General features: G+C 40.2%; 3 protein-coding genes and 1 long non-coding RNA gene across 9 annotated transcripts; 3 read left to right on the forward strand and 1 right to left on the reverse strand.

The window, feature by feature from the left end:
* Nucleotides 1–6,342: 6,342 nt before the first annotated feature.
* STARD3NL (STARD3 N-terminal like) lies at nt 6,343–30,893 on the forward strand. Of its 3 annotated transcripts, none has more exons than XM_036398671.1 (9): nt 6,343–6,421; nt 19,057–19,353; nt 22,068–22,145; nt 23,942–24,019; nt 25,714–25,767; nt 25,859–25,976; nt 27,479–27,577; nt 29,621–29,690; nt 30,405–30,893. In XM_036398671.1, the coding sequence occupies exons 2-8, from the start codon at nt 19,129–19,131 to the stop codon at nt 29,671–29,673; spliced, it is 705 nt and encodes a 234-aa protein (XP_036254564.1). In that variant the 5' UTR covers nt 6,343–6,421; nt 19,057–19,128; the 3' UTR covers nt 29,674–29,690; nt 30,405–30,893. The 3 variants fall into 3 exon arrangements, with proteins under 3 accessions (XP_036254564.1, XP_054369966.1, XP_054369963.1); XM_054513991.1 differs by lacking the exon at nt 6,343–6,421 and adding an exon at nt 6,785–6,929 and having other exon boundaries at nt 30,349–30,893; XM_054513988.1 differs by lacking the exon at nt 6,343–6,421 and adding an exon at nt 6,785–6,929.
* A 2,245-nt stretch (nt 30,894–33,138) lies between these two features.
* On the reverse strand, nt 33,139–50,842 carry MLH1 (mutL homolog 1). 2 transcript variants are annotated; one of them, XM_036398652.2, is made up of 19 exons: nt 50,706–50,842; nt 49,352–49,442; nt 49,125–49,223; nt 47,994–48,067; nt 46,832–46,904; nt 46,469–46,560; nt 45,033–45,075; nt 44,284–44,372; nt 41,905–42,017; nt 41,261–41,354; nt 40,586–40,739; nt 39,528–39,880; nt 38,614–38,762; nt 37,099–37,207; nt 36,184–36,247; nt 35,474–35,638; nt 34,483–34,575; nt 34,075–34,188; nt 33,139–33,534 (listed from the first exon to the last, which is right to left on the reverse strand). In XM_036398652.2, the coding sequence occupies exons 1-19, from the start codon at nt 50,810–50,812 to the stop codon at nt 33,367–33,369; spliced, it is 2,244 nt and encodes a 747-aa protein (XP_036254545.1). In that variant the 5' UTR covers nt 50,813–50,842; the 3' UTR covers nt 33,139–33,366. The 2 variants fall into 2 exon arrangements, with proteins under 2 accessions (XP_036254545.1, XP_054369962.1); XM_054513987.1 differs by lacking the exons at nt 41,261–41,354; nt 45,033–45,075; nt 46,469–46,560; ... (3 more) ...; nt 49,352–49,442; nt 50,706–50,842.
* Nucleotides 50,843–50,942: 100 nt separating this feature from the next.
* LOC118701851 (uncharacterized) lies at nt 50,943–51,908 on the forward strand. The gene is made up of 2 exons (XR_008508220.1): nt 50,943–51,513; nt 51,798–51,908. It is a non-coding gene; the product is annotated as an uncharacterized LOC118701851 (long non-coding RNA).
* A 19,581-nt stretch (nt 51,909–71,489) lies between these two features.
* TRANK1 (tetratricopeptide repeat and ankyrin repeat containing 1) lies at nt 71,490–124,576 on the forward strand. Of its 3 annotated transcripts, XM_036406362.1 has the most exons (24): nt 71,490–71,506; nt 81,181–81,315; nt 82,749–82,872; nt 84,026–84,176; nt 86,457–86,575; nt 89,999–90,082; nt 93,497–93,635; nt 94,085–94,216; nt 95,944–96,111; nt 97,909–98,064; nt 98,438–98,689; nt 99,568–99,744; nt 101,125–104,001; nt 104,590–104,789; nt 105,250–105,387; nt 108,212–108,352; nt 109,047–109,203; nt 110,065–110,153; nt 114,129–114,232; nt 115,879–116,011; nt 116,862–117,007; nt 117,998–121,074; nt 122,640–122,741; nt 123,693–124,576. In XM_036406362.1, the coding sequence occupies exons 2-24, from the start codon at nt 81,182–81,184 to the stop codon at nt 123,803–123,805; spliced, it is 8,913 nt and encodes a 2,970-aa protein (XP_036262255.1). In that variant the 5' UTR covers nt 71,490–71,506; nt 81,181; the 3' UTR covers nt 123,806–124,576. The 3 variants fall into 3 exon arrangements, with proteins under 3 accessions (XP_036262255.1, XP_054371359.1, XP_054371361.1); XM_054515384.1 differs by lacking the exons at nt 71,490–71,506; nt 81,181–81,315; nt 82,749–82,872; ... (1 more) ...; nt 86,457–86,575; nt 89,999–90,082 and adding an exon at nt 95,463–95,493 and having other exon boundaries at nt 93,572–93,635; XM_054515386.1 differs by lacking the exons at nt 71,490–71,506; nt 81,181–81,315; nt 82,749–82,872; ... (1 more) ...; nt 86,457–86,575; nt 89,999–90,082 and adding an exon at nt 95,463–95,493 and having other exon boundaries at nt 93,572–93,635; nt 96,001–96,111.
* The last annotated feature ends 19,059 nt before the right edge of the window (nt 124,577–143,635 follow it).

The raw sequence follows: 143,635 nt of genomic DNA on the forward strand, positions 1-143,635 counted from the left end.
AAAAAGCACAATCTGAAAAGGTCAACTTTTTTCTAATGTCAGACAGGTCATCTGTAGAGGGAACAGAGAGGACTTGATCAGGGAAAATTAATCAAAAATAATAATATTCATTAGAAAGATAAAGCAGTAGATGTGGAAAAGCGAGAGAGTTTGCAGAGAGATAAATGTGAGTGTGAATGGCCAAAAAGTAAGAAATTGGCTCATAAATGGCCCAGAAGCATTCTGTGTGCTCAAAGCACTTTCCAAAAGCCAACAGAAATTCAAAATGGTCTTTTGTTTAAAAGTAAAGTACAAGCATTTCTTTCTTCTTCCCAAGTGAATAAGCTCTTATCTTTAAGATAGAATTTGTCTTGTGTTGATGACAGCCAAGAACTCAGAGAAGAACATTTCTGTCACTGAGCTGACTAGTGAACTGCTGTGGGTTACAGTCTAATAAAGTTCCCATTAACATCAGAGACAGAAGGATTTTTGGACTGTTTCTTTTCCAGGGAAGGAGAAGTTTTCTTTATAGCATAGGATCATAAAATAATGATTCATGTGCCTGTGAGAAATTTGGAGAATTTTATCATTTGATAAAACACGTGTAGGAGGGAGTTAGCTAATTTCATGGAACAAAAATAATGCCTTCAAAAGCAGCACGTCAGCCTGTTAATATGGTTACTATGGTTGTTATGAAATATGCTGAACAGAGCTGTTCAGCTGCTGCAGTGAATATTAAACAGCAATTACTGCTTGCACTAACTTTACATTATCTGGGAAAAAAAAAAACCTCTAAAAAGAATGTGTTTTATTTCTATAACTGACAAATGTTTGGAGCTTGGCTGCTGGTTTTACTTTGTCATTTTCTTGCTGCAGGGTGAGCTTAAATTTCCTGCACAGGGGGTTCATTTGCTTAAACTGAACCATGTCATGGAGAAGGAATTACCAACAGCTTTAACACTGGAGTGGGGTGGCCAAGTTATGTGACAATCCTAATTGTATACTTGCCTTGTAATTTCTTAGTCAAGTGATTGCTTTTCTTCCTGTCCTATTGCTGAAATACTTAATCACATCCTATCAATATTATCTATTTGGGAAGCAATCTGATCACCTGCAGTGCAACCTACTTCACTCTTCTTGTAGGAGAGGTAGACATTAAGAGCTGATGAACTAGAGAAGCTGAGGTATTAGCTCAGCTAGCCAGGGATGTCTGTGGGCATTGGTTTTGCAGTCTGAGGTTTGAGAACCACTCATGCACAGGAACACGAACCTCCATCACATCCTGACAAGTATTTAAGCAGTTCCTTTGATTTCAGGGGGGACCTGGAGGTGTAATGACTTTGCACATCTTAGTGTCTATCTTTAGGCACTGCATGTAACTACTGGAATGTGTGTGTATATTTTGTTGCAGGAAGCAACATACTCATTTCCACTGTTTACCACAGCATGAAAGGACAGGAAGAAACACTTGAGACACTTGCATCAGAAAGTGGCTCACCTTACATCCAGCTACTTGATGCAATGGCTCATGCTAGAGATAACTGTTGTAGTGCCCACACTTCACCTTAGAGCAGCAGCTGCTGTGAGAACAATTAGCTGATGTCCTAAGGCCAGCATGAACATCAGAGACCTGTGACCAGCCTCGAGTGAGACACTCTGCCCTTAGACCTCCTCACTGCCTGGGTAAGGGATCACACTGAAACAACCACCTGCATTTCAGCACTAGCACAGTTTAAGAAGCTCTGTATCACAACTCATCTGCTGGAAAAGCCAAGTGACAGGAAAGCCTTCTTGCTCATTCCAAAACTCTCCTCCACATGTATTGCACACTGACACATCCTCTTCCCAAAGAACAGCATTAATAAGCTCTCTGGCACATTTGACTCCATTTGACATCCCTGTTCCCCAACTCCTGCCACAGGAGGAGGCTGAGGAGTCTTTAGAAAGTAATTTACATCATGTGGCTTTAGAAGATTTTACTTATTATCTATCAATAGCATTTTTGAATAAGAAATTACATTTCCTTCAGCCTCATCTTCAAAATGAACCCTGATGGTCTTTCTCCAGAAAGAAAGAATATAAACCTGAGAATAACAACATTCAGAACAACACCAAAATATTAACCTGTGCTGGTTGCTAGCTACTTATTCTGCCAAAGAACCTATTATTGACACCCATTTTTACAGAGGCAACAGAGCTAAAGACTGAAAAATACTAACGTAAATATAAGCAGAGGAAAACCAAATGACAAAGGCTTTAGGATGCAAATTATGTGTACTGTTACTGTACTTCTCTTTCCATTTTTCTTGCTCCAGAAGATTACAGGCAGTCTTTCCTAAATGCCCTGTAATAGGCACACGTGAACAGAGTCCAAGGTAACAATTTAAGGGGAATGTTGTCCGAAACCTAGGCACAACCTGCTCCACTCCTTTAGAAGGTGGAGCAGGCACTCCATTACCTGCACATGAAACTCAGTTGCTCACATTCAAACATCAGGACAGAGAGATATGCCTCTGTTAGGAAAACAGTTGTGTTGGTTTTGGCTGGGATAGAGTTAATTATTTCTTAGTAGCTATGGTTTGGATTCAGTATGAGAATAATGTTGACAACAGGCTGATGTTTTGGTTGTTGCCAAGCAGTGCTCACCCAGAGTCAAGGACTTCTCATTATCTTAGGTGCACAAGAAGCTAAGGGGGGAAGCATGGCCAGGACAGATGACTTGAACTAGCCAAAGGGATATTCCATATTTAAACTCAGGGGAATTGGCTGGGAGCTGCCAATTTCTGCTTGATGATGGGCTGGGCATTGGTCAGCAGGTGATGAGCAATTGAATTGAGCATCAGTTTTTTCTCTAGTTTTTTATTTATCCTTTTCCTTTTTCCTATTATTAAGCTGTCCTTGTCTCAGCCTATGGGTTTTACATTTTTCAAGTTCTCTCCATCCCACTGGTTTGGAGGGTCTAGTGAAGAAGCAGCTGTGTGGTACATAGTTGCCAACTGGACCTAAACCACAACAGCAATATTGAAGAAACTTCAGAGTCCTTCCTTCCACGACCTAACCTTGTCGGTCCTTCCCTGTATTCAGATCCACTGACAGTTAGGAAAATACCTCTACACAATCTGGAAAATGTAGTCCATTAGTCCATGCTCAGCTCATTTTTTTCAAGTCTGCACCACTAAATGTCCTCTCTTTGGACAGCATTACAAACACAAGATTACCTGTGCAAATTTCTTCAGAAGGACTTCCAAAGCCAACTTCTACATAATTTAATCTGTCTGAAGTCATGTCCTGAGTGGTTACTGAATGTAAATCCCTAAATCTCTCCATTCCCTATCCAAAAGCAGAAGATTATCAGCTCCCAAAATTAAGTTGTTGTTTAGCTCACTAGTATGATCTGAAATTAGGGCACCTAGCAATAATACTCTGTGTGATATACAATGATATATTTTGACTCCCAGCGTTCTCAGTAGATTAGAAAACATAGCCTTAGCATACTGTGCTAAGCACTTTAATTACTGACTGGGTTTAGTACAGCTTAATAAAGCCTTCTCAGCAAACCCTACTTGAATTTCCTTGATTAAAGCAAGATGTGATGCCGTTGCAGTAGGAACTGAAACAATTCTTAACCCATCAGGATCCCCTCCATACACCCTGTAGAACAGCAAAAGCAGAACACTTTTTTTTCTCCCCAGTGAGATTCTTTAAGACAGTATTTTGACAAAGCTAGCAGAGGAGAGGAGATAGGCCACCCAGAAGGAGGCAGAGGAGGCATTAATCTGACAGGTCTTAAAATATTAGTTCTTTATCTGAAGGCAGATATTTCTCATCTCTACTAGATTTTACCCAGGATCTCTTTTCCCCCTCCCTTCCATAGTTTTGTCATGCCTTTCCCTTAAAGCTGATGGTTCCTTTTCCAGAGTGGACAGCCTCTAAATTGTGGCACATGAACTGTAACAACACTATTACAACATAGACTACAAAACTGGCTGAAACCCCCACTGAAACCAACCTAAGGGGATGTAAAAATGATCACAGAGCAATCACTCAGTTAAAAAAAAAAAAGGGTAACAATACCAAAGCCCCAGTACAGCTGCTGCTCCAGACTGTCACATGATGGATGGGGAGATTACATTGTAAGGGTGTATTTGCCCAGGGATTTCTTTTTCCACAGTCCGTCCTATCAGGGACTTGGCTGGAGCTATCAGGTATCATAATTGATTGGTGCCAATAAGCCTATCTAATGGAGATGAGAACTCAGTGGGAAAAATTTCTTTAATATCTAAGGTTTAAGGAAATTAGGTTTGGGGATTTTTTTGCTCCTCTAATCCTGTGTCTATTGTAGCATAACTCCAAAATGGAAGAGCTACAATCTAATTGCCTTTTCTTGCAGTCAGATCTCTCTTTCCCTACTAACCAGCAAGCTGGCTGGTTCTGTGAGCATGTATGGCTATCAGATCTGATAGCTGCATTTTATTGAGATCTGAGCCTCAGCTAGTTATAGCTATCAAATATATAATATTTTTTAAATTGGATTGTAACAAGTCATTCAGTCAGGAATATGAAGGAGTACTGAGGGTTTTGCTTTCCTCATGATGTTAGTGGTTACACACAACCTGCACAGGCTTTAGTTTTCAGAAATCTACCCTCTATTTACTGGCTATATTTTTAAGACATAACACTTATCTTTTCATATAATTTCAACTACAGATGAGGCCTCAATAACAGTGGCTGTTCATGTGTTATCACAAATTATACTCCTAATCTGTTCAGCTAAATTTCAACCACATTTTATTCCAAGCTATGTTTATTTCAAAACATGCTGTGGCAGAGGATTGCTGCCTTTGGTTTGCAATGTGTTAAGCATATTGTATAAACCTATTTGGTGACAGGTAATTCAAACACAGACTGCCGACTGAGATCCAAGTCTTTCTCTTTGTACTTGCATGACAAACAACAGTAATAAGTAAAAACAGTTACCTCCCTGAAAGCCTGAGGTGATCTTTAGTACAAAAACTGCAAAAAGCACAACAAAAGAAACCAAACATAGATAATCAAAATAAACCAACATGAGTAAAAAGTATAAAATTGCATAGAGTATTTATTTAGATAGATTGTATTTACAAAGTATTTACAAATATTGTATTTACAAAGTTAGATTAAGAAAAAATGATTAGACAAAAGAAAAGGATCTTGCATCTTGCAAGGTGTTCCTCACACCTCCAGAAATTCTTCTTCCCATTAATCAGAGGTAATACTGAAGAGGACATTTTCTTGTGAGTTCTGGGTTTGTGGGACAAAGATTAAGCAATTCACCTCAGCTATCATTTACCATCATGTCTTTTTAAATAATAAATTCTTAGAGTACTTTGTTTCCAGCAGTGTTCTAATTCCAGGTTGAACAGCCCAGCATCACCTTGCTGCAGCTACTCTGCATGGATATCCCTGAAGACGCTGGGCTGAAGTGGAGTGGGCAAGGCAGGGCAGAGCAAGTGACCTTTATCTTGAGATTTCCTGGACCTCTATTTTCACCTTTCTTCCTCTGTTTCCCTGCTACACCCATTTCTTGTTAAAAGAGGTGGATCTAGCCTGCAGCACTGAACTGCAGACAAACCTTATGACATATGTAAGCATTTGACAAGCCCTGGGCTTCAATAAGGTTGGAGACTGTGCTTCCCAAAGGAATGGATCGTTTCCTAGAGCGGCTGGGTGATTGATTTTCTGTTGTATTTTCACAGTGACAGCAATCATGCCTAGATCCCTTCTCTGTGGTGACCAGTGGCAAGACCCAAGGGAATGACCTGAAGCTGTCAGACAGTTTCGGTTGGATATAAGAAAAAGGTTCTTTATCCAGAGTGTGGGATTTGGGCACTGGAACAGGCTTTCCAGGGAAGCAGTCACAGCACCAAGCCTGACACAGGGCTCAAGAAACATTTGGACAATGCTCTTGAGCACATTGTGTGACTCTTGTTACAGGGGTGTCCTGCGCAGGGAATTGGGATTGGGAATTGGGACTCGACGGTCCTTGAGGGTCCCTTCCAACTCTGCAATTGTGTCATTTTCTGGTGCTAATCCCCGCAAAGATAAGGACTGTGCTATGACAAGACACAAGTGGAAGCAGGGCAAACGACGACTAACCGGTCCCTCTGCTCGTCCCGACGGCTGCACTACAACTTGGAGGTGTTGACGCTCAAAGATAAGAGCCTTATCTATGGGCCTCTCCCGCTGCCTCCGCCGGAGCTCTGCCCCACTTGCCGCCTCTCCCCGAGCCCTCGCACCGGGGGCGAGCCAGTGCCGCCGGTCCCGCCGCATCCGCGCTCCGTGAGGGAGCGGGAGGCCGGGCCGAGCCCGCCCCTGCCGCCGGGCCCCGCCCCGCCCGTCCCCGCGGCCTGCGGCGCTGCCCGGTGCGGCGGGGCCGTCTCTGCGGGCCGGAGCGGCGCGCTGGGTGAGCTCGCTGCCCCCTCGCCCGGAGCGGGGGCAGAGGGGAACGCGGCGGGGAACGGGCCGGGAGGGATGCGGGGCGTGCTGCTGGCACAGGGGCGGCGGGGCCGCCGGTGCGGCCCGGCTCGGCCCTCCCTCCCTCCCTTCCTTTCCCTTCCCTCCCTTTTCCCCAGTTCCTCCGGTGCCGGAGCCGCCGCTTTCTCCGGGGAGGGCGCGGGTTTGTCCCCCTCGGTTTGAAGCCCGCTGCCCTGCTGGGGCGAGGGGGGGCAGGGAGAGGAAGAGGAAGAGGAGGAAGGAGATCACGTGCCGGGAGGCGGGCTGAGCGGGGCGGGGGTCCCTTTCTGGGAAGGGGATCCCTCTCCGGGAAGGGGGTGCGTGCGGTGCTCGGGGATGCTCTGCGGGCAGGGCCGCCTCTCCCGCATACCTAGCGCCTCTCCTGCCGGCGGACCCGGAGCAGGTTTGCTTTCCCTCTCTCCTTGCGATTCCAGCCCAGCAATTCCATCCTCAGGGAGGTACGGCGACCTGTTTGTCCTGCTGGTAACGCTGTGAGCGAACCGGGCCCTGCGACCCCCCGGCTTGCATCGCGGGAAAATGCTGTGCTGAGGGTTAATTCTGGCGTTGGGCTGAATTTAGGCAGGTTCGGAGGGGCACTGCCTGCGTTCAGCATCCGAATTTAAAGTGGGTCATACAGTGGTGAAGAGCAGCGTTTGTAATCCGTGTCGAAGGTGACGCTGGTGCGTCTGCAGAGAGAGCGGGTTAAAGCCGCAGCCTTCGGGCCCCAGCAGCAGCAGCTCAAGTTACTCATTGATGGAGCGCTAACATTCAGCAGCTCCCAGTTCACTGTGGTCAGGTGGCAGCAGACACAGTGGTTGACTTTAACCTGGGAAATAGTCACCACAAATACTAAACTTGTTTGGAGAGGTTGTTTGGTTTTTAATTGTATTAGTCCGCTTAAAAGCATAAGACCATCACTGTGTTTTTGCACCACGTTGTCAATACTTTTGACTGTGCAAATTTGTCGTCTTGGATTATATAATATGTATGTATTATATATATTGTGTTGAATATTAATTGCTATGAAAATTGTCATTTTGTGCCGTGTTTTGGGGTATTGTTAGTGAATTCAACATTATGAGAAGATTCATTTCTATTTATAAGTCCGTAGTGGCGCTACTATTTTTAGTAGATGTTTTTCGTCAGCTTTGCAGTTTTAAGTAGGCCAGATGCTGAGTGATTTGGGTTTTGTTTGTTTGTTTGTTGATGGTGTTCAGCGCCAGTTACTTTACATAAAATGCACACATGATCCTCTTGTTGTGGCACAAATCCATAATTTTAAGTATTTTTTGTTATTCATGTGTAAGACCTTTTCAGGATGAATGTTGCTTTCTATAGACTTGGCATGTTGAGAAAGATATATATGACCTTTTAACAATGTTGGAATTGATGAAATACTAAACTCAGATGGATTAGGCATTTGTTTTGGTGCATTTGGGCTTAAATGTGGTTGTCTTGATGTAATGTGGTCTAATTTTCATAAATTCTCAAGCCATGATTTTTTCAAAATGAGTTTAGCACAATTGTTCTAGGCCTTCATTCACGAGAAGGAATGTATTTACACTTTACCATTTTAAACTTTGTCAGAGCATCCTAGCTAAACATACAGTTATTAAAATATATTTGTTGAAATGTTTTACAGTTATCTAGTTTCTAATAAGCACAACTAAAGGATTTCACTCAGTGAATTAAGTCAGCATGAACAATATTACCAGTGATTTTGCAGAAGGTATTGATAACATGATAATGGTAAATCACACTTGTGATCAAAATCACAGCAGGAGCTGTGATTTCTCATCCAGCAACTCAGATGAGTCATTTTGAAGGATCACAGATTTGTTGCTTGTTAAACATTCTCTAATTTAACTGTATGTGCTAAACATCTGTTCTTAATTTGGAATCATTAGCAACTGTGTTAAAAGACAACTTGTACATTACCTCTCTGCCTTGCTGTCTTAAATTCAGCTGGGAGTAGAATTAAAAATGAAAAGTTGAAAAAAGTAGTCTTAGAACAAAAAACCACAACTGAATATCTTCTAATGATGTTATGCTCTCCATATTAAGTTCAGCTACTCAGTTATCAGCCTAAAATAGCATCACTTCAAACATCAGGAGTTAATTTCTATCTTTGTGCTGACAGAAAAATTAGATAACTTATACAGAGGTGTGTTAAAATAAGTATTTTCTCCTTGTGGTTCAGATGTAGGTCTTTGCTAGAACTTGTTGCTGCTTGGACTAGATAATTGTTTCCTTACAATGTCCTTTAAAAAGAAAAAAAGAAAAGTAGAGCTAAAATGTAAAACCTGAAACCTCCTTTTGTTTTGAAGCACCTTCAAGAGCTGTAAAAGAGGAATTAAGAGTGAAAAAAATCTTACAAAAGTTTATCCCATTCTGAAATGTATGTCAGTTTCTTGAAATGCTGTTTTATTTAAGACTCAGGAATTTTCAGGGGTTGTTTGCCTGGAATAAACTTTTGCACCATTTTGTGGAATAGTTCTTGAGGGAGTGACAGAATCCTGGGTGTTTCTCACTAATACATAAAATGCCTGAGCTAGTTCAGGAAGAGCCCCACAGTTCTGTGCTAGCAAAAGAATAGCTTTTCTTGTCCAAGTAGTATCTGGCTAGCAGCCTTGGGGCATATTTTTGTTGTTGATTTGGGAAAAAAACAACCAAACAAGTAGGAGTAGTCAGTGTTATAAACCAGTATCATGCTTGATGTTTGAGGCAATCAATCAGTGAGGTGTTTGGCATCTTTGAAAAATTGTGTTTTGTACTTAGAGGAATGCAGACATGATAAAATAGATGGGGTTTTGCTATCTAAATGGTTTCTTTGGCCCATAGTTAACTCTGAGAAACTGAATGGATATTAGGTCCAATTGCTTATTTAGTGTTTAATGGAGAAAGTTTGCCATGAAATCTTCATTTCATGAGCTGGTGTTGGGTAGGCTACAATATCAGCTTCAGAGAGCACATAACAGATGTGAAGGAGCATTAGTACCAGATTTGTTGGAGGTTTTTCAACTGTCTTTCCCTTATTTTTGTACCAGTTCCCCTTTATGCCCACCTCTCCCTCCCTGCTCTTGCAAGAAATAATTAGCTTTTCTTTTCTTTTCTTTTCTTTTCTTTTCTTTTCTTTTCTTTTCTTTTCTTTTCTTTTCTTTTCTTTTCTTTTCTTTTCTTTTCTTCTTCATGTAGCTATTTCTTGTGACTGGAATGTGTACGCATACATACAACAGACAAAAATACTGTATACATGGATTGATACAACTGTGGGGAGCTGACTGTATAAAACTTTAAAATCCTGATAGTTTCAGGTCTTTGGCAAGATTAGTGAACAAGATTTAAACCAAAAGAAAGGATTATGTTATTTTTTTAAAAACTGTTTTGGTTTGATAATTAAGTTTTGGTTTGTTAATTAATTAAGTAGGAGTTGGAGCTGGATGATTTTCAAGGTCCATTCTAATCCATAGCATTCTCTGATTTGATGAAGTGAGTACTGTCATTTGGAATGTATAGGTTGTAAATGGGATGATATGTTGCCAGTTCTATACCTGGGATACTTTCTCTCTCTGTGTTCTAAGGACCTAACAGTGATAGCATACACAGGATTCAGTTTTGTAGTTTGCAATGTTGAAGAATCTTCAGTGCAGCTGAGATCTGAGGCAGACCTTTGGAACATGTTATGGTGCATCCTTTTTGTTCATTTTTAGTATTTTCTTAACATAGGATATAGTTGCATATTAGCACAGCTCTAATAATGGCATGGTGCAGGTTTGAGCCCTGTATGGGCCATTCATTCTGGTTTGAGCTCATTTTAAAAGTAAAAGTCTGGGATATGCTCTTAAGAAGGAGTCCAGAGGGGAGGAGACTATGGAGATGAAAGGGAGGAAGGACAACGCTGATGCCAAATTTACAAGCTGTTTACTCTGCCATTTTTCTCAGTTCTTGTGGAATAAAAAATGAAGTGTTTGGAAAAGGACAATAGTGTTTTGCAGGACATGGCTCAGTCACAGGGATATTTTTGCTGCAGGGAAAACTAGTCCAAGGTTGGAGCACTTTGATTTGACTTTCTGAATCTAGGAGTTTCACTCTTGGGATAGAGAAAGGTGACACTGCTATTTCCTCAGATGCTCTACTAACCTGAAAATGTATTTCCTTTTTTTTTTTTTTCTTTCTCTTTTTCACCTTCTTTCAATGGTCTGAGAAAAACATTGCTCAGTACAAATGTGTGCAATTGCCCTGTTACTGTTGCTAGGTCACCATCGGAGCATAGGAAATTGGGGAAACATTTTTCTCAAGGAAACTGGTGGTTTTTTGTTTTGGTTTTGTTTTTACCGGGACAAGTCACTTATGGTAAGAGCTGCTATTTCAGGATAAATCAGAGCTACTCTAGTTCTGAACACTCAGATAAAACCAAACTCTTTGTAAGGAGCTCTCTCCTGTATGCTGGTAAATCTTGCCCTGCTCCTCCAGTGGGAAACCTTCCCAGTCTTTAAATGTGTTACATATTTGTAACTTGTAATTCCTGCTGTGTTGCCTAATTGAAAAGCTAGAGTATTGCCAAAGCGCTCTACAGTATCTTCTGCTTATGTTTGGGGAATTTTGTGGGTGTGCATCAGTTTAAATTTTTCATTCTGACTTTGATTAAAGTGTCTGGCCCCAGGTTTGGGGTTTTTTTGTTGGTGGTGTTTTGGGTTTTTTTTTTAAATATCCCTTCATGTTCACTAAGGAATATTTGTTTTGGACAGATCAATGCTTCAAACAGTGTTTTTAAATGCATTGAAGCATTAAAATATTTCTGAGGCAATGATGTGTTACAGTTAGGGACAGAATGAGTGCTGCTTGGAAGGGATTTAAGTGCTCTTCAGGAACAGGAGCAGTGGCTATCAGGAGGTTGCTAGTAATGTATCTGCTGCAAGCGGATTTCAGGAAAATTAGTTCTTGCAGTTATATAAACAAAAGGGACAGTGTATGTCAGCAGAGTGGGTTTCATTCTTCATTTATAGTGGAAAGCCATAAAAAATGTGTCCAGGTATGTTGGAACTCAGTACATCTCTCTGGGTGTCCAGAGTTGCTGGGACCCCTGCCGGGGGACTCGGAGACCCTGGCACACAGCCCAGAACACCTGTGGGTTTGATTATGACCTGTGGAGCAAATTGCCAGCTTTGTATGAAGACCTGAAAGCCACAGAAGTTTAAGTAGTGTAATAATAAAATTATCATTAGGTGAAAAAATAGATTTTGGGATTTTTAGAATAGGGGTCTTGGGGACAAGATGGAGGGACTTGGGTGTGTCCAGCCTTTCTTCTTCTTCTTCTCTACCTCCATCTTCTGCTGTGATGCTGGCACTTTGGGATTGGTTTAGAATAGAAGTTCACTGTCTAACATAGGTGATAGGTATTGGGAAGTAATTGTAAACATGTTATACGTAGCTTGTGGTATAAAGACACAACACCGCCCCCGGGGGCAGTCAGAGTGCCGCTGGCTGTCCTGCTGAGCGGACCTCGGCTGGACAGGAGAAAAATTTTTATAGATAAGATATAATAAACAACTCTGAGACCGAAAACTGAAGAACTCCGACTCAGTCTTCGAACGCACGGGCCAAAACAGAGACTTTTCACGTGTCTCGGGGCTGCAATAAATGGCAAACTCCCGAGACAGGTAAGCTTTGGAGACAGTCTCCAGCTCTTTGGTTTTTTTCCTCCCCCTGATTTATAGTCAGCATTACTTCATAGGTATTGGTTTTATCTGTGTTGGCTCTTAATCAGGGTGTGTGCTGATACTGTCAGAAAACACACTGAGAGCCTTCTGCTAATACTCCTGCAGGTTAATACAGCTTCATACCAGAAACTCTTGGTTTATTTGACTTCCAATATAGAGTCTTTACAGAGAATTGTATATTCTGTCCATGGTGTTGGCTAGAGCAATTTGTGTCTATGCCTAGGTAGAGAATGAAGTCGAGCTTCATGATGGTGCCAGAGTAAACAATGGTTTGAGACCATTTTCCTTTAGCTATGTTAAAATTGCCTAAAACTGTCTTAAAGTATAACTTCAATATTTGAATGTTAGTGTTACAATACCAATTACTGTATTAAGCTCTGTTCTTGTGAGAAATTTTGGGGTTTATCCATATTGTGTAGCAGGTAGTGTAAGCAGCAATGTCAGCCCTTTGATCAGAAAGTATATCAGTCCTTTGATAAAGAACTGGCATTTTTTATTTGTCTCCTTATGAGGAAAGTTTTTAGCAAGGAAATGCTTTTTTTTGTTTGTTTTTGGTGGGATTTTTTGTTGGGTTTTGGGGTTTTTGTTTGTTTGGTTTTTGTTTTTTTTTTTTCTTATGAGTGAAAATTGCTGCTCTTTTGGTGTCAGCTTTTCAGTAAAAAACTACCCTGTAGTTTTCACAGTACTTGAGCATCTTGCCCACTATATTGGCCATGTCATCCTATTTTACTCATTGGAAAGAAGAAATACTTTCAGATTATTTTTTTAACATTCGCAGAAAAGCTGTTTATGGTAGGAATGTTTGGTCCATATTTAGTGTTGTCTGGACACATATACTAAGTATTCTAGGCATTCAGTATGTTTCAACAGCAGTTGTGACACAGTGTTACATTTTGTGCCTAGTTACTTTATGCAAAGGTGACTTCTCTGATATTTTAAAGTACGTTAGCATTGCCTTTTCCAAATTGCCTGCATGTGGCACTTTCAGTTTTCATTTTGCTGAGCTGCTGATAGCCTTTGAGTCATCATTTTTATTTTTTTCATTTTTAATCACTTCTTTTATCTCTTCTCAGTTAAATTCTGCTGTGTGGTTTTCTTCTTGGAAAGAAAAACAAATCATATATAGTGCTGTTGCTCATGTATGCTACAATAATGCAGTAAACAAAAATAATTTAAACCAAGGACAATAAACTGGAAGAATAGGGGTAGAATAATGATAGAAAAGAGAAGCAGCATTCTGATGTTCCATCTCTAAGATATGTGTAAAATTGACACATGCAGTGTGGGCCATCTGCTTCTGTCAGTATGAATGAAAATAATGATGTTAATTGTAAATGTAGCTTGAAATCATGGGCAAGCTCTCACCATGTATTGCTGAAGTCTTAAGTAGACTTTGGGGGCAGGGAAGGACTGCAGTCCTAAGCTTGATCACTTTGATTCTTGATTTACTTTTTTTAGCTTGATTTACTTTTCACTTATTATACTTCTACTTATACTGGTTAAAACTATTGATAAGTGTAAAATCTGTATTTCACTAGAAAGTTTGAGAATTTAATTCTCTGTTTGGAAGCTTAAGTTACGGGCATAATGATTAAGTGCTAAAAAAAAAAAAGACAAAACACACCTTTAATTTAAATAGATACAAACTTTGGAGGCTTTATTTCCAGGAAAAATATGCTGCTGTTGTCTATTACTTTGAATAGGTCAGCATAGAAGACTTACTTAGCTAAATATTTTACTAGCAGTTGAGTGAATATATGCAGTTATGAAGAAAACAAAAAAGCGTCATTAAAATCTTACATTTTTTGAAGAAGGCATATCACAAATATACTAATGTGGATTCTTATTTCAGAAGTTTTATTTCCCTCTTAAATGTTTTTAAACTTCAGTAAGCTTGTGGATTCTGTCATTTCACCTGCCTAGTAGATGAAGGAAAGGTGGTGAATATAGTTTTCCTGGGTTTTATTAAGGTGTTTGATACTGTACCTCCCAGCATCCTTCTGGACAAGTCTGACTTGTGAGCAGGTAGATGGTTGCTGGAAGAGCTGGCTGAAGGGCAGGGCTCTAAGGGTTGTAGGGAGTGAGGCTACACCTAGCTGGAGACCAGTGGTGTTCCTCAGGGCTCAATCCCAGTTCTGTTCACAGTTTTTATCAGTGATCTGGAGGCAGGAGTCAATGTACTGTCAGCAAGTTTGCTGATGATGCTGAAGTAGGAGGTGCTGTTGACACTCTCAAGGGACAAGAGGCCTTGCAGAGGGATGTGGATGGATTGGAGTGCTGAACAATCATCAGTAGCATGAAACTGAACAAGAACAAATGCCAGACTCTGCACCTGGGATAGTGCAAACCTTCCACAAGTACAAATTTCAAGAGTGGCTGGGGAGCAGCACCACAGAAATGGGTCTGGGGATGCTGGCTGACAATAGGCTCAAAGACTGCAGTGGCAAACCATCAAATGCACCACAACCAGCTGGTCAAAAGGAGTGATCATCCCACTCTATTTAGCACTCCTGCAACTTCATTTTGAGTACTTTGTGCATTTCTGGGCCCCAAAGTTTAAAAGGGATGTGAAAGTCCTTAAATGTGTGCAAAAAGACACTGAAGCTGGTTGAAGAGCTAGAAGCAATGCCCTGTGAGAAGCAGCTGAAGACACAGGGTTAATCTAGTTTGGAGAGAAGGAGGCTGAGGGGTGACCACACTGTTCTTTGCAGCTTTCTGAGGTGGTGAAGTGGAGAGGGAAGTTGCTGATCTCTTCTTAGTGGTGCTCAGTAGGGCATGTGGGAATGGCTGAAAGCTGCATCCATCAGGGTAGGTTCAGACGTGACAGGAGGAAACATTTCTTTACCAAGAGTGTTGTTGAACCATGGAAGAGCTTTCTTTGAGAAGGGGTTGATGCCCCAAGCCTGACAGTGTTTAAGAGGCATTTGGGCATTGTCCCTAATGCCATATTTAAACTTTTGGTCAGCCCTGAAGTGGTCTGGCAGTTGGATAAGGTTTTCTGTCCCTTTCAACTGAATACTCTATTCTATTCTGCACTCATGATCAGTCAAATAACAACCAGACTGTTATTTGCCTGAAATGCCAGGGATTTTTTTAGCTTTGAAAACACTTTTAAAACATGTAACAGAGATATACTGGAAACAGGATTTTATTTTTCTGACTCTTTCAGAACAGATGTTCACAAGCATTATCACAATGTGCAGGTGTAGCCCAGGAGCAGGTTCGTGCAATCTTCAGTTTAGCTTGAAAACCATCACTTGAAGTCTGGCAAAGGAAAGCTACAGAACATTGCAAATCCCCTGCATCTTGTGGAAAGCCATTTGCTGGAGGGACTGTGTGGGGAGAACAGATTTCTGTCTCACTCACTTGTCTCTTGTGGCAAGAAGTTAATGGCACAGATGTATCCAACACAGTTGCTATGATCTCCACCTCTCCAGGCAAGTTTGCCCATAGAGTTTCTTGGAATATTCTGAATTATGGGCTGTTTATCTTTCTGGTGAGTGTCTTTCACCTAGGCTCTGCAGAAGATTAATGTGCTGGTCTCTAAACATCACTTCTTCATAGAATGTGTTTGTTTTGACCACACATCCTTCCTGAACCCTGCCATATAGAATAACCCAAACAATGGAACTGCCTGGAGCCAAAAGAAGTGGTGCCAGGTGAACCCAGTTTCCTTCAAATCAGAGACCCAGACACCCAGGTGTCAAACTGTCTTGAAAATATGTTACTGATATTGTAAAAACACCCTAAAAATTATCTAAAATATTAACCTTTACCAGACACAGAAAAGTAAATAACTGACTGATGCACAAAGAAGGCTCTTTCTAGGAAAAATCAACTCAGAAGTTTTAAGAATGTGATTTTCACTCTTTATTTGATAATGAATTTTTTTTCTGGCTGAATTTGCATTTTGGCTTTTAAAAACCCAAACCCCAGACATCCTCACACCCAATTTATAATTTTTTTTCTCTGTTTTAAAATTATGTTGGTTTTTAAAAAGCACAATAACCATGACGATAGAACAACAACAATGTCATGTATCACTTTGGATGCAAAAACTCAAGTAACGTGGCAGCATGAATTCAGGCCAAGCACTGCCTGGTTCCTGAATAACAAGAATAAGGATCAGTAATAGTCACATGCAAAAGAATTGTGTGGTTTTTTCAAACGTGTGACACATCTCAATGACAAACACACCTTTTTTGCCTTCCTAAACTTGTTCCACCACTGAGTTTCTTGGCCAGGAATGCATGAAAAGCACTCCTGTGCCTGCCTGGTGCTTGTGTTATCCACATGGAGTGCTGAAAAGTGGCAGCTTCTCATGGGGCTGCAAGCCTGGAACCCTTCCAAGCACAGGCTGTTTTGCACAAGCAAGAACCCCTGGAGAAATGGAGCCAAGGGAAGAGCAGAGCTCACTCCCACTGCAAACTATTGATGGGTGAGAGAGATGGGGCGTGACTGGTGCTTTGGAAGTGCAAGGGAGGAGAAATGTTGTTTCTGGTAGTGCTGAGATGGGAAAGAAAGCAGCTGGCCAAGTCACCATCCAGCACTAAAAGGGAAGTGCTGCTTTTTAATAGTCTTCACGTGCCTGTAAGACAGCCAAGAAGAATTTAAGATTTTTTTGTGCACCCACCCACTGAAACCGTCTGAGAATGTTGGTGTGATGAAATGACTGATTATGTCATTCAGGTACAAAGGAACTTTTTATTTTAGTTAATGAGAGAAACTATGGGAAACAATCTTTAGCACATACTTGGTGATTAATCAATTTGCAGAGCTGTTGCAATGAGTGCAAAAAGCTGCCAAGCTATGTCTGTTCAGTTAAGGAATCACAACATTTTGATGCCAGCTTAGTGTGACAAGAGAGGCCCTGCCATGTGTCCATACATGGATCTGATGGATCAGCAGGCAGAGCAAGACCAGGGACAAATTCTCTTGCTGTGAGTATCCCCCTGTCTATAGGGCTTTGAGGGAAAAAGTCTGTCAGTAGTAAGGATTTCAGAGTACATAGGATTTATAAGCTGAATCTGATGTTTTGAGTCATGCTTGAAAACAAACTGGTAGCCAACACATTTTAAAACCATGCTTTTCTCTTTGCAAAGGGCCCCACAAGGCAAATGGATGCTGAACTAGCACATTCTGAAACAATTCACTCTTGCTGCACTATTTGCATTGCCATCCTGTGTGTATCTAGCAATAATCCAGACTGGAAGTTACAACTTCCTATATATTTGGCACTGAGTTCCACATCAAAATAAAATAAATATTTTAGCCAATACAGATGGAATTTTTTTGGAGGTTCAGGTGTTACATATCTTTTTATTTTCTTTTTATTTTGAAATATAACCATGATGACCTGATGTGAGGTTTGTGTCTCATCCCAAACATTTTCCTATGGGCTGCTGTTACATAGCAGGGCACTTTAGTGTGAGGGTTTCCGGTACAAAGCAAGTGCTGTTTACAGCTGGAGTGCAGTGATCCTGCTCACACCCTTGGGTTCAGGTGCCCAAAGTTCACTGCAGTGCTCAAGGCACCTGACTAAACACACACCACTTATGTCTCCCTCCTCTACAGCCCTTTGCCAGCCATGTTTCAGGCAGCTGTTGTGGAGACAAAGGAAGAAGATACAAAGGTGCATTGTGCTTGTACACCCTTGCCTGGTGCTTTGAATTCCCTAAAGGCTGTTCTGTGTGACTTGACCTAGACATTGACCCTCCCTGGCTGGCTTTGTCTTCCTCAGCTGTGATGTGTGTGCTCTGGCAGCTCTCCACACCACCTTTACTGTTCCCTGTGTCCTTGTATCCTCCCTTGTGTTTGCCTAGTGGTGTGTTACAGACACCCTGTTGAGCTTTGGCTGACTGTGTTCTTGCAGCTTTGGAGTTGAAACACTGTTGAAAGACAGGAGTGGGAAGAATTTCTCTATCTCTTGCCATTAACTTAGAGATAATCCACCCAGGAGGAGGCAAAGTTTTGTTCTTGAATTTCAAAAAGCTATTCCCCCAGTGTTACAAAAACTTGTCTGATGTGGTTTGTACTGCAGGATGTATAGCTTAATCATCTAAGCATTTTACATAAAATTAAATTTTCTGTGTGTTTCCATGAAACTTTTGTGACCTTCTGAGTCCACCCTTTCTAGAAGCCTTAATTGGGCAAATGTTCTCATGGAGGATTTAAGTGAATCATGCATTAAACTGCCCCAGTTTTATAGGAAATTCAGCCTGAAAATTCTTTCAAAAGCCTTGTAGTCAAGAGATTTAGGGTAATTGCATTACCTTTAACCACTAGTTGCACACACTTTTTTAATGGAGAAACTGTCTGGCAATGTAAGTTGCTATAGCAGCTGAATTTACAGAGCAAATAGCAGTGTATATGCTTTATAGAATGATTACTACACTATTCAGGGATTTTAATGGACTTTTCATCTTTTGTTTGTGTCAGCTCTGGATGTGCTATTAACCAGCACTGCTATTTTTAAGGAATTGTATGTGGAAATTCCTTGGTCTTCCTATTTATTGAGAGCATTTAAGTCAGTATTGAAAACCTTAAAGGATGCACAGCATCATGCTTTTTATTCATTCTGTTCAATGATCTCACTCTAGCAGCATGAAGAATTGACCCTTTAAATCTAGACAGTGTTCCCTTACTTCAAACAGCCCAATTGATCGTTAATTCTCTTGCTTCACAAATCCTCTGAGAGATGAAGATGAGCTTGATACTGTGTTAGAAGCAATTTCAAGGGCCTACTTGCCTAATTCTCTTAGTCATCAGTTTAGCAAGAAGAGAACTGACATTGTAAGATGAAAATAGCTCTTGGAATTATGGGGGTTTGTTGACTAATGTGGTTTGGTTTTGTTTGTTTGTTTAGAAATCCTTCCTGTATGGATCAGCCTTCTAGTGATGGTGAAACTGGGAGAAGACCACTCTAAGCAAACCCAGGATGATTCGGGTCCCAGCTGATGCAGAAAATGCTCACAGTAGCAGTGTGGAATCTTGTCCTTCCTTGCGGGATGTCCACTCCATCAACCCCACACAGCTGATGGCAAGGATTGAGTCATATGAAGGCAGGGAGAAGAAAGGCATCTCAGATGTCAGAAGGACTTTCTGTTTGTTTGTTACATTTGATCTCTTATTCATAACCTTACTGTGGATAATAGAATTGAATGTGAGTTGTCTTTTCAGTACCTACCCTTAGACAGTATCTTAAGGTTTTATTCACTTCAGAGATGGTTGATAAGTTGCTCCTTTCTAGCCAAAATTATGTTATTTGTATCTGTTTTAGTTTAAGCAGCTTATTTAAGCTTCCATGAACACAGTACCTACTCAACTGCATCTACTTTTATTCGTTATATGTTTATCTTCTTATTATGAAACTTTTTGATGTTCCTGTAGTCTGTGAACCATGCTGAAAAAAACATTTGAAATCCAGTGTAGTCTTCAGGCATCAAACAGAAATGTTACTGTACATCTTTGAATTTAGCAAGAAGTGTGAATTTTAACCAGATTCAAGACTGCCTTCTGAGCAACTTTAAGTCAGTGATATTTCACTGATGTGTTAGTCCCTGAAAGGACTTCTAATGGCCAAAACTTTTCTTTTGTTTTATTTTCTTTGATGTAAACTTGGTATGTTGTGCAGTATGGATGGCAGGGTGCATTTAAACAACATAAACTCCCACAGTTGCCACCTTTTAACTCCAGCATTTGTAATCTGGTCTAAAATTTCCAGAAAGCAACATGATAGCTCATTTGTTGTTACTTCATAAGTAGCATCCTAGTTCTTGAGTTTTAACGTGTAATCTGTTTTGCATTTAAGAAAGGACACACCAAGGAGGAATCCCTTTTCTAGAAAGAAAGGTCTTGAGTAAATATTTTTATCAGCATTTCTTTGCTAGATAAATAACCTTGGTTATTGATTTACATTATGAAGCTTCCGGAGCTGACTGTTCAATAGCTCATTGATACAGTGAAAATTATTCGTTCTTATTTAATTTGAGAAAGAAAATTTGGCTTGCCCAAATGATGTAATTTTGGGACTAGACTTTCTGTTTCTCTCGAGGTGGAAAAGTGGTTGTAGCATAGTGTTCTGATGCAGTTCTTTTTTTAGGCCAGTTTCTCAACAGCTTGTACGACTAAGAGGAACAGAGTGAGTTTGTATCTCTTGTTGAGGTTTCAGAGTGCAGATTTGCACATGAGTGCTCTTAGAATATTGAAGATTCTGAATAGAAAATGCTGCCAACTCATGATACCATGATGTTTCATTTTAATGCTACAGTATCAAGGGACCTCAAGATCACAGCAATTTTCTTTGTAAAAAGCTGTATTTTCCGGACAACGTATTATGAACCAGTGTCCTATACTGCCATATGCCAGCAAGAATAAAAAACGGGTTTTTGTCATTAGAAGTCAATGAGATTAGAAGCTAAAATTTGATATCTGGGATCTGGCATGTGCTTAGGTTTTTCGTTCTGTTTTTCTTTGAATTGCTTTGTTTGTGAGAAGTCAAATAGCATTGTGTTAGGACCCTGTGTTATTGGTGCATAAGTAATGGGTCAGAATTGCTATGAGACTTCCTGTAAACATTGTTTTCACTTTGTTGCTGTTATCCAATTTCCTTGGGTGTAGCGTAGCTTATTGTTAAATGCTTCGGGGAGTAGCTCCATGGCATTTTGAGCAAAAATCAAGGCTTCCATGGTTCTCTGTCCTTATTTTCACATGGTGCTCACACAACCACATAGTGATGAACAGCTGGGAGTGAGGGAAGTTGATCTTCCTTGTTTCTGCTGGAATCAGATAATCACACTTGATACAGTAGAGCAACCAAGGGAAAACTATATTTGAAAAGTGGCTATTTGTTAGGTTGCCATAGAGGGGAGGAAGAGGAGAAGAAATAGAAGAAATTCAGAGGTGGAGTGACTAGTCTCAGGAAAACACTGTCCAGCAGTGTAGTTGGAAAGGTGTGGAAGTGTGTAGACTGCGTTGCTTTGAGATAGTGAGCATATGTTGTTGGTGTGCTTTGGTAGCTCCTTTCCTTAAAAATATGACAGTAGTCGAACTCAGTTTTAAAGCCTTCTGTTGGTGTTTTACATAACTATTTCATGCAGTGCTTAATTATGGAATTTCATATTAAAAACAGTTGGAGATGGACACTGAGGTTTTTAATTTTCAACTAAGATAGATACTCCTTCTCATTCTCTGAGCCAATACACCTTAAATTATTTTTTTACAAGGCCAGTTTGAACAGTAGAATCCTTCCACTGGCAAGAAACATGGTGACTAAGGAAGATGTAATTTTGAATCTCATCAGCAAATGGAAGAATTAAACTTGAATGTTAGTTATTTGTGTGAGATTATTCTAATAGTTGCAGCTTCTGCTTTTTTTACTGTGGATCTTTTGGCTCAACTCTCTTAACAAATTGTGTGAGGGCTGATAAGGAAGAGATCTGAAGTATGGATTCAGTTTCTGTTCTGTTTCCTATGTAAAACATGTGACTAACTAGAAACTGGGTTATGGTTAGCTTTTTGATCAGCTGTTTTGATGCTCCTTATAAGAGGAAAACACTTTGTGAGATTGTGTAACAGTCCTTAACATTTAATCATTTATTCCTCCCTCAATAGCTTGTTTGCTTTTATTTTGGGACAGCCTGAAATGTTGCTTGCCTAGGCCAGATCATAATCCTAAATGTCTTCACTTCAAAAAGTCTATGTAATCTTGAAAAACAAAAAGCAGCAGTAGTCTTGACCTTATCATTCTTGGCAGACAGCTCTTCTGTATTTAGTTTAATGATCTTTTTGTAAATCAGCAGGGAATTATTAGTTTTACACTTCATATTTCTGTGTATTTTGTTTTCTGAAGCTGTGTGTGTTGTTGTTCCTTTGTAGGTAAAAGGAGGCATTGAGACTACCTTAGAGAAAGAAGTCCTACATTATGACTACTCTTCTTCATATTTTGATATATTTGTAAGTGTTCTTAAAAAAAGAAAAAGGAGCAGTAAAAGTATAGTTTTCCCATTCCTCCTTCCACAGATATTTCCTAGTCCTTCCTTGAGTCTTGTGAAAGGGTTGATCTTTTCTTGATAATTTAAACCAGAAGGGCCAAGTTTCACCCATCTAGGGGTTGCTCAGTCCTGCTCTGGCAGCAGGCTCATGGAGCCTGTAGATAGAAATGCTTAGGGCCAATCTGTTTGCATCTTTAGCTTTGGGGTGTGTGGAAAAGCAGATGGAAAACCCAGTCAAGAATGTGACTTTTATGTGACATAAGGTAGTTCATTAAGAGGACAAGACCCACAGCCCTGCACTCTAAAATAATTTTGCTTAAACTGACATTTTTGTCCTTCATTGAGCATAAGGTGGCTGCAATGAAGAGAGACTTGTGCCCAGGGTGGCCTGCACAGGGCAGGTTTTTCAGAGTTCTGTGTTTCAACTCAAACAGCAAAAAGAAATGACACGATGATGCTCTCTTACTATGCATAAGTACCTTAGGCACATAAGAGGAAATCTATTGCATTAGGAAATTTCTTTCTTTAAGCAAGTCTGTAGCTGCACAACCCAAGAAAAAGCTTTTTCTTTACAGTTCTTCTAAAGGGCAAGATTGTTAATTCTACCAGATCTTCTTTGCCTTGCAGAGGTAACTTGGTTTGGTATCAGTCATTTTTACTGATGACCATATCCGGAATCTCTCTTTGAAACTGGTGTAAAACCCCATCCTTACTTCTACATTGGGCATTTGCTGTATCAAATGAACTTACATACTAGATTGAAAAATTTTATAAGCTGGCAAACTATGCTCCTTCTCCCTTTTCCATTGTTTTGCTGGCAGGGTCTCCAGATATACCATGCTGTAGAAGGCAAAAAATGTTATCTGTAACCATTGAAATTCCTTTATCCTGTAGGTGAACCAAGGGGTAAGAACATGTAATGCAAAATAATAAACTTTATTCCCTGGAACAGGACTAGGACTTTAAATTTTGCAAAATTGTTTGTGGGTTTTCACAGGATTTCCTCTGTTTCTACTACACATCTGCGTAAGATTAAATGGGTTTATCATACCTCTGGCCATGGCTGTCGTTGATTTCTCTTCATTTTTAAGCATTTGTTTCACACTTTGTCTTCAACTTGTTTTAAAAGATGTGTTCAGAATTGAAAATCTACTGTCAAAAAATAAATAGGGAAATTGAAGCTCAGAGTCCCTGATTCAGAGATCTTGTCTGTCTGCTATTGATTTAATTTTCTGGCCTACAAATACCATAACTTTCCTTTCTCTACTGCCAAATAGAATGACTTGCTATCGTGAGCAGCTACATAAAGAATAACCGATTGTTGCAATGTTAGTATTTCATGAAATGCTAGAAGTATAGTAGCACACTGCTAAGATCAGTGAGATGCACAGTGATGCTCAAGGTATCTGCTGGATTAACTGCATCCAGCTGTTAATCGGGATTAACATAACTGCTTAGATTCCAGTCAGGTAAAGTCATCATAAAGACACTTTGTATAGCTTTCTTATGTTTCTGACTTATTAGTGGAATGGCACATTTGAGCCTGTCTAGGCAGGTGGATGTTGCCATTTGCTTTACAAATGGGAAATCGCCTTCTATTTCTGTTTTATAAGGACACATTCAAATTTGTTTCTTGGTAACAGAACTTAGACTGTCATAAGTTTCTTTGTAAGTAGTTAATATTTTTGGTGAGCTGAGAATGTTGTGGTTCTTCTGTTTTCTGAATTAACCAACCAATATTTTTTCCTCTCTCTATAGCTACTGGCAGTCTTTCGGTTTAAGGTGTTAATACTTGCATATGCAATGTGCAGACTGCGCCATTGGTGGGCAATAGCTGTGAGTAGTGGCCAAGCATCATGGAGTTTTTCCTAGAATGGATCAAGCAGACAAAAATTTAGATGCCTCTTAACCCTTGTGTGTTAAGAATCGTCTTGATGGTATCTATATAAAAAATTGTTGCCCAGTAACCAATTAAAAACTTGTTTTCTGGAAGATTCTCTGCCTAAAGGCAAGAATTTAATAGAATAGTGGGTATGGTTGTTATTAGGTATCACGTTAATACAAATTGAAGGTTTATTTTTAATCCAGTATGGATAACTGCTTGTTACCTCTGAGACTTGCTAATCAATGTTGGAAATATATTTGAATTTGTAATAGTGAACCTCCTTAGAAAACAAGTATTGGCATTATTGTACCAGAGATCCAGGTGTCCATTAAGTCCCACATTCCTTAAAAAGTTGTAGGTGCCACCCATTGAACGCTAGCACCTGTACTGCTTCATGCTCCAATACAAAATGTTGAATATGTATCCCTTCTTAAAAAAGAAGTTCTCAAGAGCTGTAGGCAACCACAGTGGATTGGAGCCAATATCTTTAATGCAGCTGTATGGTGTGGATGACAAAAAATGCAAAATTTGGTGAAAAATTCATGCTTCCATCAGTCAATACTATAGGTTGTAATAAAATAGGTCTATTGCTGGCTTAGTGCTTTGTAAAATTTTTTTTTTCCCCTTACACTGTGATAGGTGCATGTAGAGCATGTTCATGTGTAACTTTCTTCAAGTGAGTAGCATGCAGTTTGCTTAGTACTCTGAGACTACATGCCATGATTTTTATAGACTGTGTTACTAGCATGGCACAGTCACATACATAGTGGCAGCTGCTGCTCTGATTGTGCTTATATTTAAATGCATGCGTCTTAAAAGTCCTTGCTCTTAGTTGAGTAGCTTTAGAGTGTTTCTTAATCCTCCAACTTGATGCCTTTGTTTGTGAGGTGGTGAGAGTGAATCCACTCTCATAATTTTAGATACATAAAGCTTCACTGAAGGTTTTGCCAAAGCTTTGAATTTTAACATCCTGCCTGTGATTAACAGGAGTTGGTTCTGCTGTTATTTAAAGAATTGCTGGACCCAAATGCACTAGAAAACATAGAGGACTTACTTATGTGAACAGGACTTGTTCACTGCTTTTTCAGATTTTGGGGGTTTTTAAGATATTTTATCCAGCATGCTGATTTTTTAAAATACATCAGAGAGTATCAAGTCTTCCAAAAAGAAAATTTCAAAATACCACTCACTTCATGAATTAAAATATTTATTCAAATTTATTCCCACAAATATGTTTTGTTGTTTTAAATGGATATTTTGATTTGGATGGTAGTGAAAAGCATTTGGAACAATTGCTGTTTGCTTTTTTCCCAAATACATAAATAGTTGGTTATTTTTTAAGGGACTTGATGAATTAAGTAGACTATCTTCATTATACAGTAAGATCCCAATTTACATACTCAGGCAGTTTAGATTCTACACAAATGCTATGTGGAAATCAATGTTTGGAGGTGTTTGTATTAAAGGTTACCTTTTATAAGGTTATTTAAATAACACTTTAAGTTAATTGTATCATGCTTGTTACATTTTATTAATCTATGTGATCTTGCTGTTGTCAGTAAATATTTAGAGTTGTAACAAATAGGTAATGGCATAAATAAGAAGCTAAATCCATTAATTAGTTTATCTCTTCTGTCTCTTTCAGTTTACAACAGCAGTGACCAGTGCCTTTTTATTAGCAAAAGTAATTATTTCACAGGTATATATTCTAATCAAATGTTTGTTTTACTTCGTTTTTTTAAAAGCAAGATTCTTTAGAGTAACTTTTATAATGTTTTCTTTCTTTCTAGCTGTTCTCACAGGGTGCTTTTGGCTATGTGCTGCCCATCATATCATTCATACTTGCCTGGATTGAAACCTGGTTCCTGGACTTCAAAGTGTTACCACAAGAAGCTGAAGAAGAAAATAGTAAGCTTGTGTTATTTCCCTTCAGTCACTGCAGTTGGCAACACTTGATCCCATGTTAACTGGCCAGAAGAATGCTTCTTTCAGTTTCTCAAAATTTGAAGAGCTGTGAAAAAAATTAACTCAAATGGCATGATTTTTTCCTCTTGGAAAGGGGAACATATGCCGTCAAAGAAGTGAGGTGTTAATTAATTTAGGGAGGCAAAGTTAAAAGTCAGAAGGGCCAGATGAGCAGTTTTGTCAAGCACTTGGGAGTGTGTTTTATTTTGTATGCTTGAGGTATGAAAATTTAACTAAGTTGGGCTTGTAAAACTTTATTTTCTGAATAATGCATAAAGTGTCTGGCTCCTCTTTTAGGAAAAGTAGACACAATAACTGATTCAATGTCACTACCTCTTCTTTTGAGGTGGAAAGGGGAAAGCAAAGAAGTGTTGTGGAGAGTCTGTTTCATGCACAGGCAGAATGAGACCAGGACAAGTGTGAATTTCAACCTTTGAGATGAGGCACCAGGTCATCTGACACTCAATATATTCAACTAAATGGAGGAAATCCACTGTTTCAGTTGAAAGAGAATACTGCTTGAGTGGTGAGGGAGAGAAAGCTTGCAGATGCTTGTGAGTTTCAATAGCAGAAGAGTAATTATACACCCAACCTGTTATTTATGCATCATTACCTGAAATACAGTCTGAAATTCTGTTGGAAAGGCATGTTTATCTGTTAGGTAAATCAAGAAACTTTACATGGGCATGGATGCCTCCATTTTTATGGACTCTGAGTGCTGTCTTTCTGCTTTGATCCCTTCCCTCTTCTTTTTCACTGGTCTGAGAAAGAAGTTGGTTGAATGAGAATAGTAGGGTTTACCTGGAGAAAAAGAAACTTACAGTAACTTTTTTCTATCTTGTAAGGGGATGAGGAAATACAGCTTCATCACGGTGTTATCTAAATAAGATAAGAAATCTAACCAGTTTGGAGACTTGCATTTTTTCATATTGAATATTCACAGACAAAATATTCCATACATACACATGCAAATAGTTCGTCAAGGTTGCAGAAACCGAATATGTTGAGACAGATGGGTGAAAGCAAGCCATTAGTGAAGGGTCATAGTGGCAAAGAGAGAAAATAATTTATTTGGTTTTGCATGGCACCTTACTGACCATTAAAAATATATTTCAGAAGTTTTAGTTAGCCAGTAAATGTTGATGAATTTACATATGGCAACCTAATCATGTAATCACACATAGTAGAAGGAAAAATTCCTTAATTCATGTGTGCAATATCTCTGTGTTGCTAGTGTGTGTCATCTTGGCTGCCAGCATTTAAATAGAACACATAAGTGTTAAATTAATTGTTGATGCTTTGTAAAAAGATATTTATTTAAAGAAGTAACTAGTTAGGAGTGCTAATATAATACATCAGTCTTCAAGATTCTTCATCAGTATTTGATCTTTAGATTTTATGTGTTAGCATTGAGGAATTATTTTCTGCTATTTTTTTTCTTTTAGGATTTTTGATAGCACAGGATGCTTCAGAACGAGCAGCTCTTCTTCACCCAGGAGTCCTCTCTGACGGGCAGTTCTATTCTCCCCCTGAGTCTGTAGCAGGTAGTTACATTGGCTTAGTGACCCATGTTTCATATTCACTTTACACTCTTGCATATTTCATGCCCTTCAAGAGGGGAAGGGGGAAAATATATTTTTGTTTTTAAATGAAAATTGTATTTATCATCCTAAAATGCAAGATTCTTTTTTGTTCAGTAATTCAGTTTAGTTACTGTCTACCAGATGAGTTACAAGACATGTGAGTATAAGTCATGAGTCATATTCTAACTAAAAGCAAGGTAAGTCTGAAATAAAATGGCTCCAGAACTGAAAGGAGGCAGTTATGGTTTGCTTCTGCCATCAGTGATCCTTGTGGGTCCCTTCCAACCTGAGATGTTCTGTGACTCTGTGGTCTCTTATCTGCCAGCAATAGCATTTATGCAGCAATGCACAATTTAATCCAGCCTAAATTTGGAGCTTTATACTGTCTTAGGATAGACAATGAACCTGAAACTGCTATAAGGCAAACTGAAATTTCAATCAGAGCTTCTTTTCTTTTCTCATAACAAAAAGAAAAAAGCCTTCTCTCCATGGAAAGGTTCACCTGTCTGAGTAAATCAGTGGGTAATGTTAACTACATCTTAACTCTGCATATCATTTGCTTTGTCTAGTTGAGATATGAGTTGATTAAATCAAAAATAAATGTAAATCCTGCAAGATTCAAGAATGTGTTTCAAGCATTTCAAGGAAGTAAGTAATTTCTTAATGGATCAAATTAATTTGATCAAATTAATTAATTAGAGTTACCTGAGAATGCAGTGGGGAACCCCTACTCCTGTATCAGTCTTTTTCCCCTAAAATGTAAATGTAAACCTCCTCTGCAAAGCTGTGCTGTTTAATGCAATATAATTAAAATGATATCTGGCAGTTGCTACAGGTAAGTTTGCCTCTCTTGCAGTATAGAGTTATACATGTTGGTGATATTTTTCATTTTTAATGTATGTCTGGTTTCTCTCTGCTGAGCATCTTGGCTGGCTTAGTGAATGACTCCGAGCTCCATCTAGGGGTCACTGAGCATTAGTGTCGAGTATAACCAGTGATTCAAAGTGAAAATGGATTTTAGTTAAAACTGTGGGTCTGCTTTGAGGAATAATGGAAGTATTGTACTGGACTCAGCTGTTCAGCCTGGGTTTTATGGATTTTTTTTTTAGCAACAGAATACACAGTGTGAGAGGAAGTGCAAGTGAAGCCAACATGTTTTTCTAGACATTGTGGCTGGGTCAGTGTTGCTTGTGCAGTGAGATGTGTTTCAGCATGCATGTATTGACTGTAGGTGTGCCATTACTTTCAGCTTGTCCAATGGGATTCAGTAACAGCTCAGGTCCTTCCTCCAGGTCTGCCCTGACTGCCAAGTATATTTTAAGCACCATTTATGGGTATGAGACACAAAAGAAGCAGTCAGATTAATATATTTGAACTAACACACACTGGTAGTAACAGAGTGGAATTGCTGGATAATGTAGAGTAAAAACAGCTCATTATTAAAATCCTTCTTCAAAAATCTGCATTTCTTCCTGAGAAGACAAACTATGGATTATTCTAAGAGAGCAATTTTTGGTCACATTGCCATACATATTGATTTGACAAATATTTAGAGATAAACTATCCCCTGTGATCGTGCAGTGGGGAATAAACCCTTCTGCTGATATGGCAACATATTTTAAAACAAATCTTTGCTTTTAGGAGGTGGCATATAAAATAAGCTCTGTTGGAATTTTCAGCATATTTGTCTCTTTTTGTCTTTCTTGGAGCGATACATGTCCAGGGACATGCCCTGGAGCCACTTCTTTATATAGTGTGACCCTTCATCTTTGACATTGGTTACTTGGTAACCAAGTCTATTCTGGAGGCTGCAAGTAGAAAATCAGCCTGGAAGGAGTAAATTTATTCAGTTTCTGTACCATTTGAACTTCAAAACACAGCTGATATGCTATTGCAAGAAATGAAAGTCATTCAGACTAATTTGTCAAAAAAAAAAAAGCTTAACACTTTTGTGTCTTTTAACTTCTCTCAACTGATCTACAGCATTCTTGTTTTCCTTTTCAGGTTCTGATGAAGACTCTGAAGAAAAACAAGACAGTGAAAAACCAATTGTATAGCAAATAAGAAAAAGCAGGTAAGTTCCTTCGCGTAGAACCTGAATATTCCTGAAGATGTGCCTTTTCTTCCTAGTTCCTTTCCAAACAAATTAAATGGTGTGCTAACTCTTAAGAGTTCATAATTTTTGAACTCAGTCTGTCTCTCATAGCAGCCTTCAAGAAGGAAATCCTGCGAAGCTCTTGAGAGCCTAGAGTTGGGCTCTTTGCATTTATTTTTTGGCTCTCCTGGAAAGGACAGTGGTGGACCAGATGTGTAAAAGCTCATTTTTTTGGCAGCATAGAGATATACTTCTTTGGAGATGAAAGCACAAGAATGCTAGGAAGAGATTTTCTTTGGTTTAAATCTAGGACAAATATGCCTGAAGATTCATGGGCAAACCTGATTTGCTATTTCCTCTCCTGTTTAGTACTACAAAGGGGTTACACTGGAGCAGCCTCATCTTAACATTTTTGTAGTGTACTTTGTTTAAATATGAGATTACTTCCTTATTTTGGAAATGACTTAATTTACTTCTGGAATTATTGTGCCCCATGCTTTCACTTCACCACTCACAGCAAAGCTTAGGCTGGGGGAGGTATTAAATGTTCTTGAGAAGTTGAAAGTTCTGATTTGAAGCCTTCTAGTGCTCACCTGAAGAGTGGATGACCTTTTCTTTTCAACCTACCTGTTTACAGTATCTGCTTTCTTCACTCCCATCTTCATTCATCCTGACTTGTGTGATCTGTTGCAGAAAGAAAATCTCTGCAGGAAATTGTTGGGGTTTGGAAACTGGCAACAGAGTCTGTGGCTGACTTGCTGGCAGAGCTGCTGACAGCAGAGTTTACTCGTTAGAAAGTAAAGGGAACGGTTCCCATGTACTGTAATACCTCATGAAGATGTACCTTGTTGACATATGTATATTAGGTTGCCTCCCAGGTGGTATGAAAGTATTTGTCCACAATGTATTTTATTATTCAGTGATTCCTGAAGTTGATCTTCTAATGACTAGGTAATTACTGGAAAGTGTTGTCTTGTGTACCTAATCAAGAGACTGGTAATATAATGAAGTAAAACTTCTGTGGTGGAAGTATATTTAATAATTGTTGGGTCTCACTAGATAAAACTATTTTATGTTATTGCTGTTTGTCATTAGTTTATGTTTATTTTTTTTAATTCCATGCATTTTCTTTTTTTTTTAATGGATATGTTCACTTTCTAAAATAAAAATGTTAAAACATGAGTAATGAATTATGATATTTCATTGCTTTGTCATTGAAAAAATCTACATTTACCATTCCTGCATTTGTGGGGCAATAAGGACTCCAGTTTGCATAGATTTTATGCAAAATGTGTTATAGTACTGTTTGGACTCCCTACGTGGCCTGTAGGGAGGCCATATTAGTGTAGTGGCGCATAACTTCTTTGGTGCATTGGCTTCAGTATGCTCTTCATAAAGTTCTCTTCTGTAACTGATGAATGAAAATAGAAGCCAGGACCAAGTTTATCCCTTACATTGCTTCAGAATAGCCAAGATCTGTTTCAGAGGATGCAGGTAAGAATAAACTATGAGAAGAAAGAGAAATTCAAACCGTGTCATTTAACAATGTTGGAATATTCCCAACCAAGGATCTGGAGTATCTCTTATGAGGAGAGACTGCAGGAGTTGGGCCTGTGTTGAGTCTAGGGAAGACCAAGAGGGAATCTCATTAATGCAGATAAATATCTCTAAGGCAGGTGCCAAGAGGATGGTGCCAGACTCTTTTTGGTGGTGCCCAGCAACAGGACATGGAGCAATGACTGTAACCTAAAACACCAAAAGTGTCACCTCAACAGGACGAAGAACCTCTTTACACTGAGAGTGGCAGAGCACTGAACAGCTGCCTAGGGAGTTCATGGAGTCTCCCTCTCTGGAGACATTCCAACCCCACCTGCATGTGTTCCTGTGTCACCTGCTCCACGTGACCCTGCCTTGGCAGGAGGGTTGGACCAGATGATATCTAGATGTCCAGTCCAACCCTAAGGATTCTGTGATTAAATTCAGCGAGAAAAACACATCTGAGGTTGGAGGGCAAAGGTTCCATTAAATCTATGAACTTCATCTCTGTGCACAACCCATGACTTTACCTGAACATCTTCTTCATTCTGCAATATGAAATTGCTGTGCATATCTAAGAAATTCAACCTATTCTCAGAGCCTGCTTCCTCCTGCAGTTCAGTACTTGGAAAAAGGAATTAATCCAGAAACTGCAAAGCAGAACAAACCATATGCACTGGTGACAGAAAATCCTTGGGGTGAGGGGGTATTTTGTTTCACCAGACATGAATAGTGATGTTTGGCAGATGTCAGGTAAAGATTTTGCAAGCCTCTCCTAAATAAGCACCTTTCTTCCTGAGTGTATGGCTTGGATGCTCTGCATAGTGAGTTAACTGAGATGCCATGTTTTCATACATGGGTCATTTGCCAAGGAAGTTACTCCCTTTGGTGCATCCCCAAACAATTCCAGTTGCTGCCATGAGAAGCTGCATCTCCTGTAAATCTAAAATGCATGTTATAGCATAGAAAGGAGTTAAAACACTCATTCTGGAATAATTTTGCCCACTCCTCTCAAACCTACCTGTAAAACCTCAAAGTTGACACAAAAACTATTATTCAGTCCTGCACTCCCTGGGCAGGATTTCTCCTCTCCCAGCTACATCTCCAGAACTTTCCACCAGTCTTTCCTTACAAAAGCCGTTTGATTTTGATTCTAATACAGGTGAGGTTCATGTCAAGGCCCATGGTAATGGACTGAATTGCTTGGAATGACTGTGACAGCTTTGTGCTCTTTGTAATGTGTTGGGTTTTCTTTTTGTTGGGCTTCAAAATGAGATTTAAGAAGTTTTGTTTCAAGAAGCAGGTTTGAATCAAGGATTTAAAAGGAAAAATAGCCCAAGCAAGCTGTTAACCAAAGTAATACCATTACCTGCATGTCATGTATCTATGACAAGAATGTTTTGATTGATGGTTATTGCAATCTTAACTTCAAAATATACCATGCAAGAAAGATTTCCTGCATTTTTTATGCAAAGGAAGTACATCTCCCAAGCCCTATTCATTAAATTGGAGACAATGAATATTATGTGTGCATGCTCATTTACTATCTGCCAGGATATTCCCATTTCTATTCTCTGACTCTTTGATTAAAAGGGAAGGGATTTCCCTTATTTCTGCAAGGGCCCTGAACTATTGCAAGACTAACACATGCAGTAACATGATTTTAACTGCTTTGCATGTACACTCCAATTGCAGGTACTGTCAAACAACCCTCATGCTTAAAACAAAAGAATGCAGGTACCCTAGTTTGATTTCCAGAGGCAAGTGAAGTTAAAGCATTCACATTTTAACTAAATTAAGCTCCATCTTCTTCCACAATCACTTAGCCCAGTATATTTTCTTCAACAGAAGTGTATGGTGTTAGTAGACTGGTTAATAGGGAAACTCAGAGTTTAAGTGGAGATTTTATTTTAGGGATTTTCATTGGGGTTAGACACAGCAAAAATTATTTTTTTATACTTTGATCAACAGAAGGAAAATAGATGATTTACTGACATGTTAGCAGTTTAGTAGGGTACTAAATCCCCTTTCTTTCCTCTATCAAGATTCCATCTTTAGCTTCTACTAAGTAAAACTGAATGGTGTCTATCTATAAAAACAGTCTTTAATAACTGCTTGCTCAACATCTTTCAAAAACTTTATACAGGTCAGGCAGGTTAGCAAGCTGCAAAATGTTGCCATCTTCTGCAAAGTGTTTAGGAGGTAAAAGATGAGTCCTAAAAGCTTTGTAAAGCACATGTTCCACTGTCCATTTCCATGTTGTTGAACCAGATTCAGATTCTTCGCTCTGAAATACAGGAAAACAAGGACAAACAAAATGAGGTTCTGTTTAACTAGAGGAGAGCATGCCTTAAAAACTTTACTATGTAACACTACAGCAATTGTAAAATTCTGCTGGTATTAGAAAAGTTCATTCTATACAGTCAATTCTAAGCTCTGTAAAGTCACTTGAGAATGGGTGAGCTTAACTAATCCATTAGGCAGATACTTAGACACAATCAGGTTGTACTTGTAATTTACATGCATCCTTATTCTTCTATAGAAATACAGCATAGAATAGAATAGAATATAGCATGAAAAATACATTCCCAACTCAGAGGCCAAAGAGGCTTGTAATAATATTAAGTACACTGCAATGCCCAAAGCTAAAAGGTTCCCTCAACACCTAAAATACTTCAGAAAATTTAAGCCACATTCTTTCAGAATCTTGCCGTACTGCTACTTGATTCAGTTCCCTGAAAGAGCTGGGATTAGAAGTCTACATCTAAAAGAGCAGAAGTATGTTGTTAGTTATCTGCTCACAGAAGTAGTTATGGTATGCTAGTACCTGAGAGTTTGTTGGATTGGATTCCTCTATTATATACTGCTTTCTGATGGAGTAGAACATGGCTAGTTCTTTACTCAGGCTTTCAAAACACTCCTTTTCTTCATCCCAGTTTACCTGTTACAATAAAAAAAAAGTAATTTTATAGAATCTGGGTAGCAGAGACTTAATAAAAGTATAGAATGAAAAAAGAGGGTAGGAATGCAGGCTTTTAAATCAAAATAGAGGCTTGGTCAGTCAGTAGTTATGAATACAAAGGCAAAGTATAACATAACTAATCAGTAACCACAGAACAGCATGTGGAACATGTAACAGTACATTTAAGCTGCACCAGAAACTGAAAAGGCAGGCTGGAATTGCCTAAAGGAAAAAAAGTAATTGTGCATTAATAAAATCCTTGAGAGAATATACCTCTGTGGCCAAGCGCAGGATAAACATAGGCAGTCCTTCCAGTGGTGGGACATAGTTGTCTATCAGAAGTGGTAACCCAGTAAGATTTCCTTCCTGCAAGGCAATACTGCTGGGTCAGTTAAAAAAAAAGAAAAAAGTTCTTTTTTGCAGTAAATGCACCAAAGCTCTTACGTATTTTATGACGATTCTTACCAAACTCAGTGAGCCTTACAAGTTTTTAAAGCCCTGTCAGCCAGGCAGACACTGCATGAAGAAAGTTATTGGTGTGTTTAATTTCACAAGGCATGAATTAAGCCACTCAGCTCAGGGAGTGGCTGAATTCAACCTTCTTCTCTAGCTTCAGGTTACACAGATACCACTTCCCAAGCAAATATCCAAATGAAGTGCCTGGGCTTGATGAAGCTGTTCACTTTTGTATAAAGTAAGGGATGCCTTAACCCACACAAAAAAAGACACATTGAGAGCACAGTGGTGCTGCAGCCCTGTCTGACTTGAGAACTGGATAAGATGCACACCTTGTTGGTTAAGAGATCTGCATTCTAGTTATAGAAGCAATGACTGAATTATGGATTGCCCAGAGAGGCTGTGGAGTCTTCCTCACTGGAGATATTCAAGAACCATCTGGACACAATCCTATGCCATGTGCTCCAGGATGACCCTGTCTGAGCAAGGACCTACTGTGGTCCCTGCCAATCCAACCCATTCTGTGACTTGGTAACTAATTACATAGAAACTTTGTGTACCACCCTTCTTAAAGGTAGCATAAGTCCTGAGCATTTTAAATGAAAGGGTTATGCCACCTAAAACCTACTGGAACTAGTTCTTAGTGATGGTAAGCACTGCAAGCAAACTACTGCAGTCATCTGTCACCAAAATGTAAAATTATGGAATCATTTAGGTTGGAAAAGACCTTTACGATCTAATCCAACCATAAACATAACACTTCCAAGTCCACCATCCATTTACTATCAGAAGTAATAGCTGCAGTCACCTCATCAATTTCAAGAGAGAAATAATCTTTCAACATTTCAGTCTTCTTTTTCAAAAATTCCACAATGTACTCAGCAAGCCCTTCTTTTGGGCCATCTTCTTCTGTCCAGCCACTTTCAGGATCCTCTAAAGCAAGCATTGAAAGCTCATATAAAGGAGCTGGCTCCTGAAAATGAAGAAGGCAGAACTTTGGTTAATGATCAGCACACTCTATTGGAAAGCTGAAACTTCATCCTTCACATACTAATTAATTGTAATACACTATTTCTGGCCTGCAGAACTAACAGTTCTGTTTATCATAACCAGGATAAAAAGGTATGAATGTCTTTCTTCTTTTTCTGCCATCCACAATCCCACTGAGCACTGTGATATTTTACAGGATAAACACTGGCAATCAACACTGTATTTCTGCTGACTGTATATTCAAATTAATTATTTGTCCCAATGTAATGAGCAACAGCAAAACTTGGTGAAAAACTACAACTGACAGTAATAACAAGCAGGCAGGACGAAAATTTAAACAGTAGCAGCTACAAAATTACTAAGTTTTCTACATTCTGTTCTTAATGAGAAACAAAACAACATTCCTGTAGTGGACAAAAGCAAACCTGACTGTGCAACCAAAACTATGCATTTGTCTGAAAGGACAGACATATTGTAAAGACATTTAAAAAATAATTTCTACAGGATGTAATGTAAAATTATACTTACAGACAACCTTAAGACTCCAAAGTTTGCAAAATCATAAATAAGTATCTGGTAGAAGAGTTCTTGGCTAAATTGAAGCACAAAAATTAATTATATGGACAAGATTGCCATATCTCCACATTACCATAATTAAGAGGGAAAAGAAGGGATCATCCTGGAAACACCAGATATCCATATCTAGTCCTATTAATAAAGATCTTACTTTAATTGAAGATTTAGGGGTTCACCTGCATTATCTAGATATTTACAATTAAATTATTTCTTGGTTTCTGACATCATCAGCCACACTGGTGAAGAAAGGTTACATACTCAAGTATCCAATCACTATGAATTTATTCCCTGAAAATTTATATTTCAACTTCTTTACTCCTTTACTGCACCGTAAGAAATGCAAAGGAACTGGGAAATTAATAGACATGTCTATCTCAAGTCTTTTCTCTGACTTGTTAGAAAATTTGTGCAGCTGGGCCTGTAAGGCTGCACAGGCAAAATTACAGTTTCGTGTTACAATCATGTCCCGCAGATACTTTTAACCCAACTGGATACAATGTTTTCCAGGACTTTTCTGAGGGCTCTGCTTTATGCAAAGTGCTGTAAGATGATCCTGCAGTGAATCATGATGATGATCATAGGTTATCTAGATCATCACGAAGCAAGAAAAAGTCTTTCCCTTCCCACTGTCTGTGAGCACACAATACAGTAGGTGGCATTTTAATGATGCTGATTCCCTGCAACTTCTCCCAAGTGTGCCAGACTTGTTTCCACTGTTCTCAATGGACTGCTTAATCTACTCTCATGACTTTTCATACAGGCAAACAAGAGAACAATGTTCTTTTCCCTGTCATTGCCTTCCTTCTTCTAATTAGCTTCACAATTGGTACTTATTTCAGCTGCCAACAGGTGTAACAACTCTTTTACCTGAGTTTTGTTGTATTGAGAAGGTACAGTTTTGTCTGGTACTGGGCCAGAGCCCACTGAGGACTGACACAACCAACAAATGAGTGCTCATGTAGCATCTCCTGGAGTTCTGAAACAACAGAGGTGGGAAGAAAAAAAGAATGTAATTTCATAGTTGCAACCCTGCCCTCATTTATTTAGTTGAGTGGTTTGTGTCTTTTTAGCATGAAAGTCTCAGATTACTGTTCAGTCACTCTTACACCCCTGCTTCTTATATCCTTGTATGACCAATTATTCACAAGTTTCAAAATATTAATAATTTTTATGCATACTCACACTATTAAAGTGTAAGGGAGAAGAGTTATTTAACATTTAAACTACAAATGCAAATTAGAAAAAAGAAATAAAGTCCCTGTGTTTGAATAGCCTTCCAAAATTAATTTCCAGCCACAGGAGACTGGTGAGAAGCACATACATGCTTCAAAAACTGCAGGTGTAAACCAGTTTTGCAACACAATCTAGGTATTATCAAACTAAATTCTAGAGGTGTGGTAGAATAGGTCCATAATTTTTTTTCATAATTTCTTTTTATTTCTCTAACAAAATAACTTTAAAAAAAATATATGTATGAGTGAGAAGACTGGGAAAAGTACAAGAAGTCAGATTACATAAAAGAGTTCATTTTAGACATTCCACAAAAAAAAATTCACTAGTTGCCATCCTTGGGAGAAGCTTTATTACAGATGTTTGGCACTGCAGTCACAGCATGTACAAAGCACTATGCTAATTTCACTAATTCCACTGCTATGTTTTCTAAAGGAATGTAACAGACTGAGAAAAGATTTCTCTCTTTCCAAAGCCTCTTTTAGGTATTTCTTACCTGTGTGTGATGTGAAGATGATACACAACCTCAGGCAGCTTCACAAGTTTTATTGTGAATTTTGAGGCATTTTTGGGTATTTTAAGGGTCTGGGACAACTCTTTGGTTTCAATATTTAAACAGTGACAGGCAAATATGGAATGACTGGGTCAGAATTACCAGTCTTCTGCAAAATGTTTACTGAAGCATAAAGTAAAAGTTCCTGCTTTCTAAACTTTAAGATTCCTATCAATTTATAGAAAAGTTACTTATTACAGATGTCTGTGTGGAGCATCCCCAATTCTTACAACCAGAAAAATCAAAATAAATCCAACAAAGTCCCTGGAATGTAAGGGGTTTAGAGATATGAATAATAAGGGTATGAGTCAGTGTAAGCTGCCTTCAGAGGCAACTGAGTTAAGAGGAAAACACCCTAGAGAGATTCACAAACCTTTTACCTTTGTCTAAAACAACTCTTAACAAAAAAGAGAGTATTTCATAAGTCTCACCATTTAAGTGGGACAGATACAATAAAAATGAAAAGCAAAAGCTTTTGTTAAAAACTTGCTTAGCAGCACAGTATGTGCTGCTGGGCCTTTTTAAATACCTTTTCCCACTTTGAACAGTCATATTTAGTGGTGGAATAACAGTAATTTTGAGAAACAAGTCATGCTTACTTGCATGTGCTTGGTTACTAATTTCTTCCTGGAGAGTCAACACACTGGTCAAGTTGATAATTCTTCTTCTAGGGGTGCAGGCAGCAGTCATGTCCTTTCTGGTGTCATCTTTCTCCAATTCTACATCCATGTCTTCCCGTGGTCTTTTCCTACAATACCAAAACAAAAGGAATTACATTCAATTCTTCTATCACTTAAGCCAAACACAGCAACAGATGAGATGCTCAATTCACATGCTGTATGCTAACATAGGAAATGCAGACAGTTTTCCAGAAAGACAGTTTTATTTTGCTTCTGAGTAATAATTTGTTAGGAAAGGATAATTCAGAATTTTAAGAGAATTGTGACACTAATACCAATTATGTTAGGCAGCTGTTGCTTAAGCACCAAGCAAATTTGGCTATAAAAAACATCAAAAATGTTCCTATTTCTAACAATTTTCTTTTCCATACCCCTTTTTCTGTAATACTGGGAAGAGAGAATCAGATTTCCTCAGAACACTTTGGCCTCCTGTAACAGCTTCTGCAGGAGCTATAAAAAATTTATAGCACTTTAGCCTTTGTTGGGAAATGCCTGTCAAATTCAGTGATATAGTTTCTACCCCTCACAAAAGGGAGGCTTCCAGAAAGAGACAGACCAGTATGATCTCTCTAAACTAATGCCATTATTTACACTGCTTCCTGCCTTTCAGTATGCATAGAAACACTATTCCAGTCACAAAATTTATCACAAGTTACGTAATTCACAGTCCAGATTAGGTTTAATTTCTCAATAAACATCATGGAGTTATTCTTGATAATATTTCCCTCCTGGAAAAGCAGAAGCCCAAAGAGATCAGAAAAATCCATAGTTTCAGGGCTATGCCATGAAATAAATAGGTAGCCTTGCCCCAGTTCAGGAAAGGTGGGGCTTACCGAGAAGGCACAGGAGACAAGTGTCCACTCTCACTCGGCCCCCCAGGCTGCACTGCATCCTCCTGAACATCAACCATTTCAACCAGGTCACTGACTTCTTCCATTTCAGCATCCTGGGGTCTGCCTGCACCCTCTGGAGGTGCTGCATTAACCTCTGCTGTCACTTCAGTGGTGCCTGCACTCAGGGGGTTGTTCACTGGCTGAAGAAAAGCATCCAATTTCTGCTCTCGGGAATCAGTGCGGACCATCTGATGTGCATAAACTTTATCATTGCTTCCCTTGGTGACCACTGAAGAATTTGATGCTGATTTTACAACCTCATTGGAAGAGCAGTCAGCCCCTGGAAGCAATGTCTTCATTCAGACATGAGAAGAGATTGAACAAGAAGAAAAAAAGAATCAGAAAGATTAGTCACACTTCTCATAGTATCTTACTGCTCGGAGGCAAATTTGAAACCCCCAGCAACACAGTGTCAACTGCTTAAAAGGCCACCAGCTTTGCACTTGCTATCCACATGGAGTGAATGTCGTCATCTTGGCAGTTAAAATCAATAGTTACCATTCCTGACTCAAAATAAAAAATCTTTAAGGTAAAAAAAAATCACAAGGAAATTAGTTTGTATAAAAAATATAGTAATTCTTATGCTATGCTTCACTTAAAGAGAGAGTAGAGTATCTTCCTGACTTTTTTTTCTGGTAAGATTAAATCCAAAATGTTACCAAATACACAAAACAGTTTCTTCAATCACATCTTCTTCACATAAACCAGGACAGAATAAAAAAAAAATTACCACATGTGAAGGCTAATATAAAATTAAGACAAGTAATCAGGTATTTGACAGAAATGTACTTAAAATGTTCTCATACTTTTTTTCCTCTCTTTTGCCATATTGTTAACACTGGTATATTAAAGTAACTTGAAACAAGAGCAAAAATCTAAAGGTACCAGTACAATACTGATAAGTGCCATATCTGCAAAGATTTTACTATTGAACAGAGTAAATTATCCCTGATCATTAAAATAATGCAGAACTGCCATCACTCCATAGATATTCTCACCTGAGTGAAGTACATCCTTGAGGAATTAGAGCCCAATAACTTGCTCTCTACATGTTGTTGCACACGCTCCAGAATACTGTCTTCATGAAGAAAATGGACCTCGTGTTTTGTAGGATGCACATTTACATCTACATTCTGAGGGGCTATTTCCAGGCTGCAAAATATTTTAAAAGAAGTTAATCTAAAATATCCCATGGATGGTAGAGAAAGCAAAAATTGGTTCACATTTGTCAGGCTTGGGGATGTTATTCCATACAAATAAGTCAAAATTATCATGAAACCTGCTGAAGTTATATTACAGTCAGACTTGTTTAGAGAACTAAAACATAATCCAAAAATCACTCACCAAAATGAGCTTACATTGGTAAGCTTAAATCAACCTCTCCATTGTACAACTACAAAAACCCACTTTTAGAAATATCTTTTACTTGCAGTGTCTCATGAATTAATAGAAAAAGACTTCAGCTGAAATTACAGATACTCACTACTGCTAAAAATAAGGCCTGTCTTCTTAGGATTTTCTTAATGTTATTTAATTATCTCCTGCCTGGAGATTAATTACCTCAGTGCAATGCTTAACACTATCATGAGGAACAGAAATGTCCTTCTAAACCTACTCACCCTAGTTCTATCCTACAGGAAGTATTAAAAAGCTACTTCTTCCTATTACTTTACCTTAAGTATAGGAATGGGTGCGTGCTTTTTGGCAAATAAGCAGCGTACACAGTTTCTATGGCTTTGCGCATAGCGGCTGACTCTACCAACCGATCTGAAACACAGAACACAGCGCTGTTTCCAAAGAGCCACAACACCCTGCACAGTGCCCAGCTCCTCCTTCTGACAAACATCTTCACTCTCTGTGCCTTCAAAGGGAATCTGGTATACCCATTTTCCCCCAGGACCTATTTATTCTTCATATAAACCCAGGAATAGACAGTGTTTTTCTCAACATGTTTTACACTTAGAGGAATTTTTTCCCACAAATACTGAAATAACCACGCTACCTTTCATTATTTCATACAGTCAATCCATGCCAGTGTTGCTACAGAAAAGAGATCAATCTGTGTAAGCTGGCAGGACACAGCCATAACCTCGATAGACCAAAGTTTCTTTAGGTCCAGTTTTAGCTGTTTTCCACTAAATACAGCACCAAGTGTGATGCACATTACAAATTAAGATTTACAATTAACTGTCATATTTATTCTTAAAAATGTTTTTAAGAATGCTTATGTACTTTGTAGGTCTTCATAAAGTTTTGTTCTTCTGATTATGTAAGCAACATATGACTGTACAAAATGCTGCCTTTTTTTTAAACTTACGGTTTATGAAGAGTAAAAATATACATTTCTTCACAGAGTAGTTTGCATTCGTGATGTAACCTTTCATTTTAAAGGCCAGATTTGCATCTTCACAGCCCACTTCTATGAGTTCCCTATTAAGTTTGACAGAAACACGAACAAAAAATTAATTCTTCTGTTGATTTAAATTTTGAACAGTACTCACAAGCAATGATATTCTGTTTTGCCAGTTGGCAGGGTCAGCACAAATGATACAGACACCAACTTTAAGGGATGAGTGTAATTAACTACAGTTCAAAACAGCAAAGACTTACAAAAGGATAATATAAGTAATGCACCTAATCATTACTATAGAAGATTAAGAACATACACACCAGTTACCCTAACACTTTACCATCATCCAGATACACATATCAACTAAGGAGCCCTGGCCACAGAAAAGTACTGGAGAATCACTCCTAGTAACTGGGAAATCCTACACAGTGTGTCTTCACAGGGTGTCTTCACCACACACAGGTGAAGACTCCACCTTTGCTGGGAAAGGGTCCAGCTTTTATATTGTTGAATAAAAAAGCTCACATAATTCTAATGCAGAAACATCTGTTTTCATTCTCCTCTTGGGTTCCACCCAAAGCCTGGCCAGGGCTCAAGGAGGAGCCAAGGGAGTTGGCTTTCACCATATACCTCCAAACAATGTCATATGTCTGATTTCATGGTGTTGTCCATCCTCTAAATATGGAAAGATAAATATGTTCTTATCACACTACATATTTTGCTAATGATCATGCATATTTTGCTAATGAGTAGAGACAAATATCATATAACATATAGTTGGAAGGTTCATCTAAAGGTCAACTTTGGCTTAGGGCCTATTACTCAAGTCTCACTACTCCATATACTGATACATCTTCTGTCACAGTTAATGAAAACATTCGAATTATTTGAGGGACATGGTAATTATTTAACCTAAACTGCATAATTTCATCTTCTTAAGTGTAAACTGGTAATGTTGTGTGATTGGAATCTGTAAAATTACCTCCATTATCTTTTTAATACTGTAACATATCACAATGTCCAAAGCATTATAATCTATTGATAATTCCAATATGCATTTCATTGTTTAAGTCATTGACAGTGATTGACAAGAACACTTCAAAATTGTCTGCAGCCAAGAAAGAACAAACGCTTTTTTTTTGGACTACTTTGTCCACTATTACCAGTCTAATATGTCTTGGTGGTCTGTTAAGAAGTCATTAAAATATAAAAACTCTCTTGCTCATGCACATAGATCCTAATGTTAACTGTTTTCATAACAGTTTTAATAATTTTAATAATTCATTAGTCAAGGAAAATCCACTTCAACACTTTGTGAGCACAGCTCTCTAGGAAGGCATTATGCCAACTTCTGAAGTTAACACAGAACAGACTTAAGGGCTACTTATTTCCAATTTAACCTCAATATATATATACCAAGTGTCATTTTTATTTGTGTTCAGTTTTTAACATCATCTTGAACTGGGTAATAAAAACTTTTATTGTTTGAAAAGAAATTATCAAAACATTTACTTTGAAATTTACAATTTGTCCTGAACCATAAAAAGGAAAAATGAGCTACTATCCATATCAAGCTACTATCATTATCAAATGAGCTACTATCCATAGTAGAAAAAAATAAATGCACAGCAAAGAAATACATGTAACGCTACAAACCTCATTACTTCGCAGCCTTTCTATTTTGCTGTGCTTCCTAAACTGTTTTCATGAATTAGAAGTTACATCCATTAAATGTGAATCTTGACTTCAGTCAGTGACAGAACAGAATCAGTGACACCCAGCTGTTCATGGGACAAATACATACAATGGATTCTTCACAGCTGAAAGTCTCATAAAGAGAATTTTTCCTAAAATGGCAGATACATCTTCAAAAGATGATCCTTTGGGGTTTTTTTATTTTTCTATCTGATTTACACAGCTTCAACTAATGTAGCTTTTGTCAAAATAAGAAACCATAATATTTCAGAAAAAAAAAAATATGAGTAGCTTCAAAATTTATCAGGTAGCATATAGTAAGAACAGGTAAGATTTTCATGGTACAGGAAGAGGCCAGGAACTTGTAGAGAACACAGGTTCAGCTTGCTGTTTTTACATGAGCACAGAAAGTTACATGCAGATGGCTCCTTTTCAGTGCATTAAAGGAATAACTTTGTAACTTTCCCCTTCCCTTTGGTGCACAATAAAAAAGACACATTCTGAAAAGAAGGATTACAGCACTCCCTCTTCTCTGAAATTAACCATGAAGGAAGCAAGAAAGGTTATCATAAGCCCATGGTCTTTAAAGAGAAAAGGAAGGGTGATTGACTGGAAAGCCTCATATCAAAAGGAAATTTGACATCAGTGTACCTGCTAACAGCATTTCCAAAGATGGCCCTGATGTTGTCCACTGTTGAGGCATTGGATAAGGTTCTAACATCTGACACGGTGTCACCTTGCTAAAGAGAGCAGAAATGAGTATGAATCAACTCACCTTCCTGCAGGAAGTTTTAGAAATACTTTAAATTAAACAATAACATTTCTAAAACAACTACAGGGAACGACATAACATCATTAAATTGTCTTGTATTATTTACTTATTTATACTCAAAAAAGCAATGGATGGTAAATGGCCCATGCTTACAAGATCAGCTAGAGCACATCAGACCCACTGAGGCTAGTAACTCCACCCTGGAAAGTGAGGAACACTTTATTTACTGAACTCAGTTCAGTAAACAATTACCAAGAATGGCACAGAACAATGATAATCTACCCCAGCCTCTTTCATACAGCACTTAGTAACCAGGCTCTCCAGAGAAGCTGAAACAACACATAAAGTGAAACCAAATACACCACTGACCACACAGAATCCTCCAAACTCCTGACAAATATATTTTTGTCTTGTTTACTTCTAAATGATGTGCTTTCTATCCACACTGCATCAACATACCCTTCAACATTTCATTATAAAGGAAGGCTCTCTGTGCTGATCCTGTTGCAAAAGACACAGTGCAAATTTTCTGATATACACATTATTTATATCAGAATTTTCAGATACACACATTATGTATATATATACACAGGCATGCAGTGAAGTTACAAAAATTTTATCTACACACCTTTTTAACTGAAAAGCTGATGCCTGAGTTATGGATGGCATACCTGAAAAACAGATAAAAGTAAGTCTGCAGTATGTGGAACAAAAGGTAATTGTTTCCTTTGATTGGTGAAAAGCAGCTAGTAATGGGGGCAAGCAATTTCACTTCCTGTTAGACAGTAGTGCAATTTGAGCCAAGCTGAGCTTTTGCAGACTGAACAGCTTAAAAAAAAAAAAAGTGTGTCCTATTTAGAACTTGTCTGTAACCACAGGAAATTCAAGGATCAGCTTCCACAGACCTATTTTTTCAGTTTCACTGTACATGTTTTAACTAAAAAACCCATCAAAACATCCTCAGTATAACAGAATCAAGTCTCAACTACTATGGAAAAGCATCTGAATAATGGCTGGCCCACCCTTCTAACTTCCCCTACCGAGACAGTTCAGCTATCTGTGATCCCCCAGCTGAGATCTGATACACTACAGCTGTGTAATCTTGGCTCAAAATTCTAGGGAAATTACTGCACTGTGAGAAAAAACACACCATAGAACCTTGCAAGATGAGAAAGAAGTCTGCAAGAAAATGCAGACTAAGATTAGACTGCTGCGACTGTGGACTCAAAAATTTATATATAAAATTTATAGAGGGGAAGAAAAACCCCCAAAGAAGGGAAAAAAAAAACCCAAGAGGGAAAAAAAACCAAACCAAAATTAAGTAATAGAAAAGTCCTAATGAAAAAGAAAACCAATGAGCTGGAGGACTGTAACTCAGCAAGACTTCACATCACCCTGTTTGACAGAACATCAGGATCTGACCCTCCATCTCCTGGCTGAAGTCTGCCTGAGCCAGTAGAGACTCTAGAATAGTTCATTTAGGGAACAGGCTAAACCTTGGTATACAGTCTTGCTTCTCTCTGCTACCTTTTGTGTCTTCTGAAAGCGTAAAGCAGTTCTTTTGCTTAAATTGTGCAGATCCTGCTTGCAAGACCTCTGCACGCTATGGAAGACTACAGCAGTGGCAAAAGAGCAACCAAGGGGCCCAGGAAGGGAACATCCAATAGCTAAAATGATATTACTCCTTTTTGGGGGAGTTGCCATTCAGCGTTTCTGTATTCAGCCAAATCTCAATGCTCCTGAGCAGTTTTTACATTAATTCTATTCAGCCCAGGTACATTTAAAGTTCACTCATTCAAGTCCATCACCATTTCTTTGCTGGAATTCTTACAAATAATTAATGGCTATAGACAGAATACACTACTTCCTATCTGGATTTTTCACATCAAATTGGACAGGCTGTTATCTGACACTGCACACTAACAAATAGTGCAAAAAAACCATAACAAAATGACCACCACTAACAACAAAATTACACCAAACAAACAGTTGCCAGTCTCTCTGAAGAACCCCAGTACTCCCCATAGCAGTATATAAAATTGAGAGTCCCCTATTTTAGTTTACCTGCTAACAACTTCTAGTATTTTTGCATATTCTTCATTTGGATTTTTTAAAGCCTTCCTTCTTGTATTTACATTGTAAAAAAGATCTTCAACCTACAGAGAAAAAGTTCACAATTAAAAACAATTTTTAAAATTCTCTCTTACTACAGAATTAATTGAAATCCATCCTGTTAATTATGATTTTATATATAAATTTTCTTAGAATACTTTGGTTTATGAAAAATCAACTTTCAGTGTATTCCTTAACTCCCTAGGTTCACCTAACAAACTGCAGCTTCAAAGATGATACTGTTATGTACCTCACAATGTAATTGGTGCAAGGGGAACAGAAAAGGAACAAGAGGGAACAGACACAAAAACCTACTGTGATCTGAGTTCCTTGGTTTCCAGCACATGGCTTCGGAGGGGCTTTGATTTTTCCATCACTGTAAGTAGCTCTAGAAAGAAAATAAAAAGTTGTCAGTCATCAAGATTTACAGAAGAGCAGACATGGACAGATAAACACAAAAGAAATCCCATCATTGTCACACTCCTCCCAGCAAAGAATTTGGGACACTGAGAATTAGCTTCCTCCACCTTTCTGCTAGAGTAAAACTGTCTTCATTGATTGTAAGAGCCAGAGGGGAAGTGAGGGAAAGGGAATAATAGCAGAGGAAAGGAGGCAGATCATGGCATATGCATTTTGAAATTGTATTACTGAGACTTTTCCTCCAAAGGCAGGATTACTGCATTTTTTTCTTTCTTTAATAGCTAGACACAGCTTAATAACAATTATTCCACAAGATTTTACACTTCAATTATGCTAACAAGAAATTCTTGACTTTGTCAAAGATCTGTTTTCTTTGACACTAACAGGATTTTAAGCATAAGAGATTTGTGACCCATGTAGGTCTTTCGGCTAACAAAGTTATAGAGATGCATAAATTCAAAGGATAGACTTTTTTCTTTCCCTCTAATATACCCTGAATGTTTAATGCAAGAAAGACCACAGTCACACAATCTTTTGAAAAACCAAGATTTGGAACATCTCTTTTTTCCAATCCCTTTTCTTAAAGGTAGTTAAGAAATTAATGGAAAAGGTTATAATTTAGATTAAGTTTTCAAAAGAATATCCAAAACTCTTTTTGGATAGGATAAAGCACCTATCATATCATAAAAATATGATAACAAACTAAGCTGTAAGTTCATGTGCTGAGACTTGTGAAATTTGCTAGACATGACGCCTGTAATATACATGCAACTTTTCATTCTGAAATGGAGAAAAATACAAATGTTTAACCTACATTAGCTACGGAAATAAAAGTTCTTTCAAGATTTTCTGCCGCCCCACCCCACCTCCACTAATTTTAAAATACGTTATTAAGCTAAAGCTTACCTTTACAATTTGAAAAAAATACATTTTCTCACATTCCAAGTCTTTTACTCCCTGCCCTTACCAAACCCTCCTCCATAACAAGAGCTCTGAAATCGATACATCTGTTTGTTATTGCATGCAGCAGAAGTCACCAGGGTAATAGGCAGCATACCTGAATGCACACTTTGCATCAGCTGTTTTAGTTGTTACTGTAACATGGGCAACATGACTGATGCTAGCCAAGGCCTAGGAAAAGAGAAAGCATCTTTGTAAACCTTGCTCTGCACAATGATGAGGCATGTCCACATTTTAAACACCATCACTAAATTTCAATATACCACTAGCGAGTAATAAATAAAAATCCTTACAATGAAATTGCATATCAGTAAAGCTTAAACCAATTTTAGTATCTATAATACTAAACTTCCCGTCATTTTATCCAGGAGATTGTTCTGGCTTCCCTAATATTTTGTTATCTCTGATGATGCAAGTGGTTAACCATACTAAAAGAAATTTGCAAAATTATTACAGTTGTGCCTTTTTCTTTTTCATGTTAACTAGAAAGCACCTGGAAGATTTTAGCTGCTACTCTCTCACTCCTGCCCAAGTTCTTCTCTTGACTGTAAGTAATATTACAATGTTAGGTGACAGTGGCTTTCCTGGAAAACTCAATGGATATGTCTACACAGATGAAACCAGCCTCAGGATCAGAAACCACTGGCTATGGAGATGATTATGTTGAAAGTGTGTGAGAAGAGGACCCAAGCAGTCTACTCTCTGGAGCATGTGAGCATCTATGTATCTGAGATATATATCTTGTTCATCCAGAGAGAAAAGCTAAACTCATCCTTGACTGTTCTTCCAGAGTTTAGATACAGTCTGTGAGAGTATGAGGAACCAGTATATCTGAGGGATCAGAGATACCAACCTTGTCTAACAACAAAAACAAAGGAAGACCACTGTACATTTTGCACATTTAGTTTTAAGTGTAGTATTCAGACAAATATCTGACATCGAAGATTCACCTCCCACTCAAATCCACTGTCTTTTACCTGTAGGTTCATGAACCATCATTTGAGAAGACAGGCTTTGTTTCAATTTAAAAAAAAATCTTACTCCAGAAAGCAAAAAGAATCCACCTAATCTTGAAGACACTGAAATGTATTTTGAACTATATTCACATAGCAGACTCTCTCAGGATACAGAAGGTTCTGTAAAGAGTATTAGGAATGTGATACTATGTAGAACCCCCTAAACAGAATAACAGCAATGAATAGTTTCAAAACCTTGATGAAGAGCTTACCTCGCCCCTAAAACCATATGTAGAAATGCTAGCCAAGTCTTCAAATTTTTGCAGTTTACTCGTAGTAAATCTCTCACATACGATGTCAAGATCTTCTTTCTATGTGAAAGGGACAAGCAACAGTCACTTTCTGAGTTTTTTCAAGATCAGAAACACTTACAAATTGAAATAATTTTTAAAGGGTAGTATCAAACAGCGGTATACACCTGCCAACTTTGTCTACTTACTCTGATACCACAGCCGTTATCTTGAACCTGGATGAACTTCAGACCACCTTCTTTAACTACTACCTGGATACTCGTAGATTTAGCATCCAAACTGCAGAAATCAAGAGACCAAGAAAGCAATTTCAATCCCAGAGTTCTGTTTAATATCTTTATTCATGACCTGGAAGAGGGGATTGAGCATAGCCTTATTCAGTTTGCGGATGACACCAAGTTGAGCAGAAGCACTTATCTGCTGGAGGGTAGGAAGGCTCTGCAGAGGCATCTGGACAGGCCAGATTGATGGGTTGAGGCCAATGGTTTTGAGGGTCAGCAAGATGAAGTGCCAGAGCCTGCCCTTGGGTGACAACAACCCCATGCAGTGCTACAGGCTTAGGGAAGAGTGGCTGGAAAGCTGCCATGTGGAAAAGGACCTGGGGGTACTGCTCTAACAGCTGTCTGAACATGAGCCAGCGTGTGCCCAGGTGGCCAAAAAGGCCAATGGCATCCTGGCCTGTATCAGCAATAGTGTGGCCAGCAGGAGCAGGGCAGTGATTGTCTCCCTGTACTTGGCACTGGTGAGGCCACACCTCAAATCCAGTGTTCAGTTTTGGGCCTCTCCCTACAAGAGAGACACTGAGGGGCTGGAGCATGTCCAGAGAAGGATGATGGAGCTGGGGAAGGGTCTGGAGCACAAAGCTGATAAGAAGCTGAGGGAGCTGGGGGCGTTTAGCCTGGAGAAAAGGAGGCTCAGGGGGGACCTTACTGCTCTTACCTCCCTGAAAGGAGGTTGTACCAAGGTGGGGGTTGGCCTCTGCTCCCAAGGAACAAGTGATGGGTAAAGAGGAAATGGCCTCGACTTGTGCCAGGAGAGGTTTTGATTGCATATTAAGATACATATCTTCGCAGATATGTACCTCTATCTATGGTCAAGCATAGAAAAGGTTGCCCAAGGAAGTGTTTGAGTCGCTGACCCTGGAGGTATTTAAATAGAGATGTGGTGCTTAGGGACATGACTTAGCGGTACATTTGGAGTGGTGGGTTAATGGTTGGACTTGACGATCTTGGAGATCTTTTCCAATCTAAATAATTCTATGAATCGTTAACCCGGCACCGGAAGCAGACAATTCGTAAGTTTCTCAAACAACAACAAAACAAGCCGGAACACAAACGCAGACAGAAACGCGGCTTTCCAAGCGGTGCTGCCTCCCGTATGGGCGGACGGAGGCACCGCCCCTCCTCGGCACTCGGGCTCCCGCTCGGCCCTGGCTGTCCGCCGGGGCCGGGACGCACGGCCGGGACACGGTGCCAGCCCCGGCAGAGCCCCCCCGCCCCACGCAGCGCGGCCGGGCTGCGGGAGGGGCGGTCCCCGCGTTACCAGTTCTCGATCATCTCCTTGATGGCGTTGGCCGGCCTCTGGATGACCTCGCCGGCGGCGATGCGGTTCACCACGGCCTCATCCAGCCGCCGGATGACGCCGGCCATTGGCGCCGCCGGGCCGGGAGCCGCGCTCGCCCCACCGAGGCCGGGCGGGAAGCGGGGCGGGAGGCGGGGCTCGCCGCCGCGGAGGGGCGCGCCCCCTGGCGGGGGGAGGCCGCGCTGAGGGAGGGGAGGGGAGGCCGGGCTGGGCCGGACCCGCCGGGGCCGCGGTCCGCAAGGGGCCCCGGGTGTGTCCCCGGGCGTTCCGGGGCACAGCGGGTTGTGCCTGAGCCAGCAGGGCGCCTGCGGCCTAGAAACCAGTGGGGGTTACATACCAGCAATGTACCCCAGTGATATCCCCAGCAGGTCGAGGGAGGTGACCCTGCCCCTCTACTCAGCCCTGGTGAGGCCACGTCGGGATCCCAGTTCTGGGCTCCTCAGTACAAGGACACATGAAGCTCCTGGAGCAGGTCCAGCAGAGGGCAACAAGGTTGACTGAGCATCTCTCTTACGAGGACAGGCTGAAGAAGCTGAGCCAGTTCAGCCTTGAGATTAAATGACTGAGATTGGACCGTATTAATGTGTATTAATATCTAAAGGATGGGTGCGAAGGAGATGGAGCCAGGTCCCTCTTGGTGGAGCCAAGCAATAGGATGAGAAAGGCAACGGGCAGAAACGAATGCACAGGAAGTGATGCACAACTGAATATGTAGAAGAACTTCTTTACTGTGTGGGTGACCGAGCACTGGAACAGATTGCCCACAGAGGTATGAAAAACGCTAATCACTTGTTTTTAAATTTTTAAAAGTTTAATAGTAATAAAATGGTTATAAAAATATTGATACAATTAGAGTAATAATAATTTGGACAAATTGAATTAGGACAATATGAGACAACAGAGACAAAGAGTTACAGACATCCGGGTACCTTTTTCTGGGCAGCACAAGCCCGAAAAAGGACAGCCATTAACAAAGGATTAATTCTTAAAAACAATAGCCTGTTGCATATTCATACACTTCATACATGATGCATAAATTTTATTCAAATACAGGATTCTGTCTGGTCATCGTCAGTTTCTTCCTCTGAATCCTAACAGCACCTTCGAGGCGGGAAGAAGTTCATTTCTTCTGATAAGAGAGCAATAAATTCTTTTTGTCTGAAAGATTTAGGTGTCTTGTGGCTGCTATCTCACTGCGAGTCCTTTCTTTAAAAAAAGTATCCTACATAGTTTCTATTTTAACATTTTTCATAACTTAAAACTATATTTAACACACTACTTAAGAGAATTAATACAGCATTACTTTCTAACACAACACATATAATATTCATTTTAATATTTGCGAAAAGCTAATCATAAAATATGCATTTTTCACAAAGGATATTGTGGAAGTCTCCCTCACTGGGGATATCCAGGAACCATCTGGATGCAATCTTGTGCCATGTGCTCCAGGGCATCCCATGCCTGAGCAGGGAGGTTGGATCCAATGACCCAGCATGGTCACTTCCAACCTGACCTACTCTATGATTCTTTGAACTGCTGTGAGCACTGTGGCATCCCTCAAGGCTGAGCTCCATGCCTATGACAGCAGGACTGCACTGCTGTGTGACTGCCACTACATGTCTCCAATCACAGGATGCTTTCCAGGGTGTTCCTGTATCCATTGTAATATATGTCTCTGCAATGGCAATACATGTTGTTACTCAGTAATTACTCAAAAATATAAAGCAGATCCTTACTTGTGCAACAGTTAAAACTTGGCAGCAACTTCCAAGCTTTGGGATCTCTCGAGGTTTGGAGACATTTGTTGAGCAGAGCTCTTGCTTTCTCTGCCAGTGCAAATAAAAAGGGTGGTTAAGTCTTGGAATGGACTGCCAGGGAGGTGGTGGAGTCAACATTCCTGGTGGTATTCAAGAAACTACTGGTTGTGGCACTTGGTGCCATGGTCTAGTTGACAAGGTGGTGATCAGTCAAAGGCTGAACTAGAGGATCTCAAAGGTCTTTTCAGCCCTCAATGATTCTGTGATTCTGTACAACCTCATGCATTGTTCTGGGACTCATGGTTGGAGCATGACCAGTATACGGGAGACTGGAAGCTCTTCCCTTCCTTCCAGCAGAGGAAGAGACCATAGCCACAATGCAATGAAACCTGTTGGTCTCACAGTGGTCCTGACCAGCAGGGTTGCAAACAAAGGAGTCAGTGGAACACACATGAATTAAACTACTGCACACCCAGCATGGCTTTGGGCCTGTGTTGTGCTGCACAGACTCCTTCCCCCCTAGAAGAGCCTCAGTCTCATTGTAAAGGAGGAAGCTGCTGGCAGCTCCCCCTCCATACCAGCAATTACACCACCTGTGAGGCCTTTCCCTTATCTACAAATGCAGCAAGGAGTTCTCATGTGAACATCCTTTCTGTTTGACAGCAGAAATGATGAATGGATTTTCTTTCGTGCAAGAAAATCCTACAACAGCTCAAACAGCCAAAATAAGTAACCCTTTCTGCAGACAGGGTCTGCATGGTGGAGTATACTTGCACTGGAAGCCCATTCAAGGCTTCACCACTTAAGGCTCCTAGTATCAAAAGGGATGTAAGATTATCTGTACTATTGTGTCCTCCTTTATTTTTCTATCTCAAATAAGAGATGGTACTGGGATGGTAGTGGTCCAGCATGTCCTGGTGCAAAACAGCTCTTCTCTGCATTTCCCTCAGCACAGTAGCCACTGCTGCTTTCAGGCAAGCTGTAAATCGGGCTTCAGAGAAGCAGAAGCTTCTCCAGGATGGCAGTGTCACTGCAATGCCTTGTCAGGGTGATGTAGCAAGTGTATTGCTGTGTAAAACACCTGAGTGTATTCATGTTTTTTGTCTTGCTATGTCTTGGTAGTTGCAGCACCAAGAAATGGACATCATTCCACTTTAATATGCTCCACAACTGGCATCTCTTAATCTAGTGTAATATAGCTTCAGCTTCCTCTCATCCTCTTCATATCCACCTGTCTTCATCTTTGGAATTGTACATTAATTTTAAAATGCTGACAGCAATAAACAAAGCAGTTTTCACTTTGCGGAAGGGAAAAAGAAAAAAACCTATCCTGAGAAATATCCCTTCACAGCTGTCACTTTAAACAGGATGATCCTGGCCAAGGTCATGAAGAAGATACAGTCCCTCTGAGGAACATGTAGAGCAAGAAGCAGAACCACTTCTGTGAGTGTTAAGGACTAAGCATGTGAAACCTGGACTGGTGGTACCTTGCTATAAGATGCTTTGCCTTCCAAGGACATTTTGTCCTCAGCACTGCCTGGGATGGTTGCTACCAAGTTTCACTCTGTCTAATTCCTGTCCATATGTACAGGTGCCTGCAGTGTGCCCAAGCATGACAGATCTCCACAAAGGCCCCTTTTGAGGCTGACTTCAGGTTCCCCAGTTTTTGACCTTGGCAGAAATACCTGGTGGAAGACAGCAGTCCTGCCCCACCACCTCCCTGCCTGTGGCTTCCTGAACCTCCAGGCTGCATGGTGCATTTTTGTTTTGACTTGCAGGAAAAGATTCAGGAGTTGTTAGGGTGAGTGGGGCAGGGGGCAAAGGGTTAATAGGGACAAAGAGAGGGTGACCTACTGTACACTCACCTTGACTGTGTACTGACCTGGGAAGCACCAGCAGTGTGGAAGCACTGAACTTCAGATCTGATGAATCTGACTCTGCTCCAGGATCTGAACTTAGAGGAGAAATCTCTTTTCAGTGGCCTTGGACAGCCACAAGCGTCACCCAGAGCAGCTGGAAATGGGAGCAGGAATCTGCTGGATCTCAGCATTTGATCTTGGACAGAAGACATTTGCTCCAACTCTCCCTTGTCCATGCTGTTGCTGTCAGTATCTGCCCTGGACCAGCCTGTAGGAAAATCTTCACTTATGTTCTTTTTACCTATGTTAAAGTTTGTATCACAGAGATGCAGCTCAGGATGTCACTTGCATGAAGCTTTAAAATTTTTGTATTGTCTGTGCCAAAACTCTAATTTCTGTGTGGAAGCAGGTGTGAAAAAGTCTATTTCTCTAACTGCAAATAGTCATCAAAGATTTCTTCATATTTACATTGCAACTGCTCCAACTGGAGGTCAGCCCTGCTTGCTCATATCTGGCAAGCTTTGCTCTCACCCATTCCAGTTTGCATGGTTTTTTGTGCCAGTGTGTTAAAAAATAAATTTGTTTTTATGAAAGCAAATAAACCCCAAAATATCTAGACTACATTTTAAATAATTTAGGAAAATATAACCAGTGTATTTTGGTGCCAGAGCACAGAAATGGTGTTAGAGCAAAAGAAGTGGTGAAGAATGAATGGAAAGAGCCTGGGATGTTGGAATCTTAGTGCTTTTTAAGATCCCAGAGAGGAAAGTTGATCTATTCAGCAATCAATGCTATGAAATTTCAGAAGGCAATAATTAGTTTCTTAGAAAGACATGAAACTGAAACAGTTCCACAGTCAGAAATGTAATGAGTTTTTTCCCTTAAGACATAAAGGATCATTTGAAAAAATGCAATCTAGAAGAGCTGCAGTCTTACAAAAATCTTACTTTTGCTGGGAAAAGGTGGCCTAAGTGTCACTAAACAATATGGATTTTAAATGCTTTGTTTTTTCTAGAAAATCTATTTTCTTAAATGCAAAGATCTATCTAGTTTGGGGTCTGATAATATTAATTAATACATTCTTTTAGACATAAGAAAGAAGTTTTTTACAATGAGGGTGGTAAAACAATGGAACAGGTTGTGCAGGGATGTAGTGGCAGCCCGATCCCTGTAAACATTCAAGATCAGGTTGGATGAGGCTTTGAGGAACCTGGTCTAGTTGAAGATGTCTCTGCTCATTGCAGGGGGGTTGGGCTAAATGATTTTTAAAGGTCCTTTCCAATCCAAACTGTTCTGATTCTATGAAACTTCATATCATTTTGAAGTCCTAGCCACTCATTACCTGCAGCATGTACTTACTATTCCAACTCAAATATATTAGGAACTCCAGAAATCATCTTTGAAACTTATTTGTAGGTAGTTATTGACCCCTTCAAAGTCAACATTGCTTTATTTGCCTTGAGCGGTTAAAAGAGAGTATTAAGAAATAGTAAATAAGGTTTAAGAAAGAATTGGGGCATGGGATTGTAGCACAGGGGAAGCAAATAAAGCCTGGCTGGTTAGGCATCAGGCACAACACTGTCTTCTGTGTGAAACTAGAACCCAAGAGTACATTCTGAAACATGAGACGTGGCTGAAAGAAAGGCAGAGATCTGCAACACTGAAGAAAGGACTGAAGATTGATGAAATCAATTTGAAAGTTTAGGATTATTTGGGTTTTAGACTGCAGCTTAAGCAGAATAGGAGGTTAAAAGATGAGGATTGCTTGAAAAAAAAAAAGCCCGATTTTCTGTTTGTTTTTAAAGAGAAGCAAGTTGAGCAGCATTCCAGTACACTACTACTTTAACAGTATTCTTGTAAAAAACAGCTGCTTTTTTTTTTTTTTTTTAGGTGATATGCCTGTATCTGGAAATGTCTTCTCATTTGCCCTTCAATAAGTTCCCATGATGTGCATGTTCGTGGAAAATGGCATCTTTCACCCTTCTTACAGTTTTTAATGCCAAACTGCAGCATAGTTTATGACAGTTTCTCAAAAATGTCTCCAGTTACCAAGGAAGAGATAACTGAAAGAATGCAAACAAATAACCTTGATTCACAGACCTCTGCTTCTTTTCAGCTTGTCTTGACAGGCACCCAGAGTATCCAGGCAGTTCTTTTAACCCTTATCATTGCAGAATACAGACCCACTCTTCTTGCAGTGAATTTCTCGCACCTTTAGGATGTAGAATAAAACATTAACACAAAATTTGTGCGACAAAGGTCGGCTGTATATCAACAGCAGAAGAAATAGTACTGGCAGTACTGATGTGTTACTAAACCCATCTACAGAGAAGGAGCTGCTTTGAGTGGATGCAGGGCCTACCTAACCCCTCCCACACAACCCCCCCATCCCATGACAGAAGAAAAGGTCTCAGATTCATGTTCCACTGAAATCAGATTATCCCATTTATAATTCAGGACAGTACCTGACACAGGGTCACTTGTTTAACCACAGTAGTTTTATTCTGAGTTGGTCACTCATGGTCCAGGGTTTGGTGAAAACGTGCTTCTATGAGTGGAACAGCTGCTCCAGACTATGTGTCAAATGCCATTATACAAAGCCTCAGGCGTTTGCATGAGGCAAGAGGAGTTTCTGTGGACAATATTGCCCCAATAAAATTTTTTTCACCCTAGTTTATAGTGCATTTTTATGAATTCTGAAGGAAAGTGTTATAAATTATCAAATCAAGAACCAAATTTATGAGAAAATTCAGCAATGATTTATTACATTGTCAGCGAAACAGAATTTTGATCGGAAAAAAAACCCACCACAGCCAAGGGCAGCATCGACCCCAGGATTGGCGCTGAGTGAACACACGGATCTGACACCCGAATGTCAGAGTCTCCCCCTGTTCACCCCGGCTGCTTTGCGCAGCAAGTTCTTATACAGTTTATTCTGCCTGAGGCAGAGATGACCGAATGTTCCTTTGTGTCCCTTCACATGCAGAACCGGGGCCACACATGTGTAGGGTTAGACAAAAGTCCAGTCCAGGTGTCCAGATGTTGTCAGAGCACTCCGGAGAAGTCGGCATTTACATGGAACAGGGTGGCGCCCGACCCGTAGTGGATGCAATCTTCGAGGTGTAAAATCACTCTTGAGTGGCCCTGGCATTCCTGGGAAGTCAGCTCAGGAAGGTTCCATTCTTACGTTAAAAGACCCGATATTATCTTAACTAGTTGAATAAGACTCTGCTCCCGGCTGGGGTGGTCAAAAGACATAGCTTGGATCTTACAATATTTTATACATTAATAGCATGAATTACCTCTACCATGTACTACAAAAGCATGTTCTGGAAGCTCATGATGAGAAAATAACTTTGAAGTATTTGCATCCTCTCATCATACCCTGTGTATGCAGTCCTGTCAGGTAAGGAGTTATAATTTAGTCCACTTGAGATGGCCTTGGAGCACTCAGATAAACAGCATGATTTGTGTCAGATCCTATAGGACATGCCTGATAGAATTTGGAATAATTCTTTTTTGTCAGTAACCATAATATCACTTCTCTATCTAGAATATGGGCATTTATTTCTATGGGCCTTAAAACACCCATAGTTGCATTTCCTATGATATCTTGGGTTTTAGCTTTCTGTTTTTTTCTTTTTTTGATTTTGTGGGTCTAGGTTTCATATAAGGGGATAGTAAGGTGTGGGTTTTCATATACAGGGATAGTAAGCTCTCTTCACAGAGTAGGTAGACACAACAATTCCTTCTCTAGCCATGGACCCAAGGACAACCAATCTGGATTTCAGGCCCAAGAGTATAAACAACATGGACAGAAGAGAGAAAAAACCAAGAAGGATGGGACTTCATGGGCTGGGGCTGTAATTGGACAATTAGCTCCAATATGCTAATGGACCAAAACTTATAAAAAATGTGAGATCTTGTGACCAAGACCTCTTTTGCTTCCATCTTGGAGCCATCTGGGCAGAGCCAAAGCCGTGGCTCTGCTACTGCCAGGGTGTGGCCTTTGAAGGTCCTTCAATAAATATCTTTTGATTCCCCTTAACTCTGTTCCAGCCTTTTAAGGCAGCACCTAGAGAAAAAGAAATACTGTGCTGTACAAGCCGAAGTTTTGTTACACTCCAAATCTTACTGGAAAAAATGGTGAGCACTAAATGCATGGAGTTCCTTAAGGCACTATATGTATGGGAACTTGCTCTCCATTTGTTCTCAGCTGTTCAAATTTCTATTCTTTCTTTTATATATGAACTGGTTTAACAAGATTCTCTTCCTGTAATGACCACTGTGTTTTGTTCTCACAGCCTGGGACCACTGGTACCATCCCATTTTTGGTTCTTTTACCTTCAATTTTGTTCTAGGATAATAGATAACACAGTCAACAGAAAATAACTTCCTGTTGTCCCAATCAGCTAAAGGGAGCCTAAACCCAGCCTGACCACTGGGTGGTTGCCATTACTGTAAAATCAACCAGAATCAGCTTGGGCTAACATAACGCAGACCCCGCCCTGTCAAGCTGATGCAAATCCTTCAGGCTTTCATTTGTAGTAGCAGAAATGGCCTTTACTTGACTGCAGATGAAGCCCTGATTCTTAGAGAGGAAGAGAGGACATTGCTGTAGGCAAGGCAGCTTGTATTTGTATTTGCAACTGTACCAGAACATTACTTGTTATCTCTTTGTCTGGCATGAAAAACTGTCACAAGCAGAATGCTTATGCAAATTAATCGAGTCACTATGAAGGCAGCATTTTCCATCGTCCTAAAATGGTATAAAAATGGAATTTTTGACACCAAATTTATGCCAACTTTTCTTTTCCACCCATTACAGCATTGTTCCACAGTGTTTAAATTTTTCCAAGCTACTATTCATGATGATGGTAGTTTTTTTGATTTCCTACTTATATTTTCCTTTGAAACAAAACTTCCTTTGAAAAAAATCTTCTGGACCAATCAGGAAGCATGAAACAAAAGGACTGTTTTATTCCTTTGTTTTTGTAACTTACTTCCTGTGTGACTGTGTATTCTTCAGCATGTAAGAGTTACTTTTATGAAGTATTTTGTGAGGTCCTGATGGTATAATACTTCTGCATAACGTATGTATTCTGCTACTGGTTTTTTTCTCAGGGATTTTGTATATTCTGAAAGATCAGGTTTTTTGGCATGGTGACAGAGGAAGCTTAATATGGATTTAAAAGTACTATACTAACTATATAGAATTATATCTTACTGGAAAAAAATTAGAGAAAAAAAATTAAATTATATACAGGTGTCTTCATCTTGAGACATAAGAAAGAAATTTTTTACAGTCAGAACAATCAATCAGTGGAAAAACCTCCTCAAGCTTGCAGAGGACTCCCTCCCTCACTGGTCCAAGGTGCAACTGGACACAGTGCTAGATAATGTCATCAAGGCTCCCTTTCCCACCAAAAATTGGACCAGGTGAACTTTGGAGGCCCGTTCCAACCTGAGCTCTTCTATGGTTCTGTGTTTATTGTATGACTGGACTGCAGGAAAAAAAATTCGTTTTCTAATATTTTCATTGCCAGTAAATAGTGGCAGTGTTTTAACCTAATTTTTATTGTGATTTAAGTCCCACTTTAATTTTGCTCTTTATCTTCAATACATTACAAGAATGGACAAAATACATGTGCCAAAGTTTCAATACCTTGGGCTTTCCCATAATAGGTGGACTAGCTCTTGAGGGACATTTGAGTCTTGGACTAAGAAATCTCTAAAGACTTCCATTTTACTGAACTTCTGAGGTAAAATAAATGAAAAAGAAAAAAAAAGAAACAAAAAAGCTTTATTCCCAGAAAGAAGTGCAGTGGGGGATAAGCCATACTTTTTCACAGCCAGTCAGTGATCTACATGCTTTAAAATGTACAAGTCACATTTTAGGACACAGGTGAGTCAGATACTGGGCAAGGTCTGGAAAAATTTTACCACCGCTCTTCTCAGGGTATTTAATGTCTTTTCAATGGACATCAAGAGTAGCAAAAGCACCACGAACTTCAGTCAGCTCTGCTAAATTTTCACTTTTGTGTTTCTCTTGTATGGAGACACCATACTCCAATAGCAAGAAAGCATAAAGCAAATAGCTACAAACCCAAATAGAGGGAAATCCTATACTGCAATACGGGCTATATTCCATAACTGTAAGAACACCATGACCTCCAGATTCACATAAAATTTGTGTCATATTCTACAGAAGTTTCTAGGGATTTTAGATAATATTATCTGCAGTATGTAATTCAGAATTGGTTGCCTGCTTGTGCTCTAATGAAAAATATAATGAAACTGTTATAAATAATAAATGATAAAGCCAAATCAATAATCAATAAAAAAAAGTTTTTTTTTTTTGCGACCAAGATTCAGTCTCCTATAGCCACAATCAAAGGGCCAGCCTCGAGCCCAGGTTTGGTGCTGGCTGAACACAGATCCAAACTCTACTGCTTCAAATCCCCTCTGTTCACCAATGCTGTCTCTGCCAGGCTGGTTTTATACCTTTTTTTTCACCTGGGGCAGAGTTTCTCCTATTCTTCTCATCGCTTCACATATTCATGTAATTTCTTTTTCTCTGTGCTGGGCTGGACAAAACTGTTTCTGGGAAGTGGTGAATGCTGATTGTCACAGATGTGCCTTTTTTCAGACAAGGATCTTTCTTTGACAAGCCAGTTTTTTTGGCACTTCCTATGGGATTGACAGTTGGGTGTAGTGCTTGGTAAAAAGTACATAATTCAGGAAGAGTAAATCCTGTCAGCATCTCCAGAATAAGACAAAAGTCTAGATACAGACCAAATAAGCAGTCCTACAGCTGGAGGAAACATCCTCACAGATGCTCAGATGTACAGGAATGGCCATGTCAGCCATGCTGTACCCCTGGGGTGGAGGGGATCACATTGGCTCCATTGGAAGGTCCTGGAGGATGAGTGGCAGGTGGTGTCCTTTTTAGAAGTCTCTGTCATTGGTTGGTTTTGAGATCACAAAAGGGGACAAGTGAAATTCGTAAAACCTGTTTGCACTTCTGAACCCATGGCGGTGCCCACTGTAGTCACAAAAAACAAATACCTCCTGCTTAAAACTTGGCACGAACTCATTACAAAAACAAACACAGAAAATCCTGCCAATCTTTCCTGGTGTGCTGCCAGAATGCTAGTGCTGAGGTCTGGATTGAAATATATTTGAATTAGTTGTGCTAGTAAACTTGCACAGATTCTTGTTTCCTGATACATAAACATCTCCTGACCTTTGGGAATCTCTTCCTAGGAGCAATCATCTTCCTTTGTGTCACCAAGACTGTCACCTCTGTTTCTCATGAAGTAAAGCTCAATGCCACTCTCTCTTGCTAAAATCCTATCCAGTCCTTGGTGTTGTAGATGGCACATTCTTTACTGGTTAAAATTTGGTCGTCATGCTCCAGAACACACGAAACCCTCTGCTACTTTTATTTTCACAATTGGCTTCATACAGTCTTAGTGATCTCAGGGAGGTGGCATTCACATATTACACCATTGTGAGAGACTGAACTGAACTGAAGTGATAATGACACAAAACATTCCTCCACTTGTGGAGAAGCCAGGGTGCTTTGCTGAAATGGAGGAGGTGAGCTTTTGGGTGTGTAATGGCTGATCTCTGATCTGAAAAGACAGAGGGTGAATGATGGGCTATGAGTTAAGAGACAATCCTGGGAGAGTGGATGATGCCTCTTGTCATGCTATATTGTCCTCCCTTGCACAAACCACTGGGTTGTAGGGCTCCTTCGCCTCCTTAGATTTTCCTGGAGATTTTTCCCCACCATTACTTTGGGACTTCCACCCCTGCCCAATGGCTCTGGTCTGCAACCACCAATTCAAAGAAGACTGTGCAGCAGCCAAGTCTTGTCCCTGGGCCCACAGGTGCTGAGCTCTTTACTCTCTTGTCCTTTCTCTATTTCTTTCTTTTCCCTTGTGTATGGCCATAGGTGATGTTGTTGCACATTCATATTGCAATGTTTCCATGTTGTTATATAACTGTAGATAATAACAACCAAAATTGCTACATACCTGTTTTTAATTTGCAACCAAATTGTACTATAATAAACCCTACACATGTATATTTACAAATTCCAACTACTTAGTATTTTCACTCCAATCCACTCCAAGGGATCTATTAACAAGAATTTGGGTTACCCTTGCCTTCTGCAGCAGGTTGTAACAACCACACATAGGTGGTTGTAAAAACCACACATAGGTGTCTGTACTCCATTAGAGCATACAGGGATGGAAGCAACAAGGACATGAGTCTGAAGTTACTGACCCAAAATTACCTAAACAAGAACTGGAGAAAATTTATGCATCTAATTCAAAACAAAAGAGTGCAAACCCACATACCTTTGTTTTATTATTATTTCCGGTTTCTTCCAGGATGACTCATCTGTGACCACAAGCCTCATGTTTTTGTTTGTTCTGCTGCTGCCAGCTGTTGGTTGCCTGTTCTCCAGATTCCTTCAGGCACCACTACTAGGGAGACTTGCTTGGTAAAGTACATAATTCACGAAGAGTAAATCCTGTCAGCCCAGCCCTCAACAAAGAGCCTCAAGAAGTGCCTTCCTTAAACTTTCACCATCCCCTCTCATCTCCACTTTCTCTTTCTTCTTTTGCCTCCACTCCTCCTTGCTCAGCTCTTTTGCCTTCAAAACAAATAGGTTGAGGTGACAGGGGTACAGAAGGAGCACATTTCTTTGCCCTGGTCAGACTTACTGCTCTCCTTGCCCATTCTTCATCCCTTGCTTGGCTCTGTAAGATTACTTGAACTGCTCCCACAGGAGTGACTACACTTTCTATAGCAGTCATGAACTGGCTGGGTTATTCCAAATTGTTTAGCAGCCACAAATAAAAATGGCAAAGAAAGGTAACTATTTATGTGATACTAAGTGACTTTTATGCTTCTGCAGTTTTAATGCTACTATCAATAGCTGAGTTAAAGCCTAGCTAAGAGACATTGCTAGAGCAGTCTTGCCATGCACAACAGATTATACTGCTTTCCTAACAGTGCTTGCTGTCACAGGACTCCAGTCCCCACTCAGGACATACTGTGCCACGACTGTCTTAAGTGTGTAAAGAATCACACTGGAGAATGGCTGTGTTGGTAGCAGACCCAAGAGGAAAAAAAAGCTTTGTCTTGGAAAGAGCACCAGAGATTGTGTGTGCACCACTGACAACTGTAAAATCATACAGACTTCATGGGGGATAAGTAGTCCTTCAGGTGGTTTATGAGTGTACTGGCCTACATGATGCTGGGACAGACATGGTTAAGCAGTCAGGCTTTAAAGAAAAGGAGCAACAGAAAAGGATAATATGCAAGAAGCATTAGACAGGAGAGATGTAAAGGGATTTTTCAGCATTCGGGCAACTAGCAGCAGATTAACAAATTAGGCGTATATTTGCCTTTGGTTGCACTGTCCTTTAATTATTATGTGCTTAATTAAAAGTTCTTTTAAAGCTGGTATTATGCTGAAGCACCTGGTTTCTCTGAAACCTGTTTCTTGACTCAGAAATAAAGCAGGGCAAACAGAAGTCTGTCACCAGTATCAGTACATCAGTTGGAGATAGGCTTTTAAAGTCAACTAAACATCCTGAAATAATCATGCTGATAGAAGCTGCAGCTTTCCACAAAACCACACCTATACCACAAACTTTCGCCCTCATAGTTGTAATAGCTGAAGTTATTGTTTATGGCCAGCATATTTTTGTTGCCTAGCTGTCTTGTGTGGGGCAGTTATACCAGGAAATACATGTTTTACTGTGTATGGTATCAGGAAGCAGCAGGGGCCAGTTCCTTCCCAAGGGTTGGGGAAATGTGGAGATCCCTGGGAGACAGGACAAGCAGAGGCTTTCCTAGCCAGGGTCCATTCTGCCCCATGGGGATGGGGATGGGCATGGGCTGAGGCCAGGCTGGGATGTGTGCTTGCTGGCATGGATCAGAAATAGGCTTGGTGAGGGGAACTAGGGTCAGATTCAGCCCTGTGATTGCCAGGCCCATGTGTTACCTAATCTCCAAAAGCAAGAATAAGAATAAGACTCCTTAGCACCAATTTTCCTGTGTTAAAGAGAGTATCATTTATTTAAGTGCCTGGAAGACATGGGGGATCACTCCTTTTAACATACCCCCTGATTGTTACAAATGAGTTGCTGATATACAGTCACTACATGCATAGCAGTTTTTACATAAAAAACTCTATTACCATAAAAAAACATATTACCATATGTTTTTTACATAAAAAACCCTATTACTTATTACCATAAAAACCCTCCCCATGTCCCCCAGTTTCCCAAAGTTAGTCCTTGTTTTGGCTGTAGCTGTATTCCTCAGCCAGATGTCCCCTCTTTATCTTCTAAGGTCCTTGCACAGGGGATAATTTCTGCATGCCTTCTCTGCTAAAGGCCTGCAGATACAGTGTCTTCTCTGCTAAAAGTTCACAGTCACAGTGTCTTTCAGCTCACAGTTACAATAGAAATTAAATTAACCTTTTTGGAGCCACAGGGGCTGAAGGGTGCCCCAGGTGAGCTTGGTCAGGGCTCTTGAGGATGGTGGGTGTCCCCAGGCACCATCGGCGCTGATGTACGGTGTAGTTTGTCCTCAGGGGAGAGGGAGTGATGTTTGTTCCCCATTTCCAGTTGTGCTGGTGTCAGGCACATGTTGCCACTGCAATAGATGCACTGCCTTCAGGGCTGAGTCTGCCTAGCAGCAGGTGCAGGTCTGGGATAAGATGCAGCAATGTCTAACACAGACTGTACTCTCAGAAGACAGGAGATGCTGACTGCACAGGAGAGCGAGAGCTGTTGGTGGAGTAGCTCTCTCAAGCTCAACATGACCCAAGGCCTGTGACATGCACTGCAATTCTCTTTCCTGGACACGTTATGAAGGCTCTTCTTCCCCTCAAAGTGAGGTTTTCCCATCATTGGAAAAGAAGCAGAGATAAAAAGAAGGATTGCTAGCACTATGCCAAGACCCATCCTTCCATGTACCTGCATCATGATCTCTGATGTACAGGTACATGTGTTGAGTGACAAGGAATGTGAGGGATCTATCTACCATGCAAAAGAAATGTTTTCCCTTGGAAATGTACCCACACAGACACTTCTATTCTATAGTCACAATGGAAAGGATTTAGGAGCTATGTATAAATGGCTTTATACATACTTTTCTGCTGCCTGACTGGGCTTTATGACCACCTCCTCCTAGTGCTCTTTGTCCTTTATGAGCACCCCTTATCAACCAGCACACATAACTCCTTACTGCTTACAAACAGTACTGCCTCCCCGAGTGGGTCCACCCTTTCCAGTTTCTGCTGCTTCTCCACTCATACAGATCAGGAAATGCAATAATTTGCAGACTCAGTAATTCACTGGCAATTCATGTGACATGCTGCAGTCAGAAGGAAACGCCCTGCTGCACACCAGAGAGAGGCTTGCAAGCTGCCAAGTTTCATTTTCACAGCTGAGTTATTAAAAAAAAACCACCTAGTTTTGTTTTCTGTCTCATGACTGTTTTGACAAACACACCCATAGCATGCCAACAGATATAGCATGCCAACAGATGTAGCAAAGATTGTTGTGCCAGTGACAGGTCAGAGTCCCTTCTGAGTCAAAAAGCAGTGAGTTCCACTTTCTGCATCGGTATTAAAGTGGGTTGGTCCTTGGTTTCTCTGTGCTGCACTGAAACATCCCTAAATAACAATGATGGGGAGTTTGGATATGTCAGAGACTGCAAAGATTGATGTCTCGAGACAGTTTGGGGTGCATGTGTATGGGGGAAGGGGCAGGTCAGGCCTTGTCCTGGCGAGGTGGTACCCTGCCCTGTACACTCCCCCTGCCTTAGGGCCTGTATCCCAGCCTGGCCGTGGCTGCCAATCCCTGGCACATCTGGGGCAACGCTCCACACCCACCTATGGAGACCCCAACCCAGCTCCTGAGTGGGTAAATGACCAAAAGTCCTCCATTGGGGAATGGACCAGGAAGGCCAAGGTGTATTAAAGGCTGAACATGAGGCAAGCACATGGCTTGACGCTATCTCCTCTTGGAACGTTTACCTGAACACTGCTGGTGCTAACGTTCAGGAACACATAATCACAGAATGATTATATGCAGGTGCTTTTATTGAAGAGCTCTGGGTATCAGGGGCATAGACCCAAATCTGACTCTGACATGGGTTCAGGATGAACACTTTTTTGTACCCTTACTGTTATCTAACTACCTATTAATTATTAAAATTATTTTATTCTATTGTATACTTTGATCTCATCTAAGCATCGATTCTTGTAATCTCCATCAAACCCCCCAAACATCGTTTCTCATGATTCCCATTACGATTAAACAATAATCATATCCCATTACCAAACAATAATCACATTTAACAATCATATAATTTATCATAGTCATTGAATGATTATACAGGTGCAGTTTTGCATGATCCAGTAAAGCCCAACATTTTCCCAAGGCCTACCCTAACATTTCCCCAGGGCCTACCAGGCCCAATCTTTCTTTCCAACTCCCCTGAATATCCCATGATTTTAGAAATATTTTATCCCTATACTATCACTGGAACCCAGTAGTGGGTAGCTGTATGTGTCCTTTTCTATATATTTTTTGTCTTTCTCTCTTTTTCATTCTTCTAATTTCCTCTTCTTGGAATTTTTGAGTAACTTAAAACTGAATGGATGTAGAGTTTGCTAAGTTGAATGGACCAAGTTAATGCTTTGGGAAGTGTTTCATGTTGATTGAATGTTGCTCTAAACATTTTGCTAAAGTTCTCTGATTTTTCTCAAGATGAGTATTTTTTTGTTGTTTTGACCTTTTGAGCATATCTTGTCAGTATTTTTCTCAGTCCCCTAACTCAAGAGTACACGAACAACCATAAGCCCTTCTAAAAGTCTCTTCAAGCAAGTTTTTTAGGGGCCTTACAGGAGGTCACATGAAATTCCAGATATAATAGTATTCCAGATATAATAGTATTCATCAGTCACTCATTCCTCTCAATCTTTATATCATGTTGATTCACCCAGGCACTTTTGCCTGAATAAGAACTCCAAAATCCCACCCATGTACTTTGATATTTTCAAGTCACTCAGGAAACAGGATTACCCTGTATTTCCCCACCTCATGTGGATGCAGCTACAAAACAATTGTGGCTGTATTTTGACTGCTTTCTTTAAAAGCAGCTTTGCCTATTATTTTGATGCACTCCACTAGGAGCCAAGTAATATAAAACCATACGTGCCAAGGTTAGTATTACTTTGTTTCTCTAGTCCCTAAATGGGTAGCAAGATAATTTATGTGAAAACTCAACACGGAAGATGGATGCTTAGTGGAAGTCCATTTTTTTTTGAGAATGGGATGGGTTGACACCAGGTACCCATCAAAGCCACTCTATCAGTCTTCAGCAGGAATGGAGGAGAGGGATAAAGTGGGAAAAAGTCCTCATAGGTCGAGACGAAGGCAGTTTAATAAAGCAAAAACAAAGGCTGAGTACAGAAGCAAAGGAAAACAAAATATTTGTTTTCCATATTCAAGCAAGCCATACCCAGACACTTCCTGGGAAGTAGGCTTTTAACATGCATAGTGGTTGCTCTGTCTCCAATACAGACAATTCTTGGCACCCCTCTGTCACTGAAAAGATCCAAATGTGTTCTGTGCCCCTGCAGCCTGATGGCACCAGAGTACACTGTACACCGTGGATTTTCTCTTCTGTGGGTCAGTTGTGCCAGGCAATTGAATCTACATGGTTCAGTAAGCCTGGCCATCCCTTTTCTTCTTCTGGTCACGCAGGAAAAAACGAAGTGTGCCATGCAGCACATGCCTGGGGCTCCCTTTCCCTCCAACCAGGGCAGGAGAAGACTGATTTCTTGCAGCATGTCCAACTGCCAAGGCGCTGACCCATAAGGCTGAAGATGTACAGAGATGGTCTTCAAAGTTTTGGAAGAGACTTGACTCCAAAAATGGAGGTGTTGATATCTGGGCAACACATTACTGCCAAACTGTTAGAATATAAAGCTGGAGCACTTCCTCCACATGGCCTGTGTGCACAGGACATCCTTTGGATTTGGAGACCTCATAATTGTTTAGATCAGTGTGGATGACTTTCATCACCACTAATTCTCTCCTTTCTCTGTGGTAGGTACACATTCCTGGCAAGATCTTCCTTGAATGGGTACCCTGCTCTCACACTTGAGAGGAACCATCTCCAAAACTATAAGTTGCTGATTCTATTCCACTCTCTCAATTCTCTGGTTTCTAGCGAAGGATCCCAGCTGTTGGATTTCCCTACTCTCCAGCTGCTGACTGCTGCCCTGTTATCCCAGCACTGGAGCAGCCAGGCAGAAATCCACTCACTTGTCTGGTGGCTATGATCTTCATATCTCGAAATTCTGATGAATTGGGACTGGGTAGTTTCTGCTTCCTGTATGAATCCTCTGACTCCTTTCTCCAATTTGTGTGCAGAAAAGGCACACTGTGAAAAGCCAGGGTCCACAAATGAAACAGAGGAATCTTGCAATTTTATTTGAATAAAGGGAAAGTGTTTGCCATACTCCCTGGGCTCTCTCTTGAGGTATTGAAGGCGCAGCCTCCTCTAATCCTAAGCTCCCAACCACATGTTGCCCTCCTCTTTTACCATTGCAGAAGTACAGCCTTCCTGAACCACCTACTACATATTCCCTCCCTTGAACTTGCATTGTCATTTTCCCTTAAAGTTTGGAGTCTCAGGTTGTTTGGGTTCTGCAGACCTATCAGAAGCTCAAACTGTCTGGGATCTGCAATAGACTTGTTGCAGACCCATTTCTCCTATTACCTTAAAGTTCAGAAGTTCAATCTGGGTCAAACTGCCTGGGTTCTGTAATAAATTTGCAGGGCTTGATGTTCATAGAGATGTTAGACCCATTTCAAAGACACTAACACCTGCTTCTCCAAAACACCCCCACAGCTGTTCTTCTAAGACCTGATTGGTTTTTTCAGACCTAGGCCTTAGTGAAGACATTAAAACCTATGTCTCCTACCATTAGTGAAGAGCCCAAACCCCATCTTGCAGATCGAGTCATTTGTGAAGACATTAGCACCCATTTTTTTATCATTTGTCAAAGAACCAGCTCCTTGCTCAGACCTTTCCTCTTCTTCTTCCTTTACTAATTGACAATATGGATCCATTGTTTTCTTCATCCACTGTTACTTTCTCAGTACTGGGAGAACTATTGTAGCTGTTGTTTGGGTTCCTGTCTCAACCACGTTCCTCTGAGAGTACCGAACTGCGGCTCCATAGGCACAGGCCAGGACCCAGTACAGTACTAGAAGCTGCTGGTTTTCCCTGGGATAGGCAAGGCACCTATCAGTTTGTGGCATGTCAGTTTGCCAGGGTAACCTCCTCTTCAGGTGCGAATTTCCAGGAATTGGTAGATGATTACTCCCCCAGGAACCTGCCCAAATCCTTCCACACACCCTGCCACTCCAGGACCAGCTGTCCCAGGGCACATTTCAGTATCACCTCATCTGAAAATTGATTTCCCCTAGATCAGGATGACACTGGATTCCACAAACCCCATAATATGCTAATAGTGTTAATAAGTAGTATTAAACAGTTCATGTAAGCATGAACAAGCATCTCTGAGGCCTGCATAATAAAACCATCTGCATTATTCCCAGGCACGGAAAGGGATATATATTTCCTCATGCTCACCATAAGATGCTTCCTCCAGAAGAGCAAGGCCAGAAATGCCAGGGCAAAGGACAGAGCCATTGCTTTGCCACATGCTCTCAAGCTCAACTAAATAAAGAGATAAGCAGTGAAGTCAACAATCTCTGTGACCTGCACAGGAGCTTGATGCTGAATAGCCACTGCAGCTATAGAACACTTAATACAAAACTCTTGTTATCTCGTGCCCCATACTGGGCATCAAAAGGACTGTGGTGGGTTCATCTTGTCTAGAAACCAAGAGGCCATCAAGCTGCTCTGTCACTCCCCTCCTCAGCAGGATGGAGAGGGAAGGAAAAAAGATGGAAAAAACCCTCATGGGTCAACATAAAGACAGTTTAATAAAACAGATGCTTAAGCAGTGGTAAGAAACTCCAAAATATTGTTCTCCACCTCCCATAAGCAAGCAACATCTGGCCATGACCTGGGAAGCAGCAGGGCTTCAGCATGTGCAGTAGTTGCTCTGGAAGGCAAATGTAAATAATGAATGCCTCACCTTCCTACTCCTTTCTATTAGCTTTTATATTTGAATAGGCCTCACGTGTTCTGATATATCCTTTTGGCCAGCTGTCCTGGCTGTGTCCTCTCCCAAGATCTTGCCCACCCCCAGCCTACCATTACATTGTTCCTTCACCCCTCCTGGTGAAGGAGCAATGTAATGTTGGTTTTAGCTCCCAAAGCAAAGCACAGCACGGTGGGGGCTGCTGGCAGTGAAATTAACTCCATCCCAGCCAGCCCTGATACAGAGGAAGACGATTAGAAACGCGGTTAACAGAGGGGTGAATTATTGAATGATCTCCTGTGAAGTATTCATCTTTGGCTCATTGGTCCACTTTTCATGGTGTGAAAAGACCATGGGAAACGATGAATTAGCGAACAGTTGCATCGCAGGAGGAGAAGGCTTCAGTCCCCAGGTGATCATTGCACAGTGAAGTCCCAAGGAGCCACAGCTTCCCGGGAGCGGGGGCTGCCGTGAGAAGCCGGAGGGACAGCGCGGCGCCTCAGGACGCGGGGATGCCCTGGCGCGCACCAACGCCGGCTTTCCAACTATCCTGAAGGCACCACTAGGTCATTTTTAACGATGTCACTCTATACGCTTCCCGCTGCCTAGGGAGCCCAGAGCCATCCCAGAGCCACTTCCCGAACGTTCCGGCGGGGAGATGGAAGCCCGCTACCTCCCACAGCCGCCACATTCCCTGACGCGGGTCGGCACGGGACGGGACGGACACATCCCCCACGGGGGGGACACATCCCCCACGGGCGGGGCGGTCCCGTTTCGATTCCCGGAGTGCCGTGGATTTGTTTCGATTCCCCCACTCCCACTCGCACGGTGACGCGGGCGGCGGGGGCGGGACGCGGGGCGGAGAGTTTAAGGGCGACCAGCGGAGCGCCCCGGCGGTGGCGGCGGGGGACGGGCGGGCAGGTAGGTAGAAAGATTGATAGACACATTGATTGATCGATGCGCTTCCTCGGCCACCCCTTGTACCCCCCTCACCCTCCCGGTGAGGGCGGCCGGCAGCCGGCGGCTCGCTGCGGGATGCGGGGTCCGGTGGGCTGAGCTGCCCGCTCCCCCCATGGATGCTTGGTGCGGGGGCAGCCGCGGCCTCTTGGGGGTGGCTTCCCATTCCCATCTCGGTGGAGCTCCTGGGAGCTTCCTGCGTGTTGGAGCAGTTCCGGAGAGGGGACGCGCTACCCCGGCCAGGAGCGTGGGTGCGGGATTTGGCGTGTGGGCAGCGGGGGTGGCTGTGCTGTTTGGGAAGCCTGCCAGGGAATGTGTGGGGTGGTTGAAGGAAAAGGAAAAGAGTGCGTTCTTTCTCCGGCCGGGCATCTGGGAGTGTGTGTTGGCCTGGTGTGGTTTGCGCGGAGGAGCTGGGGGAGATGGGATGCCGTGTCCGTGCTTGAAAGGAAGAGGGAGGACTCCTTTAGCATAGCCCGGAGCGAAGCATTGTTTTCAGTGGTTTTGGATCCTTTCCCTGAAAAGCAAAACTCTTGTACAAGGTCGTGGAGTGGTCACTTAACAAAACAGACTTTTTCAACTGGAAAGGAGTTTGAGCACAGTGTGCACTGCAGAAGAATAAATGCAGAAGGATCTCTCACCAGCTTTTGGGGTTTTTTTTAGCGATTTACAGAGAATTAACTTCAGATTTATTGCGAATGGGAAGAGGCTTTGCTTTCCCATGAAAACATGCCAGAAGGAGTATTTCCTATCAGTGTTTTTTTACCAACATGCAGTTAAGTTTGTCAAGCATCAAGTTTGGCTGTGAACTGCACAAGCTTGAAAGCCTTGATGTTAGGGCAATCTTGGTGTTTTGGTCTTGGGGTGGTTTTTGTTTGTTTTTTCCTCATTCCAGAGTGAATACCCTCTGGAGTGAATCTATACAAAGGAAATATGCAGGCTGTTTGTTGCCATTTCTCTTACCCGGTCGTAGAATCATAGGAAATGCTGAGTTGGAAGAAAGTTATCAAGATCATTGAGTCCAAGCCTGGGCCCCACATAGCACACCCCCCCTAATAATCACACCATGTGCCTGCGAGCGTTGTCCAAATGCTTCTTAACTCAGACAGACTTGGTGCTGTGACCACTTCCCTGGTGAGCTTCTTTCTGATATCAGTGTAAACCTTCTCTGACTCAGCTTCAGTCATTTTCGTCAAGTCCTATTGCAGGTCACGAGAGTGAAGAGATCAGTGCCTGCCCCTCCTCTTTCCCTCATGGGGAAGTCGCAGAGAGCAAGGAGATCTCCCCTCAGTCTCCTTCAGGCTGAATAAACCAAGTGACCTCAGCTGCTCCCCACAGAAGTTCCTCTTCAGACCCTTCACCATCCTTGTGGTCTCCTTTGGATGCTCTCTAACAGCTTAATGTATTTTTTATATCATGGTGCCCAAAACTGCACGTAGTATTCAAGGTGAGGCCACACCAGAAGAGCAGGACAATGATGACAGGAACATTGCCAGGCTGAGCAAACAACTGCAGCAGTGTAAACAACTCCCTCTTGGACTGAGTTAGGTTTTGTATGGCTGAGCTAGATTAGGGATTTCAAGACTGTTGCTGTTTCAGAGAGAAACAGATTAGCTTTTCCTGCTGTTTTGAGGTTTTGGTGGTTTTTGTGTTGACGCTGTGCAAACAGAACATTGAACATGCTTTTGCATAATTTTTTTTGTATATAAAATGGGTAATGCAAGTCTTTTCTTAATTTATTGGAAATCATAGGTATTTGTATGTATAAACAGATGTGTTTCTTGAAAAAGCAACTCCAGACATGGCTCAACCGTACGTTTCCTAGGTATGACTTGTTAATGGTAGGTTACAAAGAGGGAAGAATCATTTGAAGCTGAAGGCAAAGAAGCCTGTTTTGTTTCCATTAACAAAACAGGATGTGCTGTGGAGCAAGGCCAGACCTGTTGCTGCTGCAAGCTGTGAAAGTCTTCAGGGAAGGCTAGTCAAATGTGCTTGGCCTGAGTTCAGCTTGCAAGGAAAGGAGGAAGGATGTTCTGAGGTGTCATCTGGTTTTGGCTAGGATAGAGTTAATCTTCTTCCTGGTAGCTGGTACGGTGCTGTGCTTTGGATTTAGGATGAGAATAATGTTGACAAAACAGTGATGTTTTTGCTGTTGCTAAGCAGTGCTTATCCTAAGTCAAGTGTTTTTCAGCTTGTCCCACCAGTGGGGAAGCTGGATGAGGGCACAGAAAGCTGGGAGGGGATGCAGTTGGGACAGCTAACACAAACTTCCCAAAGGGATATTCCATACCATGGAATGTCACATCGCTCTGTCAGGTTTCTGTTGCCCTGTCCATGTTTTACTTGTTTTTACCCTGTCTTTACCCTGTTTCCCAGGGTCTCAAGTAGGTACAGAGCTGGTGTGTGCACCCATCTCTTTTTGTGAGAGGTATTGTCTTGTTCCTGGTGCCGTGCTTCTGATGTTCATTTCCTTGCTATGTCACTTCCTTAGTTCTTGTCACTTGCCTAGTACATTTCCTATGTGAATGTGAACCACAAATCTCTGCTCTAAAGATTAGTAATATTTTAGTGTCCACTTCTTGAGGTTTTGCATGGATTTCTGCTTGTCAGCAGGGCTGGCCCAACTTCTGGCTGGGTTTGAGTCCCGTTTCTGTAGTCCTGTTTGGTGGTCATGAAGAAGTTTGGTGGTTCATGAAGAAGAACTGAGCTGCCAAGCTGTTTCAGCTGTGAGTTTGGTTGGAGACATCAGGAGGCTGGGCTTTGTTATTAATAATTCCTTTCTGACAGTTTCCACAAACAAAAAGCAACATACAGTGGTAATCTGAAAAAAGGACCCTGGGAGGTCATTCAGGCCAGCTCTGCCCAGAACAGGGCCCTAGCCCAGAGTCTTGTTCTGTGTTCTGCTTATACCCCTTGTTTCATTCAGACCTTGCACAAATCTTCCCTGTCTGCTTTGTATGTGGTGTTTGAGATGTTAACAGGCCTTTGAGACATCTGTGCTAGTTGCATCTGGGGTGTATTTGCCAAATGTTGATAAGGGTGTTTGTCTTGTTTCTGACAATATCTGTGCCCTGCAATCATCAGTCAGAGCACATTTCCAAGGGAAAGCTTGGTATAAAATGAAGAGCTGCTGGGATGTTCTGTCTCACTCTGTGCTCTCTCACCCAAGACATTTAACTTCTTTTGAAAGAACAGCCAGAGCTTAGAAGTCTCACAGCTGACTTACAAAATACAGAACTTGTGCTTGCCTGCTAGACCCAGGTCAGGTGAGAATTCCTTCTCAATAGTGAGAGATCCTTTATGCTGTTCAGGTGTGCTGAATCAGTGTGGTACTGCATAGATGAAGCTACAGAAGAGTAGCCTGAATTCCCCTAGTAGTGCTTCTGCCTGAACACTTAGGAAGGAAGATTATCTAGAGAACCAAATTTCTGCAAGTGTTGAGGGTTGCTTGTGTCCAGTGATGGAGATTGTGTACAGGTTTCCAGTTCAGATTGAAACAACCTGATAAAATGTTCTCTCTATTCACTTACCTGGGAAGTGGTTTTGTCTTTTTAGAGGCACACAGGTCCAGAGATGCATGCTGTCTTTATCTTTGGAGTTCTGTGATGTATAGGATGTTGACTGGCTGTAGAGCCCAGAAGCAGCAAAGAAACTTCATTTCATCCAATTTGTGCTGAGTTCAGGACAACCTTCTGATAAGAAGCTATCACTATGCTGCTCTGCTTGCCCTAATCTAATCAAAATCTGCTCTAGAATCTCCTTAATTATTTTCCAAGTGGTGCTGGCTTTTACTGGAAGCTAAGGGTCTTTGGAACTTCCAAGGTCTGGTACAAATCTAGCAAGGTGACTTCTTCCAGAATTTTATTTTTTTTCTTGTTTTGTAGGACTGAGTGAGAATCTATCTATAGATAAGGCTATCTCTGTCTATCTATCTGAATATGCCCCTAATGATAGGGATGTCTGATGACTAGCTTTGTAGATTACAGGCTCTTCACTTGAGTTGACCAGTTTCTCCAACATGAGCTGACATTTTACAAGGGTTGAATATGAGATCTTCTTGTTCATTGTCATCTTCTTCAATATCTCTCTTCATGAGATACTGTCTGAACATTCAATTAAAATATGGTTCAGACAAATGTCACTATGGCCTTTTTCAGACTAAGCAGATCCATGAGGATGTCCATGTCTAAATCTCAGCTTCTTTCCTCTCTTCATCATGAGATTTCCAAATGTGTCTACTTGTAGCCTGGTCAGTTATAAGCTCTTCATTTTTGTCTCTGCTGTTTCTTCAGGGCATCCTCTGAAAGTACAGGTGATTTCCAGATTTTTCATTTGACTTTTCAACATGCAGTGGAAAACTGAGAGAAGTAAATTTTTCTCTGCTTTTCACTATCAAGGTTAGGCTTATACACATTGAAAGGAGACTGTGTTCTGTAAATATGTCTTTGGTGGCTGCTGTTGTCAGGAAAACAGGTAAAACTGGCTAGCAGGCAGAGCACAGCCATAGTTACAGCCACTTACAGCCTTCTTGGCCTGTGTTTTTCTTTCTTTTACTGGGTCTGCCCTGACATTCACATATGTCTGTATCAGATCACGAGGAAAGTGTCATTTGGAAGACCTGAGTGCAGCGTCCTGTTGCTGGGTGACTGCAGGGCTTGCCTGCACACATCCAGTGGTGCCATTGGTGGGCATGCAGCTGCAGGGTCCCTCTGTAGCAGAAGGGGTGACATTACAGTCCTTTCTTGGCATCATGTTCTTGGAGCCAGGATGCTTTTGTTGAAGGAGAGCTAATGGAGCCCTGAGGTTTCATGTTGGAAAACATGAATTATTTGAATGCTGATGAAATGTATTTAGTTGTAACTCAGCCACAGTGTAGATTGCATTGTTGGGCTTTTTCTTTTCCAACCAGGTTTGTAATGTCTGCCTCTTGGGTTAACAAGGAAGAAGGAATGATTTGCTTAATAGGACTGAGAAAAGCACAGTCTTTAGAAGTCGGATTTCCTGGAAATAGGGGGATTCTTATTTGTCACCATTCTTTTAATTCAGATGCAGAGCTACTAAGATTGCTGTATTTCATTTGTTCCTTGCATTATGGAAATCTACTGTGCTTGGAGAATAAAAACATTATCCTACCACTGAGTAATGCCATAGGGATGGATCCTTAAGGCTTAACTTTCAGAATCGAAAATAATTAAAAGCATGGCTGTGAAGGCCTTCTATTTTTTTTTTCTGTGAATTAAACTGTGTCATGCAGTTTCTCTTTTTAAAATGTGTAAAGCAGATGCAGACAGAAAAACCAAAGGGTTGGGTTCGCTCTCAGATTTCTAAAGTTTTTAGCACTGCCAGCTTCAGATGTTCAGAAAGCACAAGCTGGCCTCTTGGGACCCATAGCTGGCATAAGGAGCACAACATTTTTCAATAGTGACAAATAGCTTTCCTGGCCAGTCTCCATTTGTGTTTTCAAAATTATCTTCTGAAGCAAGAGAAATCAAAACGTAGCATTGTAACCACTCTAAAGCTCCCTGCTTCTGACAGCAGTCTGACTGAAGCAGTTCAGTGGGACACTGACCAGCAGAGTAACACAAGAGTTGATGACACCTAAAGTAAATGGGAATTTTGACCACTGGCAGCAGTAGGGTTTGGAGTAGATTGTTTCTGACTTTACTGTATAATCTTTTGGTTTAATTCTGTGAATAAAAATTAATGTGCTTCATTTTGTTGTCACATTTGTGCTGGTAGTCTCAGGAGTCATAAAAAAAGTAAACAGAGTAAATCATGTTGTCTGTTTGAGTTTTTTGTTTGTTTTGGTTTTGTTTTATTTCTGTGAATGATAAGGTCTCAACAGTGCACTGGGAAGGGTCTCCCAGGCCTTAGGGTGTCCCCACACCTTTATGTGTTTCATAGACTCCATAGCTTAGGAGAAATCCCTGCTTCATGAGGGCAACATGTATCTGGGTGCGAGGGATTAAATTTTCTTCACAGTAGCTGGTATGGTGCTTTAAATTTGTGAGCAAAACGATGCTGATAGCACAGTAATGTTTTAGCTGTTGCTGAGCAGTGTTTGCACAGTGTTGAGGCCTTCTCTGTTCCTCACTTGGCCTCCCAATGACTAGGTTTGGGGTGCACAAGAGGTTGGGAGGGGGACACAGCTGGGCAGATGACCCAAACTGACTGAAGGGATGCCATGTGGCATCATGCTCAGCATTGGTAGTGGAGAGGAGGGGACTTAGGGTGATTAGCCTTCTCTGTCTTGGGAACATGGGCATTATTCCATGTCAGGGGGGCAGTTAATGATTGCCTTTGCATCACTTCCGTTATCTTTCTCTCCCAGGTCTCTCTTGGTTACTGAGCAATTTTTATTTTGACCTATACATTTTTTTAGTTTTACTTTTTCCTTTTCTCTTTCCCCATCCCACTGGGGGTGAGAGCATGCAAGCACTTAGCTGCCCAGTGGGGTTAACCCACAGCACTCACCCCCAAAAAATCTTTCTGTAATTATATCCAGATACAGCTGTGTCTTTTACTTGTGCCAGTTCAGGCAAAGTAATAGACAACAGTTTTGTTTAATGATCACACTTGATATACTTTACATAATAGGCCCTCAGTTAGTCCATTGGTTTTGAGTTAAAATTGTTTATGTTGCAGGAAGATGTTGGGCAGTAGTAAGACATGCTGTGCTAGCCTGCACAGCAGTTCTTTTGGATCATTAGCTTAGATGTCAGGTCTGCATGCCCAGTGTATCTCTCTGGTCTGCAAACTTGAGTATAGTTGCTAAAGCCTGCAGCAGGCACCCCAGTTATTTATATGATTTACTATTTAAAGTTTTGGCCGGGAAACTCCAGTTCTGGAAAAGGATGAGAACTCGTGTTCTGGTGAAAATTCCTGCTCCCTGGAAAGGGGAGGGCATGCTGCCTTCTGATCTGAAACAGGGAGTTCAGTTCCAAAATTTATCAGCACAGGACACGTTGGAAAGTCCTTTCAAAATGCTCATTGCTGCTTCTGCTGTACTGTGGAAAAAAAAAATCTTTTAAATATCTAGTGAATACCTTTTATTTGTACTTGTACTTTTAGTATCTTCCAAAGGAAAGTAAGACAAAAATATAATTCTGGGGAAAAATATTACACTGAGTAGAAGCATAGCTTTCTTTAAAAAAAGAAAAGACCTGAAATTAAGCTAAATTTGGAAAACCACTAGTTCATGTGTATTCCTACTTGAAAAAACTCCTGTGTAGCTGACCTATTTTGGTATTATTCTTGAGAAAATGATTTGTCAAACTTCCTGATGATAATTGAAATCTGAAAGAATTACACGAAAGATGAGGCAGAACCATATTTTATATTTGTTTTTTTTCCTTTGTTCTGTTGCTCTATTATTTTCCTTTTTTCACCTTAATAATGCTCATACCATGCAGTGTAAAATAAGGTCTGAATATCTTATGAGTACACTTGATTTGCTGTCTGGAGAAGTGGTATTTTTAAAGTATATACTGTATGTACATTGCTCAATAAAGTGATGGTTTAATTTGCCTGGGATAAATGTAAGAATTACCCCTCTAGCATGACTGGTTGTCGTGCCTCCCCCAAGTACCTGGGACCTCTTTCTCTTGAGTTTAGTTTTTATCCAGGATTTCATCTGTTCTTGGTGCTTCCCTGGAATTAGCAAGCTGATGGCTCAATTAAAGACATCATCACAGAGTGTGTGTTTGTTTGTTTAGTTAAGGTGTAACTTCTGACTGGTCATTTCCCAGTCAGCCTGAAGCAGTGCAGATCTGAGCTTTATGGTTTCACCTGATTTTTCCGCTGTTGCCTTCTCAGGGTGCTGCTCTCCCATCTGCTTGTGAGCCTGACAAGAGCTTTTTGTGCCTGGATAAATGCAAAGGCACAGTGCCATCTGTAGTGTGCTTCACCATATCTCTGTGCTCACAAGACAGCACTGATTCCTGGTGTTTCAGCCTCATCCTGAGGAGTACTACAGAGAAAATACATCAGTAATGTTTCTTGCTTTGTCTGTAAATTTATATACTTAAAAATATCTAGTTTGCTCTGTAGCCAATAGATCTTGCACATGTTTTAGTCCTGCTTTCAGCTGGGATAATTTTCTACTCAGTAGCTGTGTGTTAGATTTAGTATGAGGATAATGTTGATAACCCCCTGATGTTTTAGTAGTTGCTGAGCTGTGTTTGCCCTAAGTCAAGGACTTCTCAGCTTCTGATGCTTCCCTGTCAGCTGCAGGGGAGCACAGGAAACTGGGAGGGGACACAGCCAGGACAGCTGACCTGAGCTGGCCAAATGGATGTTCTGTACCATAGAATGTCATGTGTAAAAATTAGGGGGGGAAACTGGCCAGGGGCTGCTCCTCAGGAACTGGCTGGACATTGGTCAGTGGATGGTGAGCAATTGCACTGTACATTAATTGTTTTGTATAGTCTACATATATTATTAGTGGTATCAGTATTAGTATTTTCCCTTCTTTTTATATGATGTTAAGCTGTCTTTATGTCAACACAGAAATTTTACTTTTTTTCCCTAATTCTTTCCCCCATCCACTCAGGGAGTGGGGGAGTGAGCTGAGGTTTATGTGGTGTTTAGCTGCCTGCCAGACTAAACCTTGACATTACGTGAGCAGGTAGCAAAGGTTGCAGATTTTATGGGTTTTGTTACAAGCCTGTTAATAATAAGTAAATCTCTGCATTCCTATTTGGTGAATTAATCTTACTTAATTGCACTGAGATTTGTGAGATTCATACAGGTTTTTACAGGTAATGGAAACAGCTTTTAATTATGAAATCAATCTGTGAAGAAGGATTCTACACAGCAGTTTAGCACTGGATATTTCTCTTGTCTGTTTCTTGTGTGCTGTTGCTCATATGTGTAGCTGCTTTTCCTCTTGCATTTGTTTCTTTCATCTAGCTGCTTGACCATAGCTTTCTTTAATGACACTAATTTTAGAATTTTAATGATGAAATAGTTTTTCAGTAAGTTACAGCTGATGCTAGTTTCAACCTTTGTTTTCTCTGGCCACTTCCTGTATTCATTTTAATAACTGTCTTAAGTCTGATTCAAGGTCCTCAAGCACTATTACCCTACTATGCTGCAATATTTTCTTGCAGTAATTAAGTTTCTATCAGTTCTGTATGAGTTGGATTGTTGAGTATCTAAACAGAGGACCTAGATTAAAAACCCATAAATAAAAAGCAAGGAAATGAGTTTTGTGTTTAATTAATTGAAATTTATAGCTTCATGTATTTCTTAAGCATATAAATACTGTGTTTTCTCAGATATTTCCTCCTGCATTGAGTATATGCTCACACACTGAAACAATTTGGAATCCTAATTTAAAAGATACAGTTTAAGACCCGAGGATAAAAATTGAAACAAAAATGCATACCAGTGGTAGATCTGGTTAGATGAAGTTTATTTAAAAGTAGATGAAAAATTGAGGAAGCATCAACAACAAAGATAAAGCTGTCACAAGACCTCTATTTTACCAGCCCAACTGCAGGAAACAGAGAAGATCTGCTCTTTTGTCCTTCTTTTCAAATATGCAAAAAACTAAGATGAAAATTTAAGTCAATTTTAGGGAAAGAAATGTCTCATAAGTCAGTGCTTTTGTTTGATTAATTTTTTTTTTCTTTCCTTAGCATGGATCCCATGACATATGCACAGTTGAAGAGGCAAGCTGGGAACCAGGATTTTAAAAATGGAAATTACTCTTTGGCCATCAAAAACTATGATGAAGCTCTCCAAACACTTGGTTATTTAATGCAATGGGTCCCGTAAGTATTCTTGAATTATGAGATGCAAACCATAAGACAAACCTGAAATATGTAAATATGTACAGTTGCATAGTTAATTCAAAACTGTTTTTTGATCTAACACTTGATTTTCTTGTATCTTTTTTCACACTCTTTAGTGTACCAGTTTTATAGTTATTCTCTTCCTTACATTTATGTGAGAGATTAATTAGGGACTTAAATCTGAATATTTTTACATAAATATCAATTTTAAATTAAAGCTCAAATGCTGCAATTTTGCCATGTCCTGGCCTGTTGCTACATGAATCATCTGATTATCTGTAAAATGACTCATGCAGGCTACTTTGTTCTTGTTACTGGGTCATTCTCAGTATTCTGTGACTTGTTAAAAATAGTTTTTCAGCAGAATATTCCTTTGGGTATTTCTTTCCAGATGCACTTTTAAGCGCTTTTCATCAGTTAACATAAATTGGTAATGTTATTAATGATTAAATAGTTGAGTATTATGTTAACTATTAAATATTCATTACTCCTGTATATTAACACTGCTGTTAACCTAATTTAACACCGGCCACTCATTTATTTTAAATGTGGATTTTTCCCTTGACTTCACCAAGTGGTGATACACTAAGATACATTGAGGTTGTTTTCTTGGTGACCAAAATATTTTTAGTACTCTTTCCATCCCACAGCTTCCATTCATGGGTCTGTTTTCCCCCATTCCTGGCTGCTGGCTTTCACTGAGCCATACGTAGGTGCATCGAGGTGTGACCATGTTCACAGGGGTTCTTGGATGAGGGAAGAGACAAGAATGTTGACTCCATGACCAGAAGGCTTGATTTATTATTTTATGATATATATATATATTACATTTTAACTATACTAAAAAGAAGGACAGGTTTTCTCAGAAGCTTGCTAAGTTAAGAATAGAAAAGAAATGAATTATAACAAAGGCAGCTCTCTTGGACTCTGTCTGAGATAGCTCGGTCCTTGATTGGCCATTAATTATAAACATCCAAGATGGGCCAGTCACAGGTGGACCTGTTGCATTCCACAGCAGCAGATAACCATTGTTTACATTCTGTCTCTGAGGCCTCTTAGCTTCTCAGAAGGAAAAATCCTAAAGAAAGGATTTTTAGTGAAAAGATGTCTGCGACATCGAGGTGGTCTGAGCTCTTGAATGCATACTTCATTATTCCAGTGGCTTGGCTTTCTGCTGCAGAAGACACCAGGTTATCACTATGGGTATCACTTAGGTATCATTAGGATGTCTCTAAGACATTTTATAGCCAATATTCATTCAAATGATCTTTATTATCTACAACTACATTTTTTACCTCTGATTTTGTCAGGTGGATGATACGTGTCAGTTTTTAAATTTATTCATATCACTAACTATAAAGTATGATCCTTTTCCAAGAGAATAAACAGTAATGCTAAAACCATATCTTTAGGTGTTCCCGGGACATAGCTGTGCTGTTGTGCAACAAATCAACTGCTTTGTACTGCCTGGGCAAATGGAAGGATTCAATGCTTTTAGCCCACCAAAGCTTACAGTGGGATCGGGAGTATGTTAAGGTATTCAGATGCTTAAGCTGGCAGTTTTTGCATACCTTCCTTGCTATTTCTTAAATTTTTATTTTTTATTTAATAATGATGTCGTGATCTTCTTTTTATCATGTTTTTGCTTTGGGGCATGCTGAGTAAATACAGCATAAAATTCCAGAATCAGTGTTTGATTCTACATATAAACATCAGAGTCACAGCTGTAATAGTATTTTTATGAAATGAAGCAGCTGCTCCCTTTTGCACCAGGAGATGCTGGTTCTCTCTGTACCAATGCTTTCAAGAAATGTAACCACCAATATCCCAAACAAGGGTTACACGTTAATGAGTCTCCAGTTCCTGGGAATGGTACTTGGTGCCCGAGGTCATATTGTATTTCCAGCAGACAGAGCAATACATTACACTTGGCTTGTGATTAAATACACATTGATTAAGTACACCTTGACTCAAGTAGCTAGGAATAAGTAGGAGCTGTACAGTATTTATGATACAGAGTTTACTCTTTGATTGGCTTTTATGTGCAATAAACAGTCTTCTGGTCTAACCACTAAAGACTCCTGGAGCCTTTAGTAGAACGTTTTATATTTAGATATGCTAAAATTGCATCCAAATGCCCATTTAACTTGTGCTGTGTTGCAACATGCCAGTTATCTGATTTGAACAAATTAACTCCACTAGGACTCTGAACTGTTACAATCTAATTCAGGGTGAATATAAATGCGTTCAGGTACTATTGGCTGAAGAATATATTGATTGTGGGAAAGAAATACTGCAAAATGCAGTGATCTGGAAACATAAATATATATTCTGAACCTTGTGACACAAAAAAACCTCAATATTGTCCAGAGGAGGTTAACATACAGCTACTGAAAGTAGGTCTTTCATCCTGTGGTTATTTTCCAAGCTTTGAATTTCAGGATTGCACTTTTAGTATCTGTGATAATATCAGTAACATATTGTGAGTTTCAAGGAATTAGAATAAAATAGTTTATTTCACTTCTTTTTTTTTTGTTTGGATCTATGTATAAGAAGCTGTGGAAATAGTACTACATGTCATTTTTATAACATAATGTGAGAATTAAAAACAAAGCGACAACTTTTTTTTTTTTGGTGGTAAATATCTTGGAATATTTTCCCAACATCTTTTTTTCTCCTTTTTTTTCAGGCTTATTATAGAGCTGGCCATTCATTCATCATGTTATCAAAGTTTAATGAGGCAGTTTCTATGTTCCACAGAGGTCTGGCTCTATTGAATTCTTCTTCAGATCAAACTCAAATTGCTGAGTTTATAGCAGGAATCTTCATAAGTGTCAATGGTAAACTCAAATTAAGACCTTAATTTTTTAAGAGCCTTTCAGTAGTGATGATGAGACTTAGTAGCACATCCTTTGTGAGATCATTCCTTTGATCCTTCAGTGTGTCAGGCCTGTTTGAGGATTATGAATATACTTAGGATGTGGTGAACTTGGTCCAATTTATATACAGCAGACACCAACAATCTCAAAACAGTGCAGGGACAGGAACATGTCAATTATGGAATAGTTAGAAAAGGACAGAATTTACAGTCAGGACGACAAGATTGGATATTTGAAGCTCCAGATCCCAGAGGCTTTGAGTGAGTTTTGTCTGGACCACCCTACTTTTCTTTTAGCCAGGTAGATTTGAAAATTATTAGAAGATAGACAGTTTAAACTTTGTTACAATTTCAGTGTGGAGGACTTTCCCACAGCTACTGATGGACAGTAATGAAAAGAGGAAATGTGGCCTTCCTGTGGCATTGTATGGGTGTTTTTCAGCAATGTCCATCGTCTGTCTCCCTGCCCTCTCTCCTCAGTCTCTCCTCCTCTACTTGCTTTTTAGGCTTTATCTGATGGGCCTACAGGCATGCCAGGAGATTTCAGGTTGTGCCTCTGCTGCCTTTTCCTGAGCCTGTAGCCCCACACTAAGGTCCTTGATTAGAATCAGTAGCTGATTGACCCGAAAGTGGAAGAATTGCCATGAGGTTCACAATGCCTTGGGGCTTTGAGGTGTTTCTTGAGAGCAGGGACTAATTTTTTCCCCCTTGTTTAATGAAGTCTGGCCACTGATAAACAGGGTGCTGAATCAGTTGAGTGACCAGCATTTCTTAAGCCCTCACTGGGCAATCCCCTGGTGTGGTGGTTTGACAGGAAATGTGTTTTTTGGGATGCTGTGTTTTGGGCCAATGGATATTCAGGCTTTAATATTGGCATTTAACCTGGCCATTGGGACATGGACACGCCTCTGAGAACACGGGGTTAAAAGCAGAGCTCTCGGGTGGGCGGGCCCTTTTGGGTTTCCGCGGGAAAGAGTTCGGGTCTCTCCCCTGGCCCAGCTGGGGGGAGGGGAAAAGCCATGAGGCCGGGAGCGGTAGGCCTGAGCCCGGGGGTGGAAGGGAGAGAGAGAGACAGACAGAGACAGACAGAGACAGAGACACTGGGAGCCATCGGGCAGCCCCCCCTGAGAGACACAGACAGAGAGAGAGAGAGAGAGAGCCGCTGCCTGGGACTGTAACCTTGAAGCTTGATAAACATGGGCCTGTGCCGGCAGCACGGCTGGGAAGGAGAAGAAGGGGGGGGGGGGGGTGCAGCCAGCCGCTTGTAGGAGCTTTTAACCCCTTTTTGGAGAATGAGAACTTTACAGATCATTGACCTCTCCTAGAAGATAGAGTGGAAGATGAGGAAGGAATGTGCAAGTGTGAGAGAGGTGTGGGCGAGTGAGAGATAGTAGAAGAGTAGAGAAGAATCCTAGTGGGAAGAGATGATGGAGTGACTTTTGCTGGACTCTTTTTGTATAGCCATGGACAGAACCATGTTCCTTGTGATACAGAGACTGTGTCTAGGGGGAGGCAATGGCCACAGAACCAAGAGGGTTCAGTGTTGGTGCCCCTCGGCCCCGGGGGGTGAAAAAATATGGGGGGGACAGGTGTCCCAAAGGAGAGACTGCCTTTTTTGGATCGGGACAAAGCATCCTTAAAAAAGGACAACCCTAGAAGCAGCTCTGGTCCGTGTTCAGTGGTGAGAGCACTGGACATGAAAAGGAAGAGGTCACGACGGCAGATGTACTCCGGGCGGTGCCACGACTGACACAGAAACACACGAGGCTTCGACTGTGTTTCCAGGGGAAGCCCATGGTACAAGAAGGACTCCTCTCCTCTTGATGGACTGAGGATTGATTGTCTAAAAGGTGGTGCTGGACCGAGAGTTGGTGATTTGAGGAATAGATGTATTGTGTTGGAAATTTGGTGGGGGGAGGAGGAAATGCATTTGTGAGGTTTTCATTTTCCCTGTGTGTGTGTTCCTTTTTATTTATAGTTGTAGTGTAGTTAATAAAGTTCTGTTTTCTTTTCTTTTCTAAGTAGGAGCCTGCTTTGCTTATTCCTAGTCACATCTCACAGCAGCTACCAGGGAGAGGGTATCTTCATGGGGGCACTGGCATTGTGCCAGTGTCAAACCATGACACCTGGGTATTACCCAGTGCTAAAATGATCTCTGTGCAATGAAGTAACTTAGTTGGACACTCCGACCTTTGAAGTGCTCTGTATAACAAATATTCTTCTCTATTGCTTATTCTTGCAGATGAACAAATCTTGCCACAAGCTTTCTACCCTGCATATGATTATATCTTCAGTGCACATTTCAATGCACTGATTTGGCAAGCAGTGATAGAAAGGCTGGCCCAGAAAGGGAAGTGGCGGGTAAGTGTGTCACCATGTCACCTCCCGCTGCGCGTTGGGCACTCACGTCTTACCACTTCAGCATAAGTTTGTGTTACCTTTAGAAGCCAAAACTGTGAATATGTATTGCTGCCTGGTTCAAATGTCTCGATTTTGAAGACTTGGAAAAATGCTTTTAGTGATAAATAATTTCTGAAACTCATTTCTGAAAGGGATATGATGGACTTGAAATCCTACTTGTCTCTTGCTGCTATCTGTTGTCTCTCTTATAGTACCACCTAGAGTCACTATTCAATTCAATAATATTCAAATTAGAGAGGTAAAAATACAAATTTATTTGTGGTCCCTTTTACTTCTGTATGACAAGCTGGATTTTTGAAACTGTGAAAGACCCACAATAAAGGAGCATCTCAGTGGAAGTACATATGGTTGTTGAGCAAAACCAGATAATTTAGAAAAATCAGAAGGTGGATCATCTGAAATTATTTTAGTCCTCTCTCAACTGTGGAAAAAATTGACCATTGTCACAGTTACAGCTGTATGGAATGTTGTTGGTGAGGTGCTGGCAGTAGGGCCAGCAGGGCACCTGTGAGGAGTGGCTGGAGCTGTGTCACTTCTAGCTGCCTCTGACAGTCCTATTTTAGGCATGGCTCAGCCAAGGTGGTGGTGCCTCAGAGAAAGTGTGTTTTAAAAAGGGCCAAGCCCTGGGAGAGTGAGGGGGAAAGAGTGAGAGAAACAGCCCTGTGAGCCCCAGGGGTAGAGAAGGAAGAGGTGCCCCAGGCCCAGAGCAAGGGGCTCCTTTGCAGCCTGTCACAGGCAAAATGGAAGCTTCAGTTGAAGTTTATCAGGGGAACCCTCCTGCCGAGTCATAAGGTTCAGACAGGACCCACTTGCTTTCTGAGCTCCTCAGAGGGGTGCCTAGATGCTGTTGGATCCAATCCTACTCCCAGACTTGGTGAATGGTTTATGTTTAAAGGATAATATATGTGTAATTGAGACTTTATATGACTTTGTCCCACAGGATTAAGGCTGGCAAACCAAATATATACATATGAATAAAATTAATAACTTATTTAAATTTATGATAATGATCAGACTAAAATGCTTTAATCAGAATTATTTACATACAGTACAGATAGTTATAACAGTTAGTAAATATTATATAATAATATCTACACTATATAATAGTGTACTATTTATTGAAGCAATAGTAAAACATTGGTATTAAAGATAGCAAAATTGTTACTAAGTAGAGATTGATGTTACTCACCCATGCCAGTGGCCATGAGCAAACCTCTTTTGCTCAGCCTCCAGGGGTAGTCTTGAGGGGAATTTCCACTCAGGGGAGGAATCTCTGCACACATACAGGAAGGGATATTAGAAGACCCTGCTTTTAAATAGTGTGACTGTGCTTCTGTCACATAAAGGGACTGTCAGTCATGTATTTCTAGGCTGGCTGTGTCAGCTTAGTAGCTTTAGAGAAGTTATCAGTAGTATCACCTGTTGGTTCCTTTATCAGGAACTTTGCTGTGTCGTCACCAGTACCACTTTCTGTCAGGAAACACTGTTTTTCACATCCTCAGAATGTGTAACTCTGGGATTGATGAGTCAGGCTGGTCTCAGCATTCTTCAAGACCATAAGCAGTGTGATCTTCCCTTCTCTATCCAACACTGATAACTTTTACAAATAACGTAAAGTTCAAGCTGTTTTACCACCACTTTACCACCACTCTGCTTAGGCAGAGTAGCTTGTGGAGAGATCATGAAGGAACAGGCTTCTGACAGTAACCACAGCCTCTGGAGGACTTACACTGGAGCTATGGACTCACTGGAGCCCCACATGCCCCATCCAAGCCCCTACTCTGGGCAGGGACATCTCTCATTAGATTAGATTGCTGAAAGGCTGCTGAACCTGACCTTCAACACTCTTAAGGATGGTGCATTCAGAGTTCACTGGTCAGCCTGTTCCAGTACCTCACACCTGTATCATGAAACTTTTTTCCTTATGTCCAATGAGAACAAACTCTCTTTCAGGTTAAAACTATTACTCTCTTTCAGCTTAAAACTATTGCCTCTTGTCCTGTCACAAACGCCTTGTTAAAAACCCTTTTTTTAAAGCCCCTTTTTTATATTGACATTATTGCAGTAAGTTTTCCCTGAAACCTTCCCCAGGCTGAATAACCCCAGCTTCTCAACCTTCCATCACAGGAGAGTTCCTCCATCCCCATCTAATTGGGGTATGGAGAGTTGCTCCATTTTGTGGCCCTCCTCTGGGCTCATTCCAACAGGTCCATGTCTTTTCTGTACTGGGGACCCCAGAGCTGGATGTAACATTCCAGATTGGTCTCAGCAGAGCAGAGAGGTAGAGTCATCTCCCTTGACCTGCTGACCATGCTACTTTTCATGCAGCTCAGGATCCCGTTTGTTTTCTGGGCTGTGAGTGCACATCGCTGGCTTTTATCCTAGTTTTCATCCACCATTATCCCACAGGTCCTTCTTCCTCAGTCTGTATTGATACTGGGGATTGCCCTGGCCCAGGTGAAGGACCTTGCGCTTGGCCATGTTGAACTTCCTGGGCTTCCCATGGCCCTGCTCCTCAAGCCTGGCAGAGTCCCTCTGGATGTCATCCCTTCCCTTGAGCATTATCAACTGCATCACTCAGCTTGGTGCCATCTGCAAACTCGCTGAATGACTGAAGGCACCTCACAGTGCCACTGGCAATGTCATTAATGAAGACAATGAATGTACTGGTCCCACTACAGGCACTGGAGGGACACCACTCACTACTGGTTTCCACTTGGACACTAATCCATTGACTACAGCTCTTTGGATGCAGGCATTCTGCCAATTCCTTATCCATCCAGCAGTCCATTCATTAAATTGATATCACCTCAGTTTAGAGCTAAGACTGTTGTGGGGCACTGTATCGAAGGCCTTACAGAAGTCCAGGTAGATGGTGACCATAGTCATTCCCTTGTCTTCTGGTGAAGCTAGGTGGGTTTTCAAGGAGCAAGGCAAAGTTTTTTAGAGAAACTGAGAAGATGGAAGAAAGCAGAAGAAGATACAATATTCATTTCTTGCTTTCTGCTTGGGATGTTGGTGTTAGCTGGACAGTCTTGTCCCCAGTGTAAAGGTTCATTCCTAAAGCAAAGGGTCTTCCAAGCACTGGACATATTCCAAGTATTGGAGAATCTTTTAGGGCCTAACTTTTTAAACATGCTTTTATTTCTGAAGAAACTTTCATCACTTGTAACTTCCTACTCTCCACTGTATATTACATTAATTCAGTTGAAAATTAGAAACTGAGATTCAGTTGTGATATTATAAAAAGGTCTGAAATACTGTTAGTCTGTGCTGGCTTTCTAACAAGATCTATTGAGGCAGTAAAAAACAAAGTTTTAACTGTGCTTATAAGAGCATTAATGTTTGGGGTTTTTTTTCCAGTCTTGTCTGTTGTTGTTGTCTGAGAAGCAAAAATTGCCCCGTGATCTCAGAGTTAACCAGGTATCTCTGAAGAATCTCTTTGAGGTAAGTTCATGTTTTTTTTATTTTTTCCTTGTATCTATTTATTTTCTTCCTTATAACTTTAGTGAGAGATTTTCCATCTTGAACCAAGAAAAATAAAATAAAAAATAATACATGGATGTTATATTAATATACTTTATAATCTATTTGTTTGAAAATTTAACTTCATGTAATGTAATATTTCTGAATTAAATTTAATATTTCCAAGGTGTATTAGTATTACAAAGGTGTAGCTGGAGGCTGTTTGTGAGCCAAGAGCTGCTGGGAGTTCAGCAGCTCTGCAGCTCAGGAGCATCCAGTTTCCATAGCAGTGACATACCAGCTTTCTAAAAGCATCTCACAGTGTTTGTGAGAAATTGAGAAGTTCTACTGGGCTTTACCATGGGCTCCTAGAATGATTTGGGTTGGAAGGGATGTTAAAGATCATCTAGTTCCACTCCCCTGTCATGGGCAGGGACACTTTCCACTAGACCAGGTTGCTCAATGCCCCATCCAACCTGGCTTTGAACACTGCCAGGAATGGGCACCCATAGCTTTTCTGGGCAACCTGTTCCACTGCCTTACCACCCTCACAGTAAAGAATTTCTATATTTCTTACAGTTTCTTTCCTGACAGGAACTTTAGAAGACATTAGCTGTAGTAACTGTACTATCCCCTACTTGCTATTAACTGTCTGGCAAGGTTTAGTGATATATGAATGTGAGACTCACAAACTGAGGGCAGAATGAATCTGTTTATTGCATTGTTAAGACAGCATTTATACACTTAGTATGATGATCTTTGTTCAGTCCTTTGCATGCAACCTGGCTGCAGGCCTGTAATAAATCTGTCAGCCTGACAGTTTGTTAGTTTCCTCAAGGTTTGCAGGCTTCGAAGAAACAGGACGCCTTTCCCGTTCTCAGATAGTGTGTACTTCCTCTCGTGCTTCCCAGGAATTTTCTCAGTATCAGGCTTTGCTGTTTCTCACAAAGTTTTATGTCACTGCAGGCCCCCAGCCAGGTAATAATTAGCATTGACTCCATGATTCTCAGAACTTTATTATTCTATACTTATTAAGAAGCCCATTGCCCTTACAGACAGTCACGATACACGTGGACCCAACTGGTCCTTCCATCTAAACACCATCACCATTGGCCAATTAAGAAACCATCCTTTGGTAAACAAATCTCCATAACACATTGTACATGTTCACAACAGGTGCAGCAAGTGAAGATAAGAATTGTTTATCATTCTTTTCTCTGATCTTCTCACAGCCTTTGCCAGGACAATGCCTGGGAAAGTTGTGCACTGCTCTCTGTGGCCAGAGAGCTGCTGCCACAGGTTTATGTCGTATTGGTGGAATATACTAGAATTTGCCATTTGGCTGTTACAGTCCTTGTGGTACTTTGGTCATAAAAATTTAAAATTGGTGTTTTTACCTTAATTGTATTTCAGTTAGGTGCCTGACAGAGTGAGCAGGAGTATTTCTGAGGGTAATGCAAGGGAAATTAATTCACATCTCCTCACAGGCTTGCTTTTAGAGATAGTGGAAGAATTAGTGAATGGATATATGCAAGCATGTCTTGGTTGGGTATCATTAGGCACTGTGCTGTGCCAGTGCTAGCACAGTAACTTCACACTGGCAGTGAAGCCTGGAAACACAGCAGAAGACCCATACAGAGTGTTTTAGCAAAGTGTCTTCCAGCAAAGCAAAATGCCTCATTGAGTCAGGAAAAATGGGTAGGCTTTGCAAATAGTACAGCCCTTTTTTTGTTGAATTGGCCCAACCAATCTTACCTGTGGGTTTGTTGTACACATGGAAGTCTGAAAGAATCAAGATGAAAAATCCCTGAGTACTGATCCTCCTTTGCAAAAATTAGAAAATGTGGCTTTCTGACAACTCAAACTTCCCCTGCTGCTCCTACATTCTCCCTATAATCTGTTGTATTTTGATTTGATAACTGTGCTCAAAAAGTATTTCTTGCCAGTCAAAATTTGGCATGAAGTATTAGAAAAAAAGATTTATTTGTAAATGTTGGAAGCATGTGTGAAGGCTGCTATTTAAAAAGATGACTGGCACAAATGGAGAAGTTTTGTCTGAACACTGTTTCCGACCACCTCCTCATGTCCTGATCCTTCTGGCATATTGTCTCAATTTCCATCTTAGCTTCTGCTGCACACCTCCAGAGTATCCTATATTGCTGTACCCCTTGTAGACTGTGCTTCATGTTCATTAAGTCCTTGCTAGAACATACTTTTTAAGTTCAGCTGTCTTCGGCTCAGGCTGTGTAGTTTCTCAGAATCGTCAAGGTTGGAATCAACACAGCAGCACTATAATCATCCCTAAACTCCAATTGCAACATCCAGATGCCTCTTGAACACTCCCTGAGTTGGTGACTCCACCAACTTCCCTGGGCAACTTATTTCAGTGCCTAACCACTCTTTCAGTCAATTTTTTTTCCCTAATATCACATCTGAACCTCTGCAGACCCAACTTAAAGCCATTTCTCCTCCTTCTTTCACCTGGAAGGTGGTGAAAGAGACCAACCCCCAACTGGCTACAGCCTCCTTTCTGGAAGCTGTAGAGAACAGTGAGGTCTCTCCTTAGCCTCCTTTTCTCCAGGCTAAACAATCCCAGTTCCTTCAGCCTCTCCTGATCAGACTTGTGCTCCAGAACCTGTCACCAGCTCCATTGCCTTTTTTTGGACACACTCCAGCACCACAATGTTTTTCCTGTAGTGAGTAGCTCAGAACAGAGCACAGGACTTGTAGTGTGGCCTCACCAGTGCCAAGTGCAGAGGGACCATTGCCAGCCTGGTCCTGAAGGCCACACTATTCCTGACATCAATTTGTTGGGACTGAGGCCACCAGGATGAGTACGGGAATGGAGCACCTCTCCTGTGAGGAAAGGCTGAGAGAATTGCAATTGTTCAGCCTGGTAAAGAAAAGGCTTTGTGGTGACGTAATTGTAGCTTTACAGTACCTGAAGGGAGCCCACAAGAACTCTTTTTACAAGAGCATGTGGTGACAAGATGAGGGGGGCTGGATTCAGAGTGAAAGACAGCAGGTTTAGATTAGATATCAAGAAGAAATTCTTTACTCAGAGGGTGCTGAAGCACTGGAACAGGCTGCCCAGAGAAGTTGTGAATGCCTCATTCCTGGAAGTGTTTGAGGTTGAATGGAGTTCTGAGCAACCTGGTGTAGTGAAAGGTGTCCCTGCCTGTGCCAGGGAGTTGAAACTAGATGATATTTAAGGTCCCTTCCAACCCAAGCCATTCTGTGTAAGTCTATGAAATAAATAGTTTCATTTTACAGTGGCTATGGTTTGGTTGTTGTTGTTCTACTGATTCTTGTCATGGAAATATAGAAAATATTGAAAAGGAAATGCTTTTTGCATGTGTAAAAATAATGTGTTGTAATTGTTCTCTTTGCTGCCAGACTTCTGAGTTGTATGGTCATGGTGAGAAGCTGCAGGAAGTAGCAGAGTTAGTCAAGTGGCTGATTTCCATTGGGGCCAAGACTGAGTCCATCGGGCTGTATCCGCTGCATGCTGTTATCAGACTGTGTATCAAAGCAAGTGAGTGACATCTGCAGCTAAAATAAAACAATGCTGACTTTTATCAGAGGACTGACAGCTGGACCTTTATAAAATTTAAAAAAATTAAAACCCAACAGCTCAGGTCAGGTCATCTAGCTATAACCTTGCACATGCCAATAAAGCACTCTTTTAGAAATGTTGTAAACACTCTCCTCGATCACCCATGCCTGATAGTGGTGGAAACCTAATATAATTGTTCTTTTCTGTGTTTTGAAACAAAAGTGTGATTGATAGGGGTCTTTTGTAACCTGAATATATCAGCTTTAAAAAAGGTACAGGGTTTCTTTCACCCATCTCAGTGTGGAGCAGCAGTTTCTTTGTGTGTAGTAGAGTCATGAGTCAACCTTAGATTTGCATCTTGCCACTCCAAAGGGGGAAAAACCCCAGGATCTGTTTCTTTAAGTTGTTTTTTTTTTTTATCATTTCAGCAAAGAACCATCTCTTCAGATGGTTGCTGACTTGGAGGCCAGAGCTGAAGGATAGGATCAACCAGAAAGACAGAGATGGACAGACGCTGCTGCATATTGTGGCCTCTTCCAGTGAATATTCACAGAAACGCAGTAAATACTTTTTTTTTGTGTGTGTGTATTGTTTTGTTTTCATATGGAAAAATCTCTAATGGAAGAAGGTTTCAGACCCTGGTGTTAAATATTTCATGTTAAGGAAGAAAATGAGAAAGTATCTGAATGCAGACTTGTAGTGGCAACTGATGTTTAAACATTCCAAGAATTCCTTTTTAAATTTGTATGCCTGATGTGTGACCATTTTCTTTGCTCTTTGGTTTCTTTGGTTAGGGTTTTCTCACAAGTATGCTGCAGTTTTTAGAATCCTAGAAGTTAAAATTTTTAAATTTTGATGTGCCTTTAAAATCACGTTAGACCACCTGGAGGTCTGAAACAAGGAGTTTTAAATCTAACAGCAAAAATCTGTGAGATGAACATTTCTTGTAACAATTTTGAGTCAAAATTGGGAACATATTGGGAATTCATTTGCCATAGACATGTTCAAAGAAAAACAATTTTCAGTCATTTATATACACTATAGCATCCAACTTTTTATTATAGATACTCCCTGCCCAATTTATTGCATTATGGTATAGGTGTTTTGTTTTTCTTAATTGCCACCAGAACATCTCATCTATCTTTTTTTTTTTAGTGAATAACCTAAGTTTTATCCAGCTAAATAGTTCTTTATTACATTTGCTGTCCTGGTTAGACAACTACTACTGAGTAAGTTGTCTGGGCTGTATAAGCCTACGACGTGGCTCCTTTTCTGCACTTGCAATGTATTAATCAAATTTTCTGGCATGTGTAGGGCTTTGACTCCTTAACTCTCTCACGGTATCTTTCTTGTTCTATGGTATTTAATTAATCTCTAGTTATATGACAGCATTAAACAATCGTATTGAATTCTGTTCTTCAGCTATTGATTAAGTTCTCTAAGGGATGTGGGTCCATTGAGTTCCTTTCTGCAGGTTGGTGAGGCAATTTCTCAGGGTCTTCTACTGACTCTCAGCCAACACAGGTCTAAATTAAAACCAGGTAAAGTAACACAGTTGAACATTCCTTAGCTAAGTAAACATAGTTCATTACAAAATTTTTAAAGGACTACAAAATTCCTGGCTAACTAAGTTATAATTTGCTGTCAGGCCTCTCCTGTTCTTTTAAATAGGTGAAAATCGAAGGCCTAGATAGCAGTGTGCCTGGTCAGAGGAGGCAAACTAAATGCTTTCCTTGACAGTTTCTGTGGGATTTAATTTTATGTTACTCTGGCTTTTTCCCTTGTATTCCTTACTCTGCCCACGAGGTGGCAACAGGAAGCAAACATCACAGCCAAGGTAACTCCAGACTTTTGGATGCTTAAAGTTTATTTGGTAATATTCATGTGGTATTTATTTAGTGGAGAGCACATATTTTTAATCTGTATTTATTTACTAACATTTATGTCTGTATGTATTATATATTATATGAGAAAACATGTATTTTCATATGTATCTACTAAAGTTTATTTTTTTATAGCTATATATAATAAATATTATAAATCATAAAATCACAGAATCAGTAAGTTTGGAAAAGGCCTCCGAGATCTTCAAGTCCAGCCTTTGACTTCCACCCTGTCACCTTATGACACTGGGAAGAATTTAGATTTTTTTTAAAGTTAAAATTATGCTAGAAATTGTGCCAAGTAATTAAAAATAAAAAAGAAAACAGAAAAAACATCCTGAAAAATGTGAATTATTCTTCCTCTTTTTCTTTTTCTTTTTTTTTTTTTTAATGTATTTCTTTAGGACAAACAGAAGATGTGATCATGCTCCTGAATTTTGGGGTTGATCCCTCTGTTCCAGATGCACGGTCAAGATATGTCATAGATATCTTGAAAAAGAACAAAAACTTTGATGCTGTAAAAGAAGTCAGCAAGCATATTGAGAAAATCACTTCCTCTGGGAAGCAGACAGGTACTACTTGCAGTGTGTGCTTTACCTGTTTTAAAATTAAAACCTTTAGGTACAAAACTGTTTTATTTCAAATAAGTTATTGTGGGTGTGTTTTATGAAACTTTTCCTGTGAGTTGTCACTGCGATCTCCTGCTAGTCAGTAGTGAACATTTTATCCTTGCTTGAAAGCAGCTGCTGGCCAAGTGATGTTTAGATCAAGCTTGGCATCAAGCACAGTTTTTAGGCTACATCTCAGTTTTCATGTGTGTATAACTTGTAAGTTTTTTGGAAAACACGGGGTTTCATTGTGCTTGCATCTTACAGCTCCTGGCAAAGGAAGTTTTCTTTCTTTACTGTGGAGATCTCTGCTCTGGAGAAGGTTTTAGCACAGTGGTTCTCCATTAGGATGTTAACACCAATACCTCTGTGGTAATAATGGCTTTGCTTGGCATTTTGAGTTGCACTGTCTTTTATGGCCAGGATTTTTTTTTAGTTTTTGGGTTTTTTTGGCAATGCACAACCTGCAACAGTTTTCTAAGCTTTGTGAAAATGAGAGGCTGGAGAATAAGCCTCAACTTTACAGGTAACAGTCTGAGGTTAGTCTTTCTTTCTAAAAAGATGACCTACCTTGTCTCTCTCTTTGTCCCAAGAGATAAAGCTACTGTTTTGTTTGGTCTTTCATGTATCTGAATTCCTGGAAGCATTTAGGAAGTCCAAGCCAAGTTTTTTGGTATTTAATGGCAATTTTTAGAACATTGTTTAAAATCTGCTATTTCCCATTACATTAATATCTCTATATCTCTTAAAACTTATAGGTAACATTTTGGTGTATATTTTTAGCTTTGTTTTTTTAATTTTTAGAGGAGAAATTCTTTTATGGCTGTATTTTTTAAATGGCAGTGGGGAATAAGACAAGCTCATTAAAAGTGTACGCTGCAAACATTACTGGGTTTAGTCATCTACTCTAAAAATTCCAAACAATTATATAATTGCAGCATTTTCCTGCCTGCATACAGAAGCTATTACAGTTTTCAGCCTAGTGAATTATGGTAAATGGAGTCATGGTTTGACCTCAGCTGCCAGCTAAGTACCAAGCAGCAGCTCACTCACTTCCCCTTCCCTCCCATGGTGGGTTGACATAAGAACAGTTTAAAAATTACCACTCCTATTATTATTGTTATTGTTATGAAAAGGAGAAAGAGAGAGGAATAAACCTCAAGAAACACACGTGGTGCACAGTACAATTGCTCACACCCCACTAACTGAGGCTCAACCCATCTCCAAGCAGCAATGGTCCCTTCATGGCCAATTCCCCATAGTTTATATAATGAACATGACATTCTTTGGTATGGAATATCCTTTGGCCAGTTCAGATAAGCTGTCCTGGCCATGCTTCCTCCCAGCTTATTGTGCACCTGCTCGCTCGTGTCCCATGCTCTCCATGTCCTCGGCAGAGCATGGGACATGGAGAAGCGCTTGTCTCAGGGTGAACACTGCTCAGCAACAGCCAAAACATCACTGTGCTATCAGCAGTATCCTTGTCCTACATCCAAAGCATGGCACTGTACCATTTACCAAGAAGAAAAATGATGCTATGCCAGGCAAAACCAGAACAAGAGTGTATTTGATGAAAGTATCAAATTTCCTTTGGGGTCAGAAATCCATCACAGGACTGGCATTGTCAGTAAGAGTTTCAGCCATCTGTTTTTAATCTGTCACTACGCATTTCTTCGAGCCCTGGGATGTAATGCATTACAGTCTTGCCCTGAAAACATGCTGGCAAGGAAGTGGATTTTCAATTTCTGTAATGTTTTGCAGGAGACAATGAAAGTGCCACCACTGATACAGATTCTGTCCAGGATGTTCTGGAACAGTTTGTCCAGTTCTACAGGTGTGAAAATGGAGCACATCATAAAAATGTATTGAAGGAAGATGCAGTTAAGCGATTTCTGAAATGGCTGTCTTCTGTGAAAGGTGCAGTGAGTTCCCAGTTCTCCCTTTCACAAAAATTAATTGCCGTGAAAAATGTGTTTGGTGCTAACATAAACTTACTGGCCTTTTACCCTTCCTTCTGTTATGTGTTTCTGTAACTTTTATGACTGGAACAATGTGCTTTTAATTATATTTAATGTTGTGTTTTGCACTTAGAACCAATGGAATATGCACAGAAATTCATGATGTATCAAAATGTTCAAACTGACTTGGCTGACAGCATAAGGATGGAAAGATATATTTTGCCGTTCCTTACTTTCAATTTAACAAGTTAATTGTTCTGAAATTAGTTTACAATGAGGTGGATTTCATTATGAGTCCTTGAGTGAGTTATGTTGTCTTGACTGTCTTGCAGAAATCCCTGAAGAAATCTCATGCAACATCTCCAGTGCCTGTGCTAACAGCTTCATAAAACAGTTGCTGGGGAAGCAAATGTGGCATAAAGTTTTGCTGCTCCTAACAGGGAAAGCTGATGGGGAAGATCCATCAGGTGGAGGACTCTTCAAAACCTGCAGTCTTTCAGATGTTGACATTGGCAACATTATCCAACAGTGTGAAAAATTGGACGTGCAAGTGCACCTCATAAGATGCTTGCTTGAACGAGGAGGTGAAAAACTGTGATATTAATGTGCTATAAGAGATGCAGTATGTTATTTGACATGTTGGGAGCAAGACAGTCTCAGAAATACCAACACATGGGGGTTTTGTGGCTCTGTATAAGTGCAGCAGCTTGTTGGAGTGCAATGCATTGGCTGCATCTGCTGTGTGGGACATGGCGTAGCTAGTAAGGCTGCTTGGGTGGAAGATGTTTATCAAATGAAATTTGTCTCCTAGGGTTAGTAAAAGGCCAAGAACTATCATTGCCCCTGCACCTGTTGGTGCATAGTCTTTTGGGCCTCAATTTCTCTGTCTTCAGCCACAATATTGTCCTGGTAGAAAGTGTAAGCCACGGTTTTGAGTTCAGTCTGCTGTTATGCTACAAATAGGGGACTTCTTCATTGATTTCAAAGACATGACCAGATGCCTTTCTTTTTTTAACTAGTGTAGACATCATCATACTTGGTGTTTTTGCATGAGCTTATTCCTGGGATCCCTCTGGCATATTTCATTTAATCTTATAGCTTGATGTTAGCTATAAGTTATGGACATGTGGTCCTGTTGAAGCCTTTTGAAGGCCACTGGAGCAAGGAGGCCTCTTGTTTCAGTCAATGACTGACTGACTTGGAGAAGATATGTTCTGGTCTTTATGTCTTCCTATCACAACAGAAGGACTGGTTGTTCAGTTTAATGGGAGACAAGGGGAAATTATGAAGATCTTCTTAGTCAAAAAGTGTTTTAACAGATACACATAAAAAGCTGGCAAAAAAAATACCCCTCTCACCTGCCTGGCAGTCAGCATCTGACTGCATCTGTTCAGAGCTTGCTGCAGTTAGCAGGTTGGTGTATGAGTTTTAAAGCCTGATATTTTCCTGTCCTTCACACCAGCTCTGCCTGATGGTTTTGGAACCAACTCTGAAATACCACTGAAAATATGCCTCAGAATGAATTATTTTGAATTGGCATATTTGCTGCTGACCAAAGGTGCGGACCCTCGAAACCTCTCTGTTACACAAGGAGATACTCCTCTGCATGCTGCAGTTTTCATCTGTTTAAATAAAAAAGGTAAGGCTTTTGTTGTTGGAAACATTCCCCATTCCTTACCTGCCCGTTCTGCTGTTGCAGGGAGGGTGGATCAGGATATCTGACCATGTCTCACTCAGCCCCCAAAGGAATACACAGCTGTTAAGCTGATGTGTTCTTCTTTGTGGCTCTGCTGGCTGGGGCTGTGAGGAGAGGTAATGGCAGCTCAGGTGGCATGGGGGAATCAAGGAAGGCTCCTCTCTGAAACCCTGTAAAATGAGTGCTGTGTGGGTTGGAAGAAGCAAAGGTAAAGTAAGAGCAGACTATGGCAGCAGACTTTGAAGGAAATCCTGCAGTGGCATCTGAAATCTGTTTATCAGTTTTTGTTCAGTCATAAATCAAGTAAAGTTTTGTTTGGGGGGGAGTGAAAGAACTGTAGGGCTTATGTAAAAATATAAAAAGGTAGGATAAACTATGAAATTGATCCCCTAAATCAGGTTTGATTTTAAGTTAGGAAAAAATGCATTTTTGAGTTGAAGGATTAAAATTATTTAAAATATTGAATTTATTAATTTTTAAAACATAAACATTTCATTGAATAGCTTTAGAGAGATTACGAGCATAGATAATGCCAGTTGTCATTTTAAAATTAAAAGATTAAGAAGTCCCATGACCATATGTTCTCTGAAGTATTTTTCACTGTGCAAAGTTTTTGATGTGCAATTTCTTTACAGTGATTTTGGCGTGCAACTATTTTACAGCTAGAATATAAATGTTTCACATCTATTGTCTCATTTAAATCACATCTATTATCTGGATGAAATCTAGAAAGCTGTAGAATATACATGTATTTCCCCCCCCGCCCCCCCCCGGGGAGGTACCTAATCTTATTTTGTAGGAAGTTGCTCCAGGGACCTCAAATATCAGGAAATATTTGGGATTTCCTGCAGGTTATTTTAGTAAAGCAAAGTTATCTGCAGCAGATTACTTCTGGGTGCTTTATTAAAGTGAACCAAATGACCCCAGAGCACTATCTCAAGCTGCTGCTTGTCTGGATGACAGGGCACCAGTGTCCCTTGGGAAGCAGTCAGGGCTGATGTTGGAAAATGAACAAATCTGTCTGTACCCAGAGGTTAAAAGAGGAATGAAATTGACTGATGCTATGGGAATAATTGCAGCACTAGGAATTTCTAAAGCTTTGTTGCCTTTGTATTGTTTTTCCTGAAACTTGGGAAAGCTTAGTTTTGAGTTGTTTCAGGTGAGCATGTTTTATAAACATGAAATGTAGATTTTGTTTTTCTTTTTAAAAGCAACTGATTTTCATTTCCTAGCAGCAGAAAAAAAAAGTATTGAAATTGTTGGCATACAATGCAGACTTATAAAGCAATTTAGTTTATTTTCTGTTTGTTCTCCTGCTTTCAGATGGCATTGGTTTAAACATCCTAAATTATCTGCTTGACCTCTTTGCTTCAAGACCATCTGACTTTCCATGTCTTAATCCAAACATACAAGATGACAATGGAAATACAGTGATGCATATTATTTTCCAGAAAGGATTTTCAAAGCAGACTAAGAGAATAGCAGAGTTATTGGCAAAATTTGACATTAACTTCAACATAAAAAACAAATCAGGAAAAGATGTGATGCATAGAATTAAGAAGAGAGATCCACTGCTAGAAGTGTGGAATAATGCCACACAGGAGAAGAAGAAGCACCGCCAAGACAGAGCAGGGCAGTTGGTTAAAGTATCTAAACCCATTCCAGCCTCTGAGATTTCACAGTCAAAGAGCACGGGGCATTCTTCATCTGGGTTCTCATTAAAGACACCATCTGGCAACGCAGTGCATAATGATTTAAAAACCCCATGTTCCATGAAAACAAAAAAGGGTCAGTTGGCAAAGCAGGAAACAGAAGGAATAAACAGCCCCTTAACACTACAGGAAAGTCTAGTGCAGGCAATCACAGCTTTAATTCAGCAATTGAAAGTGAGCGACACCCTGAAAAAGGATCATCCTCTGGTACAAAAGCCATCTTCAGCCCAGACTAACTCGGAAGAGGGAAGGAGTTCCTTGCAACCTTGTGGAAACATAGCTCATCCTGAAAGAAAAGGGGACAACTGGGAGAAAAAGAAGGGTGCAGGGGAATTTAGTATGGCCCTGCCTAATGGAGAGAAGGAAGAACTAGAGGAAGAAAAGGGGAAGAGTCTGGATATTGAGGCATATGTGCAGGAGTTTGATAACATGACTTGGGAAATAGAGTGCACTCCTGAAATGTTAAAGACTTTGAGCAGTAAAGCTGTGCCTCATTATCTGAAAACTAAAACCATCATGACAATTAAGCGCCTTGGCAATGGGGAATGGTCTAGGGGCCTCCAGAAGCCACTGAAACACTTGAAAGCTGATATCCAGCTGTATGAAGCCAAACTGGGCAAAGGTGCAAGAATGCTATGGGAACTTGCCATTGACTTTTCTCCTCGTTGCAGTGAGAGTCCAGAAAAGATCATGGAGACAGAACAGACAAAAAGTTGTCTAGAAAAATCAGGTAGAGTTTACACAGAAATAATTAGAATTTGGGCCATTGTTCTTGACCACTGCAAGCTGAACCGTGCCTTAGAAAATATATGCATTTCCTACAACCGTGGCTTATCCTGCATTTTGAGGAAAAAGCTCAAGGGTATAAGCGAAGGGCTTCAGAACCACAGTGTGACAACACAGAAGCGTGTTCCACGTTGTTACATTGAAGACATGGAGGCAGAAAAATCAAAAGAACATACCAGGCCTGAGTATTTCCCTCCAGCTTGTGCAGCAGAACTGGAATACAATATAATGAAATTCCACAGCTTCAGTACTAACATGGCGCTTAACATTATAAATGATGTGCAGTCTTCTGTTGATTACCCTTTCCGTGTTGGGGAGCTGGAGTACGCAGTGATTGATCTCAATCCAAAGCCTATGGAACCAATCATTTTAATTGGGCGAAGTGGGACAGGGAAGACAACTTGCTGCTTGTATAGGCTTTGGAAGAAATTCTATTCATACTGGGAAAAATCCAGCTTGGCAGATGGACCTCTGTTGGAGAGGCAGACATGGCAGCAGAGGCAGTGCAGTGAGGTTGAAAAAGCTAGTTCAAGGAAGGAAGAGAGTGAACCAAAACACGAGAGCGATAATTCAAGTGAGGAGCAGGTGAGTGATGAGCAAAACCAGGACAGCGAGGATGAAAAGGTTCCCGTAGGCACAGCTGGTGCAGAAATGAATTCATGTGGTGACCATGAAGAAGATCAAATGTGTACTGCAGAAGCATCAAACAAACTGGAGCACCTGCACCAGATCTTCGTAACAAAAAATCCTGTCCTGTGCCGAGAAGTTCAGAAGAATTTCATTGAACTTAGCAAGTCTTCCAAGGTGACCAGTCACTTCAGACCTCTGGACCCAAACATTCACAGGCTACAAGACATTAAAGATGAAAATTTTCCACTGTTTGTCACCTCCAAGCAGTTGTTGCTGTTACTAGATGCATCCATGCCCGACCCATTTTTTCCAAGAAATGAAGATGGAAGTCTTAAAAGAGCAATTGTTGGTTGGAGTCCTCAGGAAGACTTGATTGTACCAAATTGGCAGGATGAAGATGAAGAAGGTAATCTTGAAGCAGAACATGGTGATGATGGAGGAGCTGCAGATGCATGCTCTAAGGAAAATGATCCTTGGACTTTTGTGACTTACAATGTATTTGCAAATGAAATATGGCCAAAAATGATAAAAGGTAAAAGCTTGTACAATCCAGCACTGGTTTGGAAAGAAATCAAATCATTTCTGAAAGGCTCTTTTGAGGCACTGAGTTGCTTTGGGGGCAAGCTTACTGAGGAGCAGTACAAAAAGCTAGGCCGAAAGAGATCACCAAACTTCACGGAAGACAGGAGTGAGATCTATAACCTCTTCTGTCTTTATCAGCAGATACGATCACAGAGGGGTTACTTTGACGAAGAAGATTTGCTGTATAATTTATCTCAAAGACTTTCTAAGCTCAGGGAGCTGCCGTGGTCCATCCATGAGTTCTATGGTGATGAGATACAGGATTTCACGCAAGCTGAGCTAGCCCTGTTGATGAAATGCATCAATGACCCCAATGCCATGTTTCTGACCGGTGACACTGCCCAGAGCATCATGAAAGGAGTTGCTTTTCGTTTTAGTGACCTCAGGTCGCTGTTTCATTACGCAAGCAAGAGCTCTGTGAACAAGAAGCAGCGTGTTAGGAAACCGAAAAGGATTTATCATTTGTACCAGAACTACAGGTCCCATTCAGGTAGAGTAACAAATTTATTTATGATTGGAGCCTGGGCTCTAAAGATGTTACTAATAATTGAAGTTTTCTGCTGGCCAGTTGAAAGCCAGTCTCTATGTGGCCTGTTTTTCAAAAAGATCAGATGGACAGCTTTTTCTGAATGTCAATTCTGTTGTTTGAAAGCTCAAGTGGAAAACCAAAAATGAATGTTTTTAAAATTGTAATTTTTTGAATTCTCATGCTTACTGGATGCTTTGGCTGTGTTTGAGGGAAAAATTATCTTTCCCATTTCTGTTGTCCTATCACCCAAAGCACTAGATTTTGCAGCATTGGTGTACTGCTTCTGCTTTTCTTACTTGTTTCCCATTTGCGATCTTTATTTTGTGAGAATGCTGCCAAGCCACTGTAGCATGTTTTCTGATCTTTAGAGGCCCAAGAATGACATCCACTCAAATTGGCAGAAACATAAATTGAAGCTTACAGCTTCAGCCTTCCCTGATCAGTGTTTTTGTCATATATCTTGATTCCAAATTTCTAGCAGAAACTTTTAAAAGTGTATTTGCAAGGACTTCAGGCTGAAATTTAAAACCTTTATTGTGCTTTTTGCAGGTATTCTCCGTTTAGCATCTGGAGTGGTTGATTTGCTCCAGCATTATTTTCCAGAATCTTTTGATCGCCTTCCTCAGGACCGTGGTCTCTTTGATGGGCCAAAACCTATTGTCTTGGAGTCCTGCAGTGTTAGTGACCTAGCAATTCTGCTGAGGGGCAACAAAAGGAAAACGCAACCCATAGAATTTGGAGCACATCAGGTTTGCTTTTCTTAGGCTTTTTGCAGATTCTGCCAGCTCTGTTGCTAAATAATAGTCTTGTATGAACTGCCCACAACTTTCTTTTTTAAGCCCTTGTCTCACTGATAAATTAGGCATTTCAAGCTTAGAAACCTTTATTGTGTTGGTTTCTGTTTCTTCTTAATATGTCTGGTTCTTTCTGTTCTTTTTTTGGTGTGAGGTATTGTCTGACCCGTTCCTTTCTAACTCCAAATATTCTTACACCAGATCTAAAACTGTCTGCACATACCACGCATTTGTCAGTCTTCTAGTGGCAGCTTTGTGACCTTTTTTGTGGAGTGTGCTGAAATGTCTTTGTGAAATGTTGTCTAGTTTTTGAAAGGCTCTTTTATTATCATCATGTTTGTCTTTCTCTATGCAACTGTTACTTTTTTTTTCCTTTTTGCTTTCTAATGTTTTTTTATAATGTATTTTATGGCAGGTGGTATTAGTGGCAAATGAAACTGCAAAGGAGAAGATACCTGAGGAACTTAGTTTGGCACTTGTACTGACAATTTATGAAGCAAAGGGCTTGGAATTTGATGATGTCCTCCTTTACAACTTTTTCACAGATTCAGAGGTATTTAATTCTTATCCTTTTTCTGCGTTTTTTTCTGAAGTCTATCTTTCTAATTAATGGTTCAGCTGGGAAAGTATTCCCTCTTTTCTCTGAAGATGAATGGTCTCATCAGAGTAGAAAACAGAGAGGTCACAGGTTTATTAATTGAGAACCTGTTTCCTTAAGTGCTGCACTTTCCTTCAGGTTTACTGTTAAAATTTAAGGGAGAACCTTGGGGTACACACCACGTTGTAGACACACACACTCTTCTGCTGCACACCAAGACTACTCCTCTGACCCCAGCTAGGCAAGTATTCCAAGTATTCCTTACTTAACATGCTCGCAGACACTCCATGTACCCACGACTGAGTTACTCTGTGATTAAACATTCAGTGTGAACAGCCCTGTTGCAGATGTCCTCTGCCTCTGCTCCTCAAAACAATGTCTCATGTGGTTTTCAGCAGATAAAAACCACAAGAAAACTGAGGGCAGCTTACTGGTGCCCCTTCACAGAGGTTAGTGAATGTTATGTGATGAGGGCAGAAGGAAGGAGCTTGAGGTAAATACTGGCTGTCACAGTAGATTTCTCAAAGTTGATTTGTTTCTGGTGGTGCAAGTTCTAATCAGGAAAACAACAAGCCATTTATCAGGATTTAGAGAAGCAGTTTAGCAGAATTGAGTTGTGTAGAGCATTTTAGCTTAGACTAATGTATGTCAGGCCTGGAGAACTGTTTTCATACAATTCTTCCGTGTTTCTGTGAGTCATGAGTAATTGAGTTGATTTGAGGAGCTAAACAAGCAGGCAAGAAAGCAGCTCACCCTGAGGTTTTCTAATTTAGAAAAGCTGAATCTCTGAACCGTTGTAAACACAGCAATGTGGCTGTGTGCACTTCATAAAGTGTTGGGTTTTCTTTTTATTTGTCTTGAAAATGGGATTTAAGAAGAGTCTTGTTTCAGGAAGCAGATGTGAATGAAAAATCTAAAAGGCAAAAAAGCCAAGCCCCCAAAACACAGCAAGCTCTTGACCAAACTGATACCTTTAGCTGGTTATCATGTTACAATCTATGACAGGCTTAGGAATATCTTCATTGATGATTTTTTAAAATCTTCAAAGTACATTTTTCAGGAAAGGTTTCCTGCTTTTTTCTCCCATGGGAAGACAGTTAACTTGTTTTGTGTTGCTGAAAGCTCAGCAACATATAAATTGTAAAAATGTTATTTGAGCCTTATTATGAGTATTTTTCATGTTGTGCCAGAAACTTGGCAGTATTTAATCACATTTCAATTAAATGGAATTTTCAATACCAAAAGGGAAAAATGAACATCACTTAGAACATAGTCATGATTTTAAGGTTATTAGTTTTGCAGGGGATCAGGAGCCTGCAGAGTAGTGTGATCAGGAGCTGGCATTTCCTACATGGCATGAGAGTGCACAGCACTGATCTGCTGCCACACTTAACTTATAGTTAGGAGTGCCTGTGCATATTTATAGACATCTTTCACATGTCTCTGTGTTGGAGTTCAATATTTTCTGACCACGCTTTTTTAGACTTTCCCCATGAGTGGGTTTTTTTTTGCTCACCTCTGAGTGTTCTTACAAGAGGAGGTGTTGGCAGGTGCCATTCCACCCCCTGACTGAGACCAGCACTAGCAGTTACTGGTGTTCAACACGAAGCTTAATACATTCATCACATGAATGACCAGCCAGATCTTTTCTGGGAGCCTTGAGGATGAGAATATACACCAGCATGGGATATGTGTGGGTCCAGCTCACTGAGCTTGTCAGTTTTGTAGAGTCAAGGAGACTTAGTGGCTGCCCTTCCTAACCTGCAGGCCAAGATCTCTCCAATGTATTTTAGATAGTAGATTTTAGTATGACAAATTGCAGCTTGTGAGTGTTATCCCACCACCATTTACTTTTCATTCTGCCCCAAGCTGGCAGGGAGCTACCTGCCCCAGCAATCAGCACATCCCCCCTCAGTGAGTTTGCCTGCTGTGATATCAGGGGTTTATAGGAGGATCCTTGTCCCTAGGTCTAAAACTTGACCCTCCTCCATGGTGAAGGTAACATGACTTCCTCCACAGAGGGGTCATTGTAAGGGTGTTCAGCTGAAAATGTATAGTCCACCTAAAGAGGTTTTCATGTTTAATATCAAATTACTTATTTGATATATTGAGCATTGCATATAATTTGGATGTAGAAGAGTGATATAGCGGTATCCTGAAATCCCAAGGCAAGCATAATATAACAATGACAATATACATTGGAATCAGAATACAGATATGACTCCCATTAGTGCTCCCTGTGTGTACATGTACATACACACACACACGCACACACACACACATATATATATATATATATATATATATATATATATATGTATGTATTCCCATTGGCTTCTCCATCCTGATGCTGGCCATCCCCAGTCCCTGAAGCTTGTACCCAGCTCAAGCCAGTTGCACTCTGAAAGGTTTGTTTTCTTTGCTCCTCAGATTTTCTGCAGTCTGTTGGGCTGATGCACATCTTTGCTTTTGCCTGGGCAGCTCAGGAGGGTGTAACTCTGTACTAGCTGTTTTAGGGAAGGTTGTTTATATTCCTTGATGACCATCTGGTACAGACAAGTATCTCAAGCAAAGGCTGTGTTGAGATGAAGTTCACCTTTCTCATTGAAAATTGATGTTTATTCTTTACATTCGTCCCTGAGATAATTTTCTCCCCCAGTCTTCTCCTCTGAGCCTTCTTCTCTTGTAGGGATGAATAGGTCACACCATGCAATCTTGTGCATATGTAGGCAGTAGTAGTTAGTACATACAAATAAACCTTATTCTCTTGATATTTCAGGCTAGCAAAGAATGGAAGATAATTTCTTCTTATAGTCCTGATCTGGATGTGCAATTGGGAAGCAACTTGCTAATTGAGGTGCCATTAGAGGATGCCACTGGTATGCAGGAAAGGACTCCATTTAATGTAGAAATGTACAAGGTGAGTTTTTTGTAACGTTAGGAATAGGAAGGACAAATTAAATTCTTAAATCTTTAAAGTAGGGAAATTTCTTAAATCCTTTCATCCTGTTACTTCCATGTTTATCAAGGTTGCTTTACCTTCTATAGTTGTTCACATTTGTATAATATAATATAAATACATTGTAATAGAATACATATAGTACTGATTTTAAAAGATAAGAGATTGTTTGCAAATGTAATTTGATTAGAGAACAAAACCTGTGACAAAGACTTTTGGGTATATTTACAGAACAACTGTGGTTAAAGCAAATAGCAATTCAGCTTGTCAATATTCATTATTCCTATAGTCTGGTTTCTGATTGGTGTCACTACCTTGAAATTAAGGAAGTTGTTTAGAATCTGGTGAGTCAGATATTTTCAGGATTGTATGGTAAATTAATAGTTATATGTGCAAGTGATTAGAAGGAAAATAGCCTGTCATTCCTGCAGCTGATTTGTAGTATTAGTTGCTTATAAGTTAGATGGATAATGGCTTATGTAATTGGAGTCCCATATTTAATATTTAGACTTGCTTACTTAAAAGCACTTTCTTACTTGTTATTCATTCTGTATAAATTCTCTATTTTCTTATAACTGCAAATTATGTTTCTTTCTAACAATTTAGCTCATCTGGCATTTCATTTATTTAATTCAATTTTTTTGTTCTGCTTCAGATGCTGAATGGAGAGCTCAAGCAATTGTATACTGCAATTACAAGAGCCAGAGTCAATCTTTGGATCTTTGATGAAGATCGTGATAAACGGGCTCCAGCTTTTAAGTATTTCATCAAAAGAAAATTTGTTAAGGTTGTCAAAACAGATGAAAAGAAAGGTAAAGTTGTCCTAAAACTTTCTTAAAAGACTGTCAAACAGTCAAAACTCATGTTTTCTTGCTTTTAGGTTGTGTAATAAAGGTTAAATGCCTTGGTCCTTCTAACTGTATATATTGATAACTGCCCTTGCAAATTTCCACTTATTTCAGTGGGTCTTAATTCTTTTGTCTCTAAAGATCAGTTGAATATGCTAAAGTATAACTTTATTGCTAATTCACTAGTTTAAGTTTTCTTGCTGTCACAGGAGGAGAGTCAGTGATTCCTTAGACAGATCTGATCTTGTAATTAGTTTATTGAGTTCTAATCAGTAAATTCAGATATGTAAAATATTCAGAAAGTATGCATGGATTGGTGGTCAATACTCTACTTTTTATGTAAGCTTTCCATACTTATCTTAAATATTACACATATGCAAAAATGTCATTTACCAGCCCATTGATGTCTGGTGTTGGGTAAGGGATCCCTCAGCCTCGAGGAGTGACCTTAAGCAGTGTTCCTGCATAAAGAGAGATCAGGTCACTGCTGCTCAGCCAGTTACTGTGGAGAGAACTCAATGGACCCTGATGGCTGCAGATATTTATAGCTTAAAGTGGTCAATTTGTAGTCAGATTTTCTGCTGTGTTAATGCAGTTTCAGCCACTTACCAGCCAAGTCTCCAGCCAAGCTCTGAGGGTTTTTTGTATTCTCACTGGCAGCTTCACACAACAGTATTACCACACTTGACTCATAGTTACCATTACTGGTGTAAGCACAAACATAGAGCTTGGAACATTGTGAGATAATGCTTAGTTTTGGTACATGATAAGTGGTTTCTGTGGTTTATCCATTCTAACATAAAATGGTCACCCCTGCCCTTGTAGACTTAGATGACAGCATGTTTGCTAAAACTTCAACTCCAGAAGAATGGATTGCACAGGGAGACTACTATGCCAAACACCAGTTCTGGGAGGTAGGAACATATGTTTATCTGAAATAAGGATTCTTGCTTATTCTGAAACCTTTTCTTTTCTCTGTATCTATAAAGCCATCTGTAAACCTTCAGTTGCTCTGTAGCAGTCTGCCTTAGTTTGTGGTTTATAGCTATGTGTCTGCTTGTAAATGACTTACAAGAAGTGAGCAGGGAGAGCAAGCCTTTTTTTGTAATCTTAAATTCACTGCCCAGAAATTTGCAATCTCATGAGGGAAGTACATTTTAATGCACACAAATGAAAGACAGTAGGAAAAACAATTATTAGCATCCTTCAGAATTAACTGATATGCTTGAATCTAAACCATGTTCTTGACAGTATCATTGCACATACTGTAGAAAAATGAAAGCATTTCTTGGAAGTGTATTAATTTGGGTAGGAAAATGATGGTTTCCCTTTGTGTTTAAAAAACATAGAGATTTGACAGTCTTTTGTTTCCTAGCTTCCTAGTTAATGCAGTCCAGATATGGGATGACAGTTAATGGCATCAAAGCAGAACTCAGCCAGGATGACAACATCAATGAAATGTTCTACAGGGAGATGAGGGATGTATCTAGATCAAATGCTTTTGTCCTTCTGGGTGATTTTAACTTCCCAGATATTAACTGAGAAAATCATACAGTGGACACAAACAGGTCCAGGAAATTTCTGGAGAATGTTGAAGATAACTTCTGGGTGCAGGTACTAGGGGAGCTGACTAGGGAAAACTCACCTCCTAATAAACAGAGAGGCATTTGTGAGTGAGGTGGGGATTCATGTCTTGGTCACAGTGACCACAAAGTAATGGAGTTTCAAGTTGTTGATTGTAGAAGAAAAAGTCCTGCATACCTTTGACCGTGGATATGGGGAGAGCAGCTAATTAGTAAGGTCCCTTGGGAATTCATGAATGACAGGCACTTTTTAAGGGCTGTCTCTGAAGTGTGCAGAAGCAGGAAATTCCAAAGGGTCAGAAGTCAAGCAAGTGGGGCAGAGTCTGGCTTGGCTGAACAGGCATCTTCTTCTTGAACTTAGGGGAAAAGGGAAAGTATGTCAACATTGGAACAAGGGGAGGTGACACAGGAGGATAGCAGAGATGCTGTTTGTCACTGTAGGGAGAAAATTCATGTGGCCAAAGCTCGAGTAGATTTCAAGCTACCCAGCACTGTGAAGGATAACAAAAAGGTCATTTTAAAACGCATTAACAGCAAAAGAAGGATTGGATATAACATCAGTCCATTACTTGATAAGGTCATTTACCTCACAAATAGGGACATAGACAAAGCAGAGACATTTAATGCCTTCTTCACCTCTGTCTTTAAAACTGATGATGGGCTGGAAGACTTGGGGGATGATAAACTCCCAGCTGACTCTGCACTAGTTTGAGACTTGCTGTTGCAGCTGGATGCATGTAAATCTATTGGGCTTGATGGGATTCATTCGAGGTACTGAATGAGCTGACCCATTTTATTGTGGGGTCCCTTTCCATTATTTTTCAAAGGTCTTGGGAGTCTGGAGAGGTCCCAGTCAATTGGAAGCTGGCAAATGTCCCAGTTTTCAAGAAGGGTAGAAAAGAAGACCCTGGTAATTACAGGCCTTTCAGTCTCTCTTTGGTGCCTGGTAAAATTATGGAGAAGGTTATTCTGGGAGTTACTGAAAATAACATTTGAGTGACAATGCAGTCATTAGTCATAGGCAGCATAGGTTCACTATGGGAAAGTCCCACTAAACCGACTTAATTTCCTTTTATGACAAGGTCACTCATCTAGTTGACCAAGAGAAGCCAGTAGATGTGGTATATTTGGGTTTTAGCAAAGATTTTAATAGTTTCTCTCACAGTCTCTTTATTCTGGATGGAATTGCAGGACACAGCTAGACAAGTCCATAATACATTAGGTGAGAAACTGGTTGTCAAGTCAGGTTTCAAAGAGTTACAGTAAATGGGGTTATATGGGGCTGGTGGCCCATTGGGGCCAGCCTAGTTGGATTCCCCAGTGCTCAATTTACGGGCAAGTGCTCTTTAATGTTTTTATAAATAATTTGCACACTGGAAAGGAGTGTACATTAAACATGTTTGCAACAATACTAAACCTGGAGGATACTAAATTGGGAGGAGCTGTTGATTCCCTCAAGGGTAGAGAGGTCCTGCAGAGACCTTGATAACCTAGTGGGCTGTCACCAACTGTATGAGATTTAACAAGGGCAGGTGCCAGATTCTGCACCTAGGGTGGAGTACTCCTGGTTATGCATTCAAATTAGGGAATGAGAGGCTGGAGAACAGCCCCATGAAAGGAGATGTGGGAGTCTGGTTTGATGGCAAGTTGAAGATGAGCCAGCAGTGTGCCTCGACAACCAAAAAGGCAGACAGTGTCCTGGGTGCATCAAATACAGCATTGTGAGCCAGTCAAAGGAGGTGATTGTCCTGCTCTGCTCTGTGCTGGTGCAGACTCAGCTGGAGTAGTTTTGGACTACTCACCTCTGTGCAGTTTTGGGCACCAAAATATAAGAAGGGCAACAGACTATTAGAGTGTGTCCAGAGGAAGGTGACCAAGAGGATGAAAAGTCATAGAATCATAGAATGGTCTCTTCAAAACTAGTTTTGAAGAGACCTCAAGGCTCATCCAGTCCTAACCCTCCTGCCATTGGCATGGGCAGCTCTAGAGGATATGTCTTAAGAAGAACAGCTGAAGTCTCTTGTTTTGTTCAGCTTAGAGAAGAGATGGCTGAGGGCTAACCTCATCACAGTCTAGAACTTCCTCAAAGGGAGGTCCTGATCTCTCTCTGGTTACCAGTGATAGGACATGGGGAAATGGAATGAAGTTGGATCAGAAGAAGATCAGATTCGACCTAGAAAAGGCTCTTGACTGAAAACGTGGTCTGCCACAGGCACTCCAGGAAAGTAGCCATGGCATCAAGCCATGAGTTCAGAGTTCAAGAAGCATCTGGATGACGTTCTTAGTTGTGTGGGTTTGTTTTAGGTAGTCCTGCAGGGAGCAGTCAGTTTGCTTCTATTATCCTTATAAGTCCCTTTCAATTTGAGATGTTCTGTGATTCTATGAAATAACTTCAGATACTTTTTTGAGATCACGGCAGAGGGAAAGCTTCTGGGTTTTGCAGGTAACAACATAAAATTCTTTGAAGAGAAAATTAGTATTTATAACAAGGCAAAAACCCAAAGTAATCAGTTGCCACTATATAGATAGTCTTTATCTCCCCTTGAAAATAAAAGGCAGTTTTCTAAATGGACAGAAAAGAGTTGAGAAAAAAAAACCCACACAGCTAAAAAAAAATAATCTTGAAATCTGAAATGTATTAGCTATCTTATCTGCAAATCTGTTTTCTTTATAACACTGATCTTTGCTAATCAATGCTGCCTTAAGATGACATTATCTGGTGACTTTGGCAGTTCCAAGGGTGGCTTGCAGTGTGCAATTTCCAAACAGAAGCAACATTAAATTAATGGCTAGAGTAAAGAAATTGTGGTGTTGCAGAATAAGCAGGGTGATGAAGAAAACCTTGCTAGGAGCATGGTAACTCTCAGTGTTTCTGTTTAGTTTTCACAGAAAGAGCCTGGTAAGATAAAAGCATTGAGTAAATGTTCCTTGCTTTTCGATTTCACTTTGTATGCATTGGTCTTCCTGCTTTTTGTAATGTGTTGTAGATGCTTGGTGACTTACCAGTTAATGGTTAAGGCTGTCATTCTGATTGCATATGCTATTTGTTCTATCAGCTTACTGGGAATTCTGCTTTCACTACTTCCATGGAATATTGTAATTATTGTTCTAATTTTGGTAGTTGCACAGAAAGCTTTTCTTTTTGTCCTAAAAATATACCACAGTGTTTTACCTTTTCCTTTTTCCAGGCACCCTGCCAATCTTGCTGCTTTCCATTCCAGTGACTGTAAAATTAAGTATTGCTTTTATGTGATAAAGCATGGGCTGGATGCACATCTGTGAATGCTGTGTGTGATTTCACCCCAGGTGGCTGCCAAATGTTACCAAAAGGGAGGAGCAGCTGAGAAGTCAAAGCTGGCCCTGACACACGACGCTGTTCTCAAAGTGCGTGCAAAGAAAAGCAGCCCAAGGTAGGATATCAGTGCAGCTGAGTGAGTGTCACTTTGTGGGGCAGAGGGTGAGATTCACACCACAGCTCTGGGATCTGACCAGAGATGCTGGAGAGCAGTGCAGGAGGGGTGTCTTTGTGTGTTTGTGGGTGGCAAAAGAGATTTAAGGAGTTGGAAGGTCCTAGCACTACAGGATCCAGGGCACTGCTCCCTCTAAGGAACAGTGGAAGGGCTGTCCAAATGAAATAGGCCCTTGCAAGGGCTTACTGGTTCTGTGAGAGAAAAGCAGCAGGATTTGCATTACGTCAAGAGGCTTTGCATCCATAGATATAGATAGGAGAACATATCTGAGTTGAGAACATCCATAGATATAGATAGGAGAACATATCTTGCTGATGGCAACTCACTTTGTTGAGTCAATATGTTAATCCCCACTGCATGTTCACTCAACAAAGGAGAGGGAATGGTGGTGAGCATTGGGGAAAAAAAGCTGCTAGGAAAAAGTGAGTTTTGGAGTAAAATTAAGGTTACAGTCATTTTAAACTAAACAAGCAGGACCAGATCTGAACCAAAGGACAGTTTTGAAGGAACAGATTTTGAGATGAATCATATAGTTCATGATTTTGGCTGCATAAAATAGCTCAAGAGTTTGACAGGGGAGAGAGTTTGCAGTTTCCCGAAGAGGCTTGGAAAATCTTTGGGACTCATCTCAAATAAGACAGGAAAAAACTTAATGGAGAAGGATCTAGACCTAAATGAATCAGTTCCTGTTCATGTTCTGGGAGACCAGAAACTAGCAATGATAGCAGCATGGGAAAGGAATGACTAGATCAGAGGAAGCTGGCACACAAGGGAGAAGAGGGAAGGTCTGAAGAAAAGCTATTACTGGAGTTAGTTGAGATTTTATCTTTTTTAATTACCTGCTTTATATTAGTGGCCCTGGTTAGAAGCATAAGGATGCTCACAAAATTTCATTATTATAGAGAAATTGTTGATGGGACTGATAAAACTTTTTCTCAGTTCACTGTGCTTGTCAAAAGCTTGCATAAAATTTGAGAAGGAATTTGGTGTATTAGAATATGTTGACAGAACATATGTAACAATGAAGCTGCCAAAGTTGAATTCTTTTTTTTAATAGAGGTATTAATGCTGGTGTAAAAAGCTTAAGTAAGATGTTCATGTGTTCTTTATGAAATGCTCTGTACAGTTCTGATTCTCCAGGCTTGAGAATTGTGAATTCAATCTAGATCATGCTGCAGTGATACCTGGAAGGCTGGAATTGTTTGGTCAGACAAAACAAAGGCTGAGAACACATTTGCTTGTGTCTCTAATGACATTGGTGCCAAACAGCAGAAAAGAGAGAGCAAGTTAAGGAAAGAGAAGCAGTACAGAATCACAATAATGCAGTACAGTATAATACAGTATAGTAATATATTAGTTTAAAAAAAACTCAAAAGAATCTTTTGACAGTCAGAGCTATCATATTTTGGAACAGACTTCTGGACAGAGCAGTGTCAGCACAAAATATAATTAATTGTAAGATCATAACTCATCAGGTAACGTATTAAGAATATTGTGTCATGTCAGTGTTGGTTGGATTCAGTGACAGCTCACATGATCCTAAACTTAATTCGATGTTAGTGGTAATTTTCTCTTACTTTCTACAGGGAAAAACAGATGGAATATATGACATTGGCTAAAACTTACTTGGAATGTGGAGAACCAAAGCTATCACTAAAATGTCTGATTCAATCAAAGGAGTTCCGTCTTTGTGCAGAATTGTGTAAAAAATTAGGAAAGGTATTAAATCCTCACCATATCACTTTCTTTTTCCTACAAAATTTTTTCCTCTCATATTACTCAGAAAGTAATAGTATCTTTTTGTGTCATGGTAATAGCAAAACTAAACAAGCTCTTTAAGCTGGGCTGTTCAAAAGGAGTAATTTGTCAGAGAACAGGCAGAAAAGAAATGAAGTGGAGCATGATGCAATTATGCAGGCTGGCTTTATTTCTTTGGCTTTCCTCAAATGTCATTATCAGTCATTTGCAGTCAAAAATTAGTGAATGACTGATGTAATGAAACTTAAGCTGCTGCTTCATTCAGTATGCTGATGATATTGAAACTTCATTGATAACAGCCATTTAAATGGAACCTTAAAACTTGGAAGGGTTAGTGTGCTAACAATATGTAATATTTTTATTTTCAGTGTATTTCCACTAAAAGAGTATAAAGTGGTTGTTCCCAAATATTTGAAATTTGAGATATAATGTTAGTGTTCTCTTTCTGCATCCATAACTGTTTTAATTTAATACTATTCATTCTGAAAAATCTGTAAATCAGCAGAAGCATGTGTAGTGTTTTCTAACAAGAGGCAGAGCTGGGTGGATAAATGATTTTGAAAACCTTACATAATACCTTTCATTTTATACTCTAGTTTTTCAGACACAAATATTTTGAAGTTTTTTTAAACAATCTCTTCAGTTTTAGTGATGGTTACTTTAATATCTGATTTTATTCAGATACTTTAATAACATTTTATTAAAGTATACTTATTTATGAGACACATAATGGAATTACAAGATTTATTCCATGCATGTAGTTTTGACTGTTTACAGCACTTCAGTTTCATTATTGACTTCTGCATTGCAGATGAAAGATGCTGCAGTTTACTATCAGAAAAGCCAGTGCTACAGAGAAGCATCTGAATGTTATGAACGAATTGAGGAGTTTGATCTGGCCATTAAAATGTATTGTCAGGAAGAACTCTATGAAGAAGCAGCAAAGGCAGTTGAAAGGTATGTCTTGCAAGATGGTATTGGAATATAACTCTCTTTTGCATTTCCAAATTCCATATAATGCAGATGGTTAACTGAAAAATTTTCAGAAGGGTTTTGTCTATTGACTTTGTTTACATTACCTTTAGTAATGGTAACTGCTTTTTTGAATGATTAAAGCTTCTTTAGTTGTTCAATCAAAACATTCAAGAATTAAAGTGACTTTACCAACAAACAAGTTTTTAAATCATCCCCCCAAAACATTAATGAAAATTTATCAGCATAGACACAAAAAATCTGCACTACCATTTATCATGAGAAAGATGATGACGAAAGCTGATGATAATTTACTAATCCAACAGGAAAAAGCTACTCATTCTCAGCATGCAGGAGAGAATATTTCACAAAACTGGCTTAGGGGATACATCAATAATTATACATCAGCCCTTAATAATTAGTTACTGAATATTCTAAAGTGCATGTTACGAAAGATGCAACCAGGTGTTTTGCTCAGACAATCAGTAAGCTACAAAGTATATGCAGATACATACAGAGGCTTGAAAGAATTATCTCTAAACTGACAAGTTTATGTAAATTTTACAGAATATTGTATATATTGACCCTTGGAGGATTCACTGAAATTCATATTTTTTTATTAATAGAAGAATCATGCTGATAACGTGTTAAAATTATTTGTACGTTGATTTGACAGTGTGGAGAATGCTTCAGTAATGCTGTAAACCTTGTGATCCTGTTTGTACCAAAAGCTTTAATACTCTTGATTCTGACAGCCTCATGTTGTAATTAATTTCTTTCTGTAGATCTTTTCAGCTGATGTGATGCTCTTTCACCTGACAGGCATATCACATGAAACAGTTGACCTTTTTGTAGGAAGGGTTTGTAGGGGAAGCTCTTTGTTTAATGGTTTTGTTGGGTTTTTTTTTTATTGCAGGGCTTTTTTTGTCTAGATCTGTAATCTGTGGCAGTAAATTGATGTATCTGTTTTTTCAGATATGAAGATATGTTGAATGCAAAAGGACAAATGCCTTCCAAACTCTCCTGTACAGCAAATCAGCTGTATTTGGAAGCAGCTGCAAAGTACCTGAGTATGAACAGGACTGAGGAAATGATGCAAGTCCTCTCAAAACTGGATATAGAGGATCAGCTTGAGTTTCTGAAGTCTCGTGGATGTTTGCGCCAAACAGCAGACTTACTGAAAAGGAAGGATCGCCAGGAGGAGGCTGCGAAGTTGATGAAACAGCACGGCTTTGCCCTGGAAGCAGCCAACCTCACGGCTGTAAAAGAGTTCCGCGCATCGTGCTTGCTTGCTGAAGCTCGCGCCAGGCTGAGCCGCGGTTCAGAACCACACCTGGGGAACGTGGAGAGCATCCTCAGAGAAGCCCTTGAGCTTTGTGAACAAACTGGGCAGAAGTCTGGCATTGCTGAGGCTGTGTTTTTGCAGGGAGCTCTGAAAGGAGACTTCTTGAAGCTGAGCGACGCGTACTGTCGGTTCCTGTCTCTGAATCATTCTGCTGGTGCAGTTGAAGCTCTCTTTGCGTTATGTCGCTGCAGCACTCCTAGCCAGAACATCCTCTTCATGGCAACACGTGGCTTAATGGCTCTTCTGAGTCTTGTCAGTGGTCTGAAGAAAGCAGCCACCAATGCAGAGAAAGATATGGTGAAGTTATGCTTTGCCTATTTTGGGATTGTCCAAGCAGGTGACAGTTGCCAGGTGTCCCAAAATGAAGCTGAACCCATTATCAAGTTTTTGTTAGACAAGCAAAGTCTAAAAGAGAGGAAGGCAAAAGGTGATCTCTCAGTAAGCACAGAGAAAGTAAAATCAGCTTTGAAGCAGCACTTGTTAAGCAGGTTGTGCTTTATCACCGATGAGTTACTGAGCAAGAAGTACCCTGATATTTGTATGAAGTTCATTGTAGGATTGAACTGTGAAGATAAAACCTGTGAGGGTTACCACAGACCCTTGTTGCGTCATGAAGCAAGGACAATATTTCAGTGTAAAATGCATCTGGTGGCAATAAATGGACTGTTGTTGGAAGCCACATGCACTTTCCCTAAAGAGTTACTGAATCAGTGCAAAAGCTTTGAGGACATTTTGACTCCTGACAAAAATGCATCATGTGAAGCCCTCCTAGGAATGTTTTTTCCTAATCATTTTCATTTGAGAATACTGTCTGAGAACCCAAGAGCATGCAAAGAAATACTGCAATTCAGTAGTGTTATTTCCAAACCTTGTAGAGAGATGTTGAGGAAGTACATCACATTTAAGTTTAATAAGGAAGACATTGCAGCCAGAAGAGAATCAACTGATTTGTGGCTAACTGTCATGAAGGTCCTTATCTTATCTTCAGGATATCCTGAAGAATTTGAGAAACTTCTTTTTAAAGAAGAGGATAATTATAACAAAGAGCTAATGTTTGCTTTGGCAAAGGCAAAAAGTCTCCCCAGGAATAAAGGCCAGGAAGAAAAGACCAAAGGAATAGCAGGCAGACATGGTATGTTGCTACCTGACAAGAATGCCGAAAATCCAGGAAGAACACACTTGTGCTTCATTCGGCTTCTTGAAAATTCACTTGAGCAATTCTATGTTCATAAGAACCCGGAAAACTGTAAAAGATTTTTTTTCCGTTTCATGAATGTCCTGATCAAGAAATGCACAAGATACCTGATTCCAAGCATAGGAAATACGGTGATGTTGCTGGAATTCCAGTATATTCTGTGTTGTGCTGTCCTGATGCGTCTCGCCAAAAACATTACTCTCTGCCTTCCAAAGAGTTACATCGCTCTCCTTCATTACTGGGAGTTTTTGTTCAGACACAAGAACCATTACAAAGAACTTAAAGACACGTTTTCTATTATACAGGAATACAGACCGCAGGACACAAATGCAGCTGTATTCTATTTCAGATCTCATCTCTGTTATCTAGCAGAAGTCTTGTGTGGTGTTCATGGAAGGTTCAATGTCCTCCTGGATGCCTTTGGGGATCCCGACTGCATAACTTCAGGGGAGGCTGAGCGGACAGTCGTGCTGTGCTTGGTGATGTTACTGAATGCTGACCAGGTGCAGAGCTCTAAACACAGATCCCTCTTACACCACCTCTTCCCTGAAATCAAGGCCCTGCTGGAATCGATGAGAAAAGACACTCCCTCTAAAGTACCTGAAAGATTGCTGAGGATCGTGGAGCAAGTGGGTGATGCTACACAGGTGAGAGAAGTTGCTGCAAGCCTGCAAGAGCTGCTGACTGAGCGAGATGAAGAGCACTTGGTTGACTGCCGCTGGAAGTGGGACACTGCCTACACTCAGGGGCATCCATCCATACGGGGCATCCAGTATGAACGTGTAAACCTTGACAGGTTTGTAACCTCTTTGGATGAAATGGAATATGCTGATGAGCTGGAAGAGGAATTTGAAGAGGTCCATTGCTTAGAGGACCAAAAGGATCCCCTGGAAGTCATTGCACTCAGCAAGCAACAGAAGCAGGAGCAGAAAGCATCTGCTCGACGCCAGCTGTATCGTGTGTTCCATTTAGTTTCCCTGTATGTGAAGTGGAAAAGGAAGGCCCGCTCCAGAGTTCATCCTGTTGCAATGAAAGAAGAGGAATTTTTATCAGAGTTATTCAAAAGAGCAGATATTGACCAAACCCAGTGTGACCTCTGTGGAGTCAGATTCATGCAAAGCTCTGAGAACTATTTCAGCCGGTCAGAGAGCATGGAGTCAGACACTTCTGAACCTCTGACACCAACTGAGAGCAGTGGGGAAGAAAAGTTGCATGCAGAAGGAAATGCGATTTCTGTGGCCAGTGAGGCCTATTTGGAGCACAGAAACACAGAAGAACACACAAATAACCATGCTGCCTACAGACACTATGCTGAGTTTTTCAGAAGAAACATAGATCCAATAATACATGATGGACTGGAAGTAGTGGAGGCCATTACAGGAAGGGATTACACCCGAGACCATTTAGCATATAAAGAAGGTTCCAACTTACGCCAGAGGAAAATCAAAGAGAATATTAAGAAAATTTCAGATGCAGTAGAGGAAATCTACGAGAAAAAAGCCTGGGCTGGAGGTAGGACCTTTCCAGTTTTCTTTATACAGTTTATTATGTCATTTTTTGGCCAAACTGCTAGACCTGGCAAAGCTCCATTTGCAAATCTTAATGTGGTCAAGAGAAAGGTTTTTCCAGGTATTTCAGGTAGCTGATAAAAAGAGGAACTGAGAGAGCTGTAAATATTCAAAATACATTCTAAACTCTTCCAACTTAATGAATTACATAGTAGAAGAAAAGTGAATAGTAGTGAATTTTTATAGATGGTAAAGGGAATTCTACATGGTCATGATGTACTATGTTCTCTGAACCTTGTTTTACAGTTTTACAGCAACTTTGCAGTTTTACTGACAGGACATCTTTGCTAATTTTTTTATTGTTTCTACTGTTTCCTATTTACTTCTAGCCATAGTAATTTGGATATGCAGGGGTAGACTGGTAGGAGTACTTGGAGTTTTTGACTAAGGATATCTCTGATTATTCTGCCCTTGAAGTGACAGTTTTGCTAGGGCTGAGCAAAAGGAGATACTTAACCACAAATATGTGGTGTGTCACTCAAAGGCAACATTGGTATTAAAAAGTTTAGTAATTTATGGTGCTTGAGATACACATTTTGATACTAGATTCCCCACCCCCTTATATGCTTAAAGCATTATTTTATGCTGATTTTTGCAAGCAAAATTGAATTAGTGAATGAGTGGCCTAGAAGCAAAATTGTTTAGTATACTTGCTTTGGGAAAGTGACAGCTTAAATCTTAACATTGTTACTGGCTTCACTGGTAGAAATCCACCAATCCTGTCAAGCTGTCATTTTGCCTTTGATGTCTGACAGTAGTGAAAAACTGTAGTACTTGATATGTTCATCAGCTCTGATCAGTGAAATATGTTAAATTTGTTACTAAATGTTAGGTTGTGCTCTTCACGTGTAAGCTTTATCTTTACTCCTAGTGGAAAGCTTCACATACGGATGAAGTCCATGAAGTTTAGCTTATTGTTTACTTGCCTTCCTGCTCAGTGAACCATGATAGTGATGAATAAGATGGATATAGTAGGCTTAATTAGGTAATAGTGGATTTCGTTATGACAATTGCTTGATGAATGTTACCTTGTTATTCTACTCAGTGAAAATATATAGAGAGAAATTATTTTTTTCTGAGACTACTTTTCCCTCTCTTTATAACAGGCAGTTTTGAGGTTCTTAGTTGTGCAGTTCAGCCAAGACTGCACCATTTTAGGTCCATGTTTGACTTTGATTCATATAATTTCAGAGAGATAATGAGAGTCAGGAACTTTATAACCCAAAAATAAAGTAGGATGTTTTCAGGATTCAGATGTAACTCAAAAGGGGCAGCACAAGAATGTAGAACTTCTGTTCTGATAGTGCTAGTAATGTTGATTAGAATGGGGAGTAATACATACATCATCTTCATCCATATTACTGAATTACCCTGGTGACCATGACTTCTGGGTTTGCAGCATCATCATCCCACATGGCTCTGTGTAACTTCATTTTGTGCTTGACCTTTAGCTGCTGTCCATTTCTCAGCTAAGTGTTCTCACAGAATGTTAACTGTGCTCCATTTCAGCTGAAGAAGTAATAACCAGACATGCCAAAAAATTGGTTGACATCCTTGATGACGCTCATAAGTGGCTGAAGCAAATGGACTCTCACAGAATAACAGGAGAAGGTATGTTTTAAAATTGCACAACTTGCTGTGCCCACTGCTGTTCAGTAGTGGTCTCTAAGCATCACTTCAGTCTCCCACTCAGCAGCATTGTGGATATTCACTGACCTTTGAGAGGCACTCCCATGGGGGCACTCTGGAAAGCATGAAATAACCAGGCTTTCCCTCAGTGGCTCTTCAAAACACAGCAGTTGGATGCAGGGTGGCCAGAGTGGAGCAAGACTTCTCCCTGGCCTTCAGTGTATCCCAGCCTGATAAAGGATGCTTGTATTTGTTTCTTTTGTTTTCACTTCCATTTCTCTTGGTTTCATACAAAAAAGTAGCATACATTGATGCAATCTACTGCATCACAGATCTCTGAGGGCAAGTTTAGGACTTCATTGTGCCTCCCTTAATGTTCATGTTTAAACATATATTTAGGTGATGAGATTGCAACAATGGAGCACTTCATTGGCAGCAATGAAGTGGTTAGACTTACAAAATGGTCTGTATGTGAAGCATTAAAGTAGCTCAATTTTAGAAAAAATTGGTTGTGATAAAGCCTTGGGTTGCCTCTCCCTATTCCCGCAGATACAGTTAATAGGAGAGGGTGTGCTCTTGTAGTCTCAAAAGGAACCTTATAGTATGTCTTGGAAATCAGCAAGGAAATGTAGTGTCTGCTGAATCTGAATCTTGAGACAGACTTCTTAGAAAAGTCAAAGGAAATAACAATAGAAACAGATTTTCAGTGTGAAAATTAATTACTAGTGCAGCAAGTGGCTTAGCAGTTGCTGCTTTGTTGCAGAGCTCTTAAGCACGTTGTCATATTAAGCTAAATACTTCTCGAACATGATTATGCACATATGAAGGTATATTGCTGACATGTAAAATAGCAGTGACATAGCTTGTTGTGCTGTTAAGAGAAAAAGGTGTTGGGGTTTTCCATTCTGCATTAATTTATTGTTTTTAATATAGGCTTGGTGCATGATAAAGACTTGGAAAATGAAGTGGAAGATGAAATTATGGCTTTTGAAGAACTTGTCCATAAAAAACTCTCAAGGAAAAAAGGAAGACATGGGAAACTATAATTTGAAAAATTATTCCAGATGACTATTTTATCCTCTTAATAATCTTTGTTTAGAATGAAAAATTTTTTTAAAAATAGAGGGGTGGGATCAGAAATCAGAAGAGTCTGAAGAAAAAGAGCAACTTATGCTGTGTTTTATATTGGGGTTTTTTTTATTGCTTGTAGTGTGTCAGAATAATTACCTGTGTTATAATAATGTAATTGTTAAAACCTATGACTGGACCAATTTCCTTTCAAACCTATGTGATAGCTTAAAAGTAACAAAAGCCAAAGAAACAAGCAAGTAGAAAAAAATGTTAATGTTCTGATTTATCTCAGGGGTGTTTTTCCACTCAGTCATTTTTTTCTTCTTCCTTGCATCATCATTCTTCTGAGCTGGAATCCTCAGAAAAATAGATTGATAATTTCTCTGATTTTAAGAGTCTTGGTATGTTTAGAACTTTTTGAGTCTTCAAGTGAGATATTCACAGTATCCCTCTTTTCTATTTTTATAGACAAGAAATCTCTGTAAACACATTCATATTTCTGACAGCGTATATTCTTCTGATTAAATAGGTATGAAAGCTAGAGGTTGTCTTTTATTTGATAAAGTTTTGATATAAACTTCCATCTGTACCTATTGAAAAAATGGATAATCCTAATTTTAAAGAATGTTAGTCATTTTAAGTGCTATAAAACTTTGTATAATTAAGTTTTAATTATAAGGGGGGGGTTTTGATACATTTTTGTAATGTATAATCTTTTTATAAAACCTGTAAAATTTTTAAAATCACTTGATCTTGTCTGATTTTTTGAATACTTTCTGAAAGCCGTATGTGCCTGCATGAGTGAGATCTGTAAATTGGGTCCAGAGTGTCACTTCTTTCTGATGGAATCTCAGTGTGTCCAGGATATGTAGTTTCCTGGTTTTGGCTGGGATAGAGTTAATTTTCTTCTCAATAGGTGGTGTGTATTTGAGTTTAGGATGAGAATAATGTTGACAGCATGCTGATGTTTTGGTTGTTGCTGAGCAGTGCTTACCGTAGGTCAAGGACTTTTCGGTTTCCCAGGCTCTGCTAGAGAGCAGGTGCACAAGAGGCTGAGAGGGAGCATGGCCAGGACAGCTGACCCCAGCTGGCCAAAGGGACATTCCATAGCCTAAAACATCTTCTCAGCACATAAACTGGGAGGAGGTGTACAGGAGAGGCTGATCACTGCTGGGTAGGGGCTGAGCATTGGAAGGGGGAGTGAGCAGTTGTGTTGTGCATCGTTGTTTTTCTTGGGTTTTATTCCACCCTCTCTTTTTTACCTCCTTTTTCATTGAAATTATTATTATTATTATTGTCATTATTACTGCATTTGACTTAATTTCAGTTATTAAACTGTTCTTATATCAACCCACAGGTTTTACCTTTTCTTCTAATTCTCCTCCCCATCCCACAGGGAAGGTCGGAGGGTGAGTGAGCAGCTGTGTGGTAATTAGTTGCTGGCTGGGGTTAAACCACAATATGTAGTCTCCTTTAGTAACCTTTTCAATTAAAACACTTGTGTGTTAAACATAATTAGAGTATTATTTAGTTGTTGAAATATTTTGCCCTTAAAAAGGTTCGTCTTTGTATACATAACAAATTGCTTTAATAATTACCTTTAAAAAAAAACCAACTTAATCACTTATTATGCTCAGTGTTGTGGAAATGGGACATTTTGAATGGGTAAAAAATGAAATGCTGCTGTAGAATGGAGCTATGTGGGTAGCAGTAATAATTTTCTATTGCATTGTAAAGGTCTCTTTCCAGGTATTTCTTCTTAAAGAAGTCTTATTCATTAAGCAAGGATTTAGAAGATAGTTTGGAAACATACACTGATGAAGTGTAATGCAAGTCACTTGCACTGTATAGAAGTTAAGAATTAAGAAAGCTGGATCATTAATGTAAATTATTTGGCTTTGTTTTCTGTATTGATGGGTATTTTGCAGAAACTTTCCTGACTAGTTTCCCAGCTTCACTGTTTACATTTGTAGCAGTAAACACTACCTAAACTTTTTAAGGACAGTTACGATTTCAAAATTCTTGCTTGGCCACATTTTAAAGATTGAATTACTATACTTTTTCTTTCTCTTTATGAAAAAAAACCAACTGAAATATTATCGCAAAATACCAAGCAATGGGGAAACAAACTAAAACAAATAACAACAGAAGTTACCAAGAACTTAATCTCAGGGACCTGTGATTTTTGATGTGGTTCCATGCAACCCAGTGGTTTTTCTCTGACTTTGAATCAGCACTCCCAGATGGAACTTATTTCAATAACATATGAAATACTGACTGCTAGACAAAAATAATGGCAATTGGAATTTCAGAGCTTACAGTTTCAGGGATGGATTAGGTCAAGATTTCAGTAATGTTCAAGCAGAGATGGGAAATCTACTTGGATCTCCAGACCAATGTCACTGCCTTAAGCGCATTTTCCCCTATGCTGGTCTCCATAAAGAAACATGAATCTTCCTTTTCCATGGCAGTCTCTTCAGCTAATAGCTATCTCAGTACATTAATCCTATTTACATATTACATTAGCAAAATGAGTTTGCTCATATATAATATACCCTTGAGTCGTGGGATCTTTTTTGTTCTGTTTTGTTCCTTATTTTTTAAAAAATGTTTCTCACCTCTGGTGGAAGCCCCAGTGTTCTGGCACCAGCTAACACCTATGACTCAAAGGGCTTAAGACCCACGACAGGTGCCTTGGTATGTGTGAGATGCATATTGCACTGAAACCTTGGAACTAAGCAGTGGATGCAGGCTGTCGAGCTAATCCACCCACTTCTGCCTGTCTAAGCCATGTTGAAAAGAATTTTGAAAAGGCTTCAAAAGCTCAGAAACTGGTGACTTAAAATCTCTCTCCCTGGTGATATAAAAATTACACCTAAATGAAAAAGAAGAACAAACTATTTGCTGCTGTTGGAAGATGGGATATGTGGTCCTAAACATGACAAGTCTCCAAATTTCAGACTCCCCAAGAACAAAAAATCTCTTGCTTCCTTGAACCTCATATTAATACAAAGAACTGCGTGGTAAATGATGTGTACTTTTCACCTTTTCCCTTTATTTCTCTTAAAAACATTTTTTGATTACACTGCCCACAGTTTTATTCCAAAACACTTGTCTAAAAGTCAGCTGTTACAAACTCTGACTCAGCAAATAGTTTAAACACTTGCCATTTTTTAAGCATTTGCTGTCATTCCTAAAGGGAAGCCTTTTACCTCTGTACTTACTGAAAACATAGGAAGAAAGAAAATGTCTTATCTCTGTAAATGAATCAAAAGGTTTTCCTGCCAGAAACCCCTGTGACAGTATTTGCTGAAAACCAATTAGGAAGCACCCTTCCTTGCATGAAAGGGACCACAGCTGTTGCTACTGAGCTTCAACCTTTTTTTGTTGGAGCATTTAGAAAGTTAAATACAGAAAAGAAGAGCTAAAAAAATAGAACCAGCAATAACAAAGTGGTAACAAAAATATGATAGGGACACGCTAATGTATCTGTATCTGACCCTGTCACTTTGAATGTCTCTGAAATGGTTACTGATCAACACAGGAAGGATGTAGACCTGCTAGAATGAGTCCAGAGAAGTGACATGATGATGGGAGGCCTGGAGCATCTCCCATGTGAAAACAAGCCTGAGAGAGTTGGGGTTATTCAGCATGGAGAAGAGAAGGCTCTGGAGACCCCTTAGAGTATCTTGTACTACCTAAAGGTGTTCTACAAGAGAGCTGGAGAGGGACTTTTTACAAGGACATGTATAGGACAAGGGAGACTCTCAGCTTTTAACTGAGAGAGAATAGGTTTAGATTAGAGATTAAGAAGAAATTCTTTGCTGTGAGGGTGATAAGGCACTGGAACTGGTTGCCCAAAGAAGCTGTAGATGCCCCATCCTTGGCAGGGTTCAAGGCCAGGTTGGATGGGACTGTGAGCAATCTGGTCTAGTATAAGGTGTCCCTGTCTATGGCAGGGGGGTTGGAACAACGTGATTTTTGAGGTCCCTTCCAATCCAAACTATTCTATAATTCAGTTTTCATTAGAACCTTCACATCTACATTTCCACAGCAAGAGCCAGAGACACCTTGGTATTAGATTTATGGCATGTCTTTCCATTAGCTCGTAACTCAGAAATATATTAGCAAAGTACCAGGCAACACCCCTGCTCTTTATCTTGGTGTAGCAGATGGCAGAAATTTTGAGTATCTTCCCTAACGCTCTCTCTAAGAGGTGGTGTGGTGGGGAATGGAAGACTTTGCATACTTTATTTTGTAATTTTCATAACTACATTCGTACACCAGGGTTTCTGACTGTACACATACTCAGCATCAGTGTGAAATACTTAAAGGCCAGATACCTAAACACCAAAGTGGTTGAATTGTTGAGTTAATAACCATTACAAATAAGTATTCTGAGAATTAGAATATTTATTTCAGTTTTCTGACATGGACTTCTGTAACTGTTTTCAGCCTGTCATCTGAGCATGGTATGTGCATGTGCACACATAGTGCGTGTTCATACTCTTTGCTGTGTTCATCCTGCCTTGTTGCAAGAGGATGGGTTACAGTGTCTTGGAAGCCTGTATGGTCATTCTGTGCTGCTTGGTATGGAAATAGTTGCAATTTCTTTGGAAAGAGATTGGTAGGAGATTCTTACCTTCCTACAGCCCATCTTCTGCTTAGGCCCACACAGAGTTTCATGGTTTAAAGGTGTAGTTGCTAGTGATTTAGATAATGGTCATATCTAGACAGTTAGAAGTTACTTTCAATGGTCTTCTGATCAACTGGTTTTTAAGTGCTGGTTGTCCTATGTAAACCAGCACTGAAACTTTGGCAAAGAATTAACAGAATTAGGTTGCCTCTTCAACATTCTGCAAATGTCAAAATTCTCAAATAAATAATAGTGATACCCTAAAGTAGTATTCATTAGATCTTGTGGAAGTAAATCCTTGCAGTTCTCTCTTCTGAAGGGGTGAGTAGATCTTCACTGAAGCTACAATACAAGAGTTGGATGCTCTATATCTCTCTGTACTATTCATTGTAGGATTAGCTGGTCTTGTACTGCATTAATAGTAGTTATGGACAGGCTCTGCAAATCTAGAAGAGCCCTTGAACACAGAGTAGCTTGGCAAGATGCTAAAGCAGAATAATTAGGCGCCTAATTTCTATGGAGAAAGTTGGTTACCTCATGGTTTACAGAGCAAAGGAGCACTGAGCTGAAAGATGCTGGTGATCTAAAATGGTGTCTCAGATGTCAGAGGACATGCAGAAAGGAAACTGCTGAATACAGGTGAGTTACAGAGCCTCAGTATCACTGGAGCTTTGACTGGGGAAGTCCGGGTGAAGGAGTGTCTGGAGTGTGGAGCATGGAAACCTTCAGGCATCTCCCTGTCAAAAGAATAGATCAGAGTTCTTCACTTCTTCACTTTCACCAGGAGACAGAAAATTTTCCTTGGAGGAATAGGTGATGATGGATACTTATGTAACAGCTAAATGGCTGGAGTACTTCTCTAGGCTGCTGAGATGGCCGGGTTTCAAACTCAGTGCACATCCTCCCAGGAGGATGCTCTGAGCCACTGGATGCCAAATTGCCTAGAAAACATTCACTGCAGCTGCTGCTGAAGGTGCCTGATTCAGGATATTTTGGAGCCAGAGAGAGGGTGGAAGTGGAACCCATTCAGCAAGGGAATACATGCATTTGAGTTTCAGGTGTCAACACAGCAGTCCTACACATGAAAAGAGATCCACCAGACCTTGGAAAGGAACCTGCACCTGCAGTACTGGTGGTACTTGATTTCCAGGGCAGGTTTGAGTACTCTTTCTTTGATAAATGACTCCAGAATTCATTGTGCATTGAAACAGTTTCAGTAGGAGAGGTGGGATTGCCAGCAGCCCCCCAACCTGGCTCATCACTGTTAAGTGATGGGTGGATGTGGAGTTAAGCCTGGATTTCCTATTCCCTGGGAGAGCACTCTGACTCAGGAGCTAGTCAACAATAACTGTTTTATGAAGATGCCCATGGTATGCAAGAACCTTAGGGAGTGCTTTACTGAACTGAAGAAGATGATGAGAAAGAGCTGCCCGTTTTCTGGATCCTGGTTGAACTTGGGGGGTAGGTGACATGCTGAGCTACTGTGTTTGTCAAAATATGGCAGTTCTGGGCAGATAATAGAGGTACAGGGTCAAACCAAGTGTGATGCAGACCAGTATCTTGGGTTTGATACTGGCCAGTTGCTAATCCCACACATTTTCTTCTGAAGCCCTTTCCTTCCCCCAGTCAGTCTGCTGCTGTGTAGGGTCAAGGTCAAACTGACATTACCTTCCAGGTGAGGAATGCTGCCTCATTCCCATACTGATGAGGCTACTCCTCATCCCTTAAATTTAAATCCCTTAAATCCCTTGTGTCCCATAAATGCAGATACTAACATTGCTCACATAACTCCATCAGTTTTGGAACTGGGAGATCTTAGGGCAACTGGTGCTTTGCAATCTTGTATAATAGCCTTTCACTGGAGTAAGTTAACCGTGCTATTGAATGATTATTGGGCAGATATAAAGCACTTAAATACTTGGTTTTAACCAATAATGCAGAACCATGTTTTCTACAGTTGCTAGATAGAACATGGTCAAGTTTCCCTAAAAGATGCACTTTGAGCAATTAACAAGGAACTCTTGGCTAGAGACCTATGTAAAGAACAGAAAGATCAAGCTTAAATAAATAAGTGCCAAAAACCAGTTTCCAAGTTGCTCTGCTTGTCTCTGTAAATAACATGCCTGGATAACTCTCACTTTTTCTTGACCCTATCACTTTGAATGTCTCTGCTGTTCAAGCCAGTGTTACTCAGACAAGATTAAACACCAGCTAATAGGAAGGAATTTCCTGATGTTACGTTCACGTTTTGTCACCATTCTTTACTTTTGCTGGAGGAGTCTGATGTTTAAAAAAGGAATAAACTTGTATTACAATGAACTGTACCTGTGAGCTGGTGTATTTATAGTTCTGTGCAGCAGTCTGGTTGCAGGGGCGAAGAAAAGGTTTTGGTTGTTGTGAGGAGTATGTTTTGCATTGTGAATTAAAATTAGGTCACTGTTTTTTACTGATCAGTAAATATTGATATGGACTGGGGATTTTTTTTCTATTTCCATCACTTGCCTAAAGATACAAGCCCTTCTTTACGGCCTCATCTTGCCCACTTTGTGTTGCCTAGTTCATAAATTGCTAACTCCATCTGTTTTTTGCTGGAGGATCTTTCTGAAGTTCTTGTGGCTTGTGAATAGGCAAGAAAAACATGCTGAATTTCCCCCTTTTGAGGACCTAGGTTAGAAAAACCCCTTTGTCTGGCAGGAGCTATAACTCTCTTGAGCAGCTGTCAGGATTGATTGAATCCTGTCCAAGGCTGTTGTCACCATTTGGGACTAGTCACCATTCCCCATATGAAAAACATTTTCTTCTAGGTTTAATAAGTTTTTAATAGGAACTCATCACCTAGTAATTTAGCCTGGGCCTCTAATTGGAAACAGTGATGCATCTGCTTGTCTGACTGAAGCCTATTGATTGAAATTGCTAGAGGACAATCTGAAGTTGTGTCCTTATGGAAAAAGGGATGCAATCTTTACAGGTTCAAAGTTGTAGTAATGGACCTCCATCCCCATATTCCTTCTAACCAAATTGGAGTGATAAAGAAGGGGAAATGCCATGTCTTATCTGATGCTTATCTTCCAAATGTTGTCCCAAAATATGATTCTTGAACCCAGCATGCACGATGTCATTCCACATGCAGAGTTGAGGTAATTATTTACAGTTCTGCACAAAAACAGGTGCTGGGGGGGCAAATCCACAAAGCCATCACAATGACTATCAAAACTTTTCACTATATATACATTTTAGTGAACAAAGGCATTAATGTTCACTTGTTTCAATTACACAGCTCTCTTACTAATTCGTATTCTGTCTTCTATTGATTGAGTCCCTCTCTTCTTATGCTGGTTAGTCCACAAGTTCAATTTTTCTCTTCAGTCAGTGGGTTTCTTGAGTCAGTGGTCATGAACTCCCCCTGCCAGAATTACCTTTTCCTATTCAGAGCTGATTTCAGCAAAGTTGATTGAGTTGGCTTTTTCCTTATTGTGGGAGTTTTTCCAAATGTCCTTGTGGCCTGTAAATTCTGCATTCTTTTTGTCTGTTATAGTAGTACATCCTTCTCCCCTAAGTCTGAGATCATTGAAATGTTCAAGCCCTAAATCTTAACAAGGCAATTTCACCAAAAAGTAACTTGCCTTTCTAATGCCAGGACATCACAGCCACCCCCATTTTGTAACTCGTCCTGCAAAGATTACCTAGTTTGATTGATAGATAGACCACTATAGGTACCTGGGGGAAAAATAGTTCCTTTAGCCATGAAAACAAAAAAGTCCAAAACTTTTCTCTTTATGAAAGCCACAATCTCCAGAGTAAGAATGGAGTTGGGAGGTTTTTGAAGTTTAGAGGTTTCACCTCAGTGATAAATCAGACAATGTCTCCCTTTTTTGTCTAATTTATTTTGTGTTTTCTCTTTCAGCAGCATTTTAAGTCCAGACCTTGGAATCTGGACTAAAATACTGTCTGAAAACAGGTTTTGATATTCTGCTTAATTACACAAGGTGGACAATTTTGTATTCCATGACCACAAACTTCCCCCCACCCCTCATATTGCCAGATCCACAGTTTAGAATTGTTGCACAGTTGTAGGCTTAAAGCCATAGGATTGCATTGTGTGTTTATTGAAATTTGATGTTTTCTTATACGCCTTTATTTCCTGAGTCTTTTTGACTGTCTTCAGCCAAACCTAGTTTTCCTCCCTATCCAGGAATACTTGACTTGTTGCTTTCTTTAAAAGAAACAGAAAATCTGAAGTGAGCACTTCTTCCAGGAGCTAGGTATTAAAAGATAAATACCAATTTGCCTTAAGATTCAGAATTAAACCTCGAAATTTGGAAATAATGAGGCATAAGACTGAACTGGACTGTTTGTGACAGGGAAAAGAGGAAGAAAAATAGTCTTTATTGTTGGAAATCCTCTGTTTCTTTCCGTTCCTAATAAGTAGGGTGGGGGTGATCAGCAGTGAACACCATGTGGGATTCTACAGCAGCTTTTTAGTCATCACCTAATAAAATGGGCTGTAGAAGCCTCTTCTTACACAGGGGATTAGCTAAGAAGCAATGTCATATTTCAAAATGAAGCACTTGGGCAGTGGGTGTGTGTGGAGGAGAGAGTGGGATCATGCTGTAAAAAGTGCTCACATTTTTAGCCAGACAGCAGTTCTGCAGCAAATAAAATCTCTCTCTCCAACAGATGGAGGAGAGGTGAGTGGGAGGGAAGTTTGGAAGCGCACTTTGTCATTTCTGTTCGCTCACTGCTTCGTCTGCAAGGGAGAGTGCATGAAATACCAGTTGATAAAAGGGTAGATTAAAAAGTGTAGCAGCATCAAGGAGGTAGAGGCGACTCTCCATGGAGCAGCTCCCATCTGGGACTGTCAAAATGCTTTACAAACACTGGACAGCTGGGCTTTGTGACATCCCAGTGGACAGGTATTGATCATTCCTATCTAGAGATGAAGAAATTCAGGAATGGAGAGTGCTGACAAGATTTAAGTGCAAAAGGATATTGGTTTGTAGGGCTGGGCTTCATGCTACTGTCATCTTCAGCAGGCTTCCAGTGCAGGACCTCGCGCCCTGTATGTATGTTGTTCAGACTTTGACTGGCTGCCTGGATTAGCATGAACAATTCTGCCTGACCCAGCCTCCCCCTGGAATACACTGTCATTTGCTTCCCATGATCAGGCTCAATTTACCTGTCATTTTCATTAGAACTGATGACTTTAAAACTCTCCTGGAAAGCAAATGTACTCATCTGAAAATGGCAGGGAGAGAATCACGAAGCGAGAGTATCTGTATTGTTTCCACCTGCAAAACTTTACTTATTCCTCCCTCAACATTTGTTTTAAGTAGGGGGGAGGGGTAGAGAAAAATAATCTCTGATAATTTGTTGCAATATAAATTAATTAGCTTTCCACATTTCCTTAAAAAAGGGCTGTTGTTATAAAACAAGGTCAAAACTGCAGTTACATGAAGATATATGCATTTGGGTGAAATGTTTAAACATGAGCTCAGAGAAAGCTGTAGGTTCTGCTGTCCCTGCACTGGAAGGAACTTTATTTGTACCCAGCATAAATGCTTCCAAACATATCTTAATCTTATTTATACTTAGAGAAAAGTGGAGTAAACCTGGTAAAAATCAGATTACTTTCATTGCCATAAAGAGAAAACAAGCAAAACCAGAGTGAGATTCTTCAGGTGCAAGGGCAGTCAGGTCTCAAAGTACAAGCTGAGGTGTACTTTCTGAACTACTCTGACTTTCTGACCTGTTCATCTAGTCAGAAATCAAAACAGGGATGTTCTCTTGCCAATTGGACTGGACATCAATACTATTGAATAGAAGGCTGCAGGACAATGAGCCTCTTGTTTGCTTTCTCAGATTCTAGAAAGTGTTTATTGCTGTGGCTGGGAAAGGTGTCTCTGTACATAGGAGGGTTTCCCAAGCTGATGTTTTGAAACTGCTGTTTTTCAGCCTTTGTGAGGTAATTCTGCCAGTGTTGCACAAGGGCCTGGTGTTCTGGCTGATTGATTAGGTAACAAAAACATGGATTCATCCCCTGGGTTTATGGTTTTCAACTGTGATTTCTCAGATTAATCGGTCCTGTTTGTTCCTGCCTTGCTAAATTGAGGTAACAAAATACATTCTGCCAATGTCTCATATTCATCATCTGACTATATTTGTTATTGCAAACTATTTAAATCATTGCAAACTATTTATATCTTCAATGCTGACTCATAAAGCAAGGTATTTCACTGAGGCTGAAAGGGAAATGACCCCACATCTTCTCCAGCTTATTTGTCATTTCATTTCTTTGTCCCTCTTTGGGGATCTCTATCCTACTTTCTGCCACACATATTAGCCTTGGATGATTGATATGACAAGATAAAGAGCCTTGAGCAAAACCAGCCTTATAAACATTGACAGAGAATTATTTTGCTTCATGTATCAGAAAAATATCTTAAACAGAATGAAAGAGCATTAACCAACCCATTTCCAGACTAAGTTATGAGTAGGTTAACAAACTAAAATGCATGTTTGCTGGTTTCTTTTTCTGCCTTGGTATGAAAAGACAGAATAAAAACAACAGTGGCTTCAAGAAAAGGCATGCAACTGGGCCCACCGTCATGAATATTTTCTACTAAAACGTGTTTACTGCTTATGTCCTGAATATTGCCATGAAAATGTATATTGCAGATTAGAGTTATTTACAAAATCCTTGTAAATCACACTGAGGACAATGTCTGTATTTGCTGTCAGTCACAGAAGTCCAGTCAGTGTAATAGGTGAAATCACCTCCCATGATTTGGTGCGTGGGATTTGCTGAAGGAATAAATTATATGCTTTTTTCTGCATGAAAAGCTTAATACAATACAAGGACCATTAGAACTTGACAAGTTGATTGGGCATTGAAACTTGGGTTGAAGAGAATTTACAACCTAATGACAAACCTTGAAGGGGAGGAGTTAACCTCCTCTGATTCTAGACGTCTTGAAGGACATATGACTACAAAGAAGTCCTCATTCAAATAGCTTTAACTTCAAAATATAATTCAATAAATGTGTTGTCATTATTCAAAGTATTCCATGTAATTGTATTTATTTGCTTAAAGTAATCAAGTTTTTGCATATTATATATGATTGATATTTCCATCCAAATTAGCTTTACCCAAATCATGAATAGAAAGGAATCCCCTTAGAAACAAAAAGAATTATCTGCCTTTTTCTAATAGAATACAGTCTAACAGTTATGTTACCTAATTGTCCTCGGGTGACTTTATGACGCTTGTGTCCCCAATCATCTGTTCTGTTTATGCTGGATATTAAGTTCTGCACCAGTTTTAGAGAGGTTCTGAGAGCAAAGCAGGGGAAAGAAGTGTGGAGTTTGTTATCAGAAACTGCACTTGCTCCCCCACATCCTGCTCCTGGACTGTGTTGTCTGCAGCATGGACAGCGGGACAGAGCTCCTTTGCTTTTTGTTTTTTTGTAGCTAGCTGAGGCAGTGAAGTTCCCTGGACTGTGGCTTTTCTTTTTCCTGTGACTGATCGGCCCTGCTTTAGACTGAAAACCCAGAAAAACACCAGGAGCTCCCACCTGTGGCCCAGGGGGCCTTGGATGTGACATTTTCCAGTGCGGGAGGGGCTGATAGGAGACCGAGTGAGCTGAGCTACACCCCACACCAAGGACTTCCTGAATTTGCCATCTCTTCAGAAGAGAAAAAGGTTTTATTTTTTAATATTATTCTCTTTTTTTTCATGCTTGTGAATACTTTGCTTGTTAAATAAACAGACTTTGTTCCACTTTTCTCAAAGGAGATTTTTGTCTCCTGAACTGGGTGGAGGAGGGGCCACTTGAATTTGCTTTCTAGAGGGACCCCTTCAGAAATTTCCTCCCTAAATCTGCCCTAAAACAGACCACTAATATACTTTCTTCAAGTTACCAAAGAAAAGGCATCAAATTTAGTAAAAAATGCCTCACTTACTTGCAAAATAGCATGCCTTAATAATTGCTAAAAGTGAGAATCAATCTTCAGAAAAATAACTAAGTATAACCAATGTGAGATAAGAATAAAACCACATTTTAAATCAGGATGTGTTCTTCGCTGAACTAAATCATGTTAAAATTAGCTTTTCCAGCCTTACCCATATGTTACCTTTCTCTTTGAGCTCTTGTAGGATTTCTGTGCATTTGATGATAGCTGCATTTGTGAGGGCTTTTTTTTTTTAATTTAGGTTTTCTTTTTGGTATCAGTTGAGTAATGAACAATTAATAGATGATCTCAAATGATGTGCAGATCTTAAATGTACATCTTTCTTTTCTTTTTAGTGAAAGCACATTAAGGCAAATGTGTTCAGTAAATGTGTTAGGCACTCAAATGCCTGGTGCTTGGCTCCATAATGAAATCCAAAATCTTCTGTTCAGAAAGGTATACAATTCAAGTAGAGAATAAAACTCTTCAGGATGCAATCCAGTGCAGCCATTACACTTATTTTATGAGATCAGCTAAAATGTACAGCTGCCTCAAGCTAGGCATGTGGAAATAATGGAAAGGAAAATAAGTCTCTGCCTGAAGGTGCTCTGGTGTGTCTACATGAGATCCATCTCCCTGAGACACTTCCTAAAAGTCTGTCTTGGAGACAACAGCAAAAGGGTGGGAGAATTTGTACACAAAATGGTAGCACAGAGAGACTTTTCTCACCCAGAATATTCAGACCATCACTATCTGCCACTCTGAGATCGTAAAACAAAGCCAAATTGGAGGCAAGGTTCCCTCTTAAGCCTGGTCCTCCCATGTAAACATCCATTAGGGACTTCCTGGGTGAGAAAGTCAGGGGGTCCAGAGGCCAAGATCTTGTTGTCCAGTGCTGAGGTGGTAAAGCCTGATCACCTCTCTGTGGTTATGAATTCTGCACTAAACATCTAAAACAAAGGTGCTGACAGAACTTTGACATGGCTGAGGTGTGGGGAGATGCCAAAGAGGGTGAATTTGGTTTGGTGAACTTAAGTCTCATTTCTGTGACTTTCAGCTCTTTCACAAATCTACTGCTTGGTCACTCCTCTGAGAGTTTAGAAGTAAAAGAACCAGCTCCTCTTTGTTTCTCAGCACATGAATACTAATTGTTTCCCTTTGGATTTATGCCATGTCATCTAATATTCAGTGAATAAACAAAGTTGCAAGTCATGTGCAATCATCCCCAACCTACTGGAGTTATTAACAGCACCCACTCATGGACTTTTTAACAGAGATTCAGCTTTCCTTTAAATTCTCTCTTGGAAAAGTGGCCATAAAACATCCTAGGCTCATCAGACTCTATTCTGAAAGAATTCTTATGGAAAACTTTGAGTAGTTACCACAGCATGATTCTCTTTAAATTGTCCTCCTTTGGAGTGCTTGCTGAACATTCAAAACTAATAAACTGATAAAATTGCCTGCAGAAATTTTCTATGCCCTTGCAATACAGTTGCTTGCATAACTGTAACACAGATATGGGATGGAAACCTTAATTTTTTGTTCTGTCTAAATTAAATTAATTCACAAAACTGCCTTAAAAGCCCATAGATTTAAAATATAAAGCAAGAATTTGTTGACATTGTCCTGCTCTTTCCCTTATCAGCTCACCGGGGAGGTAATTTTTGCTACAATCTTGATTTTCAAGTGCAGTTCACACTCACCACAGGACATGAAGCATTGAGTAAAAAGAAATAATGGGTGTAGATTCCTTAAATCTTCCAGTGGAAAGGGAAGGGGAACAGCCAGTCTGCACTCTTTTCAAAACATAATATTAATAATGGTTCTGCACAGACTGATTTCATTTCCTCATCTCCACTTCTTAGGAGTTTGTCACACATTGGACAGTATTGATAAATAACCACTGTGTGCATTGGCACATGTATGATCTACGTATGTAGATCTGTATTTAAAAACACCTGAAACTCCAGATATTCTCAACCAGTTACTTGAAGTAGGTGAAATTTATACATGGAATACCCATTTTCTCTTTAAAGAGTAGAGTTTCTGCCTTTGTCCCTTAAATGAGGAAAATGATCCATGAGAGGTTCTCTTCTGCATGGTTTAAGCAGACAGACTGGGAGTTTTTACATGTTTAGTGAAGGCTGACTCTCTCTTTTGTTCATATTTGATGGAAAATTCAGTAGCTAATTCTAATTACCCAGATACAAAGATGGAATATCGATCTACATCTGCAGTTTCACACAAGTGTCTAATGTATGCCACATTTCAGCACCAGTGAGGGAAATGCATCCTTGGAGTGTGTTTCACAGTCCTTCAGCACAGGCATGGAAGGATAAAGCCTGGCTAACAACTCTGATCAAGTTTTCATTGTAAACTTCACTCCTTTCTCTACAAAACCCGTAAGACTGTTTTTGTATCTGTATCTTGTTAAGTATTTGTATCTTGTTAAGTAAATAAAAGACATAGCTGGTGAGATGTAGGATTTCTTATTCAGATTAGCTGGCACATACTATCCACAGGGCTTTACTGGTGATGTGAAGAAGTTGCCTGAGTAGCAGAATATTGTCCCCAGGCTCCCAGGCTGAGAGCAAGTACAACACTGCAGGCCTGTTTCTAATAAAGATAGAGGGATTAGAAAGTGATTGCTTACTTTGAACTGCTTCACTTCTGCTTCCTTGCTTGAGAGAGATTTATGGATCATTTAAGGGAGGGAAAACATATTTGCAGGGGAAAATTTAGAAGTGAACGTCAAATTTTGGGGACTTTGCATGTTGTTTTAGACAAACTACTGTTTAACTAGATGAAGTGATGCAGACAACAGGTGCTCACTGCATTGCTATGCCTTTGCTTGAAGCGAGGTGCTACATGGGCTTTTGGGAAGTGATCTGCAGTGGATCTAAGATGGCTTTAGAGAGACTGAATTTTCTCAGATGGAAATTGCAACCTGTTTTTCTTTTCTCACCTTTTCAGCATTAAAATGTCAAGTCTCTTTCCTTGGTTTAGATAGAGAGTGTCAAGAACACTGGAAAATTAGAAAAGTATAAATTAAAGGTTGTAACCATCTGTAACCATAACAATAAATATCTTTGTACAGTTAGTCCTTCATCCATGTCTGCTGCCTGAGAAGACTGAAAAAGCATTCATGTCAATGCCCTATTCTGCATTATTCTGCATGTACAGAAGAATTTCATCCCTTTTAACAGGAAGAAGATTGTCTAGTCTCAGGTCTTTGAGTTTAAAGCAGTTTAAAATCTTGGCATAGCTGTTTAGGAATGAAATTTGAGCGGAGGTCTGGTAGAAAGATGGTTTTCATCTCTTGCAAAATGGCTAATTTAACACTGTAACAGGCCATTTCTGCAATGTTGCACCTACATGAACTGTTTCAGTTTGAATCTCCTGTCAAAGCAGGACATCAAAAATAGCATTAGGTAGAGCAGTAGAGAATGGGCTGTAACCACAAATCAGTGTCAGGGAAGGAGGGAGGGAAAATTTTAACAGAACATCTTATGCCAAGTTCTGTTCCAACTAATGTCTCTAAGATAGGGGCAGCTCTGATCTGCCTGATCTGGGAGGTGCAATGAAGAAATGTACCCACACCATTTGATGAGTGAGCTCATTATGTGTCTGAAGGACACGTGGCAGAGGAAAGGCCATACTAGGCAGAGTCCTCTTATCTGAGTAAGCATGGTTTGGGATGCCCCTCAAATTTTTCTCCCCTTTAACCACATCATGAGGAGAGGGACAAAACCAGAAAAAAAAATTATCTTTCTGCCATGTGGCTGTGTGCTAAAGCACCATATCCATCAAAAATCCTAATAACTCATTTAACTGCCTGTTCTTGCCTTTTACATCTTTTTCCTTTACTTGGGTATGAGTATACTGGCAGCTACATAGAAGCACTTTTAGTACTTCTGCTTTCTCTGGGGTTCATTAAAGCCAATGGAAAACCACACACTTTCTCATGAATTTTCACCTTGTCCGGTTATGTGTATCTCTTGCACTCTCGTTTTGAAGGCTAAGTCAGGAAAGCAGTGAAATTATTGCATAAAGAGCTCAAAAGCTTATAAATAATGTATTACATCATGTTGGCCTAGGAGGCAAAGAAAGTGCTATCAAAAAAAGGTGACAAGGCTTTTAAGATGCTTTTCTGATGAGTCAAAATTAATGCCGTGTGTTCATTTTACTGTGCTGTCCTAAGATTAACAGTGTGTCTATGGTCCCTATGCAAAAGCCAGTGAGATTTAAGTGAGTTTTTCTGTGATTAGGAGGAGTAATCAATCCTGCTTTCCTATGAATTGTCCTTTGCCTCCACTCTGTTATCTCTTCCTTTATGCTTTCCCTGAATTTGAATAATGTCACCCCTCCTCTGTGTGCTGTTGATGCAGCAGCTGTCAGTGGTATCCCAGAAAATCAGGGCCAGGGCTAATGTGAGGCTGTCCATGCATGGCTACACATGTTTTACTGCCAGTTGGTTGTCAGCAGTTGCATATGTGAAGAGCAGCTACATCCTGGTTGCTTTGCTCTTGTGAGGGAAAATAATTTGGCTCCCTTTATGCTAGCCAGCTTAAAGTTTTCACAAAATGTATACAAGGCAGTTATATTTCAAATGTCTACTGTCTTGCCAATTTTGGTAGAAATTAGTCAGTACTGTCAAAATTATTGGGCAAAGAGAGGGAAAGAGACAAATGAGAAACTGAAAAGAAAATCACAGCCTCAAAATTCTTTCTTTCTTGGAATTCAGGCCTGGAAAAGTTAATGCCCGTATTGAATATTTGCCTGCTGCTTCTTTAACTGGTAATGCTGGTATTTTCAAGATACTCTTTCTCAGTCAGGAGGGCCAAGCATTTTTTTTATGGTAATGCAAATTCTCATATAACTGCAGATGAGGCTTCAAGAAAAAAAAGTTGTTAGATTGTGAGATTAAAAAAATATAAAAAGTAACCAGAACAACTTCTCCTGTTTTGGTTCTCCAGCTGATTTCATATCTCATTCATCAAAGTCCAGAACAAATAGCTAATTCTGACTGGGGCTCCCAAAAGTTATGGCACCAGTGGCACCAGTTGTCCTAAGCATGCAGAGAAGGAACAGCTGGTGACTGTTTTTACACACAATCTTCCTCTAAATATTAGAGGGTGCTTTGCAATGTGATATTTTATTTATACCTCAGTTATACCAAGATGTCCTGGCTGAAAGTGGAGCCTGAAGGTACAATTTTTTGGATCTACAATGCTGTAGGAGACAGTCCTGTCCTCAGTTTCCCTCTATCCCTTTCCTCCAAAATATCACAGCTAATTAGGAAGAGGAAAGGCAGGCGCCACAAAATGAGGTGCCTTGTGCCAGGCTCCAGAGCAGATCAGTGTTGTGTGTGCTGAGAATAGAGCTCAGTCTCCTGCTGCCCAATGGGAATCTCTTCCCCGGATTCCCTGGCTGCACCTCAAGGTCCCAGCTAAAGCGTTGCATTTCTAATACGGTGTTACAAAACTCAGAAGTTTTAAGGAAAAATGATAAAAACTTCAGGAATACAGACAACTCTTCAAAACACTTGAAATACTCTGGGTACAGCTGAGCAGTATTCATTCACTTTAATGCAAGGTTGTTAAGGTCTTTATTGACACAAGGGGGTTAGGGAAGTAATTTGTTTTCAAGGATTCTGCTTCATTGTGTGCTTTTCAGACACTCATGATTTGTCATTCAGCTGTGACTTCTCATGAAAATTACATTCCTAATAAATACATTTGTGTTTACATTGTCATTAGCATAAATGTGTGAACACTCCATGCATTTACCATGCACAGGCTTGTCTTGACTCTTGGCCTTGTCAAAGTGACAAGTTTTTTTCCCCAACACATTCTGTTCTTTAATATACTTTTCTATTTTGTAGAAGGCTTCTTTCTTTGTTACTGACTTGGATAACAAATGGTCTTCATTTCCCTATTCTTCTGAACTAAATAGCTAAATGCAGGTTCCTGTGGATGTGAAAGGGGTTATGGATCATACAAACAAAAATATGTTAACTTCTTGTGCGTGCCGTAATCCATGAGAAACATTCTTATTCCATGTGGCTTAACCTTGGACTTTCTTCCTATTGGAATTGACAATCATCAATTAATTCAAGTGTAAATTTGGGCCCAGCTCATCAGAGTGTCAGAACTGTGTGTTGCAATGCATTAATTTAATTCCAGGGGCCACTTTACATTGTCACCTCTTAATACCACCGTGCTATGACAATAATGGATTGAATAACTGGGACTGAAAGGCAGTCTTTTGGGGGTTAGTGTAATAAGAGGGAAGGTAAGCTACATGCTCTAAATTCTCCTCTCTGTTGAGTACAAAGCTCTTTTGCAAGGACTTTATATTTCCATAGAGAGATCTTGCTCTCTTCAGTCCGGTCCTATCTTTCCAGATGGTTTGACCTGCCTGATGTGATTGCTTAGGAGTCTCATTGAGGTCTCTGTCCATGAGAGTATCACCTGTGTAGGCCTCCCCCGTGAATTCTCCTTGGGGAGAAGTTTCAAAATGCCGAATCCCTGTGTCCCTGGATTCCTTCCATGTCATGTGTGCTTTTTATGGTGAGATGGAGAAGGCCATCAGGAATGCCATTGTGGCTGACTCTGCAAAAGCATGGGCAAGAAACAAGTTCTGTCCTGGGTAAGAAATGCAAAAGTGATGCTGCAAGCAAGCAGAAAGTAGAGGTGATAGTGCCCTGTTTGCTGTCTGAAATTTTGATTACAGTGGAATGTATTCAAGAGTGATAAGGAAAATATGGATCCTTTATCCATTTTCCCTAAGAATCGTAAGCATTATTAATCCGACTGGAGCTTGCACAAAAGACAGTTTGCAAGTATTCTTAAGGAAAGCATAGAAGATGATGTTTCTTATAATGCTAAAGTCCACATTTTGTATTATTTGGAAAGTTTCTCAGATAAAATCTACAGTTTTCAAATTCTTTCTTTTCCCACCAACCACAGGCATTGTTTGCATGAGAAGTCCTTATTTCAAAAGAGAAGTCAGCAAGAATTTAAGGAAGATCTACAGCTATATTACACAGAAGACTGACTGCAGTATCTTGGCTCCTCCCTTTTGCATGTATGAACATGACAGGTTGTGGCCACATTTCCCAAAGATGCAGCAGAGGCTGGGCACCTGGAGTCCTGCTCAACCCCTCCTGAAAACAGAAACACATTCCTTGCTCCGGCCTTTTCATTCAGTGCAGAAGTGA

Source organism: Molothrus ater, chromosome 1, assembly GCF_012460135.2.
Source record: "Molothrus ater isolate BHLD 08-10-18 breed brown headed cowbird chromosome 1, BPBGC_Mater_1.1, whole genome shotgun sequence".
Taxonomy (NCBI): domain Eukaryota; kingdom Metazoa; phylum Chordata; class Aves; order Passeriformes; family Icteridae; genus Molothrus; species Molothrus ater.

Excerpts from the sequence above, each read along its gene's own strand:
- TRANK1 (XM_036406362.1), top strand. The coding sequence starts at position 81,182 with ATGGATCCCATGACATATGCACAGTTGAAGAGGCAAGCTGGGAACCAG. Across the intron at positions 104,790-105,249 it reads TAGAATTTGGAGCACATCAG|GTGGTATTAGTGGCAAATGA; the intron begins GTTTGCTTTTCT and ends ATTTTATGGCAG. Across the intron at positions 121,075-122,639 it reads GAAAAAAGCCTGGGCTGGAG|CTGAAGAAGTAATAACCAGA; the intron begins GTAGGACCTTTC and ends GCTCCATTTCAG.
- MLH1 (XM_036398652.2), bottom strand. The coding sequence starts at position 50,812 with ATGGCCGGCGTCATCCGGCGGCTGGATGAGGCCGTGGTGAACCGCATC. Across the intron at positions 49,224-49,351 it reads ATAACGGCTGTGGTATCAGA|AAAGAAGATCTTGACATCGT; the intron begins GTAAGTAGACAA and ends CCTTTCACATAG. Across the intron at positions 39,881-40,585 it reads CAAGGATGTACTTCACTCAG|ACATTGCTTCCAGGGGCTGA; the intron begins GTGAGAATATCT and ends GTCTGAATGAAG.
- STARD3NL (XM_036398671.1), top strand. The coding sequence starts at position 19,129 with ATGATTCGGGTCCCAGCTGATGCAGAAAATGCTCACAGTAGCAGTGTG. Across the intron at positions 19,354-22,067 it reads TGTGGATAATAGAATTGAAT|GTAAAAGGAGGCATTGAGAC; the intron begins GTGAGTTGTCTT and ends GTTCCTTTGTAG. Across the intron at positions 25,977-27,478 it reads AGAAGCTGAAGAAGAAAATA|GATTTTTGATAGCACAGGAT; the intron begins GTAAGCTTGTGT and ends TTTTTCTTTTAG.